Source organism: Ovis aries, chromosome 3, assembly GCF_016772045.2.
Source record: "Ovis aries strain OAR_USU_Benz2616 breed Rambouillet chromosome 3, ARS-UI_Ramb_v3.0, whole genome shotgun sequence".
NCBI lineage: Eukaryota > Metazoa > Chordata > Mammalia > Artiodactyla > Bovidae > Ovis > Ovis aries.
Window position 1 is genome coordinate 194,564,524 of NC_056056.1, and position 121,896 is coordinate 194,686,419.

The window sequence follows — 121,896 nt, forward strand, 5'->3', positions numbered from 1 at the left end:
TATAAGTTAAATAAGCAGGGTGACAATGTACAGCCTTGATGTACTCCTTCTCCTATTTGGAACCAGTCTGTTGTTCCATGTCCAGTTCTAACTGTTGTTTCCTGACCTGCATACAGGTTTCTCAAGAGGCAGGTCAGGTGGTCTGGTATTCCCATCTATTTCAGAATTGTCCACAGTTTATTGTGATCCACACTGTCAAACTGTGGTCCACAGTTGCTTTTTACATGATCCAGGGATGTTGGCAATTTGATCTCTGGTTCCTCTGCCTTTTCTAAAACCAGCTTGAACATCAGGAAGTTCACAGTTCATGTATTGCTGAAGCCTGGCTTGGAGAATTTTGAGCATTACTTTACTAATGTGTGAGATGAGTGCAATTGTGCGGTAGTTCGACCATTCTTCGGCATTGTCTTTCTTTGGGATTGGAATGAAAACTGACCTTTTCCCATCTTGTAGTCATTGCTGAGTTTTCCAAATTTGCTGGCATATTGAGTAAAGCACTTTCACAGCATCATTTTTCAGGATTTGAAATAGCTCAACTGGAATTCCATCACCTCCACTAGCTTTGTTCGTAGTGATGCTTTCTAAGGCCCACTTGACTTCACATTCCAGGATGTCTGGTATGTTGCTAATTACCAACTTTTTATCTCTGATCAAGACTTCACTTCTGAGCTGTAGATATTTCCATTGCCTTCTCACCATCCCTTTTTAGCTGTCATAGACATCTTACACTTAGCATTTTCCAAGTTGTTCTCATCATTTTCCATTCCCAAACCTCATCTCCTGTATTATTCCCAATTCCAGGTGGCTCAGTGGTAAAGAATCCACCTGCCAATGCAGGAGATGCAGGGGACACAAGTTCAATCCCTGAGTCAGGAAGATTCCCCTGGAGAAAGAAATGGAAACTCACTCCAGTATTCTTATCTGGAGTATCCCATGGACAAATGAGAGTGGTGGGCTATAGTCCATAGCATCACTGAGTGAGTGAGCATGCACTCATCTTTCTAGTTGCACACACACACACACATCCTGGAATCATTCTTGACTCCTCTCTGACACCATATCAGGCTCTAATTTAAAAATATATCCTGAATCTGACTTTTTTTTTTTTTTTTTTTTACCATCAGCAGTTATCACTTTGGTCCTGAACAACACCCTTTAACTTTTGTTAAAAAGTTACCTTTACACTCATCCTCCTCCCCACTCTTTCCCAACCTCACTTCCCAGTGTAAACTTTAAGACACAGCCTGAACCCTCATGACAAAACAGGTCATCTTATGACACTGCTCTACTGAAATCCTCCAATGGCTTCTTACCTTACTCAGCATAAAAATCCGAAGACTAGCCTCAAGGCTGTATAAGATAGAGATCCTACACCTAGGATCTTTGTACTTGCCTTTGCCGGGAGCCAGCGTGAGGAACTCCACCCTTGGCAAAGGTCATGAGGAAGGAGGCTCGGCATATGCAAATGCAGAGTCGAGCCTCAGGAAACCCCCTGTTCCCGAGCATCTGCCCCCAAAACCAGAGTCTGTTTTATGCTCTCACCTGTACCTCTGACTTTACAGGGGGCTCTCCCCCATCACCACTTCTCTCGGAGAAGGAGTTAACTTGCAGCTCCAGTTAATAAAAATTCCTGGGCGTGACAAGAGCGTTTCAACTTATAAATTCCTCTGAAGGTTCTCTAGCCTGCCTGAGTGGGTTCTCCAGCCACATGTGATTGTTTACAGCCTCCCAACCATGAGAGGCAGGAGATGCTTTAAAACTTTCTAAATACAGACTCTTTTGTAAAGTTAGAAAATTGTTAGTATAGTATAGTGGGTTGATTAGGAATTATATTGGTGAAGGGTTTTTCATTTATTGTGCCAATAATTACTGCTAATTCCATGCCCTGGGTGTGATAAGGTTGTCTCAGGTCAAACCTCTCTGCTGACAGACTAGCTTGTGTGACAACCTCTCAACCATAAACAGCACAGAGAGTTTGGAGTATTTTAAAAGTCTTAATTAGTATAGGGCTTTTCTCATTGTTGAGTCAATGATTGCCTCCAGGTCTCCATATCCTTAGGCGCCTGGGAATATATTAATCAATGTATTTGGAATATAGAAAAGGAAATATAGTAGTTTTTGATGATAGCAGTACTAGACTTTTTGAGTTAATGAATTTTCTCTTTTGTTATAGATCACTGTACTTTGTTATAAATCACTGTGTCCTTGCTATGCAAAAATTTAAGTTTATCACTATCTTAAGACTAAATAGATCTTAAGGGGAACATTGGTGAAGGGTTTTCATTTGTTGGGCTGATGTTTGCTGCTAAATCTCCATATTCCCTGCCCTTATAATGAATATAACTAGCATATAAGAGAAATAAGTATTAACCTTTAAGCATATAGAAGAAATAAGTATTAACCTTTAAGATTAATCATGTTAAACCTTAGGCTAAGTAAGTTCCTTTCTTGATTGTAACCCGCTATACCCTCACCCTATAGGAATGCAACTTTATCTTGCTACCTTCAGAGGGTGGCGCCTGGTTTAAGAAAAAACGCCCTTGGAAAAAATAAGTTTTTTGGTTATCAGAAAAGAAAGGATCATAAAATGTCAGCAGGCCTCATGGCCATAAAATGATGTAAAACCCATAAGACCTTTGTATAATTTTATATGAAGCACCTGATTATGACAAGGGTCAGGTCTGCTGACCCCTGCATGACTCTGTCTTCATCCTCATGTGTAACAAAAGGTATATAAACAAACCTAAAAAATAAAGAAATCGGATCAGTTTCTGGAAAGACTGATTCCTCTGTGTCGTTTTCTTCCCTTCTGGCTGAATTCCCATCTGGTACGTGGGTACTCACCAAGCCTACTAATTTTTCCTGGGCTTCTAAGATCGGACCAGGGAGGCCTCAGTGCCTCCTCTCCTTCGGGAGAATGGAAAGACGCCTGTGGCCTACGTAGGTGGTGATTGGTATTCCACATAAACCGAGTTATTCAGCCTCTTTCCTCCACTAATTTTCCTACTACACTATCCGTTTCTAATCTCTCTCTATATCTGTAATTAAGTAAGTTTTTTCCTAGGATGCCAACTCCGTCTCCCCTTTGAATTACCCTGGATCCACCGGGGCTGGACCCCAGCATGCTGTTGCTTTTGTCTAGAATGTTCTTCTCCAGATATCTGCCTCATCATCTTTCATCATCATCATGTTTCAATACCCATCTGAATGATACTTTCTCAGTGAAGTGTTCTCTGAAAATTATTTTAAATATTATCTCCTCTGACCTCAATATAGCTCCTCACTAATTTATTTTCTCTTATAATTCATCATATTATGAATTTTAGTCTTTAGAGGTCTTAAGTCTAGGATACGTATTCTCTTGGAGAAATGAGAAGGCTTTCGAAAGGTTATGCAAGCATAGATAATGTTTTAGAGAAAAATTAACAGCTTTACTGAAGGCTACTGGATACACAGTATACTGTTTGCTCAGTCGTGTCTGACTCTTTGCGATCCCATGGACTGTAGCCCGCCAGTCTCCTCTGTCCATGAAATTTTCCTGGCAAAATACTGGAATGGGTTGCTATTTCTTCCCCCAGGGGATCTTCCAACCCCAGGATCGAACTTGAGTCTGTTTTGTCTCCTGCATTGGCAGATGGCTTCTTTATGATTGCACCACCCAGGAAGCCCACATAGTACGCTATACATTTGCAAATATAATTGAATATTTTACATATGTTTTCAATGATGGGACCAAAATAATGTACATAAAGTCACTCCCAGAAATTTTCTTCTACCTCCTCTAGTATTCCCAAGCCTAGACCAAGCCACCGATGCTCCTCCAGCTCTACAGATTAATTAATATTTTATAGAATTTTATACTAATGTAGTCAAATTGTATGTACTGCTTTTTGACTGACTTCTTTCATTCAGCATAATTATTGTGAAATTCAACCATGTTATGTATATCAGTAGTCTCATTCTTTTCTGTGCTAATTGGTAGTCTAATATTTGGGTATGTCACAATTTGTCTACTCGCCTAGTTATAAAAATTTGAGTTGTTTTCAGTTTTTGGCTAGTACAAATAAAAGTCTTATGAATATTCATTTACATGCATTCTTGTGTACATATACTTTCATTTCTCCTAAAAAATACCTAGCTGTGGAATGCCTGGCTCATATGGAAGATTTGTGCTTAAGTTTTTAAGAAATTGTTAAACTGCTTTCTAACACAGTTGTATCATTGTACAAGAGTTTCAGTTCCTCCATATCCTCACTCATGTTGGTATGAACAGTCTTTTTAATTTTAGTCCTTTTAGTAGATGTGTAGTGGCATCTAATAGTGGTTTTAATTTACATTTCCCTAAAATTAAAAGATGCTTACTCCTTGGAAGAAAAGTTATGACCAACCTAGATAGCATATTCAAAAGCAGAGACATTACTTTGCCGACTAAGGTCTGTCTCGTCAAGGCTATGGTTTTTCCTGTGGTCATGTATGGATGTGAGAGTTGGACTATGAAGAAGGCTGAGCACCGAAGAATTGATGACTTTGAAATATGGTGTTGGGCAAGACTCTTGAGAGTCCCTTGGACTGCAAGGAGATCCAACCAGTCCATTCTGAAGGAGATCAACCCTGGGATTTCTTTGGAAGGAATGATGCTAAAGCTGAAACTCCAGTCCTTTGGCCACCTCGTGCGAAGAGTTGACTCATTGGAAAAGACTCTGATGCTGGGAGGGATTGAGGGCAGGAGGAGAAGGGGACAGAGGATGAGATGGCTGGATGGCATCACTGACTCGATGGACGTGAGTCTGAGTGAACTCTGGGAGTTGGTGATGGACAGGGAGGCCTGGCGTGCTGCGATTCATCGGGTTGCAAAGAGTCGGACATGACTGAGCGACTGAACTGAACTGAATATTAAATGATGCTGAATATCTTATCTTGTATTTACTTCCTGTCCATCTCCCTAAATATATTTTCACTTTTTCTTTTACTTTTGTGAAATGCCTGCTCAAATCTTTCACCCAGTTTTGACTGGAGTGTTTGTCCTCTTATCATTGAATTGTAAGAGTTCTTTACATGTTTTCAAAGAAGGCCTTTCTTGGAAAATTGTTTGCAAAGACTTTCAAGAGCAAAAATTTAAAATTTGATAGAGTCCAATTAATTTTTTCTTTTCAGTTTGTGCTTTTGTGTTCTACATGAGAAATCTTTACCAAAATCAAGGCCAATGAAATTGTCTCATTTTGTTCTAGAGATTTTATATTTTTAGCATTATGTTTATGTCTACGTTCCATTTTGCATTAATTTTAGTATAACGTGTGAGGCAAGGGTTAAGATTAATTAATTTGTCTATTATTATCTAATTTATTTAGCATTGTTTGTTAAAAAGATTATTTTTCTCCTATTGACTTAGAATGCTTGTAAAATATCAGTTAAATATAAATATGTTGGTCTAGATCCAGACTCTTTATTCTATTCCACTAATTAATATGTCTATCTACACAGCAATAACATAGTATCTTATTTACTATAGCTTCATAATAAGTCCTGAAATAAAATAGTTTAAATCTTCCCACTTTGTTCTTCTTCAACAATGTTGTGGCTATTCTAGGTCCTTGGCATGTCCATATAAAATTTTTAATCTGCTTGTCAATTTCTGAAAACAGCCTCTGCTGGAATTTTGGGATTGCAGTCATGCTACAGATCAGTTTTGGTATAAATGGTATCTTAACAATATTGAGTCATACAATTCATGAACATGGTACATATCTCCTTTGTTTAAATTTTGTTTAATTTCTAAAATACATATTTGAAAATCAAAAAAAAAATTTTTGTTTAATTTCTGCTCAGATTGTAGTTTTCAGTGTATTGGTCTGTCATGTTTTGTCAAAATTGTTAAGCATTTCATATTTATACTATTTTTGTTTTATTTTAGTTTCAATTTCTGACTCTTCAGTACCAGTGTATAGAAATAAAATTGATTTCTGTATATTGGAATTGTATCCTGCAACCCTACACAACTCATTTTATAGTTCTAGTGGATTTAAAAAAAAATATGTTTCTTAGGATTTTAAATATAGGTTACCATTGGAAAAGACTCTGATGCTGGGAGGGATTGGGGGCAGGAGGAGAAGGGGACAACAGAGGATGAGATGGCTGGATGGCATCACTGACGCGATGGACGGGAGTCTGAGTGAACTCCGGGAGTTGGTGATTGACAGGGAGGCCTTGTGTGCTGCGATCCACGGGGTCGCAGAGTCGGGCACGACTGAGTGACTGAACTGAACCATGGTCTGTGCAAATAAGGACAATTGTACTTCTTTTTTCCTTTCCAATTTGATCCTTTTCCTCCTCTTCCTTAGTGTACTGATTAGGACTTCCAGTCCCCTCTCTAGGCTAATCTATCACAAAATAAAAGTGGTGAGAGCAAGCATCCTTGCTTTGTTCCCGACATTATGGGATAGTGTTTTTCACAATTAAATATGATTCTTGCATAGGTTTGTTGTAGATGTTGGTTAAAAAAGTTTTCTGTTATTTCTATTTCTGCTGAATTAAATCATTAATAAATGGCTTAAGATTCAAAGTCAATCAAGGTAATTCACTGCATCAGTAGGCCAAAGAGAAAAAAAGAAAAACCCTCTTAAACATATATTATTTCAAAAGATGCAGAAAAAGCATTTGATGAAATTCTTTACTCATTTATGATAAAAAATCTTAGCAAACTATGACTAGAATTTTCTTAAGATAACATAGAGCATCTACCAGAATACCTAACTACTTCCTTACTCTTTTATTGGTACTGATGGATAGGGAGAAAATAGGGGATCCAACAAATTGGAAGTTCAATGAGTTAGGAGAAAAAATACCTGAGAGAATTTGAGGGAATAAGATGAAGGTAAAATGTGGAAATCTAAATATATTATTTTAGAGCATTTCCAGATGATGACAAATACCAAAAAATGGCTACTGGACGGTTTCACTGAAGTGGAATAGAGGTGTGCATTTTCTCACCAATCAAAAAAGTATAGAAAGTCTACTCAAAACAACACGGATATCATTTTTACCTATTATATTGGCAAAAATCTGAAAGATCGAATGTAACCCATATTGATGAAGATGTGGGAAAACAGGTATTTGCCCACATTCCAGCTGAAGTGCAAATCATATACTGCCCTTTTGGAAAGCAAACTGTTAGTATTTATTAAAATTTTAAATGTTTAAAAACAAAAGAAATTCTACTCAAGGCTGTGTTGTGCCTTCAAGGTAGCGCTGAACAAATTTCCTTCTGTGATGATGAAAATGTTCCTAAGTGGATTCTCAAAAGCGGCAGCATTAGCTACCCATGGCTATTTAGCACTTCAAAGATGACTAGTGAGAACAAGACACTGAATTTTTAATTTTATTTAATTCAGATTTAAATCACCACATATATCTAGTAGCTACTTTATTGGATAGCGTAATTTCAGGGTATCAATCTGTATCCTTTTGGAGCAGAGTAAGAATGACCTTTTCCTGAGAATATCACAAAATCTCACTGAAAACATTACCTTTAACTTAATTCTTTCCAAGGATTGAACTGTCAAATCATAAGGCTATTAAGAAACAGAAGATATGCAATAGTCTATTACTTCTATTTCCATGTATGATTTACCTCTTTCTCCTCTTTTCTCTCCTTTTCATATCCTGCTATCTCAAGATTAAGGATCAAGCACAATATCAGATATTGTAATCATTCAATACATGACAGCTATTATGATAGTCTTTTTCTATTTATAAACAATACTATAATGAACATCTTTACTGTAAATATTTGAATATGTCTATGGTTATTTCTATAGGGTACAATCTTACTACCAAAATTACTGATTCAGAGAGTGTAAGCTTTTAAAAACTCACTTTTCAAATTGCTTTCCAGATAGATTCTATCAATAGTGGACCCTCCATATATATTGCACCTCTCATTTCATATCCATCAGTCATATATAGTTTCAGTCTTAGAGTATGGATGCTAAATGGAAACTCACTGTTTTTTCATTTTGCATTTTTTGATCGTGGACCATATTTATGCTAATTCCATAGGATCTTATGATCAAGTCCTCTAACGTATTTTATATGACACAGATATTACTTCCTTTGTCTCTTTTTAGTTTACTCCGGCTTAAACTCAGAAAAATATTTTTGCATTCTCAAATGGCAAAAAAGTGTCCTTTTGAACTCCACCAATGTAGCATTTCGTTCACTGTAATAAGAATCCTAGTTATAAAATAAACATTTTTTTTTCTGGAAATTCTAACTTTTCTAGATAATTCTCAGTTTGTTTGCTCTCCTGCGATATATTGTAAAAAAGGCCAAGCACAATTCCCAACAATGTCTCTGAAACAACAGGATTCTCCTATTCTTAACTCCTGCTAATCCTGAAATTCCAGTTATGACCTGACTTCCTTGAATCATCTTGTCCATTTCCTTCAGGCCTCTCTAAGTATGTCGTGTTCCATGGAATTCCTGGTGGCTTCCAACGTCCTCTTAGATATTTGTAGCCGTCTAACAATATTCATAACACAACACACTGAAATATTTAATCAATCACTCCAGAAGCTTGTACTAGAGACAACTGGTAGGTTTTGGAGTAAGAAGCGCTAGGTAGATAGGAGCTGACATGGCTACAAGTCAGAAGCAAATACAAAGATCCGATTGGAAATTACCTGTGCAGTACTGATGTTTGTGAAATTCTCCCGCCAGTAGGTGGAAGCAGACTCCTGTCTGTAAAAAGTGATCCTATGACCAACTCTCATATCTGAGCTGTTGTTTACCACTTTGCAGTAAAAGCAGCTTTCCTTCTCCAAGAATCTGCCCTTTCTTGGGTAATATTTATGCAATCAGTAATCCTTATTCAAAGGAGATTAGGAGCCTTCATGAATTTAACCCATGCCTAGTATAATAAAATATTTTTCCATGCAAGTTCAGGTTAGGCAAAGCAAACATAACAAAAGAGTAAAATTTCATCTGTTGTTGTTGTTTAGCTGCTCAATCATGTCTGACTGTTTAGCAACCCCACGGGTCTTCTGTTCATGGGATTTCCCAGACAATAACACTGGAGTGGGTTGCCATTTCCATCTCCAGGGGATCTTCCTGACCCAGGGGTCCTGCACTGGCTGGCAAATTCTTTATCACTGAGCCACCTGGGAAGCCCCACATATCATCTGAGTAGGTTTTTAATGCTAATAAATTGATCATGGGACATCCTAAATAAATTCTGTTCTTACCTCATTCTCCTAAGAAGACAGTGCTACTTGGCTTAGGCTCAGGAAGGGAGGATTGGACTCAAAAGGGCAAATCCACAGAGAAGGAAGTAAGTGGGAGGGCAAACATGATTTAGTAATGGGGATAATGTGACCCGAGCTCCATGAGGGCAAGGGTGTATCTACAATGTCAGCTTCAAAGGCTAACAAGTTCCAAATACCTAGTGGATACACATGAAATATTTGTTAGTAAAGTGGTGAATGACTATAGAGAAGTTTGTACGGTGTCTCTTCTTAGGATTTGTTATCCCAGCAGAATCCCTTGTTAAATGTATGTAATGCATGAAAGAACATTGAAGGCCATTGGAGAATGATGGTGTGGGAGGCTGAAGAATAGTCCTGAAAGATGTCTACACCCTAATCCCTCGCCGCTGGGAGTATTAATTTACATGACAAAAGATGTTTTATTAGTGTAATTAAGGATCTTAACATGAGGAAGGCAACCTGAAAATCCAGATGGGTCCTAAATGTAGTGAAAAGTGTCCCTTAAGAGGCAGATAGGGCTTCCCTGGTGCTCGGGTGGTTAAGAATCCACCTGCCAATGCAGGGCACAGGGGTTCGAGCCCTAGCCTGGGAACATTCCACATGCCATGGGGTAACTAAGCCTGTGGACCACAACTACGGAAGCCCACAGGCCCTATGCCCATGATCTGTAATAAGAGAAGCCGCCACAGTGAGAAAGCCCGTGCATCACAACTAGAGAGTAGCCCCTGCTTGCCATAAGTAGAGAAAGCCCTTTCACAGCAATGAAGACCCCATCAGGCAAAAATAAGTCAATGAATAAATAAGATTAAAGAGAAAATAAGAGGCAGGTAGAGGAAATTTGAACATGGAGGAAGAGACCGTGTGTCAAGGAATCCAAGAGGCCACTACAACTTGAAAAGGCAGGAAACAGGTTCTATCCTCTCAGAGATTCCAGAAGAAACCAGCCCAACTGACACTTTGACATCAGCACAGTGAAACTGGTTTCAGACTTGTGACTTCAGAGCCGTAGGGGAAAATGTTTGAGTGTGTCAAGACACTAAGTTTGTGATACTTTGTATTGTAATAATGGGAAATAATACAGGTGGTAGCTGCCTTTTTCACCCCTCATTTCTCCTTCTCTATGGGCTTCCAAGTTGCATATAACCAATAGAATATGACGTTAAAGCCATCTAGTCAACATTATCTATCCTAGGAGGAAAGTTAGGCACTGAGATAGGCAATGGGACTCTGACATTGGAGTCCCAGCCAGGCCAGTCTCGGGGTAAAGGAATAGAGTCCTTCAACACAGAACTCAATTTTAGAACATCATTACAAATATATTAGTGATTCAAAGTCGGGAAAGTCGACTTCATTTCCATATTTTGAGAAATGTAGGCTTGAGCTGACCTCTATTTGTGTCATCTATATATCTTAGGAATTTTTCATCTGTCTTAGGATTGTGGAAATTTGCTGAACGCTAGTCCCTTGGACTGCAAGGAGATCCAACCAGTCCATTCTGAAGGAGATCAGCCCTGGAATTTCTTTGGAAGGAATGATGCTAAAGCTGAAGCTCCAGTACTTTGGCCACCTCATGCGAAGAGTTGACTCATTGGAAAAGACTTTGATGCTGGGAGGGATTGGGGGCAGGAGGAGAAGGAGATGACCGAGGATGAGATGGTTGGATGGCATCACAGACTCGATGGACGCGAGTCTGAGTGAACTCCAGGAGATGGTGATGGACAGGGAGGCCTGTGTGCTGCGATTCATGGGGTCGCGAAGAGTCAGACACGACTGAGCGACTGAACTGAACTGAACTGAGAGCCTGAGTACAACACACTAGTGCTGAAGACTCAGCTCATTCAATTGACACAAGTTTATTGAGTGATATTAACATGCTGAGAGGTGGGCATCTACACAAACAAATATGTTCACGTCCTCAGGAAGCTCCCAGACTGATTGTAAATAAAATGAATGACCTAAGGGTGTGCTGCTCCCTAAGTAATATGCTACTTCACCTATGGTCAAACTATCAAATCCTTAAATTTCTTTGAATAAGTTCAAGAATCAGTAAAATGTTCAAACTAAATGTTAGGGGATTAAGAAAAGCAGGGGCTGGAGTTGGTTTTATGGTAATAGCTTATTGCTAATTATTTTCTTTTCAAAAATTTTTTATTTTATATTGGAGTATAGCCAATTAACAATATTGAGATAGTTTCAGGTGGACAGTAAAGGGGCTCAGCCATTCAGATACATGCATCCATTCTCCCCTAAACTCCCATCCAGGTGCCACATAACATGGAGTAGAGCTCCCTGTGTTATACAGTAGGTCCCTGTTGGTTATCCATTCTAAATAGGATCATTAGTTCCTGTTCCTCTAAATCAATGGTGGGAAAATTACACACTGAGGACCAAAAATAACTGCTTGATGGTTTTCTCAGAAAAAAATGCTTCATTGAAACATAGCCATGCTCATTCATTTATGTATTGTCTCCAGCTGCACTCATGCTACAGTTTAGTTCAGTTCAGTCCCTCAGTCTTGCACGACTCTTTGAGACCTCATGGACTGCAGCAAGCTAGGCCTCCCTGTCCATCACCAACTCCCGGAGTTTACTCAAACTCATGCCCATTGAGTCAGTGATGCCATCCAACCATCTCATCTTCTGTTGTCCCCTTCTCCTCCTGCCCTCAATCTTTCCCAGCATCAGGGTCTTTTCAAATGAGTTAGCTCTTTGCATCAGGTGGCCAAAGTATTGGAGTTTTGGCTTCAATTCATGCTACAATGGGCAGAGTTAAGGGCAGAGTTAAGTGGTTGTAACAGAGATCATATGGATTATCGTGAATGTATAGTCTGTCCCCTTTTGGGAAAAAGTTTGCTAATATCTGCCTTTGTAAATTTCATCCCTTTCTAGCTATTAGTCTTACTCTCTATGTCAGGCTTAATATCAAAACCTATGATGAACAAAGACCTATAATATCAATTATTTGATGACTAGAATCAGAGTGGAGCCTGAATCTTCTCTCTCACTGGCCTATATTCCACTTTCTTAGTTAATTTTTCTACAGACTCCCTCTTTTCCAGGTTAATAACACTAAAACCTATCTTACTCTTCCATGGCCCCATATAATAACAAGCACATAAGTCTTTTCCATATAGGTCTTCCCAAACTTGCAAAAACCACACATACACTGATAACATCAGGGTAATTTCCTCACAGGCAAATTAAGTTTAAGATATCTGTGATTAATTAAAAATGTGTCCAACAGACAGCTCTAGATTAGAAATGTCACTTTTAGGAGACATGGTAGAAAAATAATTTTGAATACAAAAGAAATCACTTAGGGGAGGGTGCAAGCATGAGTCTAAAAAACATAAACTCAGAAGAAATAGAAATGAAGAAGGGGGCTTCCCTGGTGGTCCAGTGCTTAAGATTTCACCTTCAATGCAGGAAATGCGGGTTTGCTGTTCAGGGAACTAAGAGGCTTCCCAAGTGACACAGTGGTAAAGAATCTGCATGCCAATGCAGGAGATGCAAGAGAGGTGGTTTCAATCCCTGCATCAGGAAGATCCCCTGGAGGAGGAAATTGCAACTCATTCCAGTATTTGTGCCTGGAAAATTCCGTGGACAGAGGAGCCTGGTGGGCTCCTCTACAGTCCATGGGGTCTCGAAGAGTTGGACACAACTTAGTGACTAAACAGCAGCAAAGTACAGATGTGGCACTTGGTCAACTCACAGGTGATCTTGGCCCAGATTTAGAATGGCAAGAATGCTATTTCAGAATGACAGTAAACTATGCACTTTCAAAATGGCCAGGGTTCTGGCAGGCCTTTTAAAAAATATGTATTTCTTAATAAGTCAAAAACAGATGCATTTGTTCACCTCCTGAATACTTTTCTGTCTTGGAATTGGAATCTTTCACTACTTTGGATTTTACTTATGAAGCATGGAGTATGTTCCAATCACATTGGCCTTAGGCATGAAATAAATCAATGCCTGGATTTTTAAAATATGGGTTTAATCCAAGCCAGACCTGGCCTAAAGCACTGCATAATCTAAGATTTGGTTGTACTGATGTTGGAGACTGAATGTTAGAAAATGCGTCTATTAAAGGGTCTTATGTGTAGATGCACCTAAGTAACCTCAGTTGTAAAGTCTAGCTAATTGTAAATAATACCTTAATAAAGCCTTTCTGTAAACAGTAACTCCTGGAAAACTTTGGGTAAAAAGTTTGTTAGCTTCCAGTATGTGACATCTATTTACAAACTTTTCATGGGCAAATTCATTATTTTTTAATGAAAAAGACATCTTCTACATCTCTAGATTTTTCTCTGTTGTCTTTCCTATTTATTTCAAATCTGGGATGTTTTATTCATTCAGTCACTGGGTGCTCTGTTCTATGTTCTTTATAGTGGAGAATAACAACTATTCTTTGACACTTTATGGAGCTTGAAGACAATAAATAAATGAGCAAGAGGATCTATATTAAGGAATGATAACTACCATAAGGAGAAACAAGTAAGGTTTAGAGTGTACAGAGAGCCCCAAGAATACTGGAGTATTTAGCTTATCCCTTCTCCAGATGATCTTCTGGATCCAGGAATTGAACCAGGGTCTCCTGCATTGCAGGCAGATTCTTTACCATCTGAGCTATCAGGGAAACCCAGAGAGGACCAGCACATGCTGTTTTCGAGAAGGTGGCCAGGAAAGGCCTTCAAAAAGCTAATATACTGGAAGAAAGGAGTGAAGGATCAAGTCCTAGGGGGCACTTCCCTGGAGTCCAGTGGTTAAGAATCTGCCTGCCAGTGCAAGGGACATGGGGGTAAATCCCTGGCCCAAGAAGATTTTACGGGATTCAGGACAACAAAGCCCATGCACCACAACTTCTGAGCCCATGTTCTGCAGCAAAAGAAGCCACTGCAATGAGAAATCCATGCACCGCAACTAGAGAGCAGCCCTTGCTCATTGTAACTAGAGAAACCCTGTGGGCAAGCCACAAAGACACAGTGCAGCCTATATATATATATATATATATATATATATATATATATATATTTTTTTTTTTTTTGAAGTCTTACTGGGCAAAATATTGCAGGCAGAGAATTCAGGAATGTTGCAGGAAGTACAAACACCCATGACTTAGTGGCTGCTTGATTTTTGGCCCAACAGAGAGGGCGACTGAGTGGAACAGAATGAGTGTGGGTAGAATGAGAGGAAATGGTATTTGAAAGACAGCTATGTTAGCTGATGGAAAGCCATGAAAATATTAAATATATCTAATCAACAATTACATGCTATATTGGGTTTCCCAGGTGGCTCAGACAGTTAAGAATTTGCCAGAGACCCGGGTTCTATCTCTGAATTTGGAAGTTCCCTTGGAGAAGGGCATGGCAACCCACTCCAGTATTCTTGTCTGGAGAATACCATAGACAGAGGAGCCTGGGGGGTTATAGTCCATGGAGTCACAAAGAGTTGGACATGACTGAGTGATTAACACACACACACACACGATATATTAGTGTGAGTGCTTTATATACAAAGTTATCTGAGTTTCTCAGTTTTTAATTCCAGGCTTGTCTACCTCAAATTTCAAAGTCTTTGATTTTCAGCTCAGATTGATTAATAGCAGGTCTGGGTGAGAGATCACAGGATGTCAGGCATCCAGTCAGCAAGCTCAGCACAGCCAGTAAGTAACTGGATGTGTTTGGACTATGAGACCTTTCACCTGGGGACTCTGACTTTCCTGTCTGCTCACTGAACAATTTCCAAGATGACCTCCAATGCTGTGTGCTGATATTCAGTTTGCCATGGCTGTAGGTTCTCTGTGTTTATTAGTAGGCCCTACTGCTGTTATGGGGTTCTTTGCAGGGTGTGTGCTAGTCGCTAAGTTGTGTCTGATCTTTTCCACCCCATGGACTGTAGCCCACCAGGCTTTTCTGTCCATGGGGTTTTCCAGGCCAGAATGCTGGAGTGGATTGCCATTTCCTCCTCCAGGGGATATTCTTGACACAGAGATCAAACCTATGTCTCCTGCATCTACTGTACTGCAGGCAGATTCTTTACTCCTGAGCCACTGGGGAAGCCCTATTCTAGACGTCTTACTTCATTCTTGCCAAAATCTTCCTGCAGTGATTTCAATAAAAATATGGAAATTCTATGAAGAATTAGGTAAGGTGTGATTTTATCAAGCCTTTTCTCAATTCCTAAAGGAGGTTTATTTTTCCTATATCACCAGCTCATTCGTTTATTCAACATTTAGTTTGTAGCATGTATCTGGTAATATACAAGATAGAAGAGTTTCTACCACTAGTCCGTACTGGACCACTATCAGGTACTTCGGTGGTGCTGTGAGGCTAAGGTCCAGGGAAAGCTGACTAGAGGGGACTGAACTAAACTGTCACAGAGGAGGAATTAGCCAGGTCCTTGCTAAGGACATGATGCTGCTCATCTATGGGGCTGGTTAGAATTGTAGAATCTCAGGCCTCACCCCAGAACCACTGAATCATCTGCAATTCAAACAAGATCTCCAGGTGATTCACAGACACATAATAAAGTTTGAGGAGCCCTGAGGTGGGTGAAAAGGTGAAAAAAGAGAAAGTGGTTTTTAGGCAAAGAAAGCAGTAGGTCTGAACAGCACATTTAGGAAATTTTATTTGTACAAGGGACCAGGGTATCTAGTCAAGAATTTGATTCAGGGGTTTTGTGGGATATGGAATGAGGAGGTCATCAGGGATCAGAACTTGAAAGGTCATGTTTTACCAGGATGATTGATGTTTCCCAAAAATGCTGGAAAGCTACTGGTTGATTTTGAATAGCAGGTTTAAATCATAAACACATTTAAATTTTAGATGTATGACATATATAACTATCATTGAGTTTCCCATCAGACAAGAAAAAAATGACAAGAAGTATCAGTTTTGAAAAGGAGTCAAAATAACACTCTTCCTAGATTCTTTGATCACATCCCAAGATATACCAAGAGAATCAATTGAGCAAACTAAACTAGTAGTGGACTTTGGTAAAGAATACCAGTTACAAAATTAACATGATGCTCCTAATAGCTTTGCTAAATCTGGTACATATAAAATGTAATAAAAGATCTTAAGTAATCTGGAGTGGCAGTTGCATGGTGCTCGAACAACTGTGAGGAGATAACCCACGTCCAAGGGCAAAGCAGAAGCCCCAGCAAGATGATAGGAGGGACAAAATCAGGTTTAGAATCAAACCCCATACATACCAGAGATGCTCAGAGGGCTCAAACAAAACTTGTGCATACCCAGGACCCAGAGCCCCACAGAGACTGAGACAGAACTGAGTTTGAGTGTCTCCTGTGGAGGTACGGGTCAGCAGTGGACTGCCGCAGGGGCAGGGGCTCTGGGTACAGCAGACTTGGGTATGGCATAAGCCCTCTTGAAGGAGGCCACTGTTAACCTCACCATAGAGCCACTAGAACTTACACTGGACTGAGAAACTGACACTTAGAGGGCACAAACAGAAACTTGTATGCATCAGGACCCAGGAGAAAGGAGTAGTGACCCCACAAGAGACTGACCCAGACTTGCCTGTGAGAGTCCAGGAGTCTCTGGCAGAGGCGTAGGTTGGTGGTGGCCTGCTGCAGGGTTGGGGGCACTGAGTGTAGCAGTGCTTTCATGGGATCTTTTGAAGGAGGTTGCTATTATCTTCATTACCTCCACCATAGTTTGGCCACAGGTAAATAACAGGGAGGGAGCACAGCCCCAGCCATCAACAGAAAATTGGATTAAAGATTTACTGAGCATGACCCCGCCCATCAGAACAAGACCCAATTTCCACCTCAGTCAGTCTCTCCCATCAGAAAGCTTCCATAAATCTCCTATCTTTCTCCATTAGAGGGCAGACTGAAAACCACAATCACAGAAAGCTAGCAATCTGATCACATGGACCACAGCCTCGTCTTACTCAATGAAACCATGAGCCAAGCCGTGTAGGGCCACCCAAGATGGACAGGTCATGGTGGAGAGTTCTGACAAAACATGGTCCAATGGAGAAGGAAATGACAAACCATTTCAGTAGTCTTGCCTTGAGAACCCCATGAACAGTATGAAAAGTCAAAAAGATAGGACACTGAAAGATGAACCCCCCCAGGTTGGTAGATGCCCAATATGCTACTGGAGATCAGTGGAGAAATAACTCCAGAAAGAATGAAGGAACAGAGCCATGCAAAAACAACTCAGCTGTGGATGTGAATGGTGTTGGAAGTAAAGTCCAATGTTGTAAAGAGCAATATTGCATAGGAACCTGGAAGGTCAGGTCCATGAATCTAGGTAAACTGGAAGTGGTCAAACAAGAGATGGCAAGAGTGAACGTCAATATTTTAGGAATCAGCAAACTAAAATGGACTGGAATGGGTGTATTTAACTCAGATGACCATTATATCTACTACTGTGGGCAAGAATACCTTAGAAGAAATGGAGTAGCCATCACAGTCAACAAGAGTCGGAAATGCAGTACATGAATGCAATCTCAAAAATGGTAGAATGATCTCTGTTCATTTCCAAGGCAAACCATTCATTATCACAGTAATCCAAGTCTATGCCCTGACAAGTAATGCTGAAGAAGCTGAAGTTGAATGGTTCTATGAAGACCTACAGGACCTTCTAGAACTAACACTCAAACAAGATGTCCTTTTCATTTTGGGGACTTGAGTGCAACAGTAGAAAGTCAAGAAACACCTGGAGTAACAGGCAAATTTGGCCTTGGAGTACAGAATGAAGCAGAACAAAGGCTAATAGAGTTTTGCCAAGAGAACACACTGGTCATAGCAAACACCCTCTTCCAAAAACACAAGAGAAGACTACACATGGGCATCACCAGATGGTCAATACCGAAATCAGATTGATTATATTCTTTGCAGTCAAAGATGGAGAAGCTCTATACAGTCAGCAAAAACAAGACCGGGAACTGACTGTGGCTCAGATCATGAACTCCTTATTGCCAAATTCAGACTGAAACTGAAGAAAATAGGGAAAACCACTAGACCATTAAGGTATGACCTAAATCAAATCCCTTATGACTATACAGTGGAGGTGACAAATAGATTCAAGGGATTAGATAAGACAGACAGAGTACCTGAAGAACTATGGATGGAGGTTCATGACATTATACAGGAGGCAGGGGTCAAGACCATCCCCAAGAAAAAGAAATGCAAAAAGGTCAAATGGTTGTCTGAGGAGGCCTTACAGATAGTTGTGAAAAGAAGAGAAGCAAAAGGCAAAGGAGAAAAGGAAAGATACACATATTTGAATGCAGAGTTCCAAAGAACAGCAAGGAGAGATAAGAAAGCCTTCCTCAGTGATCAGTGCAAATAAATAGTGGAAAACAATAGAAGGGGAAAGACTAGAGATCTCTTCAAGAAAATTAGAGATACCAAGGGAACATTTCAGGCAAAGATGGGCAAAATAAGGGACAGAAGTGATAGGGACCTAACAGAAGCAGAAGATATTAAGAAGAGGTGGCAAGAATATACAGAAGAACTATACAAAAAAGATCTTCACAACACAGAAAATCACAGTGGTGTGATCACTCACCTAGAGCAAGACATCCTGGAGTGAGAAATCGAGTGGGTCTTAGGAAGCATCACTTCGAACAAAGCTAGTGAAGGTGATGGGATTCCAGTTGAGCTGTTTCAAATCCTGAAAGATGATGCTGTGAAAGTACTGCACTCAATATGCCAGCAAATTTGGACAACTCAGCAGTGGCCACAGGACTGGAAAAGGTCAGTTTTCATTCCAATCCCAAAGAAAGGCAATGCCAAAGAATGTTCAAACTACCACACAATTGCACTCATCTCACATGCTAGTAAAGTAATGTTCAAAATTCTCTAAGCCAGGCTTCAACAATACGTGAACCGTGAACTTCCAGATGTTCAAGCTGGTTTTAGAAAAGGCAGAGGAGCCAGAGATCAAAATGCCAACATCCACTGGATCATTAAAAAAGCAAGAGAGTTCCAGAAAAGCATCTATTTCTGCTTGATTGACCATGCCAAAGCCTTTGACTGTGTAGATCACAGCAAACTGTGGAAAATTCTGAAAGAGATGGGAATACCAGACTACCTGACCTGCCTCTTGAGAAATCTGTATGCAGGTCAAGAAGCAACAGCTAGAACTGGACATGGAACAACAGGCTGGTTGCAAATAGGGAAAAGAGTATATCAAGGCTGTATATTGTCACCCTGACTAATTTATATGCAGAGTATATCATGCAAAATGCCAGGCTGAATTAAGCACAAGCTGGAATCAAGATTGCTGGAAGAAATATCAATAACCTCAGATATGCAGATGACACCACCCTTATGGCAGAAAGTGAAGAGGAGCTAAAAAGCCTCTTGATGAAAGTGAAAGAGGAGAGTGAAAAAGTTGGCTTAAAGCTCAACATTCAGAAAACTAAGATCATGGCATCCGGTCCCATCACTTCATGGGAAATAGATGGGGAAACAGTGCAAACAGTGTCAGACTTTATATTTTTGGGCTCCAAAATAACTGCAGATGGTGATTGCAGCCATGAAATTAAAAGACGCTTACTCCTTGGAAGAAAAGTTATGACCCACCTAGATAGCACATTCAAAAGCAGAGACATTACTTTGCCAACAAAGTTCCATCTAGTCAAGGCTATGGTTTTTCCAGTAGTCATGTATGGATGTGAGAGTTGGACTGTGAAGAAGGCTGAGCACCAAAGAATTGATGCTTTTCAACTGTGGTGTTGGAGAAGACTCTTAAGAGTCCCTTGGACTGCAAGGAGATCCAACCAGTCCTTCTGAAGGAGATCAGCCCTGGGATTTCTTTGGAAAGAATGATGCTAAAGCTGAAACTCCACTACTTTGGCCACCTCATGCAAAGAGTTGACTCATTGGAAAAGACTCTGATGCTGGGAGGGATTGGGGGCAGGAGGAGAAGGGGACGACAGAGGATGAGATGGCTGGATGGCATCACTGACTCGATGGACGTGAGTCTGAGTGAACTGCGGGAGTTGGTGATGGACAGGGAGGCTCTGTGTGCTGCGATTCATGGGGTCGCAAAGAGTTGCACACGACTGAGCGACTGAACTGAACTGAACTAACACCCAGTACCTCAGAATATGAGTGTATTTTGTTTTAAATATGTAATTAAGTTAAAATGAGGCCACTCAATGGCCCTGAACCCAAACTCTCTGGTTCTTATAACTAGAGGAGATTATGACATAAAAAGAGACATCAAGGATGCATCTTTACAGAGAAAATACCATGTGAGCATGTTGAGAAGGCAGTCATCTGCAAGCCAAGATGAAAGTCCTCAAAAGAAACAAAATCTGCCATACCTTGACTTTCAACTTGTAGCCTCTAGACTGTGAGAAAATATATTTGTGTTGTTTGAGCTTTACCCAGGGTGGTGTTCTGTTGTGGTAACTCTAGCACACTAATGCAGCTCCCAAATTAGAAAATAATTGTTATAAGTGGTACACAGTAATGGATAATATATTAATAAGATAACTACCACAATAAACATACAAGCAAAGCTATGAACACAATCTATAAGCTAAGATATATGACCAATACACATAAAATTTTTAATTCACTAGCAAAGACATGAAAATAAAAACAATGGGATGCTATTTTTTTTTTTTTACAAAATTAATAAATCAGTAAAGTTTAAGGAAAGCTAATTCCCAGGTGCCTCAGTGGTAAAGAATCCCCCTGCCAATCCAGGAGACCCAGGAGACTCAGGTTCATTATCTTTGGGTTGGGAAGATCCCCTGAAGGAGCAAATGGCAACCCACTCCAGTATTCTTGCATGGAAAATTCTATGGACAGAGGAACCTGGCAGGCTACAGTCCATGAGGTCAAAAAGAGTTGGACATGACTGAGTGACTAAACACACACACATATTTGTTTGAAGTAGAAAATATTACTGTGAAACATAAACCATGTTCCTGATGGGAAGACTCAAGATCATAAAAATCAGTTACTAAGATTGGTACTGGGAGATTACATGATATTGTGAAACTATGATTTATAATGAGAATAGAGCTCCTAAGACCACTTGAATTTTCTAAGTGATAAAGTTGAAAAGAGCATCTTTGTTCTTCCTAATAAGCCCCTTTCAACCATCTGAGTTTATGTTTATGCAGTAATTTTAGAAAAGTCTCTAAGGAGGTGGGAGCTGGTTGCCAGGGAAACCAACGACCTGAACCATTGCAACTTTCAGCCCCCTTTCCTACCACCTCCAGGGATGAGAGAGAGGCTGGAGGTTGAGCTAATCACTAAGGGTCAATGATTTAATATTGCTTACTTAATGAAACCTCCATTTCATTAAAAACAAAAAATCAAACAAACAAAACCATAAAGGATGTGTGGTTTCAGCAAACTTCAAGTTTGGTAAACGCTTGCAAGAACTGGCAAGGCGCTGTACCTGGAGAGGATGTGAAAGCTTCCTGCTCTTCCACATACCTTGCCCCATGCATTTCTTCCATCTGCCTATTCCTGTTGTCCTTTATCATAATAAATCAGTAATCTAGTAAGTTTTCTTGAGTTCTAAGAGCTGTCTAGGGCATACCTTGTTTTATTGTGTGTGTGGTCAGGCCACTCACTGTGGCTGTTCTCTTGCTCTCTGTACATCCCCTGCCCGATCAGTGAGCACTTGCTTCACCTACACCCTACTCATTTACCTGACCTCCTTACATACTTGTCCCAGACCCCAGCCACTGGTCGCTCGTATTGAAGGGTGGTGAGGTGGTGTTGTCCCCCTACTAGTTTTTCCTGGGCAGAGAAGGCAATGGCACCTCATTCCAGTACTCTTGCCTGGAAAATCCCATGGATGGAGGAGCCTGGTAGGCTGCAGTCCATGGGCTCACTAAGAGTCAGACACAACTGAGCGACTTCACTATCACTTTTCACTTTCATGCATTGGAGAAGGAAATGGTAACCCACTCCAGTGTTCTTGCCTGGAGGATCCCAGGGATGGCGGAGCCTAGTGGGCTGCCATCTATGGGGTCTCACAGAGTCGGACACAACTGAAGTGACTTAGCAGCAGCAGCAGTTTTCCTGGGAACTGATAAACCAATCTGAGGTCAATTCCGCCTATAAATGGCAGTCTTACCCTTCCCCCTCCACCCCAGAAGCAAGACTGTCACCATGTCCTGCTCTTCATCTGCCTTACATGGTGTGGTATCACTCCAGAACCTTGTTTCAGAGAGAGAACATCCCCTTATCTGTCAGACCAGCAGTCCCTAACCTCTTAGGCACCAGGGACCGGAGTTTTTGGAAGATAATCATTCCACAGGCAAGGCTGGGGGCAGTCGGGTGGTGGTGGTGGTTTCAATTTCTCCTGTAGCTCCTCTCCTGCTGCATGGCCTCGTATCTAAGAGGCCATGGACAGGCACTGGGGTTTGAGAACCCCTGCTTTTAAACCATTATTGTCTCTGTTGCTGATTCCTGGCCTTTCTCTGGTCTTAAAGTCAATCAAGTACAGGTCTCCTAGGACTGTGGGGGGCAGTTGAACTTGTGCTTCACAGATAATCTAGTTTTTATTTATTTATTTTTAGTATAAATTTAATTTTAATTAGAGGCTAATTACTTTACAATATTGTATTGGTTTTGCCATACATCAGCATGAATCCGCCACGGGTGTACACATGTTCCCCATCCTGAACCCCACTCCCACCTCCCTCCCCGTACCACCCCTCTGGGTCATCCCAGTGCACCAGCCCCAAGCATCCTGTATCACGCATTGAACCTGGACTGGCGATTCGTTTCATATATGATATTATACATGTTTCAATAGTTTTTATTTTTAATTGATGGTTTGTGGCCACCCTGTATCAAGCAAGTCTGTTGGCTCTGTTTTTCCATTAGTATTTGCTCATTTTATGTATTTTTTTACATTTTGATAATTCTCAGAATATTTCAAATGTTTTCATTGTTTGTTACGGTGAACTGTGACCAGTGATCTATAATGTTACTACCATGTATGATTTGCTGAAGGCTGAAATGATGGTTAGCACTTTTCCTTTTAGCAATATAAAGTATTACTGAATTAAGGTAAGTACACGATTTTATGAGACGTAATGCTGGGAATACCTGGTGGTCTGGTGGCTTAGGACTCTGATGTCTCATTGTGGAGGGCCTAGGTTCAATCCTTGCCAAATGCCTGGGAGCTAAGGTCACACATGTGGCATGGCAGCCGTGTGGCATGGATGAAAAAATATATATATATAATGCTATTGCACACTTAATTGATTCTATTCACTTCATTGCAGTGGTCTGGAACAGAACCTGCAGAATTTCTGAGCTTTGCCTGTATCAAACCTGAAGAGGTCATTGTGGTCGCCTTTGATTTACAGCCAGATGGTCAGAAACCCAGGTGATAATCTGCGCTTGTGATTGGCCTCTGAAGGGGACCGCCAGTCCTGTGGGATGAGCACTTAATCTGTGGCATCTGACAATTACTCTAAATAGAATTGGGTTAAACTATAGGACACCCAGCTGGGGTTGGCAAAATGTTTGGTGTGGGGGAAGAATAAACTCTGCTTGAGAAAAATGGCGATTTTCTTTTTCTTTAAATGTTACATATGATACAGATAGCAAGCAGATAGGGTTTTTTTGATTTTTGTTTTTGTCTTTTAAATTAATAGTCTCAGTTGGATACTTTTGGAACTTGACATGATAATTCTAAAGTTATTCAGGAAAAATAAAGTGAGCATATTTAAGAAAGATTTTTTCAATATTTTTCGGCTGCTCTGGTCTTTGTTGTTGTGCTTACTTTAGTTGTGGGGAGTGGGGGCTTCTCTCCAATTGCAGTGTACAGGCTTGTCATTGTGGTAGGTTTTCTTGTGGCTCGAAGGCCTTAGGGTACTGGGTCAGTAGTTGTGGTACAGGGGCTTAGTTCCCAACATGCATGTGGAATCTTCCTGGACCAGCGATTGAAACCATGTTCCCTGCCTTGGCAGGTGGATTATTAACCACCGGATCGCCAGGGATGTCTAAGAAATTTTGAAAATGAATCTTATGCAGGAAGATGTGAATTTTTAGAAATTAAAACGTATTTTTACATTTTATAGATATAATTTTTATATAGAGTGACCTTAGGCAGAAATAGGCATATTAATGAGATTAGAAAGTCCCCAGACACCCATAATTTAATAAGTTTTAAAGGTACAGGTGATGGACAGGGAGGCCTGGCGTGCTGAGATTCATGGGGTTGCAGAGTCGGACACGACTGAGCAACTGAACTGAACTGAACTGATACATAAAACAGATAACTAATAAGGACCTACTATATAGCACAGAGAACTCTATTCAATACTCTGTAATGATCCATATGCTAAAAGAATCTAAAAAGAAGTGGATATATCATTTTGTATACATATAATTCATTCACTTTGCTGTACATCGGAAACTAACACAAATTACAAATCAACTATACTCCAATAAAATTTTTTTAAAACAAGAACAAAAAAATAAAGGTACAGAATCAGGGTTTTTTAAAAAAACTTTTTGTATTGGGGTATATTCATTTAACAATGTTGTGATAGTTTCGGGTGAACGGCAAAGGGACTCAACCATACATAAACATGTATCCAATCTCCCCCAAACTTCACTCCCATCCAGGCTGCTATAACACTGAGCAGAGTTCCATGTGCTATACTGTAAGTCCTTGTTAGTTATCTATTTTAAACATAGCAATGTGTACATAAACATAGCAATCTCAAATAAGTATTATTAAATTAATAGTATTGGGACAAGTGTCTATAATTTGTCAAAACAATGAGGCTGTTTGTCTCAAACTTTTACATCAAAAGGTATATTTTAAATATCTTTAGAAATTAAATTATAAATATAAATATAGGTAATTGTATCATCTTAAGGTAAACAAATTATTTTAAGCACATATGAAAATGTAGAATCTATAGAGAAAGGAGATACTATACACATTTCCAAAAAATTTTCAACTTTAAAATCAGTTACAAAAATTTAAAATTTAGTCCCTGTTACAAGTTGAATTATGTTTCCCCCAAATTCATATTTTAAAGCCCTAACAGCCAGAACCTCAGAATATGAGTGCATTTGGCGATAAGGCTTTATATATGTAATTAAGCTAAGATGACCATTAAAATGGCCCTAACCCAATCTCTCTGGTTCTTAAAACAAGAGATCAGGACAGAAAAAGAGACCGCAAGGATACATACATACAGAGAAAAGACCATGTCAGCACAGTGAGAAGGCAGGCATCTGCAAGCCAAGATGAGGGTACTCAAAAGGAAAAAAAGCTTGCCAAACGTTAACCTTGGACTTCTAGCCTCCAGACAGTGAGAAAATACATTTCTGTCGTTTGAACTTTACCCAGGGTGGTATTTCGTTGTGACATCTTTAGCAAACTAATACAGCTCCCAAATTAGAAAAATAATTATTGTATTGGGACACAGTAATGGTTAACATTATCAATAAGATAACTACCACTATAAACATATAAGCAAGGCTGTGAACACAATCTATAAAATGAGAGATATGACCAATACACATAAAATTTTAATGCACTAGCAAAGACTTGAAATTCAAAACTTTAAGATGCCATTTTTTATTTATAAAATTGATAAAATAGTGAAGTTTGAGGAGAGCTAATTTCCAAGTTAGCTCAGTGGTAAAAGAATCCTCCTGCCAACGTAGGAGACCTAGGAGACTCAGGTTCGATCCCTGGGTAAGGAAGATCCCCTAGAAGAGGAAATGGCAACCCACTTCAGTATTCTTACCTGGAAAATTGCTGGGACAGAGAAGCCTGGTAGGCTATAGTCCTTGGGATCCCCCAAAGTCAAACACAACTGAGTGTATGTACACACACATATTTGTTTAAAGTGAAAAAAAGAAAAATATTGTGAAACATAAACCACGTTCCTGATGGGAGGACTCAAGATTATGAAATTATCAGTTACTCAGTTGGTACTGGGCTTCCCAGGTGGTGCTAGGGGTAAAGAATCCTCCTGTCAATGCAGGAGACAGAAGAGACGTGGGTTTGATCCCTGGGTCAGGAAAATCCCCTGGAGGAGGAAATGGCAATCCACTCCATTCTTGCCTGGAGAATCCCATGGACAGAGGAGTCTGGCAGGCTACAGTCCATGGGGTTGCAAATAATCAGACACAACTGAAGCAACTTAGCATGCAAGGTTGGTTCTAGCAGATTATATGATTATTGTGAAACTATGATTTATAAGAACAGAGCTCCTAAAACCACTGGAATTCTCTAAGTGATAAAGTTGAAAAGAGCATCTTTGTTCTTCCTAACAAGCCCCTTTCAACCACCTGAGTTTATGTATAAGCAGTAATTTTAGGAAAGTCCCAAAGGAGGTGGGGCTGGTTGCCAGGGAAACCAACTACTTGAACCACTGCAACTTTCAGCCCCCTTCCTTACCACCTCCAGGGATGGGAGAGAGGCTGGAGGTTGATCTAATCACTAATGGTCAATGACTTAATTGCTTATCCATTAAAACCTCCATTAAAACAACAACAAAAAACATAATGGGCTGTGTGGTTTCAGACAAATTCCAGCTTGGTAAACAAGTGCAAGAGTTAGGAGGGTGATGCCCCTGGAGAGGAAGTGAAAACTTCCTACTCTCCTACACACCTTGCCCCATGCATTTCCTCCATCTGCCTATTCCTGAGTTGTATACCTTGTCATAGTAAATCAGTAATCTAGTAAGTCTTTCTGAGTTCTATGAGCTGTCTGGGGATTACCTTCTTTTACTGTGTGTGTGGTCAGGCTGGCGGCTCTTCTGTTCTCTGTACATCCCCTGCCCAACCAGTGAGAGCCTACTTCACCTACACCCTACTCATTTACCTGGACTTCTTACATACTTGCCTCAGACCCCAGCCACTGATTGCTCTTATTAAAGGGCAGTGAGGGGGCCTTTCCATGGGAACGGATAAATAAACCTGAGCTCAATTCCTCCTGTGACTGGCAATATACCCCTCCCCCTGGAAGCCAGACTGCGGCCATGTCCTGCTCACCATCTGCCTCACAAGGTGGGGTGTTGCTCCAGGACCTTGCTTCAGAGAGTAAGCTCCCCTCATCCGTTAGACCAGCAGTCCCTAACCTCTTAGGCAGCAGGGACTTGTTTGGTGGAAGACAGTTTTTCCGCAGACAAGGCTGGGGGCGATGGGGTGGTGATGGTGGTTTCAGTTCCTCCCCCATCTCCTCTCCTGCTGTGTGACCTGGTTTCTAAGAAGTAATGGATGGGCACAAGGGTTTGCAGAGCCCTGCTTTAAACCACTGTCGCTGTTGCTGACTCCTGTCCTTTCTTCTGTCTTAAATTTGGATAAGTACAGGTCTCCTAAGACTGCGGGATGCAGCCCAACTCCTGCTTCACAGATAATTGCTTTTTTTTTTTTTTTTTTCTGATTAATGGTTTGTGACCACCCTGTGTCAAACAAGTCTGTTGGCTCTGGTTTTCCAAAAGTATCTGCTCACCCTTGTGTCTGTCTGTGTCACATTTTAGCAATTTTCAGAATATTTCAAATGTTTTCATTATTATGGTGAACTGTAATCAATGGTCTATAAAGGTACTACCGTGTATGAATTGGTAAAGGCTGAGATGATGGTTAGCATTTTTTAGCAATATAAAGTCTTATTTAAGGTATGTACATTGTTTTATTAGATATAGTGCTGGGAATTCCCTGTTGATCCTGTGGTAAGGACCCTGAGCTCTCATTGCTGAGGGTCTGGGTTCAATCCCTTTCGAGGGCCCAGGGAACTAAGATCCCACAAGTGGCATGGTGGTTGTCTGGCGAAAGCAGCAACAACAAAAAAGATAGAATGCTATTCACACTTAATTGATTCTATTCACTTTATTGAGGTGGCCTGAAAGTGAACCAGCAGTATTTCTGAGGTTTGCCTGTCATGAACCTGAGCGTGTGGTCATCTTTTATTTATGGCCAGATGGTCAGAAGCCCAGGTGATAACCTGTACTTGTGATTGCCCTCTGAAGGGGATGCCCAGTCCTGTGAGATGAGCACTTAATCTGTGGCATCTGACAATTACTCTAAATAGATAGACCTGAGTTAAAGTTTAGGACACTTAGGGCTTCCCTGGTAGATCAGCTGGTAAAGAATCCACCTGCAATGTGGAAGACCTGGGTTCAATCCCTGGGTTGAGAATTCCCTGGAGAAGGGATCGGCTACCCATTCCAGTATTCTGGTCTGGAGAATTCCATGGACGGTATAGTCCATGGGGTTGTAAAGCGTTGGACATAACTGAGCACTTTTATTTTCACTTTAGGACACCCAGCTGGGGTTGGTGAAATGGTTGGTGGTGGGTGTGGGGAGATGCCCTGCTTTAGAAAGTGGGGATTTTCTTTTACTTTAAATGTCATGTATAGTACAGAGAGGAAGCAGGTAGGTTTTTTTTTTTTTTCCTTCCTCTTTCAGATTAATAGTTTTAGTTGGGTATTTTTGGAACTTGACATAATAATCCTAAATTTATCCAGGGGGGAAAAAAGAGTGAGCATATTTGAGAATTTTTTCAATATTTATTTGTTTTTGGCTGTGCCGGGTCTTTGCTGTTGCTCAGGCTTTCTCTTGTGCTGAGTCGGGGCTGCTCTCTAGTGTGGCGCTTGGCCTCTCACTGAGGTGGCGGCTCTTCTTGTAGAGCCTGGGCTTTAGGGCACACTGGCTTCAGCAGTTGTGGCACGTGGCTGAGGAGTTGCAACCAGGAACTTAGTTGCTCCATGACTCATGGAATCTTTCAGAACCAGGGATGTAACCCATGTCCTGCATTGGCAGATGGATTCTTAACCACTGGACTGCAAGGGAAGTCCAAGAACTTTTGAAAATGAATCATATGAAGGAAGATATCAATTATTAGAAACTGAAATGTGTTTTTACGTTTTACAGTTATAATTTTTATATAGAGTGACCCTAGACAGAAATAGGTATATTAATGAAACTAGAAAGTCCCCAAACACCCATAATTTAAGAAGTTTTAAAGGTGGAGAATAAGGATTATTAAATTAACAGTATTGGATTATGTCTAACCATTTGTCAAAATAATGGGATTCCTTATCTCAAAATACTACATCAAAATAAACTGAGATATTTTAAATATCTTAGCTTTAGAAATTATAAAACAGGTAGATGTAAGTAATCATCTTATGGTAAGAAAATTCTTTTAAGCACATATGCAAATATAGAATCTATAGAGAAAGATATTTGACTATATACATTTTTCAAATGTATAAATTTAAAAAATCACATTAAAAAATTAAAATTTAGCCCCTGCTATGTGTTGAATGTCTTTCTCCCCAAATGTGTATGTTAAAGGCCTAGCATGTAGTACCTCAGAATATGAGTGTATTTGGTGATAGAGTCTTTAAAGATGTGATTAAGCTAGTGATAAAGAATCCACCTGCCAATGCAGGAGATGCAAGAGATGCAGGTTCAGTCCCTGGGCTGGGAAGATTCCCTGGAGTAGGAATACCCATTCCAGTATTCTTGCCTGGAAATCTCATGGACAGAGGAGCCTGGAGGGCTATAGTCCAAGGGATCACAGAGAGTCAGATAAGACTGAGCATGCAAGCCTAAGTTAAGATGAGGCCATTAGAATGGGCCTGCCTGAGTCCAGTCATTCTGATTCCTATAAAAAGAAATTAAGACAGAAAAAGAGACACTGAGGACTCATATGCACAGAGAAAAGATTGTGTGAGCACAGTAAGAAAGCAGACATCTGCAAGCCAAGACTAGAATCCACACACAAAAAAACGTAACTTGCCAGGCATTGACCTTGGACTTCTAGTCTCTAGACTGTGAGAAAACACATCTTCTGTTGTTTGACCTTTATCCAGGATGGTATTTTGTTGTGGCAGCTTTAGGAAACTAATACAGACCCCATATTTTTTAAAAAAATGGTTATTATACATGGGATACAATAATGATTAGATCTATAACCATAAACATATAAGCAAGGCTGTGAACATAATCTATAGAAGAAATAAATATGATCAATACACATATAAAAGTTTTAAGTCACTAGTAAAGACATGAAAATCAAAATATTGAGATGCCATTTCAACTTATGCAGTTGATTGATTAGTGAAGCTTGAGGAGAGCTTATCTTTTAAGTGCTGTTTGTGTCAGGCTCTACTATCTTTGTTTTTTGGAATGCTGTTGATTCATATGTTTGAAATATTCTATCCCTAGGAATCTATTTTAAATAAAGATAAGGAGAGGATGCATGCACAAAAGTTTCCTTGTAGATTTGTTTATACAGCAAAAAGATTTAGAAAGTAAAAATAATTTAGTAATAACTTCAAAGTAAATCCTTGATTATATTAGTAAAAAAAAAATCTTGGACTTGTGGGTAGGAGTGGAGGTTGGAAGTAAAAACTTTTTACATAAAATTTTTAAAGTTTTAGCTTTATTGAGCAATAACTGATGTATATCCATTCATCTGTTGACAAACATGTAGTTTTCATACAAGATCTTGTCTATTGTGAATAATGATGCAATGAACATAGAAGGGTGGGTATATCTTTGAGATTCTGTTTTTATTTCCTTTAGATATATTCCCAGAAGTGAAATTGTTGGATTGTATGGTAATTCTATTTTTAATTTTTTTGAGGAATCTCCTTACTGTTTTCAATAGTGGCTGCACAAATGGATTAATAATTCCTACCAATAGTGTACATGTGTTCTCTTTTTTCCACACCTTTCCTGACACTTGTGTCTGGTCTTTTTGATGGTAGCCATTCTAACAGGTGGGAAGTGGTATCTTGTGGTTTTGATTTACATTTCCCTGATGATTAGTGATATTGAGCACCTTTTCACATATCTGTTAGCCATTTGTATATTTTCTTTGGAAAATGCTTATTCATTCACAGCGTTAAAATGCTGTGCCCATTTTTAAATCAGTGTTGTTTGTCTTTTACCATTGAGCTCTATGAGTTGTTTATTTTGGATATTTACTGCTTACATGATTTGTAAATATTTTCTTCCACTCCATAGGCTGCATTTTCATTTTGTTGAGGGTCTCTTTGCTGTGCAGTAGCTTGTTAGTTTTACGTAGTCCCACAAATTTATTTTTGCTATTGTTGTGCTTGCTTTTGGTGCAAATCTAGAAAACCATGCCATGATAATGGCAAGGAGCTGATCCCTATTTTTCTTCTAAGAGCTTTATGGTTTCAGGTCTTACATTTAAGTCTTTTAAACTTAACATTTTGAATATTTAATCTTACATGAAGAAAGTCAATAGACAACATTTATTGTCTGATTCTTGGTATTTTTAAAAGAGGGGAATGATATCAATGTATATTTTTTATAATTTTGGGTTAACCAATTGCAGAATATTTTCCAGACTGCTAGAAAAGTGGCTGTAACTTCTATATTGCTGAGAAATAAAAGCAAAAATATAATACATATAGCATATGAAAGAATGTAAGGAAAGCATAAGGGAAAATTTAATGAATAATATAATGAAACTAAAACCAAACAAATGTGATAATTAAATGACGTTGATAGGAAAAAAATTTAAGTGAAAATAAAATTCAATTTGGAACTGTTAACAAATGTCTAATGTTAAACAAAATACAGGAAACTTTTAAAAATAAAGGAAGGACCAAAGATATATCAAGTAAATATAATAAAGCAGAAATGGCAATATTAATTAATGAAGATAATTATTTAAAAATAAAAGTCAAAGTATTAACTATGACAACAAAGTTTTAATAATCAAATATATATATTATAATAGTTCTGAAACATAATGTTCAATTCTATGAATAAAACCTTTTTAAAAGTAGAAGTAATTCACAAAAAGTCATTCAATCATAATTGGGAGATTTTGACATATTGTAACTCTAAAGCCTTGAAGAGAAAACAGGAAAGAAAATAAGTATCAAAAGATGTGAGTAGTGAAATTGTTTGGTTTGGTAAATATATATGTAGTAGTATCCTCTATAATCAATAAACATACTTTATTTTCAAAATCTGAACATTTTCAAATATTGATGATGGCCTTAAATCCTCAAATTTCCAAAATAATAAATTGAGTGGGCTATATTCCCTAATTGGAGAAGGCAGTGGCACCCCACTCCAGTACTCTTGCCTGGAAAATTCTATGGATGGAGGAGCCTGGTAGGCTGCAGTCCATGGGGTCGCTACAAGTTGGACACGACTGAACGACTTCACTTTCAATTTTCACTTTCATGCATTGGAGAAGGAAATGGCAACCCACTCCAGTGTTCTTGCCTGGAGAATACGAGGGACAGGGGAGCCTGGTGGGCTGCCGTCTATGGGATTGCACAGAGTCGGACACGACTGAAGTGACTTAGCAGCAGTAGCAGCATTCCCTAATTATAAATGTAGTTAGTTAATCTAAAATCTTAAATTTAAATAGTCAAGCACAGGGAAACTTTAAATCATTCTACTTTTAGAGAAAATAGGAATTCTGAATCGAATAGAAAATCAAGAATGCATTTGTAAACAGGAAAATATTCTGGGTACTGCAGTATGGCAAAACTTTCTATTATGAACAAAACTGAAGATTCAGTTCAGTTCAGTCACTCAGTCGTGTCTGACTCTTTGCGACCCCATGAATCGCAGCACACCAGGCCTCCCTGTCCATCACCAACTCCCGCAGTTCACTCAGATTCACTTCCATCAAGTCAGTGATGCCATCCAGCCATCTCATCCTCCGTCGTCCCCTTCTCCTCCTGCCCCCAATCCCTCCCAGCATCAGAGACTTTTCCAATGAGTCAACTCTTCGCATGAGGTGGCCAAAGTACTGGAGTTTCAGCTTTAGCATCATTCCTTCCAAAGAAATCCCAGGGCTGGTCTCCTTCAGAATGGGCTGGTTGGAACTCCTTGCAATCCAAGGGACTCTCAAGAGTCTTCTCCAACACCACAGTTCAAAAGCATCAATTCTTTGGCACTCAGCTTTCTCCACAGTCCAACTCTCACATCCATACATGACCGCAGGAAAACCATAGCCTTGACTAGAAGGACCTTAGTCAGCAAAGTAGTGTCTTTGCTTTTGAATATACTATCTAGGTTGGTCATAACTTTTCTTCCAAGGAGTAAGCGTCTTTTAATTTCATGGCTGCAGTCACCATCTGCAGTGATTTTGCAGCCCCCAAAATAAAGTCTGACACTGTTTCCACTGTTTCCCCATCTATTTCCCATGAAGTGATGGGACCAGATGCCATGATCTTTGTTTTCTGAATGTTGAGCTTTAAGCCAAGTTTTTCACTCTCCACTTTCACTTTCATCAAGAGGCTTTTAGTTCCTCTTCACTTTCTGCCATAAGGGTGGTGTCATCTGCATATCTGAGGTTATTGATATTTCTCCCGGCAATCTTGATTCCAGCTTGTGTTTCTTCCAGCCCAGTGTTTCTCATGATGTACACTGCATAGAAGTTAAATAAGCAGGGTGACAATATACAGCCTTGATGTACTCCTTTTCCTATTTGGAACCAGTCTGTTGTTCCATGCCCAGTTCTAACTGTTGCTTCCTGACCTGCACACAGATTTCTCAAGAGGCAGGTCAGGTAGTCTGGTATTCCCATCTCTCTCAGAATTTTCCACAGTTTATTGTGATCCACACAGTCAAAGGCTTTGGCATAGTCAATAAAACAGAAACAGATGTTTTTCTGAAATTCTCTTGCTTTTTCCATGATCTAGTGGATGTTGGCAATTTGATCTCTGGTTCCTCTAGCTTAGAAAATTTAACATGCCTTAATCTTCAGTTTTAAGGCATGTTAAATTTTCTAAGCTAGATCATACAGTTATATGGCTACTCATCAAGTATTTAGGTAAGTAATTTTTTTTTTTAGGTAAATAGTTGTGCGTGTTTTTGTTAAGCATGCATAAACAAAGTAGAAGGAAAAAAAATTAATTAAGTAGCAGGGAGACAGAATCCAAGTGCTTTTTCTTTGAAAAGTCCAGTGAAACAAGTTCCTGGCAAGCACAATATGCAAAAAAGACAAATCCAAATATACAAAATTAAGAATAGGAAAAGCATAATAATTATCTTAATTTCCCTAAGCTTACAATGTTAAAAATGCCTTTTAAAAACCTAGAAGATTTTTCTAGAAAAATTATAAATGTTGAAAGTTGAAATCAGTAAATAATCTTTTTTTAGGAAAAGCTACAATAACCAATACACAACTTTTCAAGGTATTATTTCTCAAAAAAGCCTAAAATGTAAGAGCAGCAGATAGTTCCTGTGCTACAAAATCTTTTCCAGGCATTTAAAAACAAGGTAGTTTTCTAGTTAATTTTATAAAACTGCATAATTTGATACCAGAAGCTGACAAAGATAGCAACATTTTTAATAAAGAGGGGGATAAACTTGTGTTTTCCAAATATATTGTATGGAAGATTAGTTAGGTCCAAGACTTGTTAATGAAACTGTGGATTTAATGCCAAATAAATTTGAAATGCACACTCCCTTTAGAGATTGGCAATCTATAGCATCACATCAAAGATTCCGAGATTCTGCAAACATATGAGAGCTAACATAAAACAGTTTTCAAACATAAAACAGTTTTAAACATCACACTTAATAATATTTAAATATGCTACCATTAGGCTGGTTCATAGTAGGTCCTCACTAAATATGTTTTTCCTTCTTTTTAATTTTTTTCTTAATGGTAGATTTCATGACTTCAACAGTAGATGATGGTGACATTGATCGTGATTGTAAACTTCAAGACTTTCCTATGTGTAACAGTTGCAGAGTTGACATTTTAACAATGTGAAAATAGAAGTACAGATAACAGAAAGATATAGCAGAGTTTGCAGATATAAAGGGAAGGGAGGGGATCTCTAAGGTCTTCATTTTGTAGAGTGGGGAAAATTATAATACTCAATGTTTATTAAATAAGAAATGAAGGTATCAATGTGATATTTGAGGAAACTAAAATAGTGACCTCACTATGTAGAGATTACTGAGGGATGAGTAAGTGAAATTAGTTCAATCTAATAGAACACTGACATAATCAGTCAATAAACATTGCCTGCGATAATAACTCAAGAAAGTGGTGTGTGCATACTATTTAAAGATAATGGAAGTCACCATCAAAAAAACCAACAAACCAAACTAGTTAGAAGTAATTCTCTTGAGGAACAGAAGTGAAGGTGGTGTGGAGGACTGCTTACTTCTCATTTTAAATCATTTGATTTTTTTAAACTATGTGCATGATTTAGTATGCTAAAACTTCTCTAATGTCCATGTGCAAAATTGACTTTCAGCAAAGTTCAGTTCAGTTCAGTTGTTCAGTCGTGTCCGACTCTTTGCGACCCCATGAATTGCAGCACACCAGGCCTCCCTGTCCATCACCAACTCCTGGAGTTCACTCTGACTCACATCCATTGAGTCAGTGATGCCATCCAGCCATCTCATTCTCTGTTGTCCCCTTCTCCTCCAGCCCCCAACCCCTCCCAGCATCAGAGTCTTTTCCAATGAGTCAACTCTTCGCATGAGGTGGCCAAAGTACTGGAGTTTCAGCTTTAGCATCATTCCCTTCAAAGAAATCCCAGGACTGATCTCCTTCAGAATGGACTGATTGGATCTCCTTGCAGTCCAAGGGACTCTCAAGAGTCTTCTCCAACACCACAGTTCAAAAGCATCAATTCTTCAGCGCTCAGCCTTCTTCACAGTCCAACTCTCACATCCATACATGACCACAGGAAAAACCATAGCCTTGACGAGACGGACCTTAGTCGGCTAAGTAATGTCTCTGCTTTTGAATATGCTATCTAGGTTGGTCATAACTTTTCTTCCAAGGAGTAAGCATCTTTTAATTTCATGGCTGCAGTCACCATCTGCAGTGATTTTGGAAGTTAGTGGAAGACAACAATTTAGGAGCTGAGAGAGTCAGTTCCTAGGCAGATTGATAAGAAGTCCAGGGTCCCAAAGGAGGATAAAGGGGTCTCGGGCTCTCAAAATGGAGATAGGGGTGTGGAATTCTAAAGATGGAGGAAAGGATAAACATTTTTTTGTCTACATTCTTTGAAAGTGAAAGTGAAATCGCTCAGTCGTGTCTGACTCTTTGCGACCCTGTGGACTGTAGCCCACCAGGCTCCTCCGTCCATGGGATTCTCTAGGCAAGAATATTGGAATGGGTTGCCACTTCCTTCTCAGTTCAGTTCAGTTCAGTCGCTCAGTCATGTCCAACTCTTTGCGACTCCATGAATCGCAGCACACCAGGCCTCCCTGTCCATCACCAACTCCCAGAGTTCACTCAAACTCACATCCATTGAGTCTGTGATGCCATCCAGCCATCTCATCCTCTGTCGTCCCCTTCTCCTCCTGCCCCCAATCCCTCCCAGCATCAGAGTCTTTTCTAATGAGTCAGCTCTTCGCATGAGGTGGCTAAAGTACTGGAGTTTCAGCTTTAGCATCATTCCTTCCAAAGAACACCCAGGGCCAGTTCCTTCTAGTCTTATTCAATTACACAACTCAGTTTAAATTCTGTACTAGGGATTATACAACAACAGTGTATCCTGCTTGAGGACAGTTTCTCCTTCCTGAAAACCTTCTGGCTAATCCTGCTATCTTAAAATGTAAATTATGGAAATAGGTCTAGTTAGATCTTTACAACCTCCAGACATTCTTTTGATTCATTGTAATAACTAATTAAAAGGTATATAACTCCGTTGCTAATACTAGCAAGGGGGGTGTACTCTTTCTGCCTCCTTCTGATGTCTATGTCAGAAGCTTTCTCTATCCCTTTTATACTGTAATAAAACTCTATTGCACAAAAGCTCTGAGCGATCAAGCCTCGTCTCTGGCCCCGGATTGAATTCTTCTCCTCTGGAGGTCAAGAATCCCGGCATCTATTCGTGGTTCAGCAACAACCTTTGGGCTGCAGTCCATGGGGTCACTACAAGTTGGACACGACTGAGCTACTTCACTTTCACTTTTCACTTTCATGCATTGGAGAAGGAAATGGCAACCCACTCCAGTGTTCTTGCCTGGAGAATCCCAGGGACAGGGGAGCCGGTGGGCTGCCGTCTATGGGGTTGCACAGAGTCGGACACAACTGAAGCGACTTAGTAGCAGCAGCAGCAGCAACATAGCTGTTTGAATTTGATCAACCTCAGATTTAATCTTGGCTTTACCATCTATGAGAACACCTTGCCCTTGGAAGAGTCACTAAAACTCTCTAAGCTTCCTCTGAAACTTCATATCAGTACTCACACCTAACACATAAGTTATTTTGACCTTTGAAATTGAGATAATGTGTCTAAAGCATTTAGCACAGGTAAAGAGAGTGCTTAATTAATTAATATTGTTACACTTAAAATTGTTATAACAATTATAGCCAGACATGTTACAGTCAATTTACTCTTTCAGTCTCCTTTTATGTCTACAAATTTACAGTAAGTGAAGATTTCTTAAATTCGCATGGTCACAACATTCTTCCAGCTATTTTTAGGTGTTTTATATTTTTTGCTTTTATTACTTGCTCTAGAGGTATTATAATATAATGGAAGAAGCCAGCATTATTGTGACTGTCTCCACCTTGAGCAAATTATTTAATTCAATTTAATTCACTCCATTTATAAAATTATACTGCTAGAACATTACCTGTCTGAAGGTTAGAGTGAATCAGATGTTCTTTTGAGGTACTGGTGACCTCCAGGGATCACGAATGTATAGTAAATGAATAAAGTGGTGTAATTGTGGGATCCCACACATCTGTCAAGGCCTTACCTCTAATATTTGGCCCTGGGGCTGAGAGAATTTTTTTGATCTTTGAAATGGGGTTTGATTTGTCAAAAAGAAAATAATCATTTATTTTCTGAGCCATAAAAAAATCTCTTTACTTCTGTCAGATGAATTTACTCATCTAAAACATCAAGGTTCCTTTTACTAAATTTACTTTGAGCCTAAATGATACCTTCCTATACCATACAGCTAAATTTAGTATGTATAATTCTACTGTTCAAGTAGTGGGTATGCATAAAACTATGCTTTTTGATGACAGTTGGTGTTTTTATGAAAAAGTCATTATAAGTATCCTTTATGCTAATTTTTATTTTTCAAGTCATTCAAGAGTGCATTGGATAGGATCCTGTTTAGAAATTTACTTGCAAAGAAGTTATTTTTCAGGATATTGCTACAAAGGCTTTGAAAAATAAAGAGGATGTGGGAGACAGGATGAGGAACTTGAATTTTAATTACATCTCTACAAAGAAAACTCTTGACAAGTGTACCTACTCACCCATTCAGTAAATATTTGTTATGGGTAAGACTGATACTGAGACAACAAAAGGGATTTTTGCTCACAAATTAGTGCAGCAGCAGCAGAAGTAGGCCTTCTAGAAACAAAACCAGTCTATGTTCATTTTAAAAAATAGCAAAATAGGAAATAATCTTGTACCACCAATTCAAATAAAAGGGAAAAAATAATATATATTTAAAGAAGTTTTTTCTGTTCTCCATCCCCACATTTTTCATCTCTGGTTTTTTCCATTCATCTTATTCTCAGGACTGGTACATAATGGGGGGAATTTAGAGACTATAAACACTTTTGCCTATACTATATGATCCTTGAACCATGTGAGTAAGGTGACTGCATTTCTCAGCTGGACCTTTTTGTTTAACTTGGTCTCCTAAGAAATGTCTCAAAAAGACATGTTGTTGGAACTGCCCTGTTTGTGTTTTCTGAAGGCTGCTAAGAATTGTGGCATAATTTCAAGACTTTACTTGTGGGGAGGGGCGGATCTACTTAAGTCTGTTTTCCTTGGGAAGGTCAGGTCCCTCCTAGGGTGCAGTTGTGATAGAGGAAGAAAGACGTAACACATAGCAGAGCTGAAGATTAAAGATGGAGGACTGCTGAATCTGATGGCTTTAGTGAGAGCAAGACCAGGAAGCCAGTCAAGAGGAAATGCCTGGCTTGACTTTTTCAGTTGCAGACAGAGAACTATATGGCAGGGTGTACCAGTGGTACCACCCCATCCAGAAACCTTGAGACGGATGCCAGGAAGGGCACCAAAAGGGATCATACCCACCACCACTCAACCCATCACTCTGTGTTCCTATCATAATATGTAAGTTCATTGTAGATTTTCAGAAATTCACTTTCAAATATATATCAGTACCATGTCACAGTCAGAAGTCTGGAGTTACTTATATACTTTAAAATGTGGGCAGTATTAACAATATTTTTTACTCCATTAAATTCATAGAAGGACAAGAAAGCATATCAATTTTATTACTTCACAACTACGGTCACTTAAAAAAAATCTTACACAAAAAGTAGAAATAATGAACAGCAGAAGAGTTAGTAATTCAAAATCCAAATCCTCCAAGATCATTTGCAATGATAGAGCAAATAGATACTATATAGATTGATATAGTAATCTATATCAGTTACTGTATTTCAAAAGAAAGGAGCTTAGAAAGAAATCTTCCTCCACATGTTCTTACTCTATCCAAACACCATCATCAAGTTGATATTTGAAGGATGATGTTTCTTAGGTAGGTGGTGCTAGTAGTAAAGAATCTGTCTGCCAAAGCAGGAGACAATAGAGACACAGGTTCAGTCCCTGGGTCAGGAAGATCCCCTGGAGTAGGAAATGATGGCAACCTACTCTAGAGTTCTTATCTGGAAAATTCCATGGACCAGAGGAGCCTGGCAGGCTACAGTCTGTGGGGTTGCAGAGAGTCAGACACAAGTGAGTGACTGAACACACACACAAGATGTTTAATTTTTTTTTCTTAAGTATTCTCTTATCCTAGGCAAGTATGTCAGTTTGGAAATTACATACAGCCATTAAATTATATTGACAATTGTTCTACTAGAAGTATAGCTAATTTATCAATGGGCACAGGCAAAATTCAGCAGAATGAGTAAATAATATAAGGAATTTGTTTATAAATTAAAATATTTAAGATTAACTTTACCATCTACACCTTCTACAACATGACTAATTATATTTGTTATCAGGTACAGTATCAAAAACAAAGTAGACAGCTTTTTGAAAGGAGAAAGAATTCTCACATTTAAAACCCTTCTGATTAAAATTGGTATGCAGAATTTCCAGAAATCAGAAAACATGGCTTCAAGTCACCACCATTTTTCTAAAGTTGTGTTTCCTTGCCCGGCCAATAGTTGGGTTGTAGCAAATGATCATTTGTGGTACAATTCTCCTTCCTGATTCTTGTTGACACCATTGTTCTTTCTCTCTTGGTTCTGAAACTTCTGTGTTTTGAAACATAATTTTTCTTTAAAGTGAAAAGCACTGCAGTACTTAGGAAAATGGACATTATGCCAAGCATCATGGTTAGTCCCAGGTATATATGTCTAGAAGAAGACAGAATCTCAGTCTTAATTATTGTAGCTATCCAATTTTAAATAAAATATAATAATATCCAAAAATATCAATATCAGTGAAATCAATCAGTATCAGTGAAATCAGTCAATATCAATAAAACTATCATGAGGATGGTTTTCTTTAAGAATGCCGATTCAGTGGCTATAAAAGGCCTTTCTGTGAACATCTGACGGACTATTGAAGGCAGTAAGCTAATATAAAGCAAATTTTTAGTAGCACCATCATTTTCAGCTACTGCTAATTATATAATCCTTTCCATCCTCTCTGTAACTTATTTCCTTAGACCAGGTGACTATAGACCTGTTTGCTTAGAACAGTCCCAGCATAAGCTAGCATAAGCTAGTGTTGTTCCAGGGTAATCTGCCTCCTTTCCTTGTCAAAAATATCCAGATTTGAATGATAAATTATATGGTTATCCTCCCCTTGAAACCTGGCCAAATTCACTCCTACAGGAAAACTGCAAGAAGTAACATTAAGGGGGAATTGGAGATCTCAGTACACTAGAGTGACCTAAGCAAACCAGAGGTTTACATCAGTGTCTTCCACGAGAAGCCTTTAGCTCTATTAGATCATGAGACATGAAGGTCTGAAAGCACAGGTTGAATTATTCATGCTGGTCGCCTTGTATGTACACTCATAGTCTCTGAGTTACACTGTATTTACAGTAAAATATAGCCCGAGTAAATGTGAATAAACTGCCAGTTTTCCTCATAGATCAGGTCCCTTTCAAAGACCAACATAAATTTCTCACATATCATCAAAGCCTATCACGTGAAGCAAATTTATTTGAGATGGTCAGCTCAATTCACATCCAACTTCCAACTTACAGGGTTTAGCACCAAGTTTATTTTTCTAGAGAATACTCAGAATGTAAATTGAAAAAAAAAAAAGTCCTTCTTGTTTTTAAGCCATTGAAGCATTGCTTTAAGCAATAAGGGGACTAAATGTTTGCTGAATTGCACTGAATGATACCATAGTGAAAAATCCATGCCCTCAACCCTGTACACACATAGAGAAAACCTTTTACTTTTATGCATTTCAAGTACTGGAATAATTGAACATCAGTTTGGCAATAAAAGCCGGACAGATTTAGAGCCAAATCCAAATCTTGCCCAGGGGGATTATAGCTGACGTAAATGGGACAGTTTGGCTCAGTTTGGGGGGGTGGTGGTGCAGAAAAGAATTAAACCCCAAATGTGACCTAAATCTAAATGCTTCTGAGTTTCAAGGAATTAACTGAGTTGTGTGCATAAACTTTGAAAATCCTACTCTATTCTGAAATCTTCTGTCTTATCTTTTTTAAATGATGGGAGTCAAGATTAAGAATGAAGGAAAACAAAAGATCTAGCCAAATGGTCAGATAATAATAGAATTATTCTATCAAACAGAACAAACCTCTGGATTAGATTCTCCTTTTCTTTACAAATGATGAAACTACGTGAGGATTATTCATGCCAGTTGCCTCTTGCAAACCTGGCATGTGGTAGCAATGAGATTTAGGAAAGAGTTTGATACGATACCTGAAAGCATTTGAATCATACAATCTACAGGATCCTTTACTTCCACATCTTTTAAATCCCCACTTGAGGCATGAAGTATCAATCAGAACTCCAAAATATATGGGAGATGGGATTCCTGCTGTGAGAAAAACAAATAAGTGCCATTAAAAATATATGCATATCTTTTTGGTTAGCCTACAAAGAATGACTCACAGAAACCACATTCTGTCCCAAATGCACTTCTTTGGAAATAGTCCATCCTAAAGGAGATCAGTCCTGGGTGTTCATTGGAAGGAATGATGCTGAAGCTGAAACTCCAAACTTTGGCCACCTCATGCAAATAGTTGACTTATTGGAAAAAACCCTAATGCTGGGAGGGATTGAGGGCAGGAGGAGAAGGGGATGACAGAGGAGGAGATGGCTTGATGGCATCACCGACTCGATGGACATGAGTTTGAGTGAACTCTGGGAGTTGGTGATGGACAAGGAGCCCTGGCGTGCTGTGATTTATGGGGTCACAAAGAGTCGGACACGACTGCGTGATGGAACTGAATTGAACTGAACTGAACAAAGAATGACTCTCAGAAACCACATTCTGTCCCAAATTCACTTCTTTGGAAATAGCAGGGCCTCTCCAGGAGACCAGAATATGCCACTGGTATAAAGATTATTTTGAGCTGATAATTTTGAGAAGCAGAAGTCAGAGAAGAAGCTCGGAAGACAGAGCATAAGTTTCCCTTTTGTAAGGAAAATGTACATTTACAAAGGAAATGATTTGCAAGAGTTTCTCAACTGTTTGTAAAGGCTTCCTTGGAGGCTCAGTGGTAAAGAATCCGTCTGCTAATGCGGGAGACGGAGGTTTGATCCCTGGGTTGGGAAGATCCCCTGGAGAAGGGAATAGTAACCAACTCTAGTATTCTTGTCTGAGAAATCCCATGGATAGAAGAGCCTGGTAGAGGTCACAAAAGAGTCAGACCTGACTCAGCAACTAAGTAACAACTCCCTCTTTGTACCACAAGAATTCCAGATTCAAAAAAGAACTAACTGCATAAACTTTTATTTTGCATAGAGTCCCATAAACACAATCACTAAAAGCTATATGGTAAAGCGTATATTGATGAAGTAAAGCTATATAGTAAAGCTTATATTGATAAAGTTGAATGGTTAATTTGGATTATTTGACATCATAAATAAAAATTCTTTTTATATACATTCTCCAACTAAACAGATTGTCACCTAAAAACATTTAGGTGATAACTATTAATAACTTTACATTGCTCTTAATAACATGAAGACATTCCTCAGTAGTCAAATACTTGTCATCTTCTGTATGTTTTAAAATTTTCATAAAGGCAAAATTTCAAACCTTCACAAAATTATGGAGAGTATGATATAGTGCAACTTTATGTACCATCACTAACTTTAGCAATTATTAAAATTTTGTTATTTCTGTGTCATATTTCTCCAGTCCCTCAATCTATTGTCCATCCAGAAACTTTCTAAAAGTAACATTTTAAGAGCTATCTCAGATACTAAGTAATTCTCCTTGCATGTATTTCAGAACACATCTCTGACTGACGGGATTTTTCAAACATATCACTATGGGAACTTCCTTGGTGGTCTCTTGGTTAAGACTCTGCACTTCCAATGCAGGGCATGTGGGTTTGATCTCCGGTTGGGGAATTAAGACCCCACATCCTGTGTAGCTTGGCCAAAAATTAAAATATATATATATATATATAAATATAATAAACATAAAATAAAAACCCCATAATTAAAAAAATCACTATGCCATTTAACACATAACACATATTAAAATAATTTTTTAATCCTATTGAACTCATATTCAAACTTTTCTAAATGTCTTCAACTTTCAAACTTTTCTAAATGTCTTTAGAACTGGTTCATTCTAACCAGATTCAAACCAAGGTAGACACATTAAATTTACCTAAATGGCTTTTTATGTCAGCTTCTTTCCCAACATATTTTTTTTTATAGTAATGACTTTTGAAGAAAGACATATGTCCTGTAGAATGTGCCACAGTCTGGATTTGAATGATTGTTTCATAAGATCATTTGGTTTGTTCCCCTATCCTTCATTTTCCCGATAATTTGGTAGGCCAGTATTGACTCAGGCAGGAACAAGACATAGGTGATTTGTGTTCAGACAGGAGACACTTCCCACTTACTTGCCACTCTCAGTAATGTTAAAATGAAACTGAGGTTCACGCTATGCCCTCCATTATTAAAATTTTCATTCATTTTCACTTATAGCTTTTAGCAAATATTGATGTTTGCAAACAGATTTCTCAAAATTACATTATCTCTTGTGTAAATAATTTAAGATTTCTCTATAAAAGAACTTATCTTCATCATTGTTTACTTGGTTACTTTGAAATACAATTAGTAGAAGAAAGGCAGGGTAAATGTTCAATTCTTTCCTGTTTTAAGAATAATGAGTTAGTGTCCTAGTATTCTTCAAAGTTACTTAGGTATCGTTACAAATTTATATCTTTTTTTAATATTCAATGTATTTTGAGACACTGGAGCTATTATAATGATTATTATATATTAATATAATAGTATTTTTATTTATTATTTTGAAATTATCTCACCTTGGACCAAGGTCCTCAGATTGTTCCTGTGTCCTTTGGATATATCCCTTTGATAGCTTGCTCACTTTCTTGCACCAAAAGTTGTCCCACAATCATGTTATGTATTTTCTAACCTAGACCAGTTTTCCAAGGTCCTATGGTTTATTTATTGCGGAATGATATTTAGATACCATGGATTCATTGCTATGGGTGCTCATTTCTCCTGGGTTAAATAGATGCTAGATTTTTCAGGAGACACAGTGATAAAATACACATTATTTTAAAATAAAACTGTATGAGTTCATATTGACATTTTAAGTTTAAATTAATGAATTTTACTTACAATATTTTATGCTTTTATCACTTTTCTATTATGCTGAAAATATTGATTCCTAATGATATTAACATAACATTTGCTTTATCTTAAAATGTATAATAGTTTTAACATAACAATGCTAAAGTTACTATTAAAAACAATGCTATAAAATGTACTGAAGCAGTGGGGATTTCATAGTAATTCTGTTTTTCATGTAGGTTAATGTTTTTTCTATATGGTGTGTCACCCTGTAATATACAGTTAGTTTTGATTTGTTTTAAGAATTTTTTTGATTCTTTTAATTATTTAAAATGATATAAAATTTTTGTATTCTTTCAAACTAAAAATTATATGGCAGCTATATTTACAAAGTCTCATTTCCATCCTGTTCTCTCCCCCTGTTTTTTTCTTTCTTCCCTAACAGGCAACTTTAGAAAAAATCATTATTCATTTTTAGTTTATGCTTCCATTGTTTCTTGTTAACAAGAGCAAATATCAATACCTGTGTATGTGTACAATATTTTCACCTTTCTATACTTACACCAAATGCATCATACTGTATACAATTTTCTACATTTTTCTTTCTTAAACTTAGTTGCATATCCTGGAGATCATTTGATATGAATTGTATCCTTCCATAATTTATAAGTTGAAGCCTTAACTCCCAATGTGATTGCATGTGGAAGCAAAATAATTAAGGAGATAAGGCTAAATGAGTTTGTAAGAGTGAAGCCCTAATCTGATAGGGAGGCTGCCATTAAAAAAATTATATAGTTTCTGTACAAAGTTGTGCTAGTTTCTGCTGTATAGCAAAATGAATCAGCTGTATGTATACATGAAAGTGAAAGTGACGTCGCTCAGTCATGTCCGACTCTTTGTGACCCCGTGGACTGTAGCCCACCAGGCTCCTCTGTCCATGGGGTTTTCCAGGCAAGAGTATTGGAGTGGGTTGCCATTTCTTTCTCCAAGGGATCTTCCCAACCCAGGAATCGAACCTGGGTCTCCTGCATTGCAGGCAGATGCTTTACCCTCTGAGCCACCAGGGAAGCCCTGCTGCTGCTGCTAAGTCGCTTCAGTCGCGTCCGACTCTGTGCCACCCCGTAGACGGCAGCCCACCAGGCTCCCCCGTCGCTGGGATTCTCCAGGCAAGAACACTGGAGTGGGGTGCCATTTCCTTCTCCATTGCATGAAAGTGAAACTGAAGTTGCTCAGTCATGTCCGACTCTTAGTGACCCCATGGACTGCAGCCCACCAGGCTCCTCCGTCCATGGGATTTTCCAGGCAATCCCCTCTTTTTTGGATTTTCTTCCCATTTAGGTAACCACAGAGCACTGAGTAGAGTGTTATACAGTAAGTTCTGTGCTATACAGAATATACAGTATATCTGTATATATATCTGCTATACAGTATATCTGTGCTATACAGTAAGTTCTCACTGAAAGTGAAAGTCATTCAGTCATGTCCTACTCTTTATGACCCCATGGACTGTAGTCCATGGAATTCTCCAGGCTGGAATACTGAAGTGGACAGCTGTTCTCTTCTCCAGGGTATTTTCCCAACCCAGAGATCAAACTCAGGTCTCCCGCATTGCAGGAGGATTCTTTACCAGCTGAGCCACAAGAGAAGCCCAAGGATACTGGAGTAGGTAGCTTATCCCTTCTGCAGTGCATCTTCCCAACCCAGGAACTGAACTGAGGTCTCCTGCATTGCAGGCAGTCATTACCAACTGAACTATCACGGAAGCCCTCAGGTTCTCGTTAGTTATCTATTTTCTACATTCATGTGTGCTAAGTCCTTCAATCATGTCTGACTTTTTGCAACCCTATGGCCTGTAGCCTGCCAGGATCCCTTGTCCATGGGATTCTTCAGGCAAGAACACCGGAGTGGGTTGCCATGCCCTCCTTCAGGGGATCTCTCCAACCCAGTAATCGAACCTGTGTCTCTTATGTCTCCTGCATTGGCAGACAGGTTCTTTACCACTAGCACCATCTGGGAAGCCCATTTTATGCATTGTAGTGTATATATTGTCCCTATAAGAAGAGGAAGAGGCACCAAAGACTGCTCTCTTTGCTCAGAGAAAAGGTTGTGTGAATGCACCGTGAGAAGGTAGCCATCTATGCATCAGGAAGAGAGGTCTCACCAGACACCAGTCTGTTGGCACATTGATCTTGGACATGGCAGCCTTCAGAACTATGAGGCAGTAACTTCCTACTGTTTAGGCCCCTCAGTCCATGGTGTATTGTTATGACAGCCTGTACTGACTAATAAACTTGGTAACATTAGAGATTTTTCCCCATTTGTCCATACAGCTGTAAAGTATTCCCTTATGTGGGTTTGCTATAGTTTATTTAACCAGTCTCATATTGATGTACATTTAGACTGCTTGTAGCCTTTTACTATTATAAATAATGCCACAATGATTGGACCCCCGTAAGATTACAGTTCAAAATTCGTGAGCTCATTTTTTGGTATCAATTGCTAGAAGTAGGGGAGAAGGCAATGGCACCCCACTCCAGTACTCTTGCCTGGAAAATCCCATGGATGGAGGAGCCTGGTAGGCTGCAGTCCATGGAGTCGCGAAGAGCTGGACATGACTGAGCAACTTCAGTTTCACTTTTCACCTTCTCATTGGAGAAGGAAATGGCAACCCACTCCAGTATTCTTGCCTGGAGAATCCCAGGGACAGAGGAGCCTAGTGGGCTGCCATCTATGGGGTCGCACAGAGTTGGACACGACTGAAGCGACTTAGCAGCAGCAGCAGGTAGAATTAGGATTGCTAGGTCAAAAGATAAATCTAGATGCAATTTTTTTAGTTATGGCCAAATGTCCTCCTCCAGCAAAGGTATAATTTTCACAATAGCATTGTATAAGTATATCGATTTTCTGCTTGTTTTATAATACATTACAAACAACATTTGGTAATTTTCCTGTCTGTTAAGTAAGAATCAGTATCTTAGCATAGCTTTAGTTTGTACTCTTCTTCTTATGAGGGGCCTTGACCATCTTTTTATATATTAAGACATATCCATTTATTTTTCCGTGAAATGGTTGTCTATATCTTTTACCCACTTTTGGGCTTCCCTCATAGTTCAGTCAATAAAGAATCTGCCTGCAATATGAGACCCAGGTTCAATTCCTGGATTGGGAAGATCCCCTGGAGAAGGAAATGGCAACCCACTCCAGTATTCTTGCCTGGAGAATCCCATGGGCAGAGGAGCCTGCAGGCTATAGCCCATGGGGTTGCAAGAGTCGGACACGACTTAGCGACTAAACCGCTGCTGCCACTTTTCTCTTAGAGCTTTGATATTTTTGTTTTCAGTACCTAGGCATTCTCCATATAAGAAGATGTTAGCCACTCATCTGTTATATAGATTGAAAAAAAAATACTATATGTAGTTTTCCATTTACTTTGTGATATTTTTTCATTTTTAATTATATTTTTATTTTTTGAAGGTTACTTTTCATTTACAGTATTTACAAAGTATTGGCTATATTTCCCGTGCTATGCAATAGACCATTGAGCCTATCCTGTACCCAGTAGTTTGTATCTCATTCCCTCACTCCAATATTGGCCCCCACCACTGGTAACCATTAATTCTGTATATCTGTGAGACTGCCTTTTGGTGGGTTATATTAACTAGTTTGCTGTATTTTTTAGGTTCTATATATAAATGCCATATGGGGCTTCCCAGGTGGCTCGGTGGTACAGAATCTGCCTGCCAGTGCACGAACGCAGGAGACATGGGTTTGATCCTTGAGTTGGGAAGATCCCCTGGAGGAGGGCAGGGCAATCCACTCCAGTATTCTTGCTGGAGAAACCCATGGGCAGAGGAGTCTGGAGAGCTACAGTCCATTGGGTCACTAAGGAGTCAGATATGATATAGCAACTAAATAACAGCAATAAATGATATCATATAAGATTAAATGTATTTTCATTTTTATGGGGTCAACTTTATGAATTATTTCTTTTGCTTAAGATATGTTTCACAGTGTGGTTACATCTATGTTCCCAAAAGGAGGTGGATAGACTAATTACAGCCTGGGATGTACTTCAGACTCAATAACCTTTTTTCTAGATAATCTCTGTTTTAATATTGTAGAATTTGAGCCAACTATGATGGCATAGACCTCCATTTTTATTGTTTTCCAAGGATTATATGGTATCTTTGCATATATCCCTTTTTATATCAGATATCCTTTTATATCCTTTTTGTATCCCAAGTTACATAAACCCATTTATTTAAAACTCTGAATTTTTATTTTTCTCCCAAGTAGCTCTTCTCTGTCAAATTGCTGTGCTGTGCTCAGTCGCTCAGTCATCTCCGACTCTTTGCAATCCATGGAATGTAGCCCACCAGGCTCTTCTGTCCATGGGGATTCTCCAGGCAGGAATACTGGAGTGGGTTGCCATGCCCTCCTCCAGGGGATCTTCCCAACCCAGGGATCAAACCCAGGTCTCCCTCATTGCAGGTGAATTCTTTACTGTATGAGCCACCAGGGAAGCCCAGAGGAATGTAAAATGGTGTCCCTTTCTTCTTTAGAATATAAACTTTTGAAGGACAAAACCTAATTTGACTTATTCACTCTGTTTTCTGTAGGTTTTAACTAATGAATATTGAAAATTCTGATAGTCATAAAAAATCATTCCAATTACATTTAAGAAATTGAATTCCAAGCCATACTGCTTTGACTGTTTGAATGATCTTTCTACCAGCCATATATCCTAGCATTGAAAGTAGCTCAAAAGAATTTCTTCCATTTAATAATTTAAGAAATTACATTTAGAATTCAGATTTTCTTACTGATTCATTTTTTGCTTTCTTCTCAGAGGGCTCTTTTATAATAGCATGGGTTTTTGGAGACTAGATCAGTACTAGAAGAGGCAAGATTGTTATTAAAAATGTCATTACTCTCATAAGATCACTTTATTATGGGTACATCATTGATTCTCAATAAATACTTCTGGAAGAAGGGAAGAGGCTATTCAAGGAAAAGAGGGAGGGAAGAAAGACATAAAGGAGGGAAGAAAATTAAAAAAACATGAATCTACTACTTACAGCATTTAGTTATGTGTCATAATTCTGTAAAAATATTTAGGAGACTATTAAAATATAATGGCTACCATAGTTTAAGCATAGATTATACTTACCAAGAACTCTTACTGCTAAGGTGTAGATACCCAGGGCAAAAGACTTAAGTTGTGGTTTAATGCACCTATAAATAATAAAAGCACTATTACAAAAAAATAGTGCATTAAAGCATATAATAAAGTCAGTTTATTATAAATCAGTCTTTAATGAGGTGGATTAGATTACTTTGAAATTAATTCACATGTCAAAGGATGACTACTAGGTTTCTCTAAAATTAAACTAATCAAAATATTGTATGTATTTTTAATTTCCCACAGCTTATATAATAGAAATGGGTTAGGAAAGATCTACAGAAAATAGGACCAAACATCCACAAATATTTTTTGTGTATTTTGTATATTTAGTTATTATTGTTTTTTTGGCTACTAGATATAGAATCTCAGAATTCAAGTAGCATTTATGGAGAATCCACATATTCTAGCATAGGGAAAGCAAATTACGTAGAAGCCATGTTCCATTATATGCAATGTATTGGGATTTTAGTTAATATTTCGAAAAGATAAATCACTCTTACATGACATATTCAAATGGTGTTAGGTAAAGTAAAATCAAATTTTATCAGTAAAGTAGCAAAGACAGGGAATAATTCTAACAATTTGTAAGATTATGAGGCACAATAAAGGATTAATGACCTATAGCTAGTTTTTGTGGATTCTGGTCTAAAACTATGGGACCCTATTGACTTAAGTTGAATTAAAATCACTGTGACATGCTGAGTGCTTTTGGTAAGTAGTGTGGATCTGAATTTACCAGCCAAGTACAAGATTATCTAAAATAACAAGAGCATCTTGAGAGTTGGACTGTGAAGAAGGCTGAGCACCGAAGAATTGATGCTTTTGAACTGTGGTGTTGGAGATGACTCTTGAGAGTCCCTTGGACTGCAAGGAGATCTAACCAGTCCATTTTGAAGGAGATCAGCCCTGGGATTTCTTTGGAGGGAATGATGCTAAAGCTGAAACTCCAGTACTTTGGCCACCTCATGAGAAGAGTTGACTCATTGGAAAAGACTCTGATGCTGGGAGGGGTTGGGGCAGGAGGAGAAGGGGATGACAGAGGGTGAGATGGCTGGATGGCCTCACCGACTCAATGGACGTGAGTCTGAGTGAACTGCGGGAGTTTGTGATGGACAGGGAGGCCTGGAGTCCTGCGATTCATGGGGTCGCAAAGAGTCGGACACGACTGAGCGACTGAACTGAACTGATATAACTTGAACTGGGACTTTCCTGGTCACTCGGTGGTAAAGAATCTGCCTGTCAATGCAGGAGATACTGGTTTGATCCCTGGCTTGGGAAGATCCGCTGGAGAAGGAAGTGGCAACCCATTCCAATATTCTTGCCTTGGAACTCCCATGGGCAGAGAAGCCTGGTAGGCTATAGTCCATGAGGTGTCCAAGTTGGACACAACATAGTGACATTGTATGCACACATAGCTTGAACTGATGGATTTTAATAGAGATAATCATGAGGATATATAATAACTACTGAGCGTTAACCATGGTAGTAAATTCTTCATGTGCATAATATTTAATCTCTGCTTTAAAATGATAAAAAATTACAACTTTTCTCCTTTAAGCAAACATGTTTCTTTCTAGCATCAAAATAACGTGTGGTTCATTTATGGGCTGGTGGTGAGGAAAACTCTTCCTCTGTTCACCTGTTTATTCATGAGGCCCAGGTGACTACTTGGCACTACGTAAGAAAATGTTGAAGAAACAGGTACCTGCGGAGAATGATCCCGGTCTGAGACTTCTGGTGTAATGCTTTCCCACTAAACCTATGCTTCCATTTGAAAACACCAAGATCTTATGTTCCCATTAAATCCTTTTATGAGGGACCTCCCTGGTGATCTAGGGAAGGGGATGCATGTTTGAGGAACTAAGATCTTGCATGCCTTGTGCCACAGCCCCCAAATTTAATAACTAATAAATAATTTTTTAAAAACCCTTTTATGAAAACAGATTTGTGGATGTTTGGTCCTATTTTATATAAATATTCCTAATCAATTTATATAACATAAGCTGTGGGAAATTAAAAATATATATGCTATTTTGATTAGCTTCATTTAGAAAAAATAATCCTTTGATGTATGAATTAATTTCTGTCACCTAATCCATCTCATAAAAGACTGACTTACAATAAATGGTGACTTTTCATGTTTAACAATTTAATCGAAATTTGTAGTATCTTCAGGTTATTTTGATCAGTTGTATAACAGTAATAATTGCAATACTAATTCAATGGGGAGGAAACTTTTACCACCGAGAATACTTGTTACAAAACTAATATTTTAACATTTGAATTTATGTGTATATTGCATCAATTTGCGAGAGGAGAGCCAATGAAAAAATGTTCAAGCATAAATTATATGACAATAGAAAAAAATTCTATCCAACCACATTTTTGAATAAAAACCTAAAGGGAGAAAAGCATAAAAGTGGAACAAGTTTCCTGAGAGTGCTGTAATGAATCACAATGACTCCACAGAGCAGAGTTGGAGGTCACTGCTGTAGATGGCGATGGTGTGTCTTCTATTAAAATTGGGGCAGGGAGATTCAAGGTTCACCTCAGAAGCAATATGTATCCAGGTATCCCGCCTACAGACAAAGTATAGGATGTGATGACTGCAATTACGAGGAAATACAGAAACATTTTGGCACATCCATTATCTTTTTGACATCTGCCCACCATGCCTGAGGAATTTCCTGATTTTGAGGCTGCAAGTCCCACACAGGTACAATTATTAAATATCTGTAACACAGTAGGGAAAAATCCAATTATTGAGGTAAATAGTATGTAACATTAAAGACATATATTTATTTTAAATGATTTTATAGTATACATTTATAAGACAAGCAGTGGGGAAATTTTTATTTTTCTGTGTTAGACTGTATCAAGCAAAGTAAAATCAAGAGAGAAAACATTTCAGTACCCAAAGAGCAGATGGTCTACAAACTATTGATCCTATGGAACCATCTCTAAGCAAATCTCACCAAATCCAACGCTACCTTACCTTCTTCCCTGCCACATCTAAATCTAAGCCACCATGGTCTCTTTGTGCTTGACCTGTTTCTACTCTTACCTGACTCTGGTCTCTTTTCTGCAATAACCCAATTGAGCCTTTAAAAATGGCAGTCAGATTGCATCACGATTCTCAACTTCCCAATGGCTTCTCATTGGACTTGGATAAAATCCCATGTCCTTAGAGTGGCTTCCATACTCTCCACGATGCATCTCCTCAGTCCCACTCGGATCTCATTGCTCCCTGATCTTCCCCTTCGCCCTCTACTTCACGAGCTCTCAGGCGACCCATGCCAGCCCTCAAACGTGGTGAGTCCAGTTGGGGCTCATGGTCTTCCTGCTTTCTCTGTTAGGGAATTTTTCTAGGGAGTTACATGGTTGGCTCATACACTTCAGGTCTCTGCCCAGATAGTTCATTAGAGAGAGCGTTCAAAACCACCCATTCAAAACAGTACCTCCATCTCTCCACACTGTTGTTCTAACTTGTTTTCCTCACAGCATTTATTACTTTTTATCAGGATATTATATAACCATTTAATTCTAAACTACATATCCCCACTAGAATGTAACTTCTGGCAGAAACTCTTTGCTTTGTTATCATTGTACATGTAGGCTTAAAAATAGGCCCTCAATTTAAGCGCTTAGTAAAAATTTGTTAAATAAATGGGCACAGTTTGAAGATATGAAAGAATATACAGTGATTATGAGAAGGAAAGAAAAACCTTGATAAGTAAAACCCAACTAAATCTTGGATAAAGAGGCAACTTTCATAATCCCTCATCAGTTTATTTCTGTAAGTTTCATGTGTGAATGTGTACATGTAATGAGTTGTCTTTTTTTATTACAAAAGACTTTGTGGATTTTTAGTTAAAAATGAAATAAAAGTGGCATTTCCTTTTTGAAGAGGAATAGCAACATAGGATTTTTTATTTTGTTTTGAGTGTCTGGTAAGAAGCTTTTGAATCTTGACTTTGCCTCTCTCCGGATACATACATTTAGGCAGATCCCTCGTATCTTAATGCTTCAGTTCTCACGTGAGCAAAACAAGTAAAATAATACCCAATCACTTGAGTATTAAGATGTCTAAATATTTTTTTAAAGCACTTCCCTTAGTCCCTGGCATGCAACATTTTCAATAAATGGAAGCTCTGGTTAAGAAAGACCTTTCAGTGCAACGAGAGATTATTACACAAAGTGAAGTAAGTCAGAAACAGAAAGAAAAGTACTATATGTTACCACATACATGTGGAATCTAAAATATGACACAAATGCAACGATCTATGAAGCAGAAACATGGACATCGAGAACAGATTGGCGGTTGCCAAGGGAGGAGGGTGTTAGGGAAGGGATAGAGTAGGGGCTGGGGTTAGCAGATGTAAGTTTTTATATAGAGAGTAGATAAACAAGAAGGTCCTACTGTATAGCACAGAGAACTACATTCATATCCTATGATAAATCATATGGAAAACTATTTTAAGAATGTATATATAACTGAATCACTTTGCTGTACAGCAGTAATGAACACAACATTGTAAATCAATTATACTTCAATTAAAAAAAAAAAAAAGCAAATCCAAAGTAAAAGAAAAGAAAATCCTTCAAGTGGTTTAGGCCAAAGAGTATAGTGGCCAAACTTGGAGGTTGGGTGGAAGAAAGACAAGAAGAAAGAAAAGGAAGGGAATGTTAAAGCTCAGATTTCAGATGGGTGGGTGGTCTTAATATCAGTGTTGCTAGAGACCAATCCATTCTTCTCTGAATAAAATGTCAAAATAACAAGAAATGGAAAATCAACAAGCATGAGACTGTCTATAGAGTGGTTGCCCAAGCGTTCTTAATCTAGTGGATAAGAATACAGAAATATATGTGTGGTTTAATTTTAAGCTCTCTGGGGCTGTCAAATACAGGTAGATTTCATCAGTCACAAGCAGAAAGCCATCTGACCACTGTGCCTTATACACAATGAGTATGAGGAAGAGTCTGTTAGGGACAGGGCTGTAAAGGTGTGAGTAGAAGAATGAATCTGTTAATGAAGTACACAGTACTCTTAATTGAAGTACATGATACTCTTCACAACTGGTTTCCTACCTATATTTCCAACCCTGTCTTCCTCTTACATTCTATAGGAATCCTTGATTCCAGCCATCCACTCTTCATCATTACACAAATTGGCTTGATATCTCAGGCAGAGCTATCTCAGAACCATCAGCCTCCTCTGCTCTGATCCCTGGGTCTAGACCTTTTGGGCTAAACTTCCTTATACTGGCCTCTATTTGTCCTGTCCTCCAAAACCTGCAAGGACCACTGGTCATGGGATCAGGAGAGATGGAGCCCAAGGCAGATGCTATTAAATGATCTTATGACTGAGACTGTCTCATTTGAGGCTAATATTCCTTACTAGTAAAATAAGAGAACTAGATTACATAATTACAAAGTTCCTCCAGCCTGTTTCATTATTCTAATTCTAACCCCAATTCTTCCAACAACTGTAATTCTACTAGTGATGCTTTCATTTCCTGTCACCACACAAAAGAACAAAGGCAGAGTAAACACCATGGATTCTATCAATGTGGTCTGCTCCTAGGTCGGTCCCTGAGCCCACATAGGGTTGTATAGTTAAGCACTGTTGCATGCCTAGGGGCACACCCTTTAGAGAAGGTTTCTTACAGTAGTCTTTCCACTCCTGGTGGAGGTTTGACAACCAGCAAGACAAGCCGATGCATACGTGATTCCATTCTCACCACATATGGGTTCCCATTTTGTCTCTGAACATTTGCATCTTGAGTTGCAATCTGAAAAGAGAGCTCGTTCATGATAAGAGACAGGTTTGGTTCTGGAAAAAAAAAATGTAATGATATAAAATGTTACCTCTTAGTAAGCAGTACCCTAATATTTTCAAAAATCAGTGTTCTTGGGTATATAAATGGCAATGGCCACAAATTTTGCCTGGCGGGGGGGGAACACAGTTGTTATCAGAAATACCAGCTTCTCATCATTAAATGTGAATTCACTCTTAGACAGCTTTCCTTTGATAATTACCTTTAGAAGTTTACCATTTTACATGATATCCTTGTCTTGGCTGATGGGTTTCACTAACATCTACTGACTCTAGAATGTTACAATGTTTTTCTATATTATGATGTATTTGGAAAAAACTATCAAAAAAGAAAAACAGAATAAACTTCAAGAGCAATTTATGACATTTCTCTTACTATGTATCAATATAATCACAAACTCTCATACAATATTCCATCCTGTAGAACTACTATGGATTTGGTCACCCCAAATGTAAAGACAAAAGACTTTTGAGATTTCTTCTAGCAGAATGAGAGGCTATTTAACTAGGCCTCCTAAGAAGTCACCCAGGGATATTTTATCTTATTCTCTTCTCTAAGGCATGAAGTTTTAACTGAGACCGTTTTGCTGTATCTGAAAGTACAAACGTGTGTCTTTGAAAGCTTAGAATTAGGCCACTATGGATACGGTAGAGCCAAGATTATAGAAGATTAGAGCCAAAAGAACAGTGGGGATGATCTAGGTTAAGTTCTCTTCGGAAAATCAGGAAATTCAGAGCCAAAGTCAGCAGATAACGTGCTCAAATTCACAATGTTTTTCCGTGACAAACCCTTCCAGGCCTCCGGATTCTAAGTTCTTGTCTTGGGCATCAGACTTAATTCTCACCATTGCAGAAGAGAAACTTCTTGCACTGTCATATCTAAAGCTTCTCTGTATTGATCCTGAATGAATGTCTGGAATCAAACCAACATTGTGGAACAAAGAAACTCTGGATAAACCCTGGAGAGCATGTTTATTTTATGTAGTCAATTCTTTTATATTGCTGAAGGTAACATTAAATTTATCACTTAGGACAATCTTGAAGCAGAAATTAATTGCATATATGTTTCCTGAAAGATGTGTTGACAGTAGAGTCATTATTTAAAATTTTAATTATTAGCTTTATCAAATATGCCAGAAAGTTTATATTTATGAGATTTTTCTTTCAAAATAGTTATGGTGGGAGGGGAAAGATTTCGCCAGTGATGTCGCCTTTTCTTTGGTTGCTTCCAATAACAAAGCTACTCTTGGAGGTTAAATCTTTGCCATTGTTGAGAATATTCTTAAAAATATGGAAAGCAATTTCAAAAGAGGAGTTTTAAACAATGATAGCGAAGAGTAGGACTCGACTGAGCGACTTCACTTTCACTTTTCACTTTCATGCATTGGAGAAGGAAATGGCAACCCACTCTAGTGTTCTTGCCTGGAGAAGCCCAGGGACAGGGAGCCTGGTGGGCTGCCATCTACGGGATCGCACAGAATTGGACATGACTGAAGTGACTTAGCAGCAGCAGCAGCATTATTACACTGTACTTATAGTCTTTCAAGGTGAACTGCTTTCAGGGACCTAGTACTCAATGAAATTTTTTGTTTGTTTAAGACTATTGAATCTTATTATCATCTGAGTATACTTTTAATGTAAATCTAAAAATTTGTCTGTTGTCTACTTCTCTATTTGCTTTTGGCTTAGAGATAGCACAATGCAATAGAAAAAAACATTGTACTGGAAGGAAGTTAACTGACCTTTCTAATCTCAGTTCTTTAAATGAGGGTAACAAAACTTCATAAAGGCACCTTAAGATAGAAGTGAGTTGATAAAAAGGTAAGGTGTTTTCTAAATTGCAAAATATAAAATACTTGACCACTGTCCATCCACCATGAGGATCTTAGGGATTGGAAAACATGGCACAGGACTTCTACTCTGTCCAGAATCTTCTTGCAATTCCTGTTTATAACTAACATTCTTGATCTATATTGTTCAGTGTTACCAAGGCAACATACACTCTGTTAAGTCTAACTGTTGCTGTGACAACTCCCAGAAGCAATGTTATATGACCTTTACATTCACTAATTTTTCTGAACACTTTAGAGGACAAAAAGTATAATTGGTGTGGGCTTCCCTTGTGGCTCAGTGGTACAGAATCCGCTTGCAATGCAAGACATGTGGTTTCCATCCCCAAGTTGGGAAGATCCCCTGGAGGAGGAAATGGCAACTCATTTCAGTATTCTTGCCAGGAAAGTCCGAAGGACTGAGGAGCCAGGTGGGCTATAGTCCATGAGGTTGCAAAGAGTCAGACATGACTGAGTATGTATGTAACAACAGGAGAAGCTTAGGTTAATGAAGGTGTTGGAACATGAACACCAGACAGATAAATGCGGACAGAGGCTAGAGAGCAAGCAGTGAGCAAGAAGCAACTGAATCATCAGGAAACAGAATATATTATCAGGATGCTTGACCTTTGAACCAACAGGTAGAATTTTAGGCACCCAGGCAGATAAAATCAGGGAGGCTGGCTTGGCAAGCTGTAGCAGCTCAATACTTTTTTTTTTTTTTTTTAAACAAATGATGTATAGACACATAGGAGGATGAAGAGAACTGTCTCTGGGAACTCAGGTGCAGAGACAGAGTGATAGCGAGGACTCTTGAAGGGGAAGGATAAAGTAGTTTCTTCAAGACCCAGCCTTTAGACCCTGGAAACTAAGAAATCTAATCGCTACTCCCACACAGAATGGCATAAATCTAAAAGCATCAGTAAATACTCCTGTGATCAGCTGCAAAGAGCTGCATGTTCGTCTCTGGGTTGAGGGATAGCCATTCTCTCCTTCAATTTCCCTTGACTTGAATAACAAAGACTATAAAGTGTAGCATAGAAACCATTCCAGTTTTCTGGGTATCTAGATGTTCAAAGAAAAAAAAAAAAACTACAATTGTTTCCAAGAATGGCACTTCAATTTTGTGCTGGGTAAGTGCTAATCCCTTTCATGTGTATTATCTTGCCTTACAAAACCTTAAAAGGCAGTTATTATTTCTGTTTTTAAAATACTAACATTGCGGCTACATTAATACAGTATCACTTCACTAAGAATAGAGAAGCAAAATTCAAGGTCTGTATTTTTTACTATCAGGTTGCTTCCCTAAAGAAAGATGTGGATTTGGTATTTTTTAATATTTGCTTCCACTTTCAGATTAAAAGGAAATGACAGATTTTGGTGACAATAACAGCTCCGACTTCATAAGCATTGTCCATTCTTCCACAATAAAACAATAATTTCTTTTCATAGGTATGATTCTTAATAATTTAATTATCTTATTTTGAAACATAATAGTTAATTTGATTAAACAAACTGATCTCCTCTGATTACTTAATGAGTAAACATACCCTTGGTAGGAGATAGTTAATCCTGCCACATCAGAGTTTTCACAGCCCAGTGCAAACAGGGAAAGGAATAGGAGGTACCCAAGGACCGATGATCCCAAGTAAAGTTTTGCAGCACCACGAATACTGACTCTGAATTTTTTCATAATTATTCCCCCAGAGAATATTCCAAGGGCCACTGCAGGTATGTTGATGAGCCCTGAGGAAAAAGGAAAATGTGTCACATTTGTGAACCTCTAAAAGAAATCTGAGTACATTCACCCAAACATTCTAAAGGATTGTATGAAACTGTGTAATAATAGTTTTAAACTTATTATTAGACTACTTGGTCAATTTAAGTTTCCAGAACTATTCAGCCACTAACATGTGGGTTTCATATTAATGATAACACAGCTGACAGACCCAGGGTTCTGCCTATCACAATGTCTAGCATAGGGTTTGAAATCAATAAACACCAAATCAGTCAATGAATCTAGTCTTTTTGGTTTAATCCCAGGAATAACAGGTGCAATCAGGTGGCAATTAGATGATTATAATGTTTTATAAGGTTGTGAACGAAAGAATAATAGGCATATAGACTGTAAGGAATAAAGAAATAAGCACAGAAACAGTCCTGGTTCTATTTTCTGACCCCGACAATATTTGCTTTTATTGCCAAGCCTTTTAGTTTGATATGCTTTCTTACAGCATGAACAATAACCACATATTATTAGGCACCTTTCATATTTTTTTAATTTGCTTGCAGTATACCAGTCACTTAGTTTAGCATTTGATATATTATCTATCACATCTACTCTTCACCACAACCTTAGAATATAGGCATATGTTATCTTCATTTCAGAGAGCAGTTTGTTCATGGTTGTGGTTAGTAGATGGAAAAGCCAGATATGAATCCAGGAAGGCTGGTACCGAGTTAAATGCTTTCAATAACTATGTTAAATTGACTCTCCTTCAGGGGGATTTGGCAGATAGAATTCTTCATAAATGGATGTTTAATCTCACTAGTAGTCAAATACGTGTGACTTAAAAAGCAATACTAGGAAGAAGTTCAACAAAGTGATTAAGAGTTTGGATCCCAAAGACCCAGCTCTGTGGCTTTGAATCTCAGTTCCACAGCTTAAATAGCTGTGCAACTTCGAGTAATTCCTGAGCTTCTCTAAAACTGACTCCTCACATATAATATGGAATTAATAATAGTGTCCTTAAAGTGATTAGATGGCATGAAAAGTTTTAGCTTAGTATCTGGCACAAAACATTCAATTAGGTTATTATGAACATTTCCATCTATGAGACAAAGATGCAAATGCTGGGGTTGGGGGAAGTGGAACAGCTCTGTGTTAGGAAAGATGGAGAAAGAGGCTCTTTGGTCAGACTGTGAATTGGTAAATAACTGTAGGGAAGGTAATCAGGTACCCGATGCTAAACTTCTATGTGAATTAGAATCTATTTCTCATATTGTCTACTCATCAAATACTGATGTATCTTGAGATTTTGAGATAACACATTTCTTTCATGCAATAAAAGGACTGAAATTTGTATAACTTTGGCCAGCATCTGCTGAGGTAAACAATAATTACAAGTATCCTTTTCTGACTCACACTGAAATTTGTGTTAAAAAATTAAGAATACTGACATACAGTGATAATAGATGCAAAGTAACTTCCTTTCTTCCTCTCCTTTCTTTCTTTATTTTCTGATTTATATATCTAGTCACTTAACTAAGTTTCATAGAGTCTAAAACATCAAATATATAGTGATACTTGGTTAGCTATTATATTATTTTAAAAAGTGTTTTCATCATGTATTGATAGATGATTTTAAAAAGGATATTTTGTTTCATCTGTTAATGACTATGCATTAAATTAGCATTAAACTGATCACATTAGAAATTAACCCACCTTGAAGGGGGCATGATTATGAAATTAGTGAAACTGAAAAAAGAAGAGAAGTTCATTTTTGCTTCTTCAGCTGAACTGAGGTTTGTGGGTGTGCAAATGGCAGAGATAGTGCACTGGGCTCCTGAAGAGCTGAACATCAGCTAAGAGGCACTGGCTGATGATGATGTTGATGATTTTAACTTGAAAGTTCATTTATTTGAATTAAAAAGTATTTAAATTCTATAGTGCTTTACAGTTTTTGAAAGGTTCACACAATGTGATTTTAGATAATCCCATAATAACCTCCCTTTTAAAAAATCCCTTATCTCTATATTTGGAGAAAGTGAAAGTGAAAGTGTAATCGCTCAGTCGTGTCCGACTCTTTTGCAACCCCATGGACTGTAGCCTACGAGGCTCCTCCCTCCATGGGATTCTCCAGGGAAGAGTACTGGAGTGGGTTGCCATTTCCTTCTCCAGGGGATCTTCCCAACCCAGGGATCGAACCCCAGTCTCCTGCATTCCAGGCAGACACTTTAACCTCTGAGCCACCAGGGAAGTCCAATATTTGGAGAAGGCAATGGCAATCCACTCTAGTACTCTTGCCTGGAGAATCCCATGGACAGAGGAGCCTGGAAGGCTACAGTCCATGGGGTCGCTAAGAGTCGGACACGACTGAGCGACTTCACTTTCCCTTTTCACTTTCATGCATTGGAGAAGGAAATGGCAACCCACTCCAGTGTTCTTGCCTGGAGAATCCCAGGGACAGAGGACCCTGTTGGGCTGCTGTCTATAGGGTCGCACAGAGTCGGACACGACTGAAGGGACTTAGCAGCAGCAGCAGCAGCATCTCTATATTGCTCCTATCCCCTTCCCTCTCCCCACTGGTAACCACTGGTTGGTTCTCTGTATCTGTGAGTCTGCTTCTTTTTTATTTTATTCACTACTTTGTTATATTTTTTAGATTCCACAGATAAGTGATATCATACAATATTTGTCTTTCTGTCTGGTTTCACTTTTTTAGCATGATGTCCTCCAAGTTTATCTATGTTGCTGCAAATGGCAAAATTTCATTCTTTCTTATGACAAACGGGCTTCACTTGTAGCTCAGCTTGTAAAGACTCTGCCTGCAATGTAGGAGACCTAGGTTTGATCCCTGGGTTGGGAAGATCCCCTGGAGAAGGGAAAGGCTACCCACTCCAGTATTCTGGCCTGGAGAATTCCATGGATCGCAAAGAGTCGGACACGACTGAGCTACTTTCACTTTACTGTTTATGACAAACAGCTCATACAGCTCAATATTAAAAAAAAAAAAAAAAACCAAAAACCTCTAAACAACCCAATCAAAAAATGAGCAGAAGGTCTAAGTAGACATTTCTCTAAAGAAGACATACAGATGACCAAAAAGCACATGAAAATATGCTCCACATCACTAACTACCAGAGAAATGAAAACCAAAACTCCTATGAGGTACCACCTCATACTGGTCAGAATGACTATCATCAAATAACAAATGCTGGGGAGTGGGGTCTGGTGAAAAGGGACCTCTCCTACCCTGTTGGCGAGAATGTAAACTGGAAGATGGAGAACAATATATAGGTTCCTTAAAATCTAAAAATAGATCTTCCATATGACCCTACTCCTGGGCATATATCCAGAGAAAACCATAATTTTAAAAGATACATTGCTCCCCAGTATACACTGCAGCACCATTTACAATGGCCAAGAAATGGAAGCAAGCTAATTATCTATCAATGGATAAATATATACAGATGCGATATAAAATATATATATACACACATACATATGTACACACACAAAGAAAAAATCCATGAAATACTATTCAGTTCAGTTCACTCAGTCATGTCTGACTCTTTGTGACCCCGTGAATTGCAGCACGCCAGGCCTCCCTGTCCATCACCAACTCCCAGAGTCCACCCAAACCCATGTCCATTGTGTTGGTGATGTCATACAACCATCTCATCCTCTGTTGTCCCCTTCTCCTCCTGCCCTCAATCTTTCCCAGCATCAGGGTCTTTTCAAATGAGTCAGCTCTTCACATTAGGTGGCCAAAGTACTGGAGTTTCAGCTTCAACATCAGTCCTTCCAATGAACACCCAGGACTGATCTCCTTTAGCATGGGCTCGTTGGATCTCCTTGCAGTCCAAGGGACTCTCAAGAGTCTTCTCCAACACCACAGTTCAAATGCATCAATTCTTCGGCACTCAGCTTTCTTTATAGTCCAACTCTCAAATCCATACATGACCACTGGAAAAACCATAGCCTTGACTAGATGGACCTTTGTTGACAAAGTAATGTCTCTGCTTTTGAATATGCTGTCTAGGTTGGTCATAACTTTCCTTCCAAGGAGTGTCTTTTAATTTCATGGCTGCAATCACCATCTGTAGTGATTTTGGAGCCCCCCAAAATAAAATCAGCCATTGTTTCCATTGTTTCCCCATCTATTTGCCATGAAGTGATGGGACTGGATGCCATGATCTTAGTTTTCTGAATGTTGTGCTTTAAGCCAAGTTTTTCACTCTCCACTTTCACTTTCATCAAGAAGCTCTTTAGTTCTTCTTCACTTTCTGCCATAAGGGTGGTGTCATCTGCATATCTGAGGTTATTGATATTTCTCTCGGCATGAAATACTATTACTCATGAACGAAACAAAATTACTCATGAATGAAATGAAATACTATTACTCAACCATCAAAAAGAACAAAATAATGCCATTTGCAGCAACATGGGTAGACCTAGAGATTATCACACTAAATGAAGTAAGCCAGACAGAGAAAGATAAATATCATTCAATATCACTTGTATGTGGAATTAAAAAAAATATACAAATGAACTTATTTCCAAAACAAGCTCACAGACATATAAACTAATTTATGGTTACCACAGGGAAAAGGAAAGTGGGGGAGGGGTAAATTAGGAGATTGGGATTAATATATATGTACTCCTATATATAAAATAGATAATCAAGACCTAGTGTATAGCATAGGGAACTATATTCAATATTTTATAACAACCTATAGGGAAATAGAATCTGAAGAATATATATATATAATGTATAACTGAATCTCTGTGCTGTAGAATCTCTGAAACTAACACAATATTAAAAATCAACTATACTTTAATAAAAAAGAAATTTATTTTGTAAAGTACCCATCTTGCCTGGGACATCAGAAGCAATGGTACAAAATACACTCTTTGGCCTGAGCAACATGTTGTGCTATATTCCACTGACTTCCCAGCACTCCATCTGGCTTAGAATAGCCTGAGAATAAAGGAATTCTAGGGATATTTCTCCCTCAGAACAGATTGTTAATAATCAGGAATATCCTCTCTAGACTGACCTCTTTTTTAGAGGCTTGAGTTCTCTTGAAACTTGCAGAGGATTTAATGTGTTCTCTTGCTTGTAGGTCTCTCTGCTCAAGAATACTTGCTATCTTTGACATGGTGTCCTCCCAATCTCCATCCCTGTTCTCGTGCGTTCTTCTTTAAACACCTCCCTATCCTTCTGCTCTTAATTCAGATAGCATCATCTCCCAGATAATTCTTTCTGACTCCAAGGGTATGCTTGTTCATCTAGAGTACTCTGCAGGCATGCATGATCAGTTGTGTCTGACTCTTTGTGACCCTGTTGACTGCAGTCCACTAGGCTCCTCTGTTCCTGAGATTTCCCAGGTAAGAATACTGGAGTGGGTTTCCATTTCCTCCTCCACCAAAGTATTCTGGGTTTCCCCTAATTAGAGCACCTATCAAATCCTCTACCAACCATATCATGCCTCCAGAGGATGTATCTGATACCAGGGTGCATGACTTGGTCATCAGAACCCCCTTTCTTCCTCAGTCTGAAGCTCTTTTGTGGGGTCCTAGAGGCAGCCTTGGTACTTATCACAATTGCCTATTAGCTTATTTGTTCATACCTCTGACCCTTCAATCAAACCTTCAAGGGAAGAACTATGCTCATGATAGAATCCTTTGTTTCTTACATAGGTGGATTTTTATTAAAATGTGCATAAAAGCCATTTCTCCAGAATATCTTTCTCAGTTTCAGGATGACTAAATTATAACATGATTCAAAAAAAGATTAGTAGGATTTTTCAAATATATTGTCAATTTGGTTCTCCCTTTCAAGTTCCCTAGGATCTGTACCTCATCCATGCAGGGCCAGTTTAGTGGCAAAGTTCCTGAAAAGCAGATGAGATGCGCTTCTCACCTCCCAAAGCTTCTTTTCTTTCATCTTAGGTATTTTTGAGCCATTTAATGAGGTAGAAATTTCAGTCTGATTTCTTCATTGCACACTTTTTTCACTCACATCATAAACTGTGCTGCTCTTAAAATGTTTACAATCAAATATTTCAGATGGAAATATTAGCCATAATTTATGCTGGCATCGGTAATTTGTTTCAATTTATTTTATACATTTTCTCTTGAATTCAGCATTTACATTTTTCCAAATATCAGGAAGGCTGAGCTTGTTGTTCAGTCACCAAGTTGTGTCCGACTCTTTGCGACCCATGGACTGCAGCACGCCAGGCTTCTCTGTCCCTTACCATCTCCCAGAGTTTGCCCAAGTTCATGTCCAATGAATTGGTGATGCCATTCAACCATTTTGTTCTCTGTCTCCCTCTTTCCTGCTGTCTTCAATCTTTCTCAGCATCAGGGTCTTTCCTAATGAGTCAGTTGTTTGCATCAGGTGGCTAAAGCATTGGAGGTTCAGCATCAGCCCTTCTAAAGAATATTCAGGGTTGATTTCCTTTAAGATTGGCTGGTTTGATCTTCTTGCTCTCAAAGAGACTCTCAAGAGTCTTCTCTAGCACCACAGTTCAAAAGTATTAATTCTTTGGTGGTCCAGCTCTCACATTCGTACGTGACTACTGGAAAGACCATAGCCTTGACGGTATGGACCTTTGTTGGCAAAGTGATGCCTTGGCATTTTAACACACTGTATAGGTTTGTCATAGCTTTCCTGCCAAAAGTGATCATCTTCTAATTTTTTGGCTGAAGTAACCATCTGCAGTAATTTTAGAGCCCAATAAGAGGAAATCTGTTGCTGCTTCCATGTTTTCCCTATTTGCTATGAAGTGATGGGACTGGATGCCATGTTCTTAGTTTTTTTTTTTTTTAATATTTAGTTTTAAGCTATGTTTTTCACTCTCCTCCTTCACCCTCATCATGAGGCTCTTTAGTACTTTAGGATATTTTTAGAGATTTTCCCCAGATAAGTAAAAGTTCTGGTTACATTACGGACCTTCACAACATCACTCTAATATTAGAAGACAAAATATTAAGATGTGAATTTTATAAAGAGAGAAAAGTGCAAGTAAAAATCTACACTTTCATATATCTGTTGGGTGCAGACAAGTAAACATAGCCATCCTTCTTGGGCATAATAACAGTTTTTCCTCCTCACAAATTAAGATAGTTTTCCATCACCTCACAAGTTTTTAATGTAACTTATTTCTAGAACACATGATAATATTACTGTTCCAAATTTGCTATTCTAGCTTAGCCACAAAATAAAGCTTTCTAATTATTTTTCCTCAAATGATTATTTTAATTTTTCCTTATTTAACATCTCCAAAACTTGAGAATGATAATCATTTTTGTCAATTACAGTCAGTATTGTTATATCTTGTCTACTAGTTACTATTTTATTTAATCAAAAAATTTCAAGAAATTAAGCCAAATAATTAAATAATTGCAGTCTGAGTTATAAGAAGAGGAAGAAGAGATCATGTCCATGTAACTTCACAGTGATTAAAAAAAAGGCTTAAATGAAAGATCCACCTGCTAGTTAAATTTCTTTCAGTAGAAGTTGCAATGGAAATTGTTTTAAAGCTCATACCATTAAAAAAAAAAAAGCAGAATCATTTTGCAATATACTATCTAGTCCCTGAATCTGAAACATCTTTATCTTTCTTTCATTTATTTATAAAATAAAAGTCATTAATATAAGGAGATAGTATTTCTAGACTTTAGAAAGAATGTGACCAACATATGAAAACACAGTAAAATAAACTGTCACTGGATCAGTTGGCCCTTGAACACTTTAGAGAAATTCCTATTTATTCTTTCATCCATGTCATATCAAATGTTTTCTCTGAGAGTAGAATGGAAATGTGTCTTCTTTGGGCCTTTCTCATATTTTATCACAGAAAGGGTCATTCTCCCACAACCCAAAGGAAAAAGCTGTAGGAGAAAAGAGCCAGGAGTGGGAAAGAAACGAAGAAAGGGAGAAAGCATATGTTGAATGAGAGTTATGTGCATTTCCAATCCATTTCACATGTCTTTTCTCATCTTTATTTTAACCCAGTGGTGCATTTGTTTTCACCTTTCTAATTAAGTGTTAGGGATGTCAAATAATTTACCCACTTCCCTTACTCTGCTGTATCCTACACTTACTAATGTAAAATCATACCACTCAGGAAATTATCCTAGTTATCTCATGCTTATGTTAGTTGCTCAGTTGTGTCTGACTCCTTGCAAGCATTAAATGACATCTTCATGGACTTTGGGGCTTCCCTGGTAGCTCAGATGGTAAAGAATCCAGCTGCAATGCAGAAGACCCCAGTTCAATTCCTGGGTCAGGAAGATCTCCTGGAAAGGGGATAGGCTACCCATTCCAGTATTCTTGGGCATCCCTGTTGGCTCAGCTGGTAAAGAATCCACCTGAAATTTGGGAGAGCTGGGTTTGATCCCTGGGTTGGGAAGATCCCCTGGAGGAGAGCATGGCAACCCATTCCAGTATTCTTGCCTGGAAAATCCCCATGGACAGAAGTGCCTGGTGGGCTACAGTCCATAGGTCTCAAAGAGTCAGACACAACTGAGCAACTAAGCACACAGTCCAGGTTTCAAAGTATATAGTTGCTTGCAGGACCGTGGTTATGTATTTGGAGATTCTGGTTCTTCTTCATTCATCTTTTCATATTTTTCTTTGCCTTTGAATATCTTCCTCTTAAATGGTTGTTCTGCTGTGCTAGAAACACAGTCCCTTTAAACAACCCCAAATGTCAGGAGTCAGAGAAGTCTTTCAATCCTGAGCAAATACAAACTTTGTTTTGCAATGCATACTTTCTAACCTGTTTGAATACTTACCTTTTGTAATCCTAGAAACTCTTCAGGAAGAAGAGGCACTGTTATGAGGTTTCAGCTACACTTGAAAGACAGATAGCCAGTATTAACAATCTCCTAACAAAATGCACGTTTAATCTGCATGGTATGCTCATGGTCACTCACACACTGTTCTAAATAATTTTTTGCTACAAAGTTGTACCACAGACTCTCTAAATATCTTATTCTGCCAGATTTTTTCACTTACTTTCTAAAATGTCATAAATTATTTTCAGTCTAACTATCAGAACAACTTACGACTAAGGATCAATAAGACACAGAGTTGATAATACCTATTGGAAAGCAGAAAGGACAGAGAAGCATACCAATAACAAAGTTGGCCTTAGAGGCTGACTGCCCATACTGTTGCTCAATGTACTTCGGTTTGTAAGTTACCATGCCAAATAAAGAATTGAACTGAACGGTGCTTGCACACAAATATAAGAAGTACACTGGATTTCCAAAAAGACTCTTCAGTGACGGCAGAAAATCTATAAGACAAAAATAGCATGGAGTAATTAAAGACAGTGTCACACTTGGTGGAAGATGCAGCCATAACCTCAGAGCTGAATGGTTGAGTCTTGTTGTCCTGGTTCCCAGGAGCGTTTATAGAGTGGAACACCCACACACCGAATGTTAAGCCAGTGACACAAGACAGAGTTGAGATCTGGCCAGGTTCAGATCCAGACCTAGGTGCTCACTTCCACAGGCATAAAATCTAGATTATAAATTAGAATCAGTCAGATGAGAACAGATTCCTCTGATGTGGTAAGAGACATGAGGTATAAGAAAACTCCCTCCCCATCAAGCTGAAAGTCATAGGCTAGACATCAGAAACTTGAGTTTTCTGGTCTCTCTCCTTTGAACTTGTGTCATGGAAGCAGAGAAGAGAATATGAAACTTTTCTCCAGTTAATTATTGATACAATGAGATTTGGCATTCTCTCTTCTTCCTTTTTATGCAAGCCAAATAGAAATTTGAAGATTTTCTGTAAATGTCAACATTGCTGGGCCAGTTGAAGGGGACCAATCTTTCTCATGGTCACCCATTTCTGCAGGAAAGGAATTCACTAGAACATGTCTGACTTTTGGCCCTACACTCACTCCTGTGATCACTGGTAGGACACATGCAGTGGTGCGCATTCTCAAGGGGGTGGATGTTATCTGTCAAATGGCCACAAGCCCTGAAGGTTCACTTTTCTGATCACACAGACTAATGTGGAGCAACCCTCCTAGGAGGGCTGTTTGCAAGGTCCACACGGAGGAGGTAAAAGGGTGGAGATGGCAGTAAAGACTTTTAATAGTCTTCATTTCTGCTTCCTGAGCTCAGTTGCATCCAACTCTTTGCAACTTTATGAACTATAGCCCAAAAGGCTCCTCTGTCCATGGAATTTCCCAGTCAAGAATACTGGAGTGAGTTGCCATTTCTGCCTCTAGGGGAGCTTACTGATCCAGGGATTGAACTCTGATGTGTCCTCCGTCCCCTTCGTTGGCAGACAAATTCTTTACCACTGTGCCACATGAGAAGCCCTACTTCCTGTTCAGTTTCTCAAATTTTTTTTCTGAACACATGAAGTGGAGAGAGAAGTATTGTATATAGATCACCTCTAAAATTTCAACAGAAATATGGAAAGTGCTTCACAACCAAAGACAATTGGGCTTACCTCTTGCCATTTCCATGATTTTTGCTTTTTCTCCAGGAGGTGTTTGGTAGTCTGTGAGATCATCCATAATAAACTTAGATTTCTCAGAGGACGAACTGGAGTCCTCTCTGCTCCTGGGTCTTGGAAGAGTCCTTGGTAAACACCAGAAAGGCACAGCTGCCAGAAGAGTGATGCTTCCTGCTATGAGATAGCCAAGCCACCAGGCACCCACCCACTGTGGGTCCTTTGGGGTGATGGTTATATGATCTGAAAAAGAGAAAGAGTGGCTAGAGAAATATACAGCAAAGCTAGTATATTAAATAAGCCTCTTAAAAATCCTAGCATTAGCTCTATCGCATCATAAAAATACACAACAATTCATACATGACAACTTTTTAAATAATCTGAACATGTGCCTGATGAACTATGGACGGAGGTTCGTGACATTGTACAGGAGACAGGAATCAAGACCATCCCCAAGAAAAAGAAATGCAAAAAAGCAAAATGGCTATCTGAGGAGGCCTTACAAATAGCTATGAAAAGAAGAGAAGCAAAAAGCAAAGGAGAAAAGAAAAGATATACCTTTTTGAATGCAGAGTTCCAAAGATTGGCAAGGGGAGATAAGATAGCCTCCCTCAAGATCAGTGCAAAGAAATAGAGGAAAACAATAGAATGGGAAAGACTAGAGATCTCTTCAAGAAAATTTAAGATACCAAGGGAACATTTCATGTAAAAATGGGCTCAATAAAAGATGGAAATGGTAGGGACCTAACAGAAGCAGAAAAGATTAAGAAGAGGTGGCAAGAATACACAGAAGAACTGTGCAAAAAAGATCTTCATGACCAAGATAATCACGATGGTGTGATCACTCACCTAGAGCCAGACATCTTGGAATGTGAAGTCAAATGGGCCTTCGGAAGCATCACTACAAACAAAGCTAGTAGAGGTGATGGAATTCCAGTGGAGCTATTTCAAATCCTGAAAGATGATGCTGTGGAAGTGCTGCACTCAATATGCCAGCAAATTTGGACAACTCAGCAGTGGCCACAGGATTGGAAAAGGTCAGTTTTCATTCCAACCCCAAAGAAAGGCAGTGCCAAAGAATGCTCAAACTACCACACAGTTGCACGCATTTCACACGTCAGTAAAGTAATGCTTAAAATTCCCCAAGTCAGGCTTCAACAGTACATGAACCATGAACTTCCAGATGTTTAAGCTGGTTTTAGAAAAGGCAGAGGAACCAGAGATCAAATTGCCCCATGGAAAAAGCAAGAGAGTTCCAGAAAAGCATCTATTTCTGCTTTATTGACTATGCCAAAGCCTCTGACTGTGTGGATCACAATAAACTGTGGAAAATTCTGAAAGATATGGGAATACCAGACCACCTGACCTACCTCTTGAGAAACCTGTATGCAAGTCAGGAAGCAACAGTTAGAACTGGACATGGAACAGACTGGTTCCAAATAGGAAAAGGAGTACGTCAAGTCTGTATATTGTCACCCTGCTTATTTAACTTCTATGCAGAGTACATCATGAGAAATGCTGGGCTGGAGGAAGCACAAGCTGGAATCAAGATTGCCAGGAGAAATATCAACAACCTCAGATATGCAGATAATACCACCCTTATGGCAGAACGTGAAGAACCAAGAGCCTCTTGATGAAGGTGAAAGAGGAGAGTGAAAAAATTGGCTTAAAACTCAACATTCAGAGAACTAAGACCATGGCATGCAGTCCCATCACTTCATGGCAAATAGATGGGGAAACAGTGGAAACAGTGGTTGACTTTATTTTTCTGGGCTCCAAATTCACGGCAGATGGTGATTGCAGCCATGAAATTAAAAGACACTTACTCCTTGGAAGGAAAGTTATGACCAACCTAGACAGCATATTCAAAAGCAGAGACATTACTTTGTCAACAAAGGTCCATCTAGTCAAGGCTATGGTTTTTCCAGTGGTCATGTATGAATGTGAGAGTTGGACTATAAAGAAAGCTGAGCGCTGAAGAATTGATGCTTTTGAACTGTGTTGGAAAAGACTCTTGAGAGTCCCTTGGACTGCAAGGAGATCCAACCAGTCCATCTTAAAGGAAATCAGTCCTGTGTTTTCATTGGAAGGATTGATGCTGAAGTTGAAACTCCAATACTTTGACCACCTGATGTGAAGAGCTGACTCATTTGAAAAGACCCTGATGTTGGGAAAGATTGAGGGCAGGAGGAGAAGGGGACAACAGAGGATGAGATGGTTGGTTGGCATCACCGACTCAATGGACATGGGTTTGGCTGAACTCCGGGAGGTGGTGATGGACAGGGAGTCCTGGCGTGCTGGAATTCATGGGGTCACAAGAGTCAGACATGACTGAGCAACTGAACTGAACTGGAAGTTATTATGATCTTGCTTATTAAAGGAAAGAAGATGTCTTCAGAGCAAAATTATTTCTCTTTCATTCCTTAGATTAAAAGTATAGAATCTAGAGTCTGGGAGGGGTTCTCACTCTGCTCTGGGCTTCTGCAGAGGGACCCCAGGACCTATGACAGGAGGAAAGCAACATGTGAGAAAGATTTAGGAGGGTTTAAAACCTTCTGCTGCCTCTCCACATGAGTGCCATTTTCATCTGATTTACACACTGAATGTCTAGGATTTTGCTGAAAGAAAAAGACCCTATATGCTCTCGTCTAAATCTAATCTGAGCCACTCAGAATGTTATTTATTAAATGATGATTAGTGATATTTCAGAGATATTCTAGGTCTGATACAAGATTTGTATATGTTTTAATAATTAAAACATCAATATTTATTCATTATAAAACTTTTAATACTGTTTCTTATTTGAAATGTAAGCATTGACAAATGTATTTTAAGCAAATACAGTTTAAAAAATATATATATATATAAGAACGTGTGAAACATTCTATTATACTCTAACTCTACTACACTCTATGAGAATCCTTTGACAATTAAGCTTGATCGGCACTATGTTATACTCAGTGAAATGTTTGATTTAGTTTATCACTGCATGTTCAAGGCTTCCTTTTCACAATTTTCCTCTGTACCTCTCATCATGCCAACCCTTTCTTATCTATATCAGTTGCCATGATCAGATTTTAAACATCATGAAGTCAAGGAATCAACTATTTTGCTCACTTTGGTAGAACATCACTTGAGTTAGAGTAGACATGAAATAAATTTGAGGAGTAATAAATGAACAAACAAAATTCCTGGAATGCCTATTCCGGTTATTTGATTAAAAAAGAACAGCTAGCGCAAGTGTTTTGCATTCTATTGTAACATAATAATCCTTTGTAACATACACTAGTGACGAGGCAATTCCAAAATTTTTAAAAATAAAATTTGTTTTCTTGATTTTAACTGCTTTCTAGGAATTGTTCAGAAAAACAGAAAATTTCTGTCTATGTCTATGGCCTACATCTTATAAAGAAAGAAATAAATTAACAGCTATGGAGAGATGAAGTCCTCATTTATTCTCTCCACAAGCATTCCTCCAGAAGGAAAGTTAGTCTCACTGTAACGTTCCTTCAGCTAAAAAAGATTTGTACATTAAAGAAAGGAATTTTATTTGCCAGAGACTTTCAATTGTTGGCCTTTTTGCAAAGTCCAGAAATATGTTATTAATTGATGTGACTGTAGTAAATGTTGATTCACCTGAAGCCAACAAGAAGCCACAGTTGTTAGTCTTAACTAAGCTTGAATGCCTTTAAACTGGGAAACCAGAAGTGGAAAATGATACAACTGATTAACAAACTATGGGTCATCTGGTTATAATCACCACCTATTTTTCATGTTCCATTTATTAGGGTGTGTGATAATTGTATAAGTAATAAGTTTTCAAGGATTATTTTCATTTTATGAAAGACTACCATCTATCATTTTGTAAAAAAAAATTTTGATATTTTGGACACTATTCCCATTAAAAATTACAGTAACTAAAATAAATGAATAAATAGAAATAAATGTCCTTACCTAGATTTACAAAGCCAATGTCAACATACAGTTTGGCACATAACGAGCCTAACAGGAAGCCAAAGATTGGTCCTATAATTGCAACCGTCTGCACACATCCTGCAAAATACAAAAGTACCATTTCTTTGCTCTTATAGATTAATAAATTTTTAAACAGGAAACATGCATGAGATCCAGTTAGTCACTGAAAATATTTCATCAACTCTTCCCTTAAGGGTGCTTAATTTGTCAACTTTTCAACCTCACTGAGTCCGGAAATAACTTCTTCTCAGTGTTGGAAGAAGAATGAGCATCTTTAAGGCATTAATTACATTTTAGTAAGAAAACAACACTAAGATTCAGCTAATTTTGGCAAATGGAACAAATTTTACTCCCCTAAAATTTGGATTGGATTCCCCCTGGTGATAAAAATCAGAATTATACTGTTCTGACAGTCTTTCAAAAACCTTTTATGGTCAGTTGTTTAATTGACCATAAGACTTGTTTCGACATTAAAATTTATTTCTTCCATCTTAATGGGAAAGAGCTTGTGTTTAGAGCTTCCAGGAGACCACCTGTGAACACAGTAACTATGCAGCTCAAGCAAAGGAGCTTGGCTTGAGAGAGGGGAGAGGTGCACTCTGCAATGCTCCTGACCCACCTGGGCAGCTCCAGGTAGCTGGAGCAGATCTCCTCAATGACATCATTTCTAGTAACCAGCAAGTCTGCTCTTCCTTGCAAAATATCACCCATCTGCCTTTTATTTCATCACAGACCATATTGCACATATCCCTGAGAGATTAACTGGAGGAGTAAATAGCAGTTGCGTCTATGCATGTATGCTCAATAGTGTCTGACTCTCTGTGACCCCATGGGCTGTAGGTGGAGGAAGGACATACCAAACAGTCCAGCTGAGCAGCGGGCCCCCACAGTGTCACACTGTGCAGTGGAAGAAGAACCACATCTGGGCTAAGGGCTCAGTCTTGTGGTCTTTGGCACTTTTCTTAAACTTTCGACACCTCAGTTTTGTTGTTATTTTTGTTCAGTTACTAAGTCATATCCAACTCTTTTATGACCCCGTGGACTGTAGCCCACCAGGCTTCTCTGTCCATAGGATTTCCTATGCAAAAATACTGGAGTGCGTTGCCATTTCTTCCTCCAGAGAATCTTCCTGAACCTGGGATCAAACCCACATCTCCTGTGGCTCCTGTGTTGGCAAGCAAATTCCTTAACACTGAGCCACCTGGGAAACTCATACCAGATCTTTTACAGAATAGAAAAGAGGGCAAAGGAGAAGAGCAGCCTCTGAGCTCCTGGACAGGACAGGGACACGATGACATCTGTATGCATCTCCTGGCTACAATCTTTCTTCTGGTCCCCAGAGTAATGGCCTAGCACATGTGATGGAGCTTCTGTTCTACATCCTGATCTGAGCTGCAGCTTCCCATTAGAACAGGTGCCCTGTTTTTAACTACATATAGCATACTTGGCTGTCATCAGAACCCTCTGGAATTCTGTGTGACTAGCCAGGACAGAGCTATACCTAGCTATAGCTAAGTGAGTGAAATCGCTCATCATATCCGACTCTTTGCGACCCCATGGACTGGGGCCCACCAAGCTCCTCCATTCAGGCACAGTGCCACCTGCCCCCCACCCCACTGCCTTAATGAATTTAAATCTTGTCCTTCTGTCTCTCAAGGTGAAACCCTCAGAAGATCAGAACCACCAGAAACCAAGACTAATGTATGAAACAGAGAACAAATTTAGCTTTCAGAACATAAGAGGCACTCAAATGCTGCTTTGATTCACCTGGCTTTGGATTGCTATATTTTTGTTTTGAGTCAGGAAGATCCCCTGGAGGAGGAAATGGCAACCCACTCCAGTATTCTTGTCTGGAAAAGCCCAAGACAGAGGAGTCTGGTGGGATATAGTCTATGGGGTGGAAAAGAGTTGTACGTGACTGAATGACCGAACACACCTTTTTTTTTTTTTTTTTTGTGTGTGTGTGTGTGTGATTTTAGCTACTATTTTATGCACTGGGACCTATTCTAGAAAAGAGTGGCTCAGGCCTGGCTCTTGTCCTTCTGTATCCATAAAGATACAGGTCATACATTATAGAAGTTGAGCTCACAGATAATTTCTTTTAATCCGATATTCTTTCCCTAATGCATTAGGTCCTTTTAACTGAAGTTTCTTCACTATCCAAACCCTCAGTGTGAACTTCAGAAAAGTGTGATCTGAATAGAGGAGTTAGATATGAAATATAAAATCTTCCGCATCCTATTTAGTTGAGAATAGAGTTGAGAAAACCAGGTATCCTGCACCCCAGGAAGATGAATGAGGTGGGAATTACCAATATAGAAAGCCGCATTGTCCTGGCTAGCAAAATCATCAAGGTAGGCAATGCCTAGAGGCTGAATGGGAGTTTCTCCAAATCCACGAAGAAGGTTTCCCAGGAAGACGTAAACCCACATGGAGGAGCTGGCATCAACTTGACATTCTTAAAAGGAAAGCAAACAAGAGGATTGAAATTCAATCACTATTGAAGTTAAACATTTATTCTGTATATCTACAAGTTGTCTTAAAGATGCATGAGAATGCAGGAGTAAAATCAGCAATAAATTGATTGATAGGAGTTGGAGCAAGATATTTTAGGTAGTGTAAATCCTCCAGAAACTGACCAAGGAAATCTATTGTTCTTATTTCTTATTTTCTTTCTTTTTATTTCATATTACTACTGCATTATTTGAATTCCTAGACTTCAGTAACATACAATATCCAATCTGGGACAAAAATAGAAAAATTTGAACAAAGACTTTTCTTGCCTTAATCTTTAAACTTTCTATTTTGCAACAGAAATCACTTGCAGTTTTATTGGTGACCAAGGTTTTGAACTGTGGTGTTGGAGAAGACTCTTGAGTAGTCCCTTGGACTGCAAGGAGACCCAACCAGTCCATTCTGAAGGAGATCAGCCCTGGGATTTCTTTGGGGGAATGATGCTAAAGCTGAACTCCAGTACTTTGGCTACCTCATGCAGAGAGTTGACTCATTGGAAAATACTTTGATGCTGGGAGGGATTGGGGGCAGGAGAAGAAGGAACAACAGAGAATGAGATGGCTGGATGGCATTATGGACTCGATGGACACAAGTCTGAGTGAACTCTGGGAGTTGGTGATGGACAGGGAGGCCTGGCGTGCTGCGATTCATGGGGTCGCAAAGAGACGGACACGACTGAGCAACTGAACTGAGCTGAACTGAAGGTTTATCTGAATTTCAAATTTTATATGGGTGATACTTCAAATTTTAGCAGCATTGCCTAAACTAAAATTGTTTGATAGTGAACAGATGTATTCAGGGCTCAAATTTCAGAAACAAATTCATATAAAACTTAAAAACCATACTTGGTGGCTCAGATAGTGAAGGATCTGCCTGTAATGCAATGCAGGAGACCCATGTTCAATCCATGAGTCTGGAAGATGCCCTGGTGTAGGGAATGGCTCTCCACTCCAGTATCCTTGCTTGGAGAATTTCATGCACAGTGGAGTCCAGAAGGCTACATGGGGTTGCAAAGAGTCAGATATGACTGAGGGACTGACACTTTCATGCTTTAGTGGTACAACAATTCCAAAAAGAGAGAAGCTTCTGATGGAAAGTCAAAGCTAAAAATTTTAAATGCTTTCATAAAAGTCATGTCTTAATATGATCATGTTAAGTAGAATAATTACTCCCCATATCGTAATTAAATACAGTTAGGTGACTTTAACAAAAGTGACAATATTAACTACCTCCAACAATCACCACTTCTGGAAGCTCCCTTTCTGGCAAGCACTGAGCTAAGTGGTTTGCAGACATTTTCAAATCAAATTATCCTAAGAATCTTATGAGGTAGGAGATATTTTCCCTTCTAGTAACTTTAAAGTAATTTTTGAAAGCGAAGTGTGGGTTATTAAGAACTTGGGTGAATGCTTTTGTGTGGATGAATCAGACTTTGTGACAGAAAAGATTACTGTGCAATCATGTGACGTTTAGTTCTGATTTTGCCTCTCCTAGAAATGTAGCCAAGTGACCAGGGATATTTCACTTAACTTCTCTGGATTTTTATTTCACTCCCCAAAATACAATGGGACTCCTTTTTCAACATTGATTCCAGTGTCAATTTCAGCCCTGACTTTAAGGGATTCTATTGTTGTTGATAGAGGAGTCTTGTAGATACGTGTAGACACTTTAGCTCTGGGCTTTCCATTACGGTGGCCACAAGTCACAGGTGGCCACTGGAATTTATTAATTAAAATTACATGAAATTAAAAATTCAATTCCTCAGTCTCACTGGCTATATTTTAAGTATGCAATAGTCACGTGGGGCTAATAGTTACTATGTGTGTATGTATGTGTTAGTCACTCAGTTATGTCCAACTCTTTGCAACCGATGAGCTGTAGCCTGTCAGGCTCATCTGTTCATGGGATCCTCCAGGCAACAATACTGGAGTGGGTAGCCATGCTCTCCTCCAGGGGATCTTGCTGATCCAGGGATCAAACCTGTGTCTCCTGCATTCCAGGTAGATTCTTTACCGTCTGAGCCACCAGTGGACAGTATACATATAGAACATTCCCATCACTACAGAAGTTCTGGTAGACAGTTCTGCTCTAAAATATTTGCAGGAAATGGGGTTTGCATGCAGAGCATTTTTTTTTTAGTTTTTTATTTTTTTAAATTTTAAAATCTTTAATTCTTACATGCGTTCCCAAACATGAACCCCCCTCCCACCTCCCCTCCCCATAACATCTCTCTGGGTCATCCCCATGCACCAGCCCCAAGCATGCTGCATCCTGCGTCAGACATAGACTGGCGATTCAATTCTTACATGATAGTATACATGTTAGAATGTCATTCTCCCAAGATGAGTCCTCTATTTGCTCCTCTAACCACTTTAGGATATGCTTGTGTCCACTGTATCTAAGGTTTCTATATATCTATGACTTTAAGTGAACAGGATTTCATTTAAAGGAAAGAAAAGCATTGATTTGTGAGTCTTATATTCTGTACCTGCCTAATAATTTGTATCTTTACATTAAAATTTCATCCCCCACCCCTAAACCCTACATTTCTCTTTTTAATATGAAAGGTTTAAATATTAGTTGTGTTGTCATTTATGGGCTTCCTGGGTGGCACAATGATAGAGAAACTGCTTGCCAATGCAGGTGACACAAGAGATGCAGGTTTGATTGCTTTTGAGGACGATCCCCTGGAGAAGCAAATGGCAGCCGACTCCAGGATTCTTGCCTGGAAAATTCCAAGGCAGAGGATCCTGGCAGACGACAGTCCACGAAGTCACAAAGGGTTGGAAACGACAGCACAGAAACACACACCCATTGTCATTTATAACATGTCTCTCCCTTGAGTGTCAAAACCAAACCCAAAATATCTTCAATGACTGTACCTTATGTACAGACCAAAGTCTAAATCCTTTAGTCTGTCTCCTTGCTTCTTTTTGTGGATCTGAATTAAACTGAATTAAATGTTTGTTGTTTAGTGGCTAAGTCATGTCTTGACTCTGCAATCCTGTGGACTGCAGCATACCAGGCTTCCCTTTCCTTCATTATCTCCCAGAGTTTGCTCAAACTCATGTCCATTGAGTTGGTGATGCCATTTCATCCTCTTTTGCCCCCTTCTTCTGTTGTCCTCAATCTTTCCGAGCATTAGATCTTTTCCAATGAGTCATTTCTTCTCATCAGGTGGCCAAAGTATCGGAGCTTCAGCTTCAGCATCAGTTCTTCCAGTGAACATTCAGAGTTGATAGCTTTTAGAATTGACTGGTTTGGTCTCCTTGCTGTCCAATGGGCTCTCAAGAGTCTTCTCCAGCACCAGAGTTCAAAAGCATCAATTATTCGGCACTCAGCTTTTTTTATGGTCCAAATATCCATTATATTCTTGAATAAACAATCCCTCTGTTTTCATTCATTGATTTATATATGTTCTCCCAAATGTATCTTTCATGCTTTCCTTTTCTTCTAGAATGCCTTCTTTTCATACAGCAGGATAGGATAAACTTTTTACATGTATATGACCACCCCCATTTTTCTCCTCATATTTCAGTTTTTTTTTTTTTAAATTCTCCTATCCTTGCTTTCATTCAAAGTCAAGCCTCTCTGAGTCTGACTCATTCAGAGTCAGAGTCATTTGCCAGGAAAAGGACATCTCAAAGGAAAGCATCAATGAGGATGTCAGGGGAGTGAAAAGGTTTTATGGTATAGATAAAAGATTTTGATGGATAGCAAGTATGTAAAAGAAGGGCTTCCACATTGCCTCTATAGAAGTGGATTCTGCAGCCTAGGAGTAGGAGAGAGATGAGGGTAGTGGAGAGGAAGGGTTGAGCCTATTGATGCTGAAGGTCTGTGGGGAGAGAGGATTTGAGTGTCCACCAGTGCAGCATCCCAGAGACATGGCAAAGACCTGTGGGTAGATTCATGGACTCCATAAGTAAGGAAACCTGTGCCACCACGGACAGGTAGAGCCAGGGAGGTAGCAAGAGCCCAAGGACGAAATGCGGTATTGCTAAGCATCCTTGCCCCTGCCTCTTCATGGGGCTTCCAATGCCTAGAATAACACAGAAGAGATGGTTCTCATGCTCCCAAGCATGGCCCACACATAGCCTTGCTGTGCAATGTGGGTCAGCCACATGGAACTCTGGATATGCTAACAAAATTCCCTGAACCCTAACTTTTGTGGAAACTAGAATTATTTCATGTTTCCATGATGGTCACTTTTGCATCAGAGAGAGCTGCTATGCTGTAAAGGACACAAATGTGGACATAAGATGACCCCAAGATGACGTGTATGAACAAACACTGTGGCCAGAAGGATTTTAAATATTTAGGCTGACAGAGGACTGATAATACCAAGACCTCCCCTCCCACAATTTCCCCCTAAAGGGAAATTATGTAAGCTCCTTAGAATGTAAGCTACCCCTGGGAATGTGGGTCGAGATTAGGGACAAATTGACATCACGTTTTTGCCATTTTGATGAAAAGGGGCTGAACACAAAAATTAAACTGTGTTTGGGGAAAAAATAAATTTACTTTATATGAGATTTGTACATGTTGAACTTGTTTTACCCTGTTTCACAGTACACATTATTTAGAACTGCTGTAAACTTTCCCAGTCATCAGCAATTAATGCACCATCTTTCTATAATATTTGATTTTCTGAGTATTTTCTTAAGATCTCATGATATACTGCTTTTGTTTTTGTTGTTCAATCACTAAGTTCTGTCTGATTTTTTGCGATGCCATGAACTGCAGCACACCAGTCTTCCCTGGCCTTCACTATCTCCCAGGGTTTGCTCAAACTCATGTCCATTGAGTTGATGGTGCCATCCAACTACCTCATCCTCTGTTGCCCCCACTTCTCCTGCCCTCAATCTTTCCTAGCATCAGGGTCTTTTCCAATGAGTTGACTCTTCACATCAGGGGGCCAAAGTATTGGAGCTTCAGCTTTATATTCTATGATTTTTTTTAATGGCACTATAATATCTCAATTAGTAAAGCTTTTGACAGTAAAAATCGTATACCACATGCTAAATCACCTATAAAGACTTTAAAAATAACTTGTTTACTCAAGTAAAAAGTAATCATCTTACCATTATTTATTTTGGATTGTGATTTTTCCACAACTGGAATTGATAATGAATTATTTGAATCCAGGAGACATGGAGAGATACTGAGAGTGGAATTGGAGATAGGAGAATACCTTTCATATTTGTACCTGTATAAAAAGAACATTTTCTTAGCATCATATGAAAAACATTATAAGTATACTACTTGACTCACTAGGATACCTGTATGAATCTACAGCTCTCTCTGAATCTATATCACTAAATCAAACCAGCATTTAACAGTACAGTTTTCTGAAGAGAGTGCTAGAATATCTGCTTCACATATATTACACTATATCTGAACCAACTGCCCAGTGTCATGAAAGACAATAAAAGAATGATTTGGAGAGGCTCATTTTAATATAAAATAATAACTATAAATCACCTACTCTGTTGGTGAAAAAATATCAAACATTCCATAACATCATGCTTATCTCTGAAAACAATAAATAACAATCAATGTCTATACTTGGAGTTGTAAATTTAGTAGAACACCTGGAATGTTGATTCTAGAGAACTGAGAATGATACTTAGGCTTTTTGAACCCTTTATCCAGACAGTATCCTAGTCTTCATTTTATTAATCTGGCTCTAAGTCATTTCTAATGTTCTCTGTTTATAAGGTTACTATGGCAGCTGGATTGAGGAGCCAATGCCAGATGGTAGGACTGTGATCATTCCATCTATAGCTCTCCAGCACCATTATTGTTTTGTTCAGTTGCTAAGTTGTGTCCAGCTCTTTGCAATCCCATGGACTGTAGCATGCTAAGCTTTTCTATCCTTCCCTGTCTCCTGGAGTTTGCTCAAATTCATGTCCATTGACTCAGTGATGCTATCTAACCATCTCTTCCTCTGCCACCCTCTTCTCCTTCTGCCTTCAATCTTTCCCAGCATCAGAATCTTTTCCAGTGAGTCACCACTTCTCATCAGATGGCCAAAGTACTGGAGCTTCAACTTCAGCATCAGTCCTTCCAATGAATATCTAGGGTTGATTTCCTTTAGGATTGACTAGTTTGATCTCCTTGCAGTCCAAGGGACTCTCAAGAGTCTTCTCCAGCACCACAATTCAAAAGCATCAACTCTTCGGCACTCAGCTTTCCTTATGGTCCAACTCTCACATCCATACATGACTACTGAAAACCATAGCTTTGACTATATGGGCCTTTGTTGACGAAGTGATGTCTGCTTTTTCATATGCTATCTAGGTTTGTCATAGCACCATACTCCTTCGCAAATTACCCTTCAGAAGTCAATTTTTCTGCTCCACAAGCACCGTTCAGGGCAGAGGTAACTGATGAAAGGAATCACATCACCTTGATTCTCATTTTGTTCAGGCATTATGTGACTAAAGGCTAATCATCATAGTAATGTTTAAAATAGTAATAGCTATTTAACACAATAAGGTCAAGATGTATTGACTTGTTAACATATTCAGATTTGTAAATGGCTTATCTTATGTCAGGGCTTCCCTGGTGGTTCAGATGGTAAAAAATCCATCTGCAATGCGGGAGACCTTGGTTCGATCCCTGGGTTGGGAAAATCTGCTAGAGGAGGGCATGGCAATCCACTCCAGTATTCTTGCCTGGAGAATCCTGTGGACAGAGAAGCCTGGTGGGCTACAGTCCATGGGGTTGCAAAAAGTCGGATATGACTGAATGACTAAGCATACAGCGCATATCAGTGTTGCGTAACCTACACGTCAATGGGTCTATGAACCCCACTGGAAAAATAAAAATATTTTTGTATATATATATTTAAGGGAAGAGGTTCATAGTTTTGGCACTTTTATCAAATGAATCCTTGACCAAAATAGGTTTCCTAAGTTACAAAGACAAGTAACATCTCAGGTGTTGGGTGTATGGATGTTCCTGTGCAATTCTTTTAAGTTCTTTTTTATATGTCTGAATATTTTTATAATAAACCTCAGAAAAATTAAAAAGAACTATTTAATGAGAATAAATTTTACAGATTATTAGCTACAGAGGAGAACATTTAGCATTAAAATCATGGTAAATATAATTTTCTTTCTTTAATATAATTCCAGAGATACCAGGGATTATTATTGGGTTGGCCAAAAGTACATTTGAGTTTTTCCATGAGATGTTTACAGAAAAACCCTAATGGACTTTTTGACTAACCCAATATAAAACCTAAATGCTCTTAAAATGACTATCAATAGCAATTAGGTAGTAATTTGAAAGTTTTGGTTATTTGAGCTTTCTGTTTAATCTATCAGAAGGCAACTGCTGCATATAAAATTATTTAGATCTTGAATAAATAGAATTTTATGTAAGTGCCACTTTTGTCACTAAATACTATAATGACAACCTTTTCAAATTTCAGTTTTCTTAGTTATAAGATGGGGGCTATAGGTGTGGTCTGTGCTTATTTAAGCTCCATTGTTTAAGTAAACAAAGAAGTGCTTGAACAGGGGGCCAGTGGTATTCAGTTCAGTCACTCAGTTGTGTCCGACTCATTGCGACACCATGAAATACAGCACGCCAGGCCTCCCTGTCCATCACCAACTCCTGGAGTTTACCCAAACTCATATTCATTGAGTTGGTGATGCCATCTAACCATCTCATCCTCTGTCATCCCCTTCTCCTCCTGCCTTCAATCTTTCCCAACATCAGGGTCTTTCAAATGAGACAGCTCTTTCCATCAGGTGGCCAAAGTATTGAAGTTTCAGCTTTAACATCAGTCCTTCCAATGAACATCCAGGACCAAATTCCCCTAGGATGGACTGGTTGGATCTCCTTGCTGTCCAAGGGACTTTCAAGAGTCTTCTCCAAAACCACAGTTCAAAAGCATCAATTCTTCTGTGCTCAGCCCTCCTTATAGTCCAACTCTCATATCCATACATGACTACTGAAAAACCATAGTTTTGACTGTATGGGCCTTTGTTGGCAAAGTGACGTCTCTGTTTTTTAACATGCTGTCTAGTTTGGTCTTAACTTTCCTTCCAAGGAGCAAGAGTCTTTTAATTTCGTGGCTGTGGTCACCATCTTCAGTGATTTTGGAGCCCATAAAAATAAAGTCAGCCACTGTTTGCACTGTTTCCCCATCTATTTCCCATGAAGTGATGAGACCAGATGCCATGATCTTAGTTTTCTGAATGTTGAGCTTAAGCCAACTTTTTCACTCTTCTCTTTCACTTTCACCAAGAGGCTCTTAGTTCTTCACTTTCTGCCATAAGGGTGGTGTCATCTGCATGTCTGAGTTTATTGATATTTCTCCCAGCAATCTTAATTCCAGCTTGTGCTTCTTCCAGCCCAGCATTTCTCATGATGTACTGTGCATATAAGTTAAATAAGCAGGGTGACAATATATAGCCTTAACATACTCCTTTTCCTATTTGGAACCAGTCTGTTGTTCCATGTCCAGTTCTAACTGTTGCTTCCTGACCTGCATACAGGTTTAAAATCTTTTAAATCTGGGATTTTAGTTCTGTCCTAACTTCCAGCCCCACTGACATGCTCTTGATTCTGATTCATGAAGTTGCAGAGTGGCCCTCTAAATAATCTCTTTGCTCTCATATTGGCTCCACCAGAGTTATTTTCCTGAGCAGTAGGTACTAGATCCTTTTAAAAATATGTCAGATTGTGTCATTCTGTTCAAATCTCTCACCTGGCTTCTCATCCCATTCTGAGGAGGTATCATCCTTGCAATAATTGGTGACCTATTACCTGTGTTGTGGGGTCTATAAAGGTGTAGCACCAGCTGAATCTCAACCACCCACCCAGAACTACTGGCTCAGAATCTACATTTTATCAAGAGCTTCAGGCAATTTAAATGTCCATCACGGTTTGAGAATCAACTTGAAGTCTCCTTCTCTACCACCTCCACCACCCCCAAACCCACTTTCCTCTTGCTCGTCCCTGCAGCAGACATCATGCCTGACTCCATCCTCCTGCTGTAGAAACTTTCACTGTTCATCTAGCCTGGAATCTTCTTCCCCAGATGTCTGTTGGCACTCATCTCTTTCAGCCTTTCCGAAAAGTCATCATCTTGGTAAATAATCCCCTGACAACGCTGCTTTAAACTGCAACCCTCATGTACTCTTATGTGTCTTCCCTGGGTTATTTTTCTCTATGGTACTTAACATTTCCAGCATATGTCACTATTTATCTGTTTGTTTACTCTCTCTCTCTTTCTAATAAGATCCGTGACAGCAGAGGTTTTTGTCACTACTCTATTCCTGTTACCTAGAACAGTGACCAATATATATTTATCAAATTCATGAGACAGGTAAGCTAACACACATAAAACTGAACACAGTCTGTTGGAAGTAGGCCCTTAATAATTGATATCTATAATTAATATTATGTTTTATTGACATCAAGGGAATTTCTGCCAAGCAGAGTATAGTCATCATTGAAAGAACAAAAATTAACATTTTGAACAAGTGTCCAACTTGACTAATGCTGTGAAAAGTTGGAAAGAAATGATTATAATAATCCTCAGTAGAAAGTAAATTTCATGAGGGAAAGAACTGTGTGTGTGTGTTTGGGGGAGGGTATTTTTGTTTTCTTTCTTTTTGATTTTTCTCCATTGTCTCTCATGGTACCATCTGAGCCACCAGAAAAACCCACCAGGCAATTGGCAGACACTAAATAATAAATGAACAAATGTATCTTTCGACATCTAAAGGTGGTTGATAAGAATTCATCTTTATTTTTAAGCACGAGCCTGATTGGCTTCTTAGATATACTTTTCCTTCTGATTTTCTTGCATTCGTATATTTGTCATTAACTTGAAGGGACACTCAGCAGTGGCCACAGGACTGGAAAAGGTCAGTTTTCATTCCAATCCCAAAGAAAGGCAATGCCAAAGAATGCTCAAACTACCGCACAATTGCACTCATCTCACACACTAGCAAAGTAATGCTCAAAATTCTCCAAGCCATGCTTCAGCAATATGTGAACCGTGAAATTCCAGATTGTTCAAGCTGGTTTTAGAAAAGACAGAGGAACCAGAGATCAAATTGCCAACATCCACTGGATCATGGGAAACGCAAGAGAGTTCCAGGAAAACATCTACTTCTGCTTTGTTGACTATGCCAAAGTCTTTGACTGTGTGGATCACAATAAACTGTGGAAAATTCTGAAAGAGATGGGAATACCAGACCACCTGACCTGCCTCCTGCGAAATCTGTATGCAGTTCAAGAAGCAAGAATTAGGGCCAGACATGGAACAATGGACTGGTTCCAAATAGGAAAAGGAGTACGTCAGGCTGTATATTGTCACCCTGTTTATTTAACTTATATGCAGAGTACATCATGAGAAACGCTGGGCTGGAAGAAGCACAAGCTAGAATAAAGATCTCCAGGAGAAATATCAATAACCTCAGATATGCAGATGACACCACCCTTATTGCAGAATGTGAAGAAGAACTAAAGAGCCTCTTGATGAAAGTGAAAGAGGAGAGTGAAAAAGTTGGCTTAAAGTTCAACATTCAGAAAACTAAGATCATGGCATCTGGTCCCATCACTTCATGGGAAATAGATGGTGAAACAGTGGCTGACTTTATATTTTGGGGCTCCAAAATCACTGCAGATGGTGACTGTAGCCATGAAATTAAAAGACTCTTGCTCCTTGGAAGGAATGTTATGACCAACCTAGAAAGCATATTCAAAAGCAGAGACATTACTTTGCCAACAGAGGTCCATCTAGTCAAGGTTATGGTTTTTCCAGTAGTCATGTATGAATGTGAGAGTTGGACCATAAAGAAAGCTGAGCACCGAAGAATTGATACTTTTGAACTGTGGTGTTGGATAAGACCCTTGAGAGTCCCTTGGACAGCAAGGAGATCCAACCAGTCCATCCTAAAGGAGATCAATCCTGGGTGTTCATTGGAGGGACTGATGTTGAAGCTGAAACTTCAATACTTTGGCCACCTGATGCCAAGAGGTGACTCATTTGAAAAGACCCTGATGCTGGGAAAGATTGAGGGTGGGAGTAGAAGGGTACAACAGAGGATGAGATGGTTGGATGGCATCACCGACACAATGGACATGGGTTTGGGTGTACTCTGGGAGTTGGTGATGGGTAGGGAGGCCTGGCATGCTGCGTTTCATGGGGTCGCAAAGAGTCAGAGATGACTGAGCAACTGAACAGCACTGAACTGAAGCGACACTATTCTTAATCTGAGTGCAACACCTTTAAGATAAATCGTTGCCATCTCTGGTTAAAACCAGGTGGCTTAATTATCTAAAGAGGATTGATAACAAAACACAACTAGAATGACACAGCTGTTAGCTAAGCATTTTACCTGTGTCATCTCACTGAATATCTTCAACAATATTACAAGCTAACTATTGTTTTATTACCTATAATATGTATTTTAAGGTGCATAAACTGAGGTCTAGGAAGGCTAGGTAATATGCCCAAGGTCACATTTCTTCTGAGCTACTGATGTCCTTCCGAATGAGTTAGGTCAAGGGACAAGGATTTATCTAGTTTCTGTAACTGCTTTCAAATGTTTTAATATTTTTAGTGGGACTCTTTTTTTCCCCCTCTGAGCAAATAGCTGCATGGAGATTCAATGACTAGAACAGATAACACAGAAATGGATCAAGCAGGGGTTATTGGGATTACAGACTATTTCCTCAGCCCTCTCCCTTTCCTCCTCCTTACCCACTGGCTGCAGATAATACCTTTGTAGAATCTCAGTGATGTAAGGACATTTCTTCCCTGTGGAAAGGAGGTCAGATATGTGTCTAAAGAGTAGGCAGAAATCTTGAAGCCATGCAAAGACAAAGGGATCACAGAAACCATCCAAATAGGTAGGAAAGATTCTACACAAAGGATTCTGTGAGCTGTCTTTATAGATTGGATATAGATATCAAAATCAGACTATACTTATATAAGTGACCTGGGAATCCAAGAAAAAGTTTGGACCAGGTCATTTGTGGGCTTCTCAGGTGACACTAGTGGTAAAGAACCTGCCTGCCAAGGCAGGAAATGTGAGAGACATGGGTTCAGTCCCTGGATCAGGAAGATCTCCTGGAGGAGGTCATGACAACCCACTCCAGTATTCTTGCCTAGAGAATCTCATGGGAAGAGGACCCTGGCAGGCTAGTCTATAGAGTCACAAAGATTCACACATGACTGAAGCAATTTAGCACACACGCAGATCATTTGTAAATCTCTCCAGCTTTGAAATGTCATGGTATGGTGGTCTAGAGTGGGAAGTCATCAAAAATATATCTGATACATAATTTCCTAAAATATTCTCTTGCTTTAAAACCTCTTGCTTGTCACTTGGCTCAGTAGGCAATGGGCAACCACAGAGAAGAGAGGCAGTATGTATATGAATGAAGAAGATATCAGAATGCCTGTTTTAAGGATCCAGTTCTGTAAATTACAAAACACCTAAACTTGAGAAGGTCACCAGACTCTCTAGGTATGGTCCTTAGCTTTAAACTAAGAAAAAAAAAAAAAGGATAAGCTGTGCTCTCCTGCCTCATGGGTTGTCATGAAGATGAAATGATACGATGAAATCTTTGAAACTACTAAAGTTGTATGCAAGTACTAATAAAATTACTAACAAAATTATCAACAGGAAACTTCAAGTTAGCAGAATACAAACACTCCACTTCTGTTGAGAAAGTTCTGTGAGATAATACTTGAATCTTGAACAGTTATTTCAGTTGGTAATGTATCCCTCCGTCAATGATCTATCAGTCAATTTCACCATGATCCAGCATATTGTCTGTAGCATTCTTTTATTACCCATTCGACACTCATTTGATGCTTATTACTTTTTCTTAGAATTTTGCCTCCACAGCTGTATTAAATTATTTGAATGAAGGCATGTTTGTGAAAATTTCCCTTAAATAACGTTGACATCCATACATAGTGGTATATTGAAAGACATTGTTTTACAGTTTATTAAATCATAAGCAAAATTGTAAACATTTTGAAATTTTGCCCAAAGTGTATGTAATAAAATAAGATGTAAATTATCATGGTTATCATGATACAAACTATCATGGTTATTGTAATGGCCAGGAATTATTTTCTCAAATTTAAATAGTTAATTGTATTCATTAAAAGAGAGGCAATACAGTTGTTGGTTAACATAAGAAAAAGATATTTGCATTAGACTTACTGCTCCATGAAGAACTGAGGCATTGCAATGAGCAATGTTCCAACTCCCATGATCAGGCACCCAGCTCCAATTATTTTTGGCCTGTGAAGCTTGGCTCCAAAGTAGCTAACAAATGCTATAACTAAGAGATTCCCTTTGGGGAAAAGAATAAAATGTTCATAAATTAGAGAACTTAGAAAGTCATCAGCATAACTAAATAACTATAACTGAAAGAATGAATGTCTATGGCAAGTTGGGCAATGTTTGTTTTGACTAAACCATCTCCCACCATCTTCTCCATCATTTGTCTGTCTTTCCTTTAATCTGAGATGACTGTTGAAACAATCCTGAGATTCATTACTTCAATCATGTCATCCCTTTATCAAGATACTTTAATAACTAACCATTCTACCTTGTTTTCATCCACCTTAATTATTTGTCCTTTTAAAGTGTTTTATCAATAAATTAAACTGTAAGGCTTCCTATAGTTTCACTCTTAAATTTTTCTTGGTGATTTTGAAGTAAACTTTATGACTCTTTCTTCATTTGTTAACATTTTCTGTTAAAACCTCTCTTGGTTTCCCATAAAACATACATCATATAGTCTTGCTTTAGCTGATATTCCCCAAAGGAAAAAAAAAACACAATTGTTTCACTTTATGAAATCAAATTATGAAATGCTCAGTTGTGTCCAACTCTTTCAGACTCCATGGACTGTAGCCCACCAGGCCCCTCTGGTCATTGAATTTTTCAGGCAAGAATCCTGAAGTGGGTTGCCATTTCCTATTCCAGGAGATGTTCCTGACCCAGGGATTAAGCTGGCATCTCTTGGATCTCCTGCTTTGGCAGGTAGATTCTTTACCACTACACAACCTGGGAAGCGTGCTTGCTTACATACTTTTTATGAAAATAAAAGGTTCAAAAGAGAAATAAAAAATTATTCCACATAAACACATCAATTATATTTATATAATTATCTCAATGTATGCTCAGAATACAAATTTTATAAAATAAAAAGTCTGTAAGATATAACTATCTCTTTTTAAAAAATAAAGAATAAAGCTTTTTGAAGGTAGGACTTCAGGCTTCCTAAAATATCTCCAGTGAAGCAGTCGATGATGGTGATTAACTGATTAAACATGCTTTAGGCAAGATTTTCTCATGCCTTGCTGTGTACAAAAATTACTGGAAAGGAGTGGCAAGGTAAATATTCACAGAAACATTAAAATGCAGAATCTTGGCAGCTCTCAACAGTTTCTGATTTCATGGATGGGGGAGGGGATACAGGCCAAGAAATCTGCATTTTTAATACTCATTCAAATGTGTTGATGGGGATAATTCCTGGAACATGCTTTGATAAACATTGCTTAGGGTCTTAGATTTCAAGGGACTTTAATGTTTTAGCTATTTACATTTGGAGTATTTATTTTTTTAAGATTGTGGTGCTAGATAAAGTAAAACTTATCATTTCTCCAGCAATTGATTGTGGAGTCTGTTGGGTGGCCTAGGTTTGAAGTTGTCGATGTTTTCAATTTTCCAGAAAGAGTGAGTTTCCTTACATCTGGAAGCAATCATCTAATTTACTACTGTCTATTCACACTGCCAGCTTTAGTTAAATGCAAAAACAGCAGCAATTTTTATCGTTTTGAGGATAATAATGATAGTGAAAAAAGTAGCTTGCTCCTGGCTACAGTGGCTTCAGGCTTCTTCACCAGGAAGGATTGAGCTCTTTCTAGGTTTCATATAAGAAAAGCTTAAGTCTGTATGAAATCACTTATTTAAGTATTTAGTAGAAGAAATGTTGTAATATATATATATTGATAATTATGTCTGTAATTTTGCTAATGTGTCACAGTAAATAAACAAAACTAAATCAAAACCTAACTTTTAGCTTACAGGTAATGTGCCCCCCATCACCATAATTACCCAAATTCCCATATCACCAATATGTCACAATAAAGGACTCATGTTTACAGGCCGTTTCTGTGTTATATAAGTGGGTATCCCAGACACTACAAAATACCATTTGAACTTCTGTAATATCTGTGGGTTTTGCTTCCTTTTTTTAGTAAGCTTTCTGAGTTCTCACAAGATAGACTTAGAAAATAAATGGTGATGTATAATCTTAAAAAAAAAAAACAAATTGGATATCAAAATTCTTTCATATCTACCATTACTAACTTCTGAAAAAACAACAGGTCCAGAGAGGTTTACAAATATGTTTTTATCAAATTTTCGAGTGCTAAATTTTCCTGCTTTCTCTCTTCCTCTCTTTCCCCAAACACAGTACTTCAAATAATAGAAAAGAAAGCTACCCAACTCATGCCTGTAAGAATAATACAAACTTGTAATCCAAACTAGGAAGCAATAGTTAGAACTGGACATGGAACAACAGACTGGTTCCAAATTGGAAAAGGAGTACGTCAAGGCTGTATATTGTCACTTTGCTTATTTAACTTATATGCAGAGTACATCATGAGAAACGCTGGGGTGGAGGAAGCACAAGCTGGAATTAAGACTGCCGGGAGAAATATCAATAACCTCAGATATGCAGATGACACCACCCTTATGGCAGAAAGTGAAGAGGAACTAAAAGCCTCTTGATGAAAGTGAAAGAGGAGAGTGAAAAAGTTGGCCTAAAGCTCAACATTCAGAAAACAAAGATCATGGCATCCGGTCCCACCACTTCATGGGAAATAGATGGGGAAACAGTGGAAACAGTGTCAGACTTTATTTTGGGGGGCTCCAAAATCACTGCAGATAGTGACTGCAGCCATGAAATTAAAAGACTCTTATTCCTTGGAAGGAAAGTTATGAACAACCTAGATAGCATATTCAAAAGCAGAGACATTACTTTGCCAACAAATGCCCATCTAGTTAAGGCTATGGTTTTTCCAGTAGTCATGTATGGATGTGAGAGTTGGACTGTGGAGAAAGCTGAGCGCTGAAGAATTGATGCTTTTGAACTGTGGTGTTTGAGAAGACTCCTGAGAGTCCCTTGGACTGCAAGGAGTTCCAACCAGTCCATCCTAAAGGAGATCAGTCCTGAGTGTTCACTGGAAAGACTAATGCTAAAGCTGAAACTCCAATACTTTGGCCACCTCATGGGAAGAGTTGACTCATTTGAAAAGACCCTGATGCTGAGAGGGATTGGAGGCAGGAGGAGAAGGGGACGACAGAGGATGAGATGGCTGGATGGCATCACCGACTCAATGGACATGAGTTTGTGTGAACTCGGAATTGGTGATGGACAGGGAGGCCTGGCGTGCTGTGATTCATGGGGTTGCAAGGAGTCGGACACGACTAGTGAATGAACTGAACTGAACTGAATCCAAACTAGATGAAGACAGTGGAAGAGACCAAATGCAGTTTATTCTAGAAGTGGAAGTGAGTGAAGTTGCTCAGCCGTGTCTGACTCTGCGATGCCATGGACTGTCACCTACCAGGCTCCTCCATCTATGGAATTTTCCAGGCAAGAGTACTGGAATGCATTGCCATTTCCTTCTCCAGGGGATCTTCCCGACCCGGGAATCTAACCCAGGTCTCCCGCATTGCAGGCAGATGCTTTACCATCTGAGTCACAAGGGAAGCCCAGGAGTGGAAGGGCACCACCAAATAAGAAACAAATCTGTTAATTAAAGGTGTATATAAAATAATGGAAAGAGAAAAGTTCCATGATTGTGTTGTGTTCAGTCACTTCAGTCATGTGCAACTGTTTGTGAGCCCCCGAACTGTAGCCCACCAGGCTCCTGCATCCATGGGATTCTCCAGGCAAAAATACTGGAGTGGGTGATGCCGGGAGCAAGTGTGAGGAACTCCACCTGTGGCAAAGGTCATGAGGAAGGAGGCTTGGCATACGCAAAGGCAGGATTGAGCCTCAGGAGACACCCTGTTCCTGAGCATCTACCCCCAAGACCAGAGTCTGCCTACTTTACTGTTTTATGCTCTCACCTATACCTCTGACTTTACGGGGGGGTTGTCCCCCACCACCTCTCTCGGAGAAGGAGTTAACTTGTAGCTCCAGTCCATAAAAATTCCTGGACGTGACAGGAGTGCTTCAACTTACAAACTCCTCTGAAGGTTCTCTAGCCTGCCTGAACAGGTTCGTCCAGCCACATGTGATTGTTCACAGCCTCCCAACCGTGAGAGGCACGAGATGCCTTAAACTTTCTAAATACAGATTCTTTTGAGAAGTTAGAAAATTATTAGTATAATATAGTGGGTTGATTAGGAATTATATTGGTGAAGGGTTTTCATTTGTTGGGGCAATATTTGCTGCCAAGTCTCCATATTCTCTGCCCTTATAATGAATATAACTAGCATATAGGAGAAATAAGTATTAACCTTTGATATTAATCATGTTAAGCCTTAGGCTAAGTAAATTCCTTTCTTAATTGTAACCCACTACACCATCACCCTATAGGAATGAACTTTACCTGGTACCTTCGGAGGGTGGCACCTGGTTTAAGAAAAAAATCACCACTGGAAAAAATAAGTTTTCTGGTTGACTGACTGTTATCAGAAAGAGCCAAAAAATATCAGCAGGCCTCATGGCCATAAGATGATGTAAAACCCCTAAGACCTCCGTATACATTTATATGAAACATCTGATTTTGATAAAGGTCAGGTCTGCTGACCCCATATGACTCTATTCATCCCTATGTATAACAAAAAGTATATAAGCGAACCTGAAAAACAAAGAAAACAGATCAGTTTCTGGAAAGACTGATTCCCTCTGTGTCATTCTTTCTTTCCCCTTCTGGCTGAATTCCCATCTGGAGCGTGGATGCTCACCAAGCCTGCTAATTTTGCCCTGGCTTCTAAGACCCATGTGAGAGGGAGCCCAAGGCGGGGCACTCTCCACTATTCAAGTGGGTGCCGGTGACCTACGTAGGTGGTGCAAACCTCTTGTCTCGAGGTTTTATTGGTATTCCACATAAACCAAGTTATTCAGCCTCTTTTTCTCCACTAATTTTCCTACTACACTATTCTTTTCTAATCTCTTTTTATATTTCTAATTAAATAGCTTTTTCCTAGGACGCCAACTCCATCTTCCCTTCAAATTCCCTGGATCCACCAGGGCTGGACCCTGGCAGGTTGCCATTTCCTATTTCAGGGGATCAGACATATAAAAGCACTTAATATAATTAGCCATTTATGATGAGAAAAATCTGGGCAAATTAGCTTTTAAAGTGTATTTATCAAAACTGTGCAGCTCATAGATTGTTTAATGGTGAAATTTTAAAAGTATTTTCATTAAGGTAAGATGTAAGACAAGGATGCCCATTGTCACTGCTTCTATTCAACATAGTACTGAGGCCAGTGGAATAACACAAGAACAAGAAATAATATATCTAATAATGGGAAAGAATGATATAAAATTACCTTCTGTTTTAGACAATACAATTGTTCAGGAAACTCTACAGCATCTATAGACAATCAATTAGAATTAACAAATTCAACAAGATTGCTGTATACTTGTAACATTAGACATTAATACTCTTCCAGTACCCTAAGAATTACTAAATAAGAAATGTAACAAAAATTCTTTTCACAATGGCAACATAAACTTTAAAAATGTAGGAACAAATATAGTAAAAAATAAGTAGTATATTTATAGTTAGTAAATATAATATTGAAAGCTATAAAAAGACTTAACTAAATGGAGATACATACCATGTTCTTGGATGGAAAGACTCATTAACATAAAATATATCTGATTTGATATATAAATTCTATGCAATTTCAACCACACCAAACGGGATACTTCAGAAAACTATTCCAAGTACAACCAAGAAAAAAAATTTTATAGAAAAGTTGGAAATTTTCCTACCTAATTGCAGAGCTAGTTATAAAACTATAATCAAGAGGACAGTCTTGTATAGAGTTAGGGATCAACAGACTAATGGAAAAGATTTACACTTAAGAGATAAGTTTTTATGTGATAAAGAGGGTATTTCAAATACCTGGGATAAGGTATATATTGAATTAGTGCTGATTAGACAATTTGTTATGATAATATAAAGAGGCTGCTACCTGGCTTTGAATTTTTTTTTAAATTCTATTTTAGAATGCCTCTTTTGATCCAGCATATAAGAAGCTAGAAGTCTTCTTCATTCTAACACTAAGTAAAAAGCTGAAAAATCAACAGATCTTAGATCTGTCAGAGAGGTGGAATCATAGGGTAAACTGCTGCCCTCATAATTGGGGAGACCAACAGGCAAATGCAAAGAATTGTGGCCAGCTGGAAAAGAAATCCACAGCAATAAATCTCCTTGGGAACAAGTTTTATGGTAAGAAAAACCTGAACTCTACCTGACAAGAGGCTCAGCATTGACAATTCTGAGGGATGAAAATTCCAAAGGGATCCAGTGATTGAGGGCCCCCACACTTTTTGTGAGCTTTACTTCAAGAGCTCAATTAGGTTTTCACAGTGATATGAGAGAATAAATTTTTTGTGCTTCCAGCATGGGGAGGGGAAAGGGAACCATTTGAAATATGCCAGGGCACTCTGTTTATCTTAAGAAAGCCTGCTTTTAGGGGGAACTAGTAACCAGAGTCTAACCTGCTGGGGCATTATCAGAGCTCAGCTGACCTGGAGGAAGGGAAATACCCAACTCCAGCCATTCTAGCTATCCTGTCCAACCAATGAGGGGTTGGGGGACTGAAAAGCACCCCTGAAGTTCAGAGTCCAGAGGCACGGACTCACTAAGAGCCTAAGGCCCATAGGGCCATAGAATGCTTTCTCTCCCTCACATATTACCATCACATTACTAAAGGCCTATTTATAGCAGCTTCTTTCATCCAGTACATCTTTTCTGGCTATGAAGGAAAAAAAAAAAAAAAAAAAAAGGACATACTGAAATTAAAAAGAAAACCTTTTGGAAGAGACAGAGCAAGTATCAGAACCAGACATGGCAGAGATTTCAGAGTTGGTAGACTAGATATGTAAGACAACTATAATTAAGATGCCAAGATCTTTAATGGAAAAAGTAAACAGCATGCAAGAACAAACGGGCAATGTAATTCAGAGAGATGTAAATTCTGAGAAAGATCCATAAAGAAAAATTTTAGAGAACAGAAACACAGTAACAGAAGTAAAGAATGCCTTTGATTGGCTTGTTGGACACAGTTGAGGAAATAATTTCTGACTTGAAGATATATCAGTAGAAAACACCAAAACTGAAAAGTGAAGGGCAAAAGACTGAAAAACAATTTCAGAATATCCAAGGATGTGGAACTATAAAAGATGTAACATACAGGTAATGGGAATTCTAGAAAGAGAAGAAAGATACAAAGGAATAAACGAAATATTTTTAAAAGTAACGACTAGGAATTTCTATCAAATTAATGTCAGACACCAAAACACAGATCTAGAAAGCTAAGAGAACAATGAGCAGGATAAATGCCAAAAAATATAAACCAGATATGTCATTTTCAAACTATAGAAAATCAAATATGAGATGATTTCTTAGCAACATTACCCATAGGGGAGGAAAATAATTATATCTTATTTCTCCTCCAAAACCATGCAAACAAGAAAGGCATATAGAAAGAATTTCAAAGTCTTGAGAGAAAAAATCCACCAACCTAAAATTCTGTACCCTGCAGTTATCCTTCCGAAGCAAAGAGAAAATACTATATCAGACAAATACTGAGGAAATGGTTCTAGTAGACCTGCCTTGAATGAAATGTTAAAAGTTCTTTAGAGAAAAAAGAATAATAAAGTTCAGAAACTCAGATCTCAGATAAAGAAAGGATGAGCTTCAGAGAAGACATAAGTAAAGATGGGCTCCCCTCATAGCTCAGTTGGTAAAGAATCTGCCTGCAATGCAGGGGTCCTGGGTTTGATTCCTGGGTCAGGAAGATCCCCTCGAGAAGAAAATGGCAACCACTCCAGTATTCTTGCCTGGAGAATCCCATGGACAGAGGAGCCTGGCGGGCTACAGTCCATGGGGTTGCAAGAGTCAGACATGATTTAATAACTAAAGAGAAAAAGAGATAAGTGAAGATAAGTGTAAAACTTTTATTTTTCTTATTTGTAATAAGTCCAGCAGATAATAGTTCAAAATATATAAAAAATGTTTTCAGTGATGCATTCTTATGTACACATATTTTCTTATACATAAGTGAAATAAAATGATTAATAACAGTGATACAAAGGATGAGAAGGAAGAATTCAAATCGAAAGATACAATCTACCAAGACTTATATAGAAAGAAACAGATAATCTGAATACATTTATATCTATTTAAAAAATTGAACCAATAGTTAATATTCTACCAATACAGAAAGTACAATATCCAGATAGACTCACTGTGAACTTTTTCAAACAATTAATGAAGAAATTATACTAATTCTCTACAACGTCTTTCAGAAGATAGAGAGGCAATACCCCCTAGTCCTTTGAGGGTAACACTGCCCTAATACCAACACCAGAAAAGGCATTACAAGAAAAGAAAACAAACTAAGATGTCTCCTGAACATAGGAGCAAAAACTGTCAACAACATAATAGCAAATCAAATCCAACAATATATAGAAATAATTATACATTAAGACTGAGCAGGACTTATCCCAGGTATTCAGGGCTGTTTCAGCAATAGAAAATCAATTAATGTAATCCATCACATCAACAGGTTAAAGAAGAAAAATCAACATGTGCAGAAAAAACATTTGGCAAAATTCTACAACCAATCATGATTAAAAAAAAAAAAAACAAAGCTACATGAACTTGAAAGATAGAGGAATGTCCTCAAGTTGATTTTTAAAAAAAAAACTACCAAAAAGCACAGCTAATATCATAATTAATGGTAGAAATTCAAACCTTTTCCACTAAGATCAGGCACAAGGCAAGCATGTGTCCTCTTAAAATTGCTTTTCAATATTTCACGAGGAGTCCAACTAAATGCAATAGAACAACAAAAGGAAGTAAAGGTATACAGATTTGAAAGGAAGAAATACAACTGTCTTTCTTCCCATAGGACATGATCATCTTTGTAGACAGTCTGAAAGAATTAAAAAAACTCCTGTAACTAATATGTGACCATAGAAGTGTTGTAAGACACAAAGTTAATACACAAATGTCAATTATTTTCTAGTATGCCAGGAGTGAATAATTGGAGTTTAAATACATATCATTTACATTCAGTTCAGTTCAGTTGCTCAGTCGTGTCCGACTCTTTGCAACCCCATGAATCGCAGCACGCCAGGCCTCCCTGTCCATCACCAACTCCCGCAGTTCACTCAGATTCACGTCCATCAAGTCAGTGATGCCATCCAACCATCTCATCCTCTATCGTCCCCTTCTCCTCCTGCCCCCAATCCCTCCCAGCATCAGAGTCTTTTCCAGTGAGTCAACTCTTTGCATGAGGTGGCCAAAGTACTGGAGTTTCAGCTTTAGCATCATTCCTTCCAAAGAAATCCTAGGGCTGAACTCCTTCAGAATGGACTGGTTGGATCTCCTTGCAGTCCAAGGGACTCTCAAGAGTCTTCTCCAACACCACAGTTCAAAAGCATCAATTCTTCGGCACTCAGCTTTCGTCACAGTCCAACTCTCACATCCATACATGACCACTGGAAAAACCATAGCCTTGACTAGATGGATCTTTGTGAACAAAGTAATATCTCTGCTTTTTAGTATGCTATCTAGATTGGTCATAACTTTTCTTCCAAGGAGTAAGCATCATTTAATTTCATGGCTGCAGTCACCATCTTCAGTGATTTTGGAGCCCCCAAAAATAAAGTCTGACACTGTTTCCCATCTATTTCCCATGAAGTGATGGGACCAGATGTCGTGATCTTAGTTTTCTGAATGTTGAGCTTTAAGCCAACTTTTCCACTCTCCTCTGTCACTTTCAGCAAGAGGTTTTTTAGTTCCTCTTCACTTTCTGCCATAAGGGTGGTGTCATCTGCATATCTGAGGTTATTGATATTTCTCCCAGCAATCTTGATTTCAACTTGTGATTTTCCAGCCCTGCATTTCTCATGATGTACTCTGCATATAAGTTAAATAAGCAGGGTGACAATATACAGCCTTGAAGGACTCCTTTTCCAATTTGGAACCAGTCTGTTGTTCCATGTTCTGTTCTAACTGTTGCTTCCTGACCTGCATATAGGTTTCTCAAGAGGCAGGTCAGGTGGTCTGGTATCTCCATCTCTTTCAGAATTTTCCACAGTTTGTGGTGATCCACACAGTCAAAGGCTTTGGCATAGTCAATGAAACAGAAATAGATGTGTTTTTGGAACTCTCTTGCTTTTTCAATGATCCAGCGGATGTTGGCAATTTGATATCTGGTTCCTCTGCCTTTTCTAAAACCAGCTTGAACATCTGGAAGTTCACGGTTCACATATTGCTGAAGCCTGGCTTGGAGAATTTTGAGCATTACTTTACTAGCGTGTGATATGAGTGCAATTTTGCGGTAGTTTGAGCATTCTTTGGCATTGCCTTTCTTTGGGATTGGAATGAAGATTGACCTTTTTCAGTCCTGTGGCCACTGCTGAGTTTTCCAAATTTGCTGGCATATTGAGTGCAACACTTTCACAGCATCATCTTTCAGGATTTGAAACAGCTCAACTGGAATTCCATCACCTCTACAAGCTTTGTTTGTAGTGATGCTCTCTTTCTAAGGCCCACTTGACTTCACATTCCAGGATGTCTGGCTCTAGATTAGTGATCACACCATCATGATTATCTTGGTCGTGAAGATCTGTTTTGTACAGTTCTTCAGTGTATTCTTGCCACCTCTTCTTAATATCTTCTGCTTCTGGTAGGTCCCTACCATTTCTGTCCTTTATTGAGCCCATCTTTGCATGAAATGTTCCCTTGGTATCTCTAATTTTCTTAAAGAGATCTCTAGTCTTTCCCATTCTGTTGTTTTCCTTTATTTCTTTGCATTGATCACTGAGGAAGGCTTTCTTATCTCTTCTTGCTATTCTTTGGAACTCTGCATTCAGATGCTTATATCTTTTCTTTTCTCCTCTGCTTTTCGCTTCTCTTCTTTTCACAGCTATTTGTAAGGCCTCCTCAGACAGCCATTTTGCTTTTTTGCATTTTTTTGCCATGGGGATGGTTCTGATCCCTGTGTCTTGTACAGTGTCATGAACCTCCATCCACAGTTTTTCAGGCACTCTATCTATCACATCTAGGCCCTTAAATCTATTTCTCACTTCCACTGTATGATCATAAGGGATTTGATTTAGGTCATACCTGAATAGTCTAGTGGTTTTCCCTACTTTCTTCAATTTCAGTCTGAATTTGGCAATAAGGAGTTCATGGTCTGAGCCACAGTCAGCTCCCAGTCTTGTTTTTGTTGACTGTATAGAGCTTCTCCATCTTTGGCTGCAAAGAATACAATCAGTATGATTTCAGTGTTGACCACCTGGTGGTGTCCATGTGTAGAGCCTTCTCTTATGTTGTTGGAAGAGGGTGTTTGCTATTACCAGTGCATTTACATTAGCACCTCCTAAAATAAGTATAAATTTAACAAAATGCATACAAGATCTACATGAAGAGAAGTATAAAACTCTGACTAAAGAAATCAACTAACTCAATACATGGAGAGAGATTATTTCCCACATCCACAGGTAGGAAGACTCAGTATTGTCAAGACATCAGTTCTTTTCTATTTGATCTATGTATTCAATACAATCTCAATCAAAATCACAGAAAGTTATTTGTGGATAGTGACAAACTGATTCTAAAGTTTACGTGGAGAATTAAAATACCTAGGCAGCCAGAATTAAAATACCCAGAACAGCCAACAAAATATTGAAGAACAAAATGTTGGACAGACACCACCCAATTTCAAGACACGCTACAAAGTCATAGTAATGAAGACAGTGTGACATTGGTGAAAGAAAAGACAAACAGATACATAGAACATAATAGACAGCCCAGAAAAGAACTACATGAATTATAGTTAACTAGTCTTTGAGAGGAGAAGGCAATGGCACCCCACTCCAGTACTCTTGCCTGGAAAATTCCATGGGCAGAGGAGCCTGGTAGGCTGCAGGCCATGGGGTCGCTAAGAGTTAGAACCAACTGAGCGACTTAAGTTTCCCTCTTCACTTTCATGCATTGGAGAAGGCAATGGCAACCCACTCCAGTGTTCTTGCCTGGAGAATTCCAGGGACAGGGGAGCCTGGTTGGCTGCTGTCTATGGGGTCGCACAGAGTCAGACACGACTGAAGCGACTTAGCAGCAGCAGCAGTCTTTGAGAAGGGAGCAAAGGCAATACAATAAAGCAAAGGTAAGTCTTCTCAGTAAGTGGTTCTGATAGAACTTGACATCCACATGCAAAAAAAACAACAAAAAATCCTGAATCTAGACATAAACATTAGTTTTCACAAAAATAAACTCAAAATGGATCACAGATCTAAATGTAAAATGTAAAACTATAATACTTCTAGAATATAACGTAGAAAACCTAGATGACCCTGGGTTTAAGTGTTAGGCACTCAGTTGTATCCCACTCTTTGCAAACCCATGGACTGTAGCTCATAAGGCTCCTGTGTCCATGAGATTTCCCATGCAAGAATATCAGAATGGGTTGCTATTCCCTCCTCTAGGGGATGTTCCTGACCCAGGGATTGAGCTTGGGTCTCCAGCAATCGTAGGCAGATTCTTTATCATCTGAGCCACCAGGGAAGACCCTGGGTTTGGTGATGACTTTTTAGAAATAACACCAAAAGCACAACCCATGAAAGAAAAAAATGATAAGTTAGACTTTATTAAAATTAAAATTTTCTGCTCTATGAAAAACAATGTTAAGAGACTTAAAAAACAAGCCACATACCAAGAGAAAATATTTGAAAAAGCTATATCAGATAAAGGACTGTTATCCAAAATACACAAAGAACGCTTAAAATCTAACAATAAGAACACAAACAACCTGTTTAAAATGTGGGCTAAATACCTTGACAGATCACTAAAGATACACCGATGGCAAATAAACACAGAAAAGAGATATTCAAGTTTGCATGTCATCAGGAAACTAGAAAAAAAAAGAAAGAAAGAAAGAAACACTACTACATATCTATTAGAATGGCCAAAATCTAGAACATTAAATGGTGCTGAGGGTGCAGAGTAACAAGAACTCTCATTTGTTGTTAAGCTCTCATTCCAAATGATATAGCCATTTTAGAAGACAATTTGGCAGTGTCTTACAAAAATAAACATATGCTTCCTATAAGACCCAGCAAGTTTGCTCCAATGTGTTTCTCCCAAAGAGTTGAAAACTTATGTCCATACAAAAATCTGCACATGTTTATAGTAGCTCTATTCATAATTGCCAAAACTTGGAAGCAATCAAGAAGTCCTTTAGTAGATGAATAGATATACTAAAGTCCATCCGGAAAATGGATTATTATTCAGTGCTAAAAAATTATTTACTCAGTATGAAAAGACATGTAAGAACCTTAAATGCTTATTGCCATGTGAAAGCAGCCAATTTGAGAAAGCTACATACTGTATGCTTCCAAATATATGACATTTTGACATGGGCAAAACTATGGAGACAGTTAAAAGATCAGTAGTTACCAAGGGATAGTGGGTAGGGATGGACGGATAGGCAGAGCACAGAGGATTTTTAGGGCATTGAAAGTGCTCTGTATGATACTATAATAGTGGATACATGTCATTATACATTTTTTCCATCCCATAGACTACATAACACCAACAGTGAACCTTAATGGAAACTCTGGACTCTGAATGATAATGAGCTGTCATTGTATGTCATCAACTATAATGAATGTCCCACTCTGGTGGGGGATGTCGATAATGGTGAAGGCTATGAATATGTTCAAGTAGAGGGTATATGATAAATCTCTATCTGCTCACTCTTGTTGTGAACCCCAAACTGCCTTTAAAAGCCAAAGCTTTTACATATTTAAAAGAAAACACCTGGGAAAATATTTATAACAAAGAATTACTATCTAGAAATATTAGTAGGTCTTGATATAGAAAAAATTTTGCTTTCCTGGCCATTGTTTGAGAAAGAGTCCTTAGAGGAAAAGCAGCATATGTGGGAAGAAACTGAAAGTCTAGTATGTGGATATTAGATGATAATGACAATTGATATTAGAGGATAAATGAAATTGTTCTCCAAAAAATAATTGAAGAATTTAAAGCTAGAGACAGAGGGTGGGAATGGGTCCAGAACACTGGAAGGAAGGAATGTGGAGAGAAACAAAGGAATGAATTAAAATTATGGTCAGGAAACCCACTTTTCTGGAAAACTAGGGCTTGTAATTAACTACAGCAACCCCTTGATGTTTGGGATAAAGTTTTGCAATGGAAGTAAGAGGACTTTTATTGCATCTAATCCAGTAAACAATTTCTATCCTTAGAATGCTCTGGAAGGGTTAATATGAATTTAGAGTCAGGGTCCTTTTTCACTTCCTGTGTAACATTAGTACCCTCTATTAAATATAGATCCTCTCAAGTTTTGCACTGGGGTCTGGGAATCTAAGAGTAAGTTTAGACTAGATTCTAAGTTTCTTCAGCTCTAAAATGTTTTTATACTATAACCTAGAGTAAGCACTAATCAAAGAAATATTTCATGTATAATTTTATATCTGTGTATTTTTTCTTCTTTCTGTAAATCTAATTTATTCTTTTGATCTGCTTCAGTTTCCTCTTTGTACTTGTTTCTTCTCTTGATGCAGTGTTACCTTTACCTTGACTCTCCATGGCCTTTTTTGTAAGCAAAAATTATTTCTTTTTGGCTGTGCTGGGTCTTCAGTACTGTGTGCCAGCTTTCTCTAGTTGTAGCAAGCAGGAGCTAGTCTCTAGTTGCAGGGCACAGGCTTCTCATTGTGGTAGCTTCTCTTATTGTGGGGCATAAACTCTAGGGCATGCAGGCTTTTGCAGTTGTGGCTTGCAGGCTCAGTTGCCCCATGGCATGTGAAATCTTCCTTGAGTAAGGATCAAACCCGCATCCCCTGCATTTGCAGGTAGATTCTTAACCACTGGATCACCAGAGAAGTTCTCTCCATGGTTTTTCATTCTATATGGGGTTGTAGGTAGGGCAGGCATCAAAGAATACATCTCCTAACCAGACCTATCTAAGGCACGTGTCCCATAAACCCCAGAGCCATGGACTAGTACTAGTCTGTGGCCTATTAGGAGTTGGGGACATAGCAGGAGGTGAGCACTGGACAAGTGAGTGAAGCTTCATCTATATTTACAGGAAGCTCCCCATTGCTTGAGCTCAGGGAAACAAGCTCAGGGCTCACTGATTCTGCATTATGGTGAGGTATATAATAATTTCATTATATATCATAATATTAATAGGTATAAAGTGAACAATAAATGTAATGCACTTATCACAGTGTGATCATCTCAAAACCATCCCCCTACCCCTGCCCATGCCATTCATGGAAAAATTGTCTTCCATGAAACTGGTCCCTGGTACCAAAAACGTTGGGAACCACTGATCTAAGGAGTTTACACAAGGGAGTGATACGATCAGATGTTTTATAAACTTGTTACATAGATTACAGCCCATTGATGAATAGCATTAACATTGTATTGAAGCTTGTTGGATATGCAGGACCTTACTTCCCTTCCTACAGAATCAGTCTATGCATTTTAACAAACCTATCTAGTCATTCGTGTGACTATTAATGTTTGACTAGCACTGATCCAAGACATTTTTTCTGATAAGGTGATAAAAGATGGATTTGGGAAGCAAAAGCCTGAAGGTAAAATATTACCTGTATACTCTCTTCATTCTTATTGTGTTATTTAGAGTGCATGCTCAGTCACTAAGTCATGTCCAACTCTTTGCAACTCCATGGACTGTAGCCCAACAATCTTCTCTGTCCATAGGATTTTCCAGACAAGAACATTGGAGTGGGTGGCCATTTCCTTCTCAAGTTATTTAGGGTAAGAACTGAAATACATAGTATGAACTTGTATAATCAGGCCGCCCAAGATAACTCCTCTTGCTCTCTGTACCTTGTCCAACCACGGCATGCTTCAGTTACACCCTACTCACATGACTGACCTTCCTATATACTTGACCTTCCAGCTACTGATTGTTCTAACTTCAGATCAGAACATCTCCACAGAACAGCTTATCAAAGGGGCAATGAAGGGGCGTGTCTCCTACTGGTCCTGGGAAACAAATGAGCCAACCTAAAATGAATTCCCCCTATGAATGGTAAGCTCCCTCCTCCTTCCCTGGAGCAAAGGCTACCACCCTGTCCTGCCTGCCCTCTTGCTCCCTCTTCCTGGGGCGTTGCTCCAGGGCATTGCTTCGGACAGGTAAGTCTTCTCAGATAAACCATTGATGTCTCTGTCACTGACTCCAGGCTCTATGTCTTCAGTTAGAGACTTAGGAATATGGTGGGGGTGGGGGGGTTGGGGGGGGGGGGGGAGGAAAGAGAGGGTGGGATGTATGGAGAAAGTAACATGAAAACATATATTACCATATGTAAAGTAGATAGCCAATGGGAATTTGCTTTATGACTCAGGGAACTCAAACCGGGACTCTGTAAAAACCTACAAGGGTCAGATGGGGAGAGAGGTGGGAGGGAGGTTCAAGAGGGAAAGGACATATATATACCTGTGGCTGATTCACACTGATGTATAGCGGAAACCAACACAAGACTGTAAAGCAATTATTCTTCAATTGAAAAAAGAAAAACTTTGAAAAAAAAAGCTGGGCCATTTTCAGGGCTTGCTAGCCTGTGACCCAACAGAATGAAAAAAGTAATTGTTGAAGAGTTGAAAAATATTTCTTCACTCTTCTAAAGGATCAAGTGACGCTGAACCTGGAACCATTAAGGACCACAGAGGCTACTAACCTTTTTATTTCAACCAAAGATCAAAGACTCTTAGTTTATCAGTTTAGGAAGATGACTAAGTGGGATTACACTCTTTAAAATACTTCTAAAACAGTGACTAAAATCTCTTGGTCTTTTCAAGTCCTAAGAGGAAATATAGAGTTGGTGGCTAACCAAAGACCCCAGAGAGTAGAATTTTTGTTTCCTGCTTTACTCTAGGGTTGTTATTAATAGAATTCCTTTATCTTGTTACTAGGCCACTCCTTCTATGGCTTAACGTTTTCTTAAATTATCACAATACATTTTTATTGTAAAAATAAAATTTTATTGTAATAATTCAAAGACCTCCTTTGAATTCTTCCAAATTTTGAATCACAGGGCTTCCAGAATTTAACTTTTGTAAAGATGTTTCCCCACATACTTCTAACTCAAAATACCACCAACATTTCACCCTCTCTCCTTGAAAAATCTCACTCTGATTGAAAACTTGTGTCAGTCATATGATAGATAAAATCTGGGGCAGAATGTTAATTGTTTACTTGGAGAGAACAAATTGCCTCTACTGTAGCCCAGGGCTTCCCAGGTGGCTCTGTGGTAAAGAATCCACCCGCAAAGCAGGAGACCTGGGTTCAATCCCTGGATCGGGAAGATTCCTTGGAGAATGAAATAGCAACCCACTCCAGTATTCTTGCCTGGGAAATTCAATGGACAGAGGAGCCTGGTGGGCTACAGTCGCTGGAGTCACGAAAGAGTCGGACACGACTGAGGACTTATGTACACACTGTGGCATGAGGCCGTGGCAAACTATGTCCAAATAAGATTTTACACATAGAGTCTGATTTTACACATTGAGCAGATAACAATATGCCATGAGGATGTCCTTCAGTCATGCCTAGAACTTTGTACTTAAAAGTAAAGTCAGGCATCTGTAATACCTACCAATTTCAAAACTACCGTCAATAATGCCCACCAGTGAAGACGGGATATCAAACCTTCTCTCTATCTGAGTGATGGTGCTCTTCAGATAGCCTTCTGCCAATGCTTTGGCAAAGTAGACAAAAGACAAGGCACCCAAGAACACCTGGAAAATATGACAGGTCACACTTAGTCTAAATCCAGCCTGACCTAAAACTGGAAATTTGATAAAGAGACAAACACAAACTAAGAACCATGGAACAAGCTTGTTGCCATCGAAGATTTCATTCAAGCACAGTAACAGTCTTCTTCCCACCTCAAGCTCATGTGAAGTTCTAACAATTCAAATTTTCTTAGAAGTAATAGATTTTCATTTATAATGTATATTGAATTTCTTCTTTCCCTTTCTCCTCCCCTTCCTAAAGGATATTTAAAGGTATCTTGGCTTTGAAAAGAAGATCCGTTGCTTGGGGAAGCAGAAGGAGGAAGGAGGCATTGAAAGGTAAGAAAATAAAAACCATAAACCAGACACTTAACTTCTTGTCACAAGTCTATTACTCATGACTGTATTTCACAGGGATGGTACATGTTCCAGCAGGGAACGTATTGGAATGAGAAGCAGAACTACTATTCCTAGTGATTAAGTTCATATTAAAGTTAAATCAACACTCAGATTCTTATTCAATGAACGAAATATTTGTTTGATATCTGGCTTGTGTGTTTTGTTAGACCTGGGTCTGTGATGGAGTATCCATAGGTAGATTACATGGAAAAAGCATTGAAAATTTTTGATGTGAAGAAGGTACAGGAACTTGGAGTCACATTGAGTTCCATTTAAAAGGGAATTCTGTCCCTTACCATGTGGGTAGGAAAGTCAAAATTTTTGTTTATAGAACAGGAATAAAATAGATGTTTTGTAGATTAAATGTTCCAACTGTGCATAGCACAGTAACTGATCCATGGTAGATATTTAACAAATAATAATTTCTTTTACCTCTCTTCTTTCTATTTAGGAGGGGCATTCAAGTGAGCCAGAAAAGTAATTAGAAATTTAACCTGCATGGTCAAGCAAAGATTGCTTTCACTGTCTGGCAAAATGCGATTTTCATAAATTGCATCTAAGATCACTTTTTGCTTTTCATTTTAAACTTTGTATTTTGTATTGGGGTATAGCTGATTAACAATGTTGTGATAGTTTCAGGTAGAGTGTAAAGGGAATCGGCCATGTATGTATTCTCTCCCAAACTTCCTTCCCAACCAGGTTGCCATATAACATTGAGCAGAGTTCCATATGCTATAGAGTAGGTCCTTGTTGATTATCCATTTTAAGTATAGCAATGTGTACATGTTCATCTCAAACTCTGTGACTATCCCTCCCACCATCCTTGCCCCTGGCAACCATAAGTTAAGATTATTCTTTTAAATGGAAAAATTTTCTCGCTTGTAGTTACAATGTGTAGAAAATATCTGGATCGAGAGCCAAGAGCACGGACTCCATCAAATTCTCTGACACTCTTCAGTTAACCACTTATGGTTGTTAATCACTTAATTGCTTGTTACCTTTAGTTGACAACAGCAGGGTTGTTTCTCCTCTGAGGAGGGATATTCTGTTTTAAAAGAAAGCCTCCCAACAGGTTGCATGGAATTTTTGCTGAATAACCGGATATTTTCTTTGGATGAAGTGTCCATTTTGAAAAAGTTCCTTGATTCTGATCTGTCAAAGTTGATTTTTAAAGTATAAAAAAAAAAAGTTAATACACATCCAGTTTTAATTTCCATGCAGTTTGTTAAACAATGTTTTTACTTCACAGTAGATCACAATTCTGTAGACATAACACTATGCGAAGCTCCCTTATTTTACCACAGTAAGTTGGCAAAGTTTTTCAATTAAAATCGACCAGGATAACTGATTAAGCAATCCTGCTATTGGGAGTCTGTAGCCAGCATTCTTTCTCAATCCCTCCAGTAGGCCTCATTATAGCAAAGAATAAATTTAAATGTTGCCTTTGGAATAAATACAGAGGGAGAATTTTGCTAACTTTGTGGTCTTGCCAACTAAAACTAGAGGCAAGCAGGAAGTGAGGAAGAGGAATTCAGCCATTTGAATATTGATTCATTGGAATTAAGTCTTTAAAACCTTTAAATCTATTATCTTTGTGGAATGAATAGAAAAGATTGATGCCCCTGGTAGATGCTTATAATACACCATGACTCCTATAGGGCTGTAGCATCCAAAGTAAGTCTTAAAATATGGGTGGGGGGAGAAGGGGACCACTCTGTGTAACATTTCAGTCTAACAAATAGGGGAGCAGCATGATTTACGCCTCAGGCTTAGTTTTCATTCAGGCCCAAGTAGTCTTTGGTGTGCTTTAAAGTAAGTAAGATACCTCCTTTCCTGAGTCTTATTTCCCACCTTCCTTTGTCCTTACTAAATGTTTCACAGGGTCATATACTCTGAACTTCTTTTCTTTTGATTCTCATCAATATTTACATATCCTATGCCCCCACTTCTTTCAGTTCAGTTCAGTCGCTCAGTCACGTCTGACTCTGCGACCCCACGCCAGGCCTTTAGGATTCCATATAGCTCACTGCCTGCCTGCTAAAGTAATCTTAGTGAAGCGATTTAGAAATAAAATAACTTCTGGATCACCCTAATGTTTATTAGATGATGTATTTATACATAAACAGAGATTTTGCATATTCTCATCACATTAAAAGAATGACATTAGGGATAAAACTTAATGTTCTGTGGTAGAAATTTTAAATGATTCTATGTGTATATTACCTTGCCTTTATGTAATGATTGTTCTATGTCTATCCAACCTCATCTTTCATAGTTTGAATTCATAGATATTATCTCCAGCTGACTTAGTGGTAAAGAATCTGCCTGCCAGTGCAGGAGATGCGGGTTCAATCCCTGGCTTGGGAAGAGCTCCTGGAAGAAGGCATGGCAATCCACTCTAGTATTCTTGCCTGGAGAAGCCCATGGACAAAGAAGCCTGATGGGCTACAGTCCATGGGGTCTCTGAGCCAGGTGGGCTACGGTCCATGGCGCACTGCGGTCCATGGGGACACAACTGAGCTACTGATCACGCCCATGCATGCGTATATTACCTTGACTGTATGTAATGCTTGTTCTGTGTTTACTCAGTCTCATCTTTCATAGTTTAATTTCCTAGATAGTATCTCAAATTGAAAAACCAAGAAATAGCAGTGAACAAATTGTATTTTGAGATATGGAGTTAAATAACAGAAGAAAGACCTAAAAGATTTAAAAGTGGAGGGGTTTTCTCCAGGGAATGAGAAATGGGTTGAGAAGGGTAGGTCAAGGACTTGTTTTTGTTTTAAACTTGCTACTATACTTTTAGGTTATTCATTTTCATAAACATGCATAAATTTAACTTTTTAAAAATGGATAAAGGAAAGTGAGGAAAACAAAAAATTTTTAAGCCAAAAAATAAACAAAGAGCAGAGAATTCTAAACAAGAGCAAAAGACAAAGACACAAGAACACAATATTTGTAAGATCTAAACACAGATGTTTAGGAGAATACAAAATAAAAATTATGGAAAATATATAGAAATAACTTTAAGGTCTTTCCAAAATGGATAACTTTCTAAAAAATATAAGTTGCTATATTGATACAAACCAGGAGAAAAACACAGCTAAGGAAGACAGTAACAAAAATACTCTAAACCTATCCCCTAAATAAAAATAGTAAGATTAGATGATGTAACAGGGGTGCTTTATCAAGGAATATCCTTTAAGGAAAAATAGTAGATAATGGGAACAGATGCTAATAGTCTCCATTCATTTTACCAAGCCAGAATTACCTTGATAACAAAATCTCATTAAGATAGCACCAAAAATGAAAAGAACCAAATTCAAGATGCCAGAATCCTAAATAAAATACTAGAAAATACAATTAATTAAAATTCTATAATTAACATTTAAAAATATATAACAATTGATTAATACTAGGAACTTTTCACCTAAATCATCATATTAAAAATTCAAAAGGTTACATGTATAATATATCAATATATCACATTGTATACCTTACATATATACAATCTTTATTGTTAATCATATTTCAATAAAGCTGAAAATTTCAAAATAAAAAATAATAAAACTTCAGAAGATGCAGCATATCAGGTGACAAAGTTCAATAGGCATTCATGATTTTAAAAATTTTAAGAAATTGAGTACATAGATATTCTTTTTACTGTTTGATACCAACAGTCAGCTTCTTCTTTTTTTTTTTTTGTCAAATAGTCCTTTTAATTTTTTTTAAATTTTTAAAATATAAATTTCTTTATTTTAACTGGAGGATAATTACTTTACAATATTGTATTGGCTGAAACATGTATAATATCATATATGAAACGAATCGCCAGTCCGGGTTCAAAGCAGGATACAGGATGCTTGGGGCTGGTGCACTGGGATGACCCAGCTAGCTTCTTATAACCACTGAATCATTAAAACTCGCTTTTCAGAATGACATTTTGCCAGAACAGCGAAAGAACATTTGTGAAGCATTGAGTTAAATAGGTATCTTTACTACAGAAATACCTTTAATTAAACCCCGGTAGAAACATATTACTTATAAAAGATTACCTAAATGTCCACAAATTACGGTGTACTCACATAGGAAATCTTTGAAATCATTAGAAATTAGTGTAAAGAAGTGAATATAGAAATATAAAACTATTTTTGTTACAGAGTTGATTTTAAAAATACAGTGCTTAAAAACAATATATGTATGTATAAAACACTACTTTATAATAGAAACACATACATTCACTGGTGTGTATACACAGAAACAAAGCTACAGAAAGTATATAAAGAACAGGTTAGGGAAAGAAAAGATGGCAGAGGAGGAGGTAGACAGAGAGTACATCTCTTTTCATGAATGCATCAGGAATACAACTTCAGATGCAGGTCTTGCACAGCACCAGCTGAGAAGAGGCAGGAGTCCCTGACCACTAGAAAGGAATATACAGATCCAGGCAAATCTCAGTAATATGCAGGAAGGAAGGGGAAAAGAAGAGAAGAGTGAGTGAACTGGACCTGCACCCAGCGTGTAGAGGAGCTGAAAGCAGGGTCAAGATCCCCACTTTGAGGCGATAGATTGGAACCAAGGGGAAGGCTGTTGGAGAGTAGAGGAGCTGATCTGTGACAGTCTGAATGGAGTGAGAGTCACACAGATGATCTGTGCCGCAGCCCTACATACCCTGGTCAAGTATGCACGTCCACTGGAACATGCAGCAGTCGGGCGCTGGAGCACAGGGACTGGAGAGCAATCCCAGGGTGAGGACTGCTCTTGACGGTGGGGAGATGGCAGGGAATACCTTTGGAGGAAAGCTGGGCAGCCAATGGGTGCAGGGTGCTACTGCTGAGTCACACGCAGGGTGGAGCCCTCACTGTAGCTCTGGTTGGTTTCCTGACCAGAGATTAGGCCTGAGCTTGTGGCATGGGAGCACTGAGTCTGGAACACTGGCCTGCCAGAGAACTCCTGACCCCAGGGACTATTAATTAGTGAGAACTCTCTCGAAGACCTCCACCTGTATCCAAGACCTGGCAGCACTCCATGTAGGATGCCTCACCTGAACAACAAGGAAGACAAGAACAGAAACCCGACTGTCAGCAGATAGGCTTCCCACAGACACCCCAAAACACCCCACCTCACATAGCGCTGCCCATCAGAGGGAAAGAAAAGCCTCTTCCACCAGAGCACAGGCACACGTGTCCATGAAGCCCCAAATGAGGCCTACTCAAACCATTGGAACATTGGGTACACGTGTCTCTTTCAGTTCTGGTTTCCTCGGTGTGTACGCCCAGAAGTGGGATTGCTGGGTCATAAGGCAGTTCTATTTCCAGTCTTTTAAGGAATCTCCACACTGTTCTCCATAGTGGCTGTACTAGTTTGCATTCCCACCAACAGTGTAAGAGGGTCCCCTTTTCTCCACACCCTCTCCAGCATTTATTGCTTGTAGACTTTTGGATCGCAGCCATTCTGACTGGCATGAAATGGTACCTCATTGTGGTTTTGATTTGCATTTCTCTGATAATGAGTGATGTTGATGTACGGCAAAATCAATACAATATTGTGAAGTAATTAGCCTCCAATTAAAATATATAAATTTAAATTAAAAAAAAAATTAGAACAGCCTCACCCACTGAGGGCAGAGACCAAAACCAAGAGGAACTAAGACCTGATAGCTTAGGGAAAGGAGACCTAAAACAGAGTAAGATAGATAAAATGGAAAAGAAACACTGTGCAGATGGAGGAACAAGGTAAAAGCCCACAAAACCAAATAAATGAAGGGGAAAGAGGCAAACTACCTGAGAAAGAATTCAGAGTAATGATAGTAAAGATGATACAAACTCTCAAAAGTAGAATGGAGAAAATTATTTAACACATTTAACAAGGACCTAGAAGAAATAAAAGAGTGGACAAACAGTGACAAACAACACAATTGCTGAAATTAAAAATACTCTAAAAGAAATCAATAGCAGAGTAATGAAGGCAGAAGAATGGATAAGTGGGCTGGAAAATTTGCTGTTGTTCAATTGCTAAGTCATGTATGACTTTTTACAACTCCATGAACTAGAGAATGCCAGGCATCCCTGTCCTTCACTATCTCCCTGAGTATGCTCAAACTCATGTCCATTGAGTCAGTCATGCCATCAAACCATCTCATCCTGTCACCCACTTCTTTTCTTGCCCTTAGTCTTTCCCTGCATCAGGGTCTTTTCCAATGAGTCAGGTCTTTGCTACATGTGGGCAAAACATTGAAGCTTCAAAGTATTGGAGCTGGAGTATTCAAAGTATTGGAGCTGGAAGATAGAATATTTGAGATAACTGCTGAAGAGCAGAATATAGGAAAAAAAAAGAATGAAAAGAATTGAGGATAGTCTCAAGAGCCTCTGGGGTAGTATTAAACAGACCAACATTTGAATTACAGGGTCCCAGAAGAGGAGATGGAGAAGGAAATGGCAACCCACTCCAGTATTCTTGCCTGGAGAATCCTGTGGACAGAGGAGCCTGGTGGGCTGCTGTCCACAGGGTCGCACAGAGTTGGACACGACTGAAGTGACTTAGCATGCATGCATGCATTGGAGAAGGAAATGGTAACCCACTCCAGTATTCTTGCCTGGAGAATTCCAGGGATAGAAGAGCCTGGTGGGATGCCATCTATGGGGTCTCACAGAATCGGACATGACTTAAGCGACTTAGCATCAGCAGAAGAGAAAATGAAAGGGTCTGAGAAAACTTGTGAACAGATTATAGACAAAAATGAAGTCCAAGAAGCACAGAGAGTCCCATAAAGGATAACCAAGGAGAAACATGCTGAGACACATATATTAATCAAACTAACAAAAAGTAAACACAAGGAAAAAATATTAAAAGCACCAAGGGAGAAGCAAAAAGTAATATATAAGGGAAACCCCAAAGATCAGTAAACAGCTGATCTTTCAACAGAAACTCTGCAAGCCAGAAGGGAATGGCAGGATATATTTAAAGTAGTGAAAGGGAAAAATCTGCAACCAAGATTACTCTCCTCAGCAAGGATCTCATTAAAAAAAAAAAAAAACAAACCAGAATTAGTGACCTAAAAAAAAAAAAAATGTTGGTGTATGGCAAACCCAATACAATACTGTAAAGTAATTAGCCTCCAATTAAAATAAATTCAAATTAATAAAAATTAATGGAGGAATCAAAATCTTTACAGACAAACAAAAGCTAAGAGAATTTAGTATCATCAAACTAGCTTTACAACAAATGCTAAAGGGACTTCTATAGGAAGGATACACAAAAGAAGGAAAAGTTCTATAGAAACAAACTAAAAGAAATTAATAAAATGTCAATAGGAACATATATATCAATAACTACTTTAAAGGCAAATAGATTAAAGTAGAAAGCCAAAAGCACAGACTGGCTGAATGGGTGCAAAAACAAGACCTATACTAACTACAAGAGACTTTTCAGACATAGAGACACATACAGACTGAAAGCAAGAGGGTGGAAAAAAATAGTCCACACAAGTGGAAATCAAAAGAAAGCTGGAGTAGCAATGCTTGTATCAGGCAAAATAGACCTTAAAATAAAGCATGATATAAGAGATAAGGAAGGATACTATATAAAGATCAAGAGATCAATCAAACAAGACGTAACAAATGTAAATGTTTTTGCACCAAACATAGGAGCAGCTTATTATATAAGGCAAACACAGATATAAAAGGGAGAGGTTACAACAGACAAAGCAGAAATACAAAGGATCAAAGGAGACCATCACAAGCAACTATATGCCAATGCAGTGGATAACCTGGAAGAAACGGACAGGTTCTTAGAGAAGATCAACTTGCCAAGACTGAACTAGGAAGAAAGAAATTTTGAACAAGCCAGTCACAAGCACTGAAATCAAAGCTTTGATCCAAAATCTCCCCCCAAAAAACAAAAGCCCAGGGCCAGATGGCTTCACAGGTGAATTCTATCAAATGTTTAGAGAAGAGCTAACACCTATCATTCTCAAACTCTTCCAAAACATTGTGGAGGAAGGAATACTTCTAAACTCATTCTATGAGGCCACCATCACCCTGATACAAAGCCAGACAAAGACATCCCCCCAAAGGAAAATTATAGGCCAATATCACTGATGAACATAGATTCAAAATTTTTCAACAAAATTCTAGCCAACAGAATCCAACATCACATCAAAAAGATCACACACCATGATCAAGTTGAGTTTATCCAAAGGATGCAAGAATTTTCAATATATGCAAATCAATCAGTGTGATACACCATATTAACAAATTGAAAGATAAACTTCATGTGGTAATCTGAGTAAATGCATAAAAAGCTTTTGATAAAATTCAACACCTATTTATGAGAAAACTCTTGAAAAAATTGGCATGAAAGGAACCTACCTCAACATAATAAATGCCGTATATGATAAACCCACAGCAAATATTATTCTCAATGGTACTGAAACCATTCCTTCAAGATCAGGAACTAGACAAAGGTGCCCACTCTCACCACTATTATTCAGTATAGTTGGAAGTCCTAGCCATTGCAATCAGAGATGAAAAAGAAATAAAAGGAATACAGATTGGAAAAGAAGTAAAACTCTCACTGTTTGCAGATGACATGATACTATACTAGTGCCACCTGGGAAGCCCAATAATATATATGAAAGTGAAGTCGCTCAGTCGTGTCCAACTCTTTGCGGCCCCATGGACTGTAGCCTACCAGGCTCCTCTGTCCATGGGATTTTCCAGGCAATAGTACTGGAGTGGATTGCCATTTCCTTCTCCAGGGGATCTTCCTGACCCAGGGATCAAACCCAGGTCTTCTGCATTGTGGACAGACGCTTTACCGCCTGAGCCACCAGGAAACCCTAAAGATACTATCAGGAAATTACTAGAGCTAATCAGTGAAATTACTAGAGCTAATCAGTGACTCTTGTTTGCAAAAAGTCGGACATGACTGAGTGAATGAACTGAACCAATGAATTTAGTAAAGTTGAGAATACAAAATCAATACACAGAAATCACTTGCATTCCTATACACTATAAAAGAAAATCCAGAGGAATTAAGATATCAATCCTATTCACCATAATAAAATATCTAGAAATAAACTCACCCAAGGGCTTCCCTGGTGGCTCAGAGGGTAAAGCGTCTGCCTGCAAAGCAGGAGACCTGGGTTCGATCCCTGGGTCAGGAAGATCCCCTGGAGAAGGAAATGGCAACCCACTCTAGTACTCTTGCCTGGAAAATCCCATGGACAGAGAAGCCTAGTAGACTACAGTCCATGGGATCGCAAAAAGTTGGACGCACCTGAGCGACTTCACAAGGAGACAAAAGAGCTGTATACAGAAAACTATACACACTGATGAAAGAAATCAAAGAAGACATAAACAAATGGAAAGTATATCATGTTCTTGGATCAGAAGAATGAATATTGTGAAAATGATTATACTACTCTTTCACAATTTGTACAGAAACACTAAAGACCCCAAACAGCCAAATAAATCTTGAGAAATAAAAATGGAGATGGAAGAATCAGGCTTCCTGATTTCAGGCTATACTACAAAACTATAGCAACCAAGACAGTATGGTACTGGCATAAAAATAGAAATATAGACCAACGGAGGGCTTCCCAGGTGGTGCTAGTGGTAAAGAACCCACTGCCAATGCAGGCAGATATAACAGATGCAGTTTTGATCCCTAGGCTGGAAAGATCCCCTGGAGGAGGGCATGGCAACCTACTCCAGTATTCTTGCCTAGAGAATTCCATTGACAGAGGAACTGGCAGGTTAGGTCCATAGGATTGCAAAGAGTCAGATATGACTGAAGTGACTTAGCAAGGGTACAGACCAATGGAACAAGATAGAATGCCCAGAGTTAAATCCATGGGTACCTTATCTTTGTTAAAGGAGGCAAGAATATACAATGGAGAAAAGACAGTCTCTTCAATAGATGGTCCTAAGAAAACTGGTCAGCTATATATAAAAGAGTGAAATTAGAACACTCATAACACCTTACATGAAGACAAACTAAGCAGAACACTCTTTGACATAAATCACAGCAAGATTCTCTACAACTCATCTCCTAGAAAAATGGAAATAAAAACAAAAATAAATACAAGGGACCTAATTAAACTTAAAAGTTTTGTACAGCAAAGGAAACCATAAACAAAATGAAGACAGCCCTGAGCATTGGAGGAAATAATTGCAAATAAGAAACTGAAAAAGGATTAATGTTCAAAATATGTAAGCAACTCATGCAGCTCAATATCAAACAAACAACCCAAGCAAAAAATGGGCAGAAGACCTAAACAGATGTTTCTCCAAAGAAGACATACAGATGGCTAATAAACACATAAAAAATGCTCAACATTGCTTATTTTTAGGGAAATTCAAGACAAAACTACCATGAGGTATCACATCACATTGGTCAAAATGGCTATCATTAAAAAAATCTGCAAACAAATGCTGGAGAGGATATGAAGAAGGAACCCTCTTGCACTGTTGGTGGGAATTCTGTAATTGGATACAGCCACTATGGAGAACAGCACAGAGATTCCTTAAAAATCTAAGAATAAAATTAGCATATGACCTAGAAATCTCACTACTTGGCATACCCCCTGAGAAAATCATAATTGAAAAAGACACATGGCCCCCAATGTTCACTGCAGCACTATTTACAATAGCCAGGGCATGGAAGCAACTAGATGTCCATCAACGGATGAACAGATAAAGAAGCTGTTGTACATATATGCAATGGAAAATTACTCAGCCATAAAAAGCAATGGATTTGCGTCAGTTCTGGTGAAGTAGATGAACCTACAACCTATTATATAGAGTGAAATACGTCAGAAAAAGAAAAACAAATATAATACTAGCACACATATATGGACTTTAGAAAAATGGTACTGCTGAATATATTTGCAGAGCAGGAATAGAGATTCAGACAGAGAGAACAGACTTATGGACACAGCGGGGAAAGGAGAGGGTGGGACAAATTGAGAGAGTATTATTGAAATATATACAAATACATTACCATATGTAAAATAGATAGCTAACAGAAAGTTGCTGTATAATACAGGAAGCTCAGCCTGGCTCTGTGACAACCTAGAAGGGTGGGATGGAGTGGGAAGTGGAAGGGAGGTTTGAGAGGAAGGGGAGATATGTATACCTATGGCTGATTCATGGTGATGTATGGCAGAAACCAAACAACATTGTAAAGCAATGATCCTCCAATTAAAAACAAATAAATTTTAGGAATAGGTTAACACTTTATTTTTGGCTGGTGACATTGCAGATGATTTCTTAAAATGTTTTGTATGTCCACATTTTCTAATTTTTCTATAATGAATATACATTTCCTATATGAAAAAATATTTTAAATATTAAAGATATAGAAATATCGCCCAGCAAGAAATATATACCAGAAAGATCTTAAAATAGAAAATAAATAATATCAAATTTACCATGTAAAATGCAATTCTCTTCCACAAACTAAACTCTGTAATACACACTGGACTACTGTTTTAGGAGTTCAGATATATTTCTGATCAGTCATAATAGTAAAGTCAGTGACCAGAAATAATAAATTATTTAATAATAAAATACACTATTAGTTATGGTAAACATACCTTGAAAAGACTCAAAGGGTCATATCTAGAATGCTAATGCTGAAGAGGGAAAGATGTTGAAAATAATACTAAAAACTTGGGACACCAAAACACACTGTCTTCTCTTTAGAGATGTTGACACAAAAATCACTCTCACTAGAATCCAAAGGGATGACAGAACAAGAGAACTCCTAACTGATGTTGTATTAAGGCAAAATAACATCTAAATCAAAATATTGACATTGCATAGTTTTACTGAAAAGACATCGTAATCTTGATGGTTAATTTGCATATCCTCTCAAGTATAGTATGTTTCAAAGAGGCTACATTATTGAGCACTGAGCTTTTCATCTGTCTGTGAAAAGAAGAGGAAAGGCGGCGCTCAGTGACATGAATGGAGAAATCCTCCGGGCTTGCCAGTACACTTGCACTGGCCCTGTCTCTCTCTCCATTAGCAATTGCAGAAGTAGACAGAGTAGTTATTTAGCAGGACTTGCGTTTGGCAAATCCTTGCTTTTTCTCGCACAACTTGAACAGATTTCCGCAACGTCTCCCTTCAACACTCCGGGTTGGAGTAAAACTTACTCTGGAGGCCAAAAAAAAAAAAAAAAAAAGTAAACAGTTTTTCATTTCAGTTCCAAAAATGGAATTCTCTGTTCACAGTGTTTTGGAAGATAATCAGTTCTCCCATCTGGAAAAAGTGCAGGTGTGCTAGGAAGGTTGTATTTGGATCCTGCAAATAGCCTGACTGCCCTGCCCTGATCCCATTAACAGATTCCGTCCAGTAGTCAGCCTCCACTGACCCCCCAGAGAGAGTCAGAAAGGCAGCCACTCCCATCACTGTCTTGTGTTAGTCATCTCCCATGAGGAAAAGCCTTGCACTAGCTTGTCTGGTGGACACCGGGATCCCTTCCTTCAGGAGGGAAAATAACCTCTAGGTACTTTCTAAGGAATATGCATTGTTTAGAAAGCTGAGCCCCTCATTACAAGTAACTGTTTGTGTCAGATGCAGATTTAATAAATACTGTTTATGTTCCAGGTGATTTATATACTTTGTGCTAATCCTTAAAACAAGGTTAACACTTTAATTCTCACTTTATAGAAAAATCCTATGACTCAGAGCAGTTAAGGGACTTGTCCAAAATAACCCATAAAACGTGCATCAGAGTCACAGTTGGAACCCAGATCTGAGTTTCTGGGTTTATCTTCTTTAACCAGTATCCTTTCCCATTTTCACCAGCCTTACAAGGGCCCCCACAAGTTTCATGAGAAGTGTTATGAGTAAGACATGTGCAGTGCAGAACACAGGGTTTATTGACCTCTCTTCTGTGAGACTCTGATATGATCATCATGAAATATGAAAGCAGAGAACCAGATCTTACCTGGAGGTGGAGATCAGATGGCCATTTCCCCTCCGTGTGCCCAGCAAGAGGCTGGACCGCACTCAAGAACCTGAAAGAAGAAGCAGGTGGATCCTACAGCAGCTTTGAACAATTTTGTCAGGTGGGGAGAGCCTCGCTGGACACGGAGCAGATCAGGGCAAAGTGAAGATACAGGGCATGGTCTCACCCCTGGCCAGTTTCTTCTCTTTTCTCCTTCCTCTTGGCCTCTTTTCTCTGGCAGTCTGCAGGGAACAGGCCACGCTGGCAAAGCCACTGACGTGCATCTCAGCTCCCAGGGCACAGAAAGAGCTGAAGCCTTTGAGCCATTTCTTTGCAATTTGCTGCAAGTTTAAGGCCGCACGTGATAAAGCTTTCTTTATGGGAGAGAGTGAAAAAAGAAAAGACTACTTGTGATCTTACTTGCTGATTCCCAGAAAACAGAACTCTGCAGGGGGCAGAGGGTAAGGGAACAGAAGCAGGAGGAGGGACGGAAGTTTGTAACAAAGATCTCTCCTTCTCCTTCCAAGAAGTTTTTAAGCCAGCCGCTCCTTGAGGACATCACTGGAATTTTTTTTCTTTAAAAGGTCCATGGTCGCAACCTCTGTATGGCTCTGTATGGTCTCTTTCCCCATTGGGATTCTTTCTAGAATCTTCAGGGACCATGTATAAAGCCAGGATTAAGGCTCTGCAGAGTTGTTTCCAGAAAGAGTTAATTCTCAAAGAGACATGATCAATTGCTTAACACCCACAATTTTTATAAATCTTAAAACTAGGGAAGAAAAAGAAAAACATTGAATTTTTGGCATTCAGGAGTTCATTCTATGTAAATTCAAGAACTCTTTGCACTGAGAAATTTTATAATTCTAATAAATTCTTTTTTCAAGGGAACCATTTTAGAGGATTTTGAGCAGTATTATCTTGCATGTGCTTTAAACAATAAATGAATTTGTTACCAGAATTAACCAAGATCTGCC

The 121,896-nt window shown here is 38.7% G+C and overlaps 1 protein-coding gene and 1 non-coding gene across 8 annotated transcripts; both read right to left on the minus strand.

Moving 5' to 3' along the window:
• Nucleotides 1-38,391: 38,391 nt before the first annotated feature.
• On the minus strand, nt 38,392-121,273 carry SLCO1C1 (solute carrier organic anion transporter family member 1C1). Of its 7 annotated transcripts, XM_060413330.1 has the most exons (17): nt 121,110-121,273; nt 120,923-120,992; nt 112,634-113,006; nt 108,961-109,114; nt 107,425-107,566; nt 89,718-89,850; nt 81,591-81,715; nt 76,307-76,453; nt 73,975-74,073; nt 70,018-70,263; nt 68,681-68,845; nt 59,359-59,554; nt 55,811-55,976; nt 52,692-52,876; nt 50,129-50,193; nt 42,091-42,208; nt 38,392-40,539 (listed from the first exon to the last, which is right to left on the minus strand). In XM_060413330.1, the coding sequence occupies exons 4-17, from the start codon at nt 109,087-109,089 to the stop codon at nt 40,317-40,319; spliced, it is 2,139 nt and encodes a 712-aa protein (XP_060269313.1). In that variant the 5' UTR covers nt 109,090-109,114; nt 112,634-113,006; nt 120,923-120,992; nt 121,110-121,273; the 3' UTR covers nt 38,392-40,316. The 7 variants fall into 7 exon arrangements, with proteins under 7 accessions (XP_060269313.1, XP_060269318.1, XP_060269314.1 ...); XM_060413335.1 differs by lacking the exon at nt 112,634-113,006 and having other exon boundaries at nt 42,091-42,205; XM_060413331.1 differs by lacking the exon at nt 112,634-113,006.
• Nucleotides 45,954-46,025, minus strand: TRNAC-GCA (transfer RNA cysteine (anticodon GCA)). The gene has a single exon. It is a non-coding gene; the product is annotated as a tRNA-Cys (tRNA).
• Nucleotides 121,274-121,896: the final 623 nt, after the last annotated feature.

What these genes read in the sequence shown, in the direction of transcription:
- SLCO1C1 (XM_060413331.1), bottom strand. Translation starts at nt 109,089, where the DNA reads ATGGACACTTCATCCAAAGAAAATATCCGGTTATTCAGCAAAAATTCC. An exon ending in CCTGCTGTTGTCAACTAAAG is followed by an intron (nt 107,567 to 108,960) that starts GTAACAAGCAAT and finishes CATATTTTCCAG; the next exon opens with GTGTTCTTGGGTGCCTTGTC. An exon ending in GGATACATATTGCTTCTGAG is followed by an intron (nt 50,194 to 52,691) that starts GTGAACCTTGAA and finishes TATTATTTATAG; the next exon opens with GTGCATTAAACCACAACTTA.